This window comes from Maniola hyperantus, chromosome 12 (assembly GCF_902806685.2).
Source record: "Maniola hyperantus chromosome 12, iAphHyp1.2, whole genome shotgun sequence".
NCBI classification, from domain to species: domain Eukaryota; kingdom Metazoa; phylum Arthropoda; class Insecta; order Lepidoptera; family Nymphalidae; genus Maniola; species Maniola hyperantus.
Genome location: NC_048547.1, coordinates 531,744 through 675,922, shown reverse-complemented (window position 1 = coordinate 675,922; position 144,179 = coordinate 531,744). Strand labels below are relative to the sequence as shown.

The window sequence follows — 144,179 nt, the reverse complement described above, 5'->3', positions numbered from 1 at the left end:
AGGTAATACTTGAATAGAGAATGTCACAATATCAAATGCGGTAACATCAAAGAGCAAGGACTATGAATACAATACATGGATACGAATCTGTTTGCCTCGATGCTTCGATTTCAAATGTTAGGGCTGCAATACACATAGACAGGTCGGCACATTCGATACGGCAATTTTTATTGAACAGCGAATTAATCTCTTCTACCTACTAGGTTGCCTACCTGCTTTTGAAACAAATCTTTTTGAAAATCAACCAATATATTTTGATAGTTATTTATGACCCCTTAAACTACCTTAAAGTATTTTTATTTTTATTTTAGACTAGATGATACCCGCGACTTCGTCCGCGTGGATTTGGGTTTTTCAAAATCCTGTGGGAACTCTCCAGTTTTCCGGGATAAAAAGTAGCCTATGTCCTTCCCCGGGATGCAAGCTATCTCTGTACCAAATTTCGTCAAAATCGGTTGACCGGTTGAGCCGTGAAAAGCTAGCAGACAGACAGACAGACAGACAGACAGACACACTTTCACATTTATAATATTAGTATGGATAACTTCATGCGTAAATAAACTACAAAACTATAACGAGCAAAGACGTTGCTCTGAGGCATGCTTTACTTAAAAATTAATCTTTTCAAATGAAATGTTTGTTTGCAAAATATGAACGTTTTATTCGCGTTGCTAAAACCACGCGCTTCTGATTAGGCTCTCTCAAGCACAACCATGTGAAGAATCACTCAAAGAGGAGCACTCAAAAAAAACTGAACCGAGTATTGACGACCTCCCTGGCGCAGTGGTGAGCGCTGTGGTCTTAATAGTGGGAGGTCCCGGGTTCGATTCCTGGCAGGGGTTTGGAATTTTATAATTTCTAAATTTCTGGTCTGGTCTGGTGGAAGGCTTCGGCCGTGGCTAGTTACCACCCAACCGGCAAAGCCGTGCCGCCAAGCGATTTAGCGTTCCGGTACGATGCCGTGTAGAAACCAAAGGGGTATGGGTTTAATAAAAACTGCCATACCCCTTCCAGGTTAGCCCGCTATCATCTTAGACTGCATCATCACTTACCACCAGGTGAGATTGCAGTCAAGGGCTAACTTGTATCTGAATTTAAAAAAAAAAAAAAAAAAAAAAAGCCTTTTTGCTGTACATTCATCGACAAAATCCGATTGTACCCAGCCGGTTGTACCGAGCGGTCGGTCTATGTATGTGTATAGCGACCCTTACACTGAGACAGATGCCCTACTTTCTTTGGAGCCCATCTTATTTCCGTTTGATAATACTAATTTCCTTGAGAGCTTTGCATTTGTTTAGGACTCATAGCATATTCAATTCTTTTGGTATATTTTTTTCCAGGCCTCATCCTGTTTTGACGAAAGTTACAGAGAGGGGGATCCTGGGGATGGACAAAGCCTAATTTTTGACCCGGAAAATCTGTGAGTTCTCACGGGATAAGTAGGGAATATAAACAGGACATTTTTTTAAAAATATTTTATCATGACGACTAATGTTCCCCTTTTCCTCCAACTAAGCGTTAAGTTTGTTCCAGGAGTAAGTACGACAATTTTATAGTATAACGGGTGGGGTTTGAACTGGCGACCTTTCGGATTTCAGTCCGCTTCTTTAACCGTTGTGCTATCGAGGATCTAATGGCTTAAATGAAAAGATAGCTCACATCCCAGAGAGAGAGAGAATTCCGACAGAATTTAAAAAAATCTATTTCCTCATGGACGTAGCATCATCTATTTAATACAAAAGTTATACATTCTTCAAGAAATAAGGCTATTTTGTTTTTCTTTGACTTTTTCTTTTTTGTTATTTGTGTTATTTTGTTAGGTTAAGAATTCCTTTTTTTATTCTAATTAACTATAATGGGGCTGAGTGCTGACATGTACATAAAAATAAAAGACCCTAAATAAATAAGGATAAAAAATCTATTTGATGCAAAGATTAGCTTGTATCCTGCCTACGGATAGATATAGGTTACTTTTTATCCCGGAAAATTAAACAGTTCCTACGGGGTTTTTCGAAACCTAAACCCACGCGGACAAAGTCGCGAGCATTGTATTAAGCTTGTTTCACACTACGGGATATAAATTATGTTATAGTCCCGTCAATATTGGTGTTCCCAACATTCGTACCAATTATTTTTAGTGTAGATAACGGGACATATCACGATTAATTTGAAGTTTTTATTTTGTCGATATTTCAATCCAATTGCAAATCGTGGTATGTACCCGTTAAATCTACATTAAAATGTGTCGTTAAACCACGAAATTTTAACTATTTTTAGGGCTAAAAATTAGTACGAATGTAGGAACACCAATATTGACCGGACTATAACATAATTAATATCCCGTAGTGTGAAATAAGCTTTATAATCAATATATTAAACACTCGGTTTTGCCTTCTACCTATACTTACAAACAAAAGTCATACCTACCTCTTTTTAGTTCAGAAGCGGATTTCGAGAGTACAATAATTAGCACTACCATATTTTACAGACCCTTAGACCTTAAAGTTCGCTAACTAAAAGTTTCCGATTCTATAGACAGCTGATAACGTCTTTGCAGACATTTTAATCAAAGTTCTCGTAGCACCCTGTATAAAGGTTGATTAGGACAACTCTATAGTTAATTAGATAGCTTGTGTGCTGACTTTTGCCCATGGCATCTTATCAAACTATTTTATAATTAATTTGACGACCTCCCTGGTGCAGTGGTAAGCGCTGTGATCTTATAAGTGGGAGGTCCCGGGTTCGATTCCCGGCAGTGGCAGTTTGGGAATTAATATTTCCTAAATGGTCTCTGGTCTGGTCTGGTGGGAGGCTACGGCTGTGGCTAGTCACCACCCTACCTGCGCAGCCTTGCCGGCAAGCGATTTAGCGTTCCGATAGAAACCGACCAGGGGGTATGGGGCTTTAATGGAACTGCCATACCCCTTCCAGGTTAGCCCGCTACCATCTTAGACTGCATCTTCACTTACCACCAGGTGAGATCGCAATCAAGGGCTAACTTGTATAGGAATAAAAATAAATTGTAACGCAGTTTATGAATTTACCTATTTGTAAATGTAAACGAGCTTAAGCTCGCGACTACGTCACAAATTTCAACATCCTATTTCAGCCCCTTAGGGGATGAATTTTTAAGAATCCTTTCTTAGCCGATACTAGGATGTAATTTGAGCTGTGCTTTGATAGATCAGTCAGTCAGTCAGTGACCTTTTCCTTTTATACATTTAGATAACTAGGTAGATGGCAGCGGCGAAGAGTCAATATAACACGATTCCTATCGGCTTCCCTTTAAGAATTGGCATAATATAGCGTAAGTAGGTACTATTCACATAAATTCGGTAATACGTTCGTAAATACAAAGGTCCGATCGTCACAAATGCTAATTTTTTTTTGTTATTAAGTACTAATTTAAGTTAAAAACATAACAGCTAATGTAAGTAACATACACCTACAGTCCTACACCATACAAGCCGTTAAATATCGGATTCCCTAGTTAGATTTTTGCGTAGTATTTATCTCTTTCATTTCCCTAGCGAAAGCGAAAGGAGCGAACTAGGTCTGTCTCGCTCTACGGTCGACTAATTTAACCAATTTATTTATTTATTATTATTAATTATTTAATTCACACCAATTTAATCTGGCCCAGTAGCGAATACGAATTTGGAACTCTGACAGGTCAGACAAATTTGACGTAAATAACTCGGTTGGATCCGAGTTACCCTATAATACCTCCAAATTAAAAATTATATTAATAGTATTGTTTTAACAGGTACATGCTACTATTTTGAGTATTTTGTATTTTGAAGGGTGATTCTTGAGGGTGATTTTGAAGGGATATTGATACATTTGTTTTTGTGAAGCGGCCATGCTTGTTTGTTTTTAAAGTTGTTAGTGGTGTTTTATTTTGATATAATAAATTGGGGATGTGATTAATAACTTATAAGTGTAAGTTCACGGTAATTTTGATTCAGTTTGGTAAGCCAAAATCAGAAATGGCCTTAATTCACATAGATTGTTGTTTAACAGATTTCTTGTTACGTAACGATAGTAATTTTTCTAAATTAAGTTTTGAAAACAAAAATAGAAAGCTGATATTCTTTTAGGTAAGTACGTTTCCGGCTTCCCTTTATCAGATTTTCACCCTTCGACTAGATGGTTCCTCTTTAACCTTTCTACTATCGTCAGAGTGAACTGATATCGTACAGCAAGGCATTGTTAAGGGGATATCCGTGCGTATAGTCCGCGACAGATTGAGATGGCAATCGGAATATGAGGCGGAGGGACGCCCCTCACACCCGTACGTCACACGCGCTCGCCCGCACCGGGTAAGCGCGGGGGTTGTGCGGGTGTGCGGGGCGTTACCTCCCCGATTGTCATCTTGAAATGCTGCGTGCTGTTACAGCTAGGCCTAAGCCGCATATTGCTGAATTGCGATTTCCGAATTGACATCAATAATAACTTGCCAATCAGCAGTATGTGGCCTATAAAACGCTACATCGCGACCAAATCAGTCAGTTTCCATTCTTCAGTCTCATCTTCCCTGGCTACGGACCCGGCTTCTGCCTGCCGGCCAGGCTTTAAGATAGAGACTGGAGGAGAGTAGCTCCTAAAAAAAGCATATTATACAGTCGCAGACTATGTAAACGATAAAAAAGCTTGGATTTGACTCGCTCCAGCAATGCACGGGGCTGCAATGGCTTGTATAGTACGGTATAATAACATTGTAAATTGAAAATTTAAAAAGAGCAACCACCGAGTTTCTTGCTGGTTCTTTTCGGTAGGAACGGCATTCCGAACCAGTGGTAAATTAAAACTACCTGACTATTCATAAGCACTTTTAAAAAGTTTACATGAATAAAAAAATCATTCTATTCTATTCTATTCTATTCTATTCTATTCCGGCCCGAACCAACCCTTCACTGGGGTCCCGCGAGTGGTATGTAATCCAAGTACATACCTATCTATAAACAATTAGTGTAAAGTGTGGACAATAAAGGGGTGTCTACCAGACTTAGTGGTTGCTTCCATTTGCACCAGACACCCCGACCTAACATCGCATCTAACAGAACGTTGAAACACGGACAAAGAATAACAAAAGAGCCTCAATAGCTCAACCGGTAAAGGAGTGGACTGAAAATCGAAAGGTCGACGGTTCAAACCCCGCCCGTTGCACTATTGTGCAATCGTACCTACTCTTAGCACGAGCCTGACGCTTAGTTGGATAGGAAAGGGGAATATTAGTTATTTAACATGGCTAAGATTCTTTAAAAAAAAAATGAATATTCGGCGTACTTAATAAGTTTGTACGAAGAAGCGCGTACGAAATGTAAGTTTAAAGGATCAAACGTAACTCAATTCAAATATAGCTTTCCTATTACTTACTCCGCCAATACAATCGGCGGTGAAGCGCGAAATTGAGCAGGTTTTCCCGATCCTTACAAAGCTCCTGAGTGTTTGACTTCACGTACAAAACGTGCAACGAGCCAGAGGGATGAAACGACACTTGCCTGTAAATACCGACAGAGGTGAAAACATATTTTAAAGTGAAGAATTTGCAATAATTGCTGGGAAACGATTGATTTCAATCATCATCATGATCAACCCTTTGTCGGCAAAAGTGCTACCTAGCACTTTTGGTAGACCTTACACACCTTTGAGAATATAACGGAGATGCAATGCAGGCATTCGCTGTTTTCGGATTTTCAGTTCCTCTGGTGCTGCAAATGGTCATGGCCGGCAGCAATCACTTAATATCAGGTAACCCGCCTGCTCGTTTGCTCGCTATTTCTATTTAAAAAAAATTAAGTGTGATATAAAACGATTTTTTAAATAAAAACCATATAAATAATATACAAGTGATACCGGAGCCGCATCACTATTCATTGGTTATTTATTTACAAGTTACGAGTATATTTCAATAACTTCTATTCAATGCAGAACGATATTTCAATACATTTTCAAGAAGACTTTTGTTAACTTTATACTCGATATTCAAACTAGATACATTTAATATGAAAATATATAAAAGACTAGTTTATTCCCGCAATTTAGTCCGCGTGGACTGCACAAATTTGAAACCCCTACTGTACCCCTTTAGGGATTGAATTTTCAAAAATCCTTTTTTAGCGGATGTCTACGTCATAATAGCTATCTGCATGCCAAATTTCAGCCCGATTCGTTCTGTAGTTTGAGCCGTGCGTTGATAGATTAGTTAGTCAGTCAGTCAGTCAGCTTTTCTGTTTATGTATTACATAAAAAGATAAAAGGAAAAGGTAACTGACTGACTGAGATTATAACTTAGACATCCGTTTTAGAAAGGATTTTTGAAAATTACATCTTTAAGGGGGTAAAATAAGGGTTTAAAATTTGTATAGTCCACGCGGACGAAGTCGCGGGAAAAAGCTTCTTTCAAAATTTTCATTTTGACCTAATAACAATAACATAATATTTATTTAAATGAATTCCAAAATGTAAACATTTACCAGTTCGTAGCATATGATGTCATATTTAACAACAATTGCGTAAATGGTCGCTAAATATGGGCCTCGTTGGAAACAGAATCACTCAGCGGGCGATGGAGAGAGCTATGCTTGGAGTTTCTCTACGTGATTATTAATCAGAAATGAGGACATCAATAGGAGAAGTAGAATAACCGACATAGCTCAACGGGTTGCGAAGCTGAAGTGGCAATGGGCAGGGCACATAGTTCGAAAAGCCGATAGACGTTGGAGTCGGAAGGTGCTGGAATGGCGACCTCGCACCGGAAGACGCAGCGTTGGAAGACCCCCCACTAAGTGGACGTACGACATCAGACGAGTCGCAGGGAGCCGCTGGATCCAGGCGGCGTGTAAAAGTCTCTACAAGAGCCATAAGTATGTCCAGCTGTGGACGTCTATCGGTTGATGATGATGATGATAACGTAAATTTGAACAGCAAATTCATTATTATTACACAACTGCACTAAGTTGGTAAACAGAGATAAGGAAAATCGCTCTTTCTCGCTTTTCCATAAAATAAACTAGAGTTAGGATACCGGAAAACCATAGATTTCTATTGATGCTCTTTCATAAGCTTTTTTAGGGAACTTTGGTAGGAAAATTGTTCGTTTTATCTATTGGTGTAGGAGGAATTGTCTTTGTTTACGAAAACTTGAAAAGAATAGCGCAGAATTGTATAGTTTATTCTTCTTTGAATAGAACAAAAGAAAACAAAGTAGCAATCTGCGTTTATTTGTACCCTATAGTAGGTATATACCTTAGTAGCAGTGGCGTGCACAGGGTTTGAAGCCAGGGTAGGTTAAGTAAGAGCCTGTTTACTGGCAGGTCAATATGAAAAATATGCATTGAGCTATTCAACTGGGGTAAGCAGTGCATTTATGCCTCTATGACCTGCACGCCACTGCTTAGTAGGTATATACCTTAGTAGGTATATACCTTAGTAGGTATATACCTTAGTAGGTATATACCTTAGTAGGTATATAACCGTAGTAGTTGTTCGGTTAGGTATAGCTTAAACTTTTGAATGGATTATTTCAATGTGTGTACCTACATCATTATTTAGAAATTTTATAATTCCTCCTAATATATTAAAGAAAAAGGTGACTGACTGACTGACTGACTGACTGACTGATCTATTATCACAATTGACAAGACAAGACAATTGTAGACCTGAGTAGGTACTATGTCATTATACTTAATTTAAATTTTGCACCTCCACGCGTTTCTGAGAAAAAGAGTCTTGATAGACAGATTTTTTCTTTAGACGTACGGAACCCTAAAAACGTTAATATCACGCCTTGATAAACCAGGCTGTTGCCAACTTCTCATATAATAACGTAAGCTTCACGCGTCTCATCTGACCGACCGATCGTTCAAAGATTACTTAACCCTAAAAGTTTTGCTACATCAAGTTTGATGGAAATACGAGTATCTCGTAAGTTATCAAGGGTCAACTGTATTAATAAGGGTTGTTGCGGATGCCAATATTTTGACATCTGCGGATGCGGATTATTAGAAGTTCACATGCGCGGATGCGCATGTCTGAATTAATGCGAATGTTCCACATTTGCGGATGCGGATGCGAATATCCGTAACGCCCTGTTGGGTACCATTTGTACACTTTTTGATTGGTCAATTAGCGAACGAAGGTAGCAACTAGCAAAGTTAAATAAGGGATGAAAGTTTGTATGAAAGTCCGACATTTTTCAAGTTATTCACATGAAAATTGATATTTGGGTTTTTGAAAATTCTACCCCACGCCGATTTTCTAAATTCCACCCGAGCGAAGCCAGGGGGGAGCAGCTAGATACATAATATGTAGTGTGATTATTGGAAGGAGTCACGAACTTCAGAAATGAGGAATGCATCGCAGAGAGAGCTGTGAAAGACCCTAGTTATGTGTTAGAGTCATACAAATGTATGTAATGAGCGGTTTCATGGTCTAAGTGGCGCAGGGTCAATGACGTCATTTGTGTGAAATGCTCACAGAGTACATTGAATATACGGGAAATGCTTGAATAAATGTGTCACGGAAACCTAGGTATGTAAAAAATACACAAATTAAGTACTTTTTACAACAGATACGAACATAGGCTACTTTTTGTCTCGGAAAAACAAAGACTTATCTCAAAAAACCGACCAAGTGCGAGTCAGGCTCGCGCACCGAGGGTTTCGTAGTACAGTCGTGTTTTTCGACATTTTGCACGATTAATCAAAAACTATGATTCATAAAAATAAATAAAAATCTGTTTTAGAATCCACAGGTGAAGCCCTTTCATATGATACCCCACTTGATATAGTTATCTTACTTTGATAATTAAAAATACTAATTATTAGTTCATGACCACAAATTAATTTTATTTGTGTGATGTGACCACAAATTCACGGTTTTCAGATTTTTCCCCTAAAGCCAGCTATAAGATCTACCCACCTGCCAAATTCCATGATTCTAGGTCAACGGGAAGTACCCTGTAGGTTTCTTGACAGACAGACGACAAAGTGATCCTATAAGGGTTCCGTTTTTCCTTTAGAGGTACGGAACCCTAAAAATAAACAAAGATTTATCATGAAAGATTTTTTTTTACTTTATCGCAAGAGTGGAATATAAATAGTCGTTCGAGAGTCCGTCTTTTCATGTTGGCTATTTATCACTCTCGGAGGGCGGAGGACTGTAGAGGAAAAGAGGCGTCTGGAGGGCCGAGTGAAAATAATATTATGATGACAAGCACTTACGATTGTGAGGGAGTGACTTGACGGAAACTGACGGAAACAATGTTATAGGGTGGGAATTTTGCGAGAGGTCATTTCTGAGGTCAAAAGTTTAAACAATCCATTTTTAGGGTCCAGTAGTTAAAAAGTTTTAGATTTTTTTATTTTTTATTCAGATATAAGTTATAGTCCTCACCTGGTGGTAAGTGACGATACAGTCTAAGATGGAAGCGGGCTAACCTATTGCAGTTCTACAAGGTATCATACTGGAACGCTAAATCACATGGCGGCACACCTTTGTTAGTAGGGTGGTAACTAGCCTCAGCCGAAGCCTCCCACGAGGCCAGACCAGAGGAAACTTAGAAGTGATTTATTGTTCCGGTTCGATGCCGCGTAGAAACCGAACCCCCCCCCCCCCAATGCCACTTCCATCTTAGACTGCATCATCACTTACTATCAACTAGTTTATCCCCGCGACTTCATCTGCGTGAACTACAAAAATTTCAAACCCCTGTTTTATCCATTTAGGGGTTGGATTTTGAAAAATCCCTTAGCGGATGTCTACGTCATAATAGATACCTGCATGTCAAATTTCAGCCCGATCCGTCCAGTAGTTTGAGCTGTGCGTTGATAGATCAGTCAGCCAGTCAGTCAGTCACCTATTCCTTATCCATTATATATATATATAATGTTATTTTATTCTTGAGTGGATTCGGGGAATTAAACCAAGACTTAATTGCGTTTCTATACAATTACAGAAACAACATTTAAAGCCTTTATTTACGGTTTTAACAAATCTTTTCTAATTATAAACACAAAATATCCGTTTACTTCAAAACACCGACAAAACTTCAGATTCAATTGACATAACTGTCAGTAGTGACATTTGACAAGCTAAGTCCACAGACTTCAAGATATGTCTTTTATGCACCAAAGACAAAGTAATAAATAAAAGAAAAGCACTGAATAGTTGCCCATGGGTAAAGTGGTTTTCTTTACATATATTTAGATAGATTTAAAATTATGTGTTATTAAATTTAATTTACGTAGCAATCCACCGCTAAAGTGAATCAGTAGACTGGAAAAATTGTGAAATAATGCACGCCAGCTGTGATAAAAATATTTGAAAAAGCACTCTAAATAGCTTCAGTAAAATGTAATCAAAAAAGGCTTTAATTTAAATTATTTTCACTTTAAAATATTTGTGAGAGTAGGTACCTACCTACTCATTTGCTCCTGAATTTACTAAATTTGAGTAATTATATCTTTACAGTGATAAAAGTAGTAGACTCTTTAAGTAGGTAGTACGCGACAGTTCGAGATGGCAATCGAGGAGGGAACGCCCCGCACAACCTCACAGCCCCCGCGCTAGCCCGGTGCGAGCGCGCGTGGGTGACCTGCGGGTGTGCGGGGCGTCCCCCTGCCTCATATCCCGATTGCCATCTCAACCTGTCGCGGACTATACAACCTACCACACATTATACGGGTCATTCCATACAAAAATACGAAAAATATTGGTTGCAACGTAGGGTTCCGTACCTAAAGAGTACCTAAGTATAATTATTACGTAATATCACTAAGTGTTATTTTTGTACGATGGTACGGAACCTCTTGTGTGTGAGTCTGACTCGCACTTGATCGATTTTTGAATGTCATAACTACCTAATTTCGACACTGTTAATGTCAGACGGACAGACAGACAGACGGACTGACGAACTAAACCATAAGACCATCAATAAGACCCATTTTTCTAACTACGAAACACTAAAATGGTAGGGTATTTAAAAAAATTAAATTCCTGAAAAATGTCTCGCCATTTCTCTTAGTAAATGAAAATTTTAATCAAACTTTTCATTCAGCATGTTTAGTACGAGATTTTATGTCTCACCAACGCTGATAGCATTCGAGTGTCGAAACACTTCAGCGTTATAGTAAACTGGACCTTAACCACCTTGTTTTAAAGCGCAAGTTTGTCTACACATCTACAGCCAGCGCTCCAAGCGGAAACGTTGCGAAATTAAAACCAGTGGTATTGAATTTTTGACTTCAATTCAAGAACCTTACGATCAATTTTACTTTGATGTTACTGTGTTTTGACTCTCAAATCGTTGGCGAGACGTAATCTAAATAAGTATATAAAAGAAAAGGTGACTGACTGACTGACTGATCTATCAACGCACAGCTCAAACTGCTGGACAGATCTGAAATTTGGCATTATGACTTAGGCATCCGCTAAAAAGGATTTCTGAAAATTCAACCCCTAAGGGGGTGAAATAGGGGTTTGAAATTTGTGTAGTCCACGCGGACGAAGTCGCGAGCATAAGCTAGTATCTTATACTAAGCGCACAGAAGTACAAGTTGGTAATTCGACTAGTAAATTAAAGTTAGCAATTGTTAATGGCGTAAGTTGGAGACCCCTGGAGACCCCTGGCGACCCTGGCGACCCTGGTTAATGTCCGTTCAGGGTTGATAATGAGCAAAGAATCTAAATTTATTTGTAGCCTCCGAAAATAAATTGGAAGAGATAAACAATGGAAAATTTAATTATTAACAATTCCTATTTTAATTTGGTCTCGTAGTTTGGTCTATCAAGCACTAGACTTTATTAACCGACTTCCAAAAAGGAGGTGGTTCTCAATTCAGCCCGTTTTTTTTGTGACATAATATTATGGTTAAGAGTTCGTTAGACAAAGCTACTGACTCGGTTTGGGGGTCCAGGATTTGGCACGCAGCTCTAACTTTTCAGTAGTTAAATATCCCTTACTTTGATGGTGAAGTAAAACATCATGAGGAAACCGTCATGCCTGAGAGTTTCCATAATGTTCTCAAAGGTGTGTGAAGTCTGAAAATCCGCACTTGGCTAGCTTAGTGGACTATGTCCAAAATCCTTCTCATTTTGATAGAAGATCTATGCTCAGTAGTGAGCCGGCGACGGGTTGAGATGATGATGACGAATGAAATAGTATACAGGGTGTAACCAGAACGCTAGCAAAAACGAAGACAGGTGAAGACAGACTACTGAAGATTACTGATATGATAACACCAAAAAAACGCGAAAAAATCTAAAAATCCTATATTTTGTAAAAAGTTAACGATATAATATTATTATTGCAAATAAAACATCTAATTGACGCTAGAGGTCCACGGACGTTGCGTAAGTATGCCATTCGGACTAAATGCCACGTCGTAAGCGGGGCATTGACCCGAGTTTTGCACGCTATAGATTGCAGGGTTGAAAAATACTAAATCACTAGACCTACAAAATGAGGCAAATGGTTATTGGTATTTAATTGCGTTTAGGTAGTATAACAATAACGCTATGTTTTGCTAGCGTACTGATTACACTTTGTACCTATAATCATTAGGTACATTTTAAGCAATAGATACTAGTTCACTTCAATAATTATTTATTATAAGATACTCTTTTATTTGGAAGCATTTATGGTAATTAAAAGAAACTATATATACAATATTTAGATACATATAAAAGTAAAAAAATAAATGTGAAAGCAATCAGTACCCTTAATTATTTAAATCGCTTTAAAAATAATAAACAAAAATACCAAACTTACTCTAGAACATAAAAATTACAGATCTTTTCGATCTGTAATTTTTATGTTCTAGAGTAAGTCATCTAAACCACCGCAACGAGGCAGGGTGCCCAACGCTGGCAGCGTTACCTCGTTGAATGGCCAGACTAAAAAAAATAAATCTTTAAAAATTTCTTTAATGGGTCGGTAATAGCGGCATTTACCTTAGGCCTTTAGTACAAACATGTGCTAAAGTGAAATCCATCCTAATGTATTCAATTTCGCCGTGAAATTATATTTTGCCCTATAATTAATTTTAAGTGCTCATGAACGACGGAGCTTCCCATTAAAAGGTAATTTTCTTACGTAAACGTAATATTACACTGCCTCTTCACATTTTATATCGGGAATAATAATCTAAATTGTTTCATACCTAGCTAATACATGAATATTTTACTAGAAGAGCTTTGTGCTTATATAGAGGACTAGCTGGTGCTCGCGACTTCGTACGCGTGGATTTAGTGAACTCTTTGATTTTCCGGGATAAAAAGTAGCCTATGTCTCTTCTTCGCTCTGGGCTGGTTTCCGCACTTAAACGTTTCCGTTTGTTGTGCGTGCATTGCCCCTCCCCGCCGAAGTTTTCACTCCAGCCATCCAAGCTCGCTCCAGAAGCCAAACAGACCGCCCAGGTTGTCGAGGGCTTCATGGAGTGAGGTCAGGGAACCTAAATGGCGCTCGCGTTGATCTTGTGGCGGTTACCACAATAGAAACTAGATGGCGCTGTTCAATCGATGACGTAGTCCCGAACAAATGTACCGCCGATGGTAATCGCACTAACGGAGTTTTCTGCAATCTGGACTATATATAGAAGTTTCAAGACATAACCGTCGGCCCAGCTGGCGCTACCGAGCACAACCAACCGCTCGGTGGGAGATCTCCCCTTTGGTACGGTCGAGCCTGCACACCGCTCCCGTACAATCTGATACGCCCGTGCACTCCATGAGTACGTGCGTCGGTGTTTCATCGACCTCCATGCAGGCCCTGCACAGAGGACTGTCGGTGACACCTATAACGAAAAGGTGTTTGTTTAGTGGGCTATGCCCTGTTATGAGTCCCACCACCTTCCTATGTTTACCTCTGTCCAGGCGGAGTAGTATGTTAGTTTGTCGTTTGTCTATGTTGGGGAAAGCCTCTTTGGCTTGCCTGCAGTCTGTTGTGTTAGCCCATAGTTTAGAATGTTCTTTTAGTGTTAGTTCATGCAACCAGGTTTTATACTCACTGAAGGGTATGGGTACGATAGGTTCTGGCCCTGTCACCTTCAGTGTCGTAGCCTTTCGTGCTAGTGCGTCTGCCGCCTCGTTCCCCTGGTCTCCATCATGTCCTTTTACCCACCTTAGGGTGATGTCATTTGACATGGCGAGGGTTTGCAGAGCCTTGTGGCAGTCTTGTATAAGTTGGGAGGTCGTCGAGAATCTAGCCAAGGCTTTAAGAGCAGCTTGGCTATCAGAGTTAATGTTAATCTTAAAGTTTGTTACCTGTCGATTGGTCATGGATATAGCTGCGGTCATAATGCCCACACACTCTGCTTGGAAGACAGAGTGATTAGCCTATGTCACTTTCCAGGTCTTAAACTATACCCATGCAAAAAATCACGTCGATCCGTTGCTCCGTTTCGACGTGATTTAAGGACAAACCAAACCAACAAACACACACACATTCGCATTTATAATCTAGCTGACCCGGCGAACTTCGTACCGCCTAACACGTCACTCAAATTGTTTTGCCTTCTTGGAACCCCTCCACTAACACTTAAATTTTATGGAATGGTATTAAGTTCAGTCAAAGTTCAGTCTCCATAAAGAAGTCTAAGATATGGCAGGTATTCACAAAAAGCGCCAGCATTCACTTTTAGAAGATAATCAGGGTAACATTATTAGGGACGCTACAACTAAGAAATGTCATTGGGAGCAATACATAAGAGAGCTGTATAGTGACAACACCCGTAGGTTAACAAATAGCGTGAGTGAAGCGGATGGACCTGACATTTTAAAATCTGAAGTGTTGTGGGCACTAAAGAGAGCAAAAACAGGAAAGGCTACTGGTCCAGATAATGTGAATGTAGAGATTCTGAAACTGTTAGAACCAGAAAATATCTTCATACTCGTACAGTACTATAACTATATCTATAGTACTGGTAAAATTCCCGAAGATTGGCTAAAGTCAACATTTATAACTCTACCTAAAAAGAAGAATGCCAGAAAATGCCAGGAGTTCCGTACTATAAGTCTCATGAGTCACATGCTAAAAACCTTTTTGAAGATCATACACCAACGTATAAGGACAAAATGTGAAGATCAACTAAGTGACAACCAATTTGGATTTCGAGCAGGTATGGGAACTAGGGAGGCACAGTTTGCGCTCAATGTACTGGATCAGAAATGCAGAGATATGCAACAAGACGTTCTTATGCTTTATCGATTACGAAAAAGCCTTTGACCGTGTTCAACACGAGATACTTCTTCTTCTTAACTTCTTATAGATATTGGCACAGACACAAAAGACATACGTATCATCATGAACCTCTATTGGGAGCAAACTGCAACAATCAGGGTAGACGGTGAAGAAACAGACGCCATTAAAATCGAAAAAGGAGTGCGACAAGGATGCATTCTATCGCCCCTACTATTTAACTTATACTCAGAACACGCTATCAAATATGCTCTAGAAGATATCGCATTAGGAATTATTGTTAATGGGCAGGTGATTAATAACCTACGTTATGCTGACGATACTGTCCTAATAGCTTCCACACAACAAGACCTACAAGAAATAGTTAATAGAGTAAACGAGTGCAGTAATAGGGTGGGGTTAAGTATGAATGTGTCAAAAACAAAGTATATGGTTGTTTCAAGGAAGCCACAGTTGCCGTCACAAATACAAATCGGACATAACATCTTGGAGAGAGTTGACAAATACAAATATCTTGGGTCATGGCTAACAGACTCGTGGAAAAGTGACACTGACATCCGGGTTCGCATTGAAATTGCTCGCACATCTTTTATGAAGATGAAGAAAGTTCTTTGTGGTCGCCAACTTTCTCTAAAACTCCGTACCAGACTCCTACAATGCTACATTTGGCCCGTAGTTCTATATGGTTGTGAGGCATGGACCCTAGTGGAGGACTTGCGGAAAAAGATCGAAGCCTTCGAAATGTGGACGTATCGCAGGATGCTCCGCATAAGCTCGACGGCTAAAGTGTCCAACGCTGAGGTTCTTGCCCGGATGCAGAAAAAGACCGAGTTAGTTAAAACCATCAAGCAGCGTAAGATCTCGTACCTGGGCCATATTTTGCGACACGATAGGTACCGCCTGCTGCAGACAATCATGATGGGTAAAATAGCTGGGAAAAGAGGGGTGGGAAGAAGAAAGAAGTCATGGCTACGTAACATCAGGGAGTGGATTGGCATAAAAACAGTCGGAGAACTATTCCGCCTAGCCATGGACAGGGAGAAGTTTAAAAAACTGACTGCTGACCTTCAGTAATGGAGAGGCACTAGAAGAAGAAGATTAAAGTTCAAATTGACTTTTAAGTATTATTACGAATCTTTTGTATGGGAATATAGAAAAGTGTTGGTTTTAGACTTTTTCAGGCAATTTTTAAAAAATTTCTCTCCGTTAGAACCATCCTCGTATCAAGGAATATTATAAAAAAAGAATTAGCGAAACTGGTTCAGCTGTTCTCGAGATTTGCGATGACCAACACATATTTTAGTGATTCATTTTTATATTAAGTATAGAATATGAGTACCTGCTGAGCAATGGCTCGGCTGCGGCGTGATTGAAGGACAAACAAACAAACCCGCAAACAAACACACTTTCGCATTTATAACGAAAACGAAAGCACGCTGATCGTCAAGGAATTCCAATTAAAATTATTGTAAACATTAGAAGCTTCAGAATCTTAAATCTCCACAAATAGCTTCGAGAAAAGAAAAACCTCCCTGGAACGCGGGCCGCTTCGATAGTGAAGTATTTCAAAAGTAAAGTAGCTTCAACTCCAATAGCAACTTTAACGGTAAAAGTTAAATAGAGGTTCCTCTTGAAAACTATATAAGTATCTATCAGCCTGGATTCAGTTGAGTTACTGTTACATGATATCCAATTAGTACTTACTAATGCAAGTATCGATGATTTATTTTATAAATCGAAGTATTATTCCACTAGATCTATACCAGGATAAGCTGTGATAGCCTAGTGGTTAGGTCGTCCGCTTTCTAATCGGAGGTCGTGGGTTCGCCCCGGGCACGCACTTCTAACTTTTCGGAGTTATGTGCGTTTTAACTAATTAAAATATCACTTGCTTTAACGGTGAAGGAAAACATCGTGAGGAAATTTGCATGCCTGAGAGTTTTCCATAATGTTCTCGAAGGTGTGTGAAGTCTACCAATTTGCACATGGCTAGCGTGGTAGACTATGGCCAAAACCCTTCTCACTCTGAGAGGAAACCCGTGCTCTTTAGTAAGTAGCGATGGGTTGATCATGATGATGATGATACCAGGATTAAGTTAAAATGGAAATGCTCTAGCTCATCGGGAAGTTATTTTACAATCACGAACAAACAAACAAACAGAAAATCCACGCTCTTTTATCGTTAAAGTACGTAATCATCGATTGTACTTTTAATTTATAACTTGTGTATTGAATGTGGAATATTATAACTCCCGCTAATGCGCGTGGCCGCCATTTTAGTGACGTCAGCACTAGACTGAAGTTTCGAGCTGATTGTATATTTTTATTTCGGTTGACGTCAAAATGACGTCATTTCGATGTTAATGAGACATGGTTCCAACGCAATAGCAATTTGCGGGACTTATATTGTAAAAGATTACACTCATTTCCATAAATTTAATGTGTTTCGGACCTTCTTGGCATAAAGGCCAGTAACAATAATAAAGTAGGCTAATTATACTCTCACAAAACACCGCGCTAAGCTACAAAGATCTGGAAAGCCTACTAACATGAAACAGTCCTGAAAGAGGCCGAAAGAGGCCTCGAAGTGGAAATCTGGAAAATAGTGGAAAATACGAAATAAACCAAGCGTATAATCCGGCCGGCTCAAAGGTCGCGTCACACAATGCATTATGCAGGAGCCTTTCAGCGCCTGCTTACTTCTAGACTCTTTTGTGTTATACGCAGTCCATTTCATAGACTGTAGCGATTTTATTGATGTGTATAGTTCGAAATAAATCAAGCGTGTAATCCGGCCCAACGCTGTCGCGTCACACAATGCATTATGCAGGAGCCTTTCAGCGCCTGCTTACTTCTAGACTCTTTTGTGTTATACGCAGTCCATTTCATAGACTGTAGCGATTTTATTGATGTGTATAGTTCGAAATAAATCAAGCGTATAATCCGGCCGAACGCTGTCGCGTCACACAATGCATTATGCAGGGGCCTTTCAGCGTCTGCACTTATCTAGAGTCTTTTGTGTTATACGCAGTCCATTGTATAGACAGTAGCAATTTTATTCATGTGTATAATTTAAAATAAACCAATCCGGCCGGAATTTATATTGTTAAAAACTCCACATGCAAAATCTCAAGACCCAGAGCTCTATCTTATTTAATACTATAAATGTGATATTTTGGATGTTCGTTTTTCCTTCACGCTTAAATGACAGAACCGATTTGGTGGAAAATAGGAATGAAGATAGCTTATACCCTGAATCAACAAATAAGCTTCTCTTTATCCCGGAACATCAAAGAACGTATCTCTTTTTCGAGATTTTTTTTAAAACCTTTATCCACGCGGACGAAGTCGCGGACATTATCTAATAAGCTTTATGTTGATAATATAATATCAATCACACCGTTTTTATTTTAGTGTTTAAACTATCAGTTTCGTATAGTTAGTTTTTACTTTTATATTGAGGTAAACGCTGGTCGCTTGTGTATTAGACCCCTTTAGTTGGATCTAATGTAATACATCATGTAACTAATAATGCTCTTAAGTTAAGTGAAATTGAATTTAACGCTTGATTAAGGTCTTAACTGCTAGTAATTTATGAATAAGTGTTTCGTTACCTATAATATTGGGGCCTATTATCATAGAATAGAATATATTATATAATAAGTGCTTTTGAATTGTCTACTAGTTTAATTTACCAATGGTTCGGAATACCGATCCTACCGAGAAGAACCAGGAAGAAACTCGGCGGTTGCTCTTTTCAAGTGATCAATTTACAATATTATTTTACCATCATATTATTTGGATATACCTACTCCGACACTTCTGAAACCTTTATACCTACTCAAGGTAACATTAGATACGACGTCCACCACACTGCCGGCTATCAAGAGTTCTGAAAGTTCTGCACATAATACTTATTATAAACAAGAACGCGACTTTGTCCGCGTGGATTTAAAACCCCTGTTCTCTAGGGATTGAATTTTCAAAAATCCTTTCTTGGCGGATGTCTACGTCATAATAGCTATCTGCATGCAAATTTCAGCCTAATCCGTCCAGTAGTTTGAGCTGTGCTTTGATAGACCAGTCAGTCATTGAGTCTTTTAGTATATACAACTATGCGAGATAGTTATAGCACACGACAGGTCGAAATGGCAATCGGGGAGGGAACCCCGCACAGCTTACCCTAAGTAATGAAAAAAAGGAAGTTTTATGCTTGCCTAAGATTCAATATATTTTGTTCACTTACCAAAGTAATATTTCTAAAAAATAAAATTAAGTAACTTAAATAATTTATCTTTTCACAAAAAAATGGATAATAAAGTCGGCATTCCAAGAACAATTAATTAACCTCCCAAAATTACAAACCGGCTTAAATAGACCCCTACTTAACTCGTTTATCTTCGCTATCTCTCTTTGTAAAAATATTTTTCTTTCACCCTTTCGTATAGGCCTAGAGATGATTGTTAGATTTATTAGGTATGGACTAGCTGCGCTGGCGAACTTCGTTCCGCCTAACAGTCGATTCAAATTTTTCTCTCCGTAAGAACCATCCTCGTACTTCAAGGAATATTATAAAAAAGAATTAGCAAAATCGGTTCAGCTGTTCTCGAGATTTGCGATGACCAACACATTTAGCGATTCATTTTTATATTATAGATTGAATACATCCACGGCCATAAAGCTGTGATAGCCTAGTGCTAAGGACGTCCGCCTCCTAATCGAAGGTCGGGGGTTCTATCCCGGGCACGCACCTTTAACTTTTCGGAGTTTTGTGCGTTTTAAGTAATTAAATATCACTTGCTTTAACGGTGAAGGAAAAGATCGTGAGGAAACCTGCATGCCTGACAGTTCTCCATAATGTTCTCAAAGGTGTGTGAAGTCTACCAATCCGTACATGGCCAGCGTGGCCACTATGGCCAAAGCCCTTCTCACTCTGAGAGGAGACCAGTGCTCTGTAGTGAGCCAGCGATGGGTTAATCATGATCATATCATCCACAGTCAATGGGTTAGAACTATGTACAGTCAGCAACAAAGCTAGGTTTACACCCGCCAGTACAAGCGACTATGGACGGGTGCAAACTGCAAACCTGACTGTACCAGCTTTTGATTCTTTCATAGAAGGGAGCGTCCAGCAGAGGACATGACGTTGAATTGAATTATAACTGATGACGACTGATGACTCTGCCAATCCGCACTTGACCAGCGTGGCAGACTATGACCAAATCCTTAATATGTGGTTACATCACAAAAAATATTAAAATGTGTTCATGAACAAATAATTGGTATTTTCAATTTCTAAAGTAAGATAACTATACCAATTTGAGGTATCATATGAAAGGGCTTTACTTGTACATTCTGAAACAGGTTTTTATTTATTTTTATGCATACTGGTTTTTGATTTATCATGCAAAATGTCGAAAAAATATCACTGTAGTACGGAACCTTCGATGCGTAAGTCTGATTCGCACTTGGCCAGTTTTTTAATTTTTTATGGCGACCATTTTGAAGTTTTATTATTTGTTGTTATAGTGAAAGAAAGAAAAAACGTTTATTTTTTAAAGCTGTACCCACACATTACCAGTTAGAACTGGTAGAGGACACATTCGGTGATAATTTCGACCCCATACCTATTACGGTTCACGAGATACAGCACGCTGACAGCCGGGCGGACAGCGGAGGCTCAGTAATAGGGTCCCGTTGGTACCCTTCGGGTACGGAACCCTAACAACGTGTTGTAGCTCGCAAATTTTTTATTCGGAATAATCTGACAAAAAAATTTACTGTCACCTCTTCACCTATTACCTTCACCAATGTAGACCAAAACCTTTACCCGGAAGTTTATTTTACAGACATCTGTAAAGTAAGCCGATTCTCGAAGGATTTAACTCTGCTTAAAGATTTAAGGCTTTTTATTAAATTTTAATGCTTGAATTATTTCTGTAGGGAAATTTAATATAAATTTTCATTATAATCGAGTAAACAAAGGGCTAAAGGAGGTAAGGAAGATTTTATAATAATGTCAACAAAGTAAAAGATAAATTTTCTCTTAAGTTCAGTTTTTTATTATTATAAAACTTAATTTAATTCAAACAGTACTTAGGTATTATGAACATTATAAAAGGTAAAGAATTTTGAATTGATATTGCAAAACGTCCAAAGTTTTGCCTAATAATGAAACTTAAGAAAACATTCAAAATTAATTTTATGTCTTAAACAAAGAGCGGCTCCTAAATCAAAACATTAAATTTTATCTCATGAAAATATCGTTGTATAAAAAAAAGCTTTATATGCCATTAAGTTCCCTTTATGAATAATTTAGCTGTAAAGTATGAAAAACTGCCTAATAACGTCGCGTCAAGGAGCAAGGCTTTGATCACTAAAGAACTAGATATGTTGTCGGTTTTCTAAAAGTATCCATGAAAAATTAAACTAACAATTGCCAATCCGCACTTGGCCAGCGTGGTGGACTATGGCTTAAACCTTTTCATTCTAGAAGGAGACCCGTACTCTGTAGTGAGCTGGCTATACCTTTTATTCCTTATTTTAAGGGGAAAGGGGAATATTAGTTACTTAAAATTCCTAATATTCCAAAAAAAAAAATTACTTTTGCATGTATATTTATATTAATATAGGATAGAATGTCAGGAAACGTTATGTTAGGAAATATTAAGTACATTTTGCTAGCATATAAGTGCAATCAAGTTGCAGCACATTTTGAAAACCACTTAGAATTTCCGAAGTTAATTTCATCTCAGCGCCAATGTACTTTACGTCGTAGAAACCGGAGTGGCTACGAACTCATGTGCTACGAATTCCAAAGTCGATAGCCAGCTGCTGCCGGCAAGTGTAGAATGTTTTGAACACTCCAGCTGGTCATAGGTTTTTCTATAGCGTTATCTATATATATAAAATTCAAAGTCCTGACTGACTGACTGACTGACTGACATTTATATATCAACGCACAGCCTAAACCGCTGGTCCTAAAGACATGAAATTTGGAGGGTCTATTCTTTGTAAAGAGTAGGTATCCACTAAGAAAGGATTTTTCGAAATTCTACCCCTAAGTGGGTTAAATGGAGGTTGGAAGTTTGTATGAAAGTCCGCCATTTTTCAAGTTATTTGCATGAAAATTGGTATTTGGGTTTTCGGTCACAACTAAAGAAATACGTGTTTCAGGATTTTTGGAAAATTGGCCCATATAGGGTGGAAAATAGGGGATGAAAGTTAGTTAGTAACTTGAAATTTGTAAAGTAGGTTTTTTCTTGAGGTTAGGTGTCAGCTAACAATCTACTATGAGAAAATCCCCCCGCCCCAAAGGGATGAAACGCCATTTGTTTCCTATAGGCCACGCGGGCGAAGCCGCGAGCAGAAGCTAGTTTTATATAACTTAGTAGCTGAATATTTCTGATGTTACACTTTGGGCCTTTTTAAAATCAGTGAACGACAAAGCATAGAAGATGCGTTACTAACAATTGCCATTTCAAAGGAGCGGCCACAAACTCAAGAGGTCAACTTTAAACCGCAAGAGGTTCATGATTAGTTCTGTGTTTATGTGACTCTGGTCGCGCTGCTGTGACTACTTACTGTCCGGTTTCTGAGGTAAGTACTTTTAACAACGGTTTATCTATTCAATAGCGCTTTTGGTCAGATAACTCGAAAGTGCGTTTCTGAACAACGCAATGCAAGATAAACTCCGTTTAAACTTAACTGGCCAATGTACGCCGTTTATCGATTCCGTAAAGTTATTTGACGTTTCAACTGTCAGTAGGTAGTTCATGATTTGCATATTTATAGATTTAAAGAATTTTAATAGTAAGCCACTTATTTCGCATAGAAAAAAATACTATTATTAATAAAACTAGTGTTGATGGCGAAATAAAAGAATAATATGCATTTCAAACTCGTTTCCTGTAACAGACCCTTCTAGCGACAGTATAATGAACGGTATCGGTTTCATAGCTATTGTTGTATTCAGAAACGCATGGACAGTTACCCGACGTTTTAGTTCCTATACATAACTTTATTGAATCAATAGATAATGAGAACATAACTGGCGAGTTCAGAAACCGGGCAATGACAGACGGAGCTTCCATCAAATTGAAGACGCATGCGGATTGAAGATGCATTATTGAGCACCGACCACCACGGTAGAGAAATCGCTACTCTATAATGGAGCGTACAGAATATTTCTATATTATTTTATCGTTCACTGTTTCAAAAATGAATGTTTAATATAAAAATGAATCACTTAATGTGTTGCTCATCGCAAATCTCGAGAACAGCCGAACCGATTTCGGTAATTCTTTTTTTATAATATTCCTTGAAGTACGAGGATGGTTCTTACGGAGAGAAACATTTAATTCAACCTCCCCCTCAATTTTCTAAACTCCACCCGAGCGAAGCCGGGGCGTGTCAGCTAGTCTCTATAAAATAAATAAAAAATAAAAAAGCCTTTTATTCATCCTTAATAAATTATTAAACAAATAATTAGTTGACAAAAAATAATTAAAATTCACAGCTATATAGATCAATTTACTTGTGCATGCATTAGTTAATATTTATTATTTAATCTTAAAATATAATAATTATTAGAAATGTCATTATTTGTTTTCTTTTTATTTTAAGGACCCCTCAGCGAGAAAGGCCTCCTCCAGATTTTTCCAGGTCTTCCTGTCTAGAGCCTTTTTTCTCCAGTTTATACCTCCTGTTTCTTTAATTTCATTTTCCCAACTTTCTACAGGTCTACCTGTAGCTAGTCTCTATAATATATAAAAATGAATCGCTGAATGTGTTGCTGCTCGCAAATCTCGAGAACAGCTGAACCGATTTCACTAACTCTTTTTTTATAATATTCCTTGAAGTACGAGGATGGTTCTTACGGAGAAAAAAAATAAAAAATTGTAAGTATTTAAAAAAATTAAAAAATAAAGAATCGACTGTTAGGCAGTACGAAGTTCGCCGGGTCAGCTAGTAGATTATAATAATATTAAATTGGGATTATAAAATAATATTTACTCACTGACTATCAATCTATATCAATAGGTAAACTATTAATCTAAAATATAATTTACTGTTGAATAATAACTAACCCTCTGGCCTTTTGCAAATAAAAATATGTTGGTTTAAACGTAATCCAAAAAACTTTTATATGTAAATTAGGTAGCCTTATTTTTCCAATTAATGTTTTTGTTGGGAATCCAAATTTTCTCGTATACACTAATTAAGGAGCATGTCGCAATGAGTCCCGCGGGTACAAACAACCAGAATCCAGATAATATTTTGTTTGGCAAAGAGATAACCTGCTAATATTTATATTATGTTTGCCTAATTTTACGCTAGTAAACCCTTTATATTATAAGTATAACCGGAATTGTTTGCTTTGAATTTTGAATACAAAATAGATAATAATTATCATATAAGTATCTAGGTATAATATAATGTGTTGATTTTCGTGTTAAATCAATCCTTGGTTCCTGGGGACTCAAGTTAAATCCTTTGTTCATGAAACGCCGTATTTGGTAGGTATTCTTATGCAGTGTATCGATGGGATATTTTTAACTGACTTCCAAAATGGAGGTGGTTCTCAATTAGGCCCGTTATTTTTTAAATGTAATAAATGTTTACCGATTTTTTCGAGGTTTCTGGACCGATTTGATTTTTTTTAATCAATAGGGGATGTTTCCGTGGTGGTCCCATAAAAATTTCTGGATCCAACTCCTCAATCCTCAATACTAGATGGCATTAACAGTCGCTTCAGTACTGAATGAACATACATATTATTACAAGTTTTGTCACTGGCAGTTCCAGTCCCACGCCAATATCTAAGTACTCTGTGACGCGTCAAGAATTTATCTTTACTTTTTGAAATACAAAAATTGTATTTCAAAAAGTATAGATAAAGTTCTTTGCCTATCTGGAGTTTTAAAACATCTTTGCTGAGATGTTAAAAAAATCGTCTTAAAAATGACTACTCACTCCAAACGTTTGCCTCTACGATTTGATTCTAAATGAACATTTTCTTTAACTTCAAGAAAAAGGAATTTCAAATCAGAATACCTAGGTATAAGTACCTACTCGACAGGTTGAGATGGCAATCGGGGTATGAGGCGGGGGGACGTCCCGCACACCCGCACGTCACACGCGCTCGCCCGCACCGGGATAGCGCGGGGGCTGTGCGGGTGTGCGGGGTGTTCCCTCCCCGATTGCCATCTCGTCCTGTCGCATGCTATACCTATTTTCGAATACCTCCGAGTCTGTACCCTCTAGAATTCCGTTCGGGATGACCAAATTGAAATTCAAATATTCCTAATTTAAATAGTCTTCTTTGAGATTTGCTATTTGAATACTCGGCGTTTGTGAAATGATCATTTTCTGAATTAGATAGATACTAGGTAGGTATAGATATTTTTTGATTAAGTACCTAAGTATTTTTTTAAAACATTCAAAAGTCAAAGTCAAATGATTTATTCAAAATAGGTAATTAATAACTCTTTTTGATGGTCAGATGTCGGATTTCTAAGATATAGTGGTGATAATCATTACGCATACTTAAAACTAAAGCTACGAGGGTTCCAAACGCGCCCAGGTCTGAGAAGAGCCAACAACAAACTCAGCATTGAAAATCAAGATGCGGCTGTCCAACATCTGACTGCGGCGGATGCTCGACTACTTCGGTCACATTGCTAGGAGAAACGCGAGTAGCATAGAGAAACTGCTGATCACTGACAAGATCGGAGGAAAGAGACCCTGCGGACGAAGCCCGAGACGACCGACCAGATTCGAGAAGCGGTCGACACACCCTTCTGCAATGCCTTCCCTACGGCCTCCAATAGGGACAAATGGCGCAACATCGTGAACAAGGTGATATCTCGAGGGAGCCACGATCCTTAAAATTGAGGGACCGATGCGAGAAGAAGACCGAGAATATTTAGAAAATAAAAATTGTTTGTGTTTGATGTGTACATCCAAGAAAAGAGAAATTTCTTCGAATATTGCGTACTATTGAATAGTTTTTTACAGTCCACGCGGACGAAGTCACGAGTATAAGCTAGTTTTTACCTGTTCTCAATTTGACAGAAATAAACAATTTTCAGTACAATGAGCTCGTCGTGGAGTTAGAATTTAATTTGGAATACTTTACATTGCCTTTGACCTCCCTAGAATTCCGTTCGGGACCACCGAATTGAAATTCAAATGTACCTTATTCAATTACTCTTTTACAAGCACTTTTCGAATTGGAAAATTCTCTGTACTGTGAGTAATAAAACAGAGAGCGCCAGTGTCTGTGTATAGACTATCGTAGCATAGGTAGTTTAATGCATAAAATTTGAGAAAGCATTTGCTCTATGACTGTTCGATTTACGATTTAGTACGGTAAAATCTTAGTAAACTTACTAGTAGTGTCTTATAACATGGGGTTATTCAAGGGGCGGACCAACAAATTCCTAAAAGGCCGGCAACGCATCGGCGGCTCCTCTGGTGCTGCAAATGTTCATGGGCGGCGGTAATCACTTAACATCAGGTGACCCGCCTGCTCGCTTGCTCGCTATATCTATTAAAAAAAAAAAAAAAAAGTAAAACGTACTTTTGATAATATTATGACAATAATTGAAACAAAGTAAATAATATAAAGACAGAGCCAGCCAGATCTTCGTTATTTTATAAAAGCTGAAAGTTTCTCTGCGTATTGTCCCCAACACTGGGAGGAAAGATCAGCGACTATGAAGTTCAGATCGTGCGACAACAGCAAAAGATTTACAAAATCATACGTCTAATTGTTTAAATATTTTCTTCGAAATACTATTAGAAATCACGTCATCAATTGCCAGACACTGTGTCACGGCAAACCCCTTAAAGTTAAAAGTTTAAGGGTGTAAATTAGAATTTTTTAACGCGAGTAAAGTCGAGGGCCACAGGTAGTAATTTTAATTAGCAAGAAAGCACCTTTATTTATTTCCCTTTTTACTGTCAGTTTAGATATTCTAAACACTTACATAAATATTTTCGCGGTTTAAAGACCCTTTGAATTTTAAATAAACGGCCTTTTATTATTATTTCCTTCACTCGAGTTCTTTAATCATCTACTGGGTAATTACTTTGTACATTAATTATTTATTCCTTAACAACGTAAATAAAACGAATATTCTCGCAAAGATCCATTTAGTTAAGAAGTGACACAATACGGTATTTTACACCAAGCGAGAAAAAATCTAAAAAAACCGGCCAAGTGCGAGTCAGGCTCGCGCAATGAGGGTTCCGTACTACAATCGTATTTTTTCGACATTTTGCAGGATAATTCCAAAACTTTGATGCATAAAAATAAATAAAAATCTGTTTTAGAATGTACAGGTGAAGCCCTTTCATATGATACCCCTTTTGATATAGTCACTCACTTCGAATGTTGAAAATACTAATTATTAGTTCATGACCACAATTTAATTTTTTTTGTGTGATCTAACCCTAAATTCGCGGTTTTCGGATTTTTCCCCAAATGTCAGCTATAAGATCTACCTACCTGCCAAATTTCATGATTCTAGGTCAACGGGAAGTACCCTGTAGGTTTCTTGACAGACAGACAGACAGACAGACAACAAAGTGATCCTATAAGGGTTCCGTTTTTCCTTTTGAGGTACGGAACCCTAAAAATGTATAAACAAGATAGTATTAGCAATAAGCCATCATTTTCTGGTTTAAGCTAAAGGATTCTTTGTTTATTTATTCATTAATTATTATTTAATTTATAATTTAATATACTCTTCTATTTCGAAGCATTTATGGTAATAAAAAGAAACTATACATACAATATTTAGGTTAGGTTAGGTTTAAAGACTTTATTTTCTCAAAAAAGAACAATTTAAAATTGTTCTCACTTACATGAGAACAATTTTAAATATAAATATAGAAGGAAACATCATTTAAGATACGGTAGATATTTACATATAAAAATAAAAGGTAAATGTGAAAGCAATCAGTACCCTTAATCATTTAAATCTCTTTAAAAAATTCCTTAAATGGGTCGGTAATACCGGCATTTACCTTAGTTTAAATAGCTGTGTGTTAAGAAGTGTCACTCACAATCCGCTGGATGTTCATAAGTTGTAACTTGTAGCGCACAAAACGCAAGGGTGTTTGAGTCAAGTTGGCGACTGAATGCCTCGTGCATAATGCATAGTGTCGCGACCTTTGAGTCTACGTCGCGTTATCCGTACCCGTAGTACAAGATTTTACGTCTCACCAAACCAAACCAAATTCGAGAGTCGAAATACTTCCGCGTTACAGTAAACTGGATCTTAAACGCCTTGTTTTAAAGCTCAAGTTTGTCTACACTTCTACAGCCAGCGCTCCAAGCGGAAACATTGCGAAATTAAAATCAGTGGCATTGAATATTTGACTTCAATTCAAGGCTGTTTAGGTCCATTTTACTGTAACACGGAAGTATTTCGACTCTCGAATTTGGTTTGGTTTGGTGAGACGTAAAATCTTGTACTACGGGTACAGATGGGGTTATTTCGAGTTTTACACCATTTTCTGGTTTAATATAAAGTATTATATTAATAGCTGATGCCCGCGACTTCGCCCGCGTGGATTTACATTTTTCAAAATCCCGCGGGAACTCTCTGATTTTCCGGGATAAAAAGTAGCCTATGTGTTAATTCAGATTATAATCTATCTCCACTCCAAATTTCATCCAAATCCGTTCAGCCGTTTTTGCGTGATTGAGTAACAAACATCCAAACATCCACACTTTCACATTTATAATATTATTAGGATTTGCTACTAGCGCAGTATTTTTGCTTATCTACAACAGCTTGTCGTGTCATACTAATTTTGATATCTAGTATTTTTGTTTGAAGTATCCCTTCTATAGTTATTAACTAATTATAGCGGATAACTCAATTGTTATAGCGGATACCCGGACTGTGCTTTTACGCTAAAAAAAGAATGAGCCCAATGCATTGTTTTAGTGGTCTAAAACCATCTTCGAGCCTTTGTAATGAAATCGGTTTGTGGCACGTATGGGTTGATGGTTTGAAAATGTATAACGAACACACCTAAAATGACGATATAATGACGACCTCCCTGGCGCAGTGGTAAGCGCTGTTGCCTTAATAGTGGGAGGTCCTGGCTTCGATTCCCGGCACTCACAATTGCGCCATAGAAGTCGTCAATATACGAGCAGGTATTTGATAGGTAATTTTTCCTTCAAACTTGTAGAGTTTTCAATTGAGCCATTTACCAGCATTGCACGCCTGAAAATAGTTAAGAAAACTGCAGCAGCGAGTGAAACCGTGAAAGTTAAATAGAAATTCTTAAAAAAGTTCGGAAGTTTGGCTTTGTACCGAATTAAAAGTTGTGGAGCGTAAAAAGGCAATTTTAAAACACTGAACTTTCTGTTCAATCTTCATTGAACTTTTTCAGTTCAGACTGAAAGTTCAATTATTGCTTTTCTGATAGGTATTTTAAAATAGCTCATAATTTTTTGACTGTCTTCTTTATTTTCCAGTTTATTGGCGTATATTGCCTACCTGCAATACGCAAACGGACCTTATGTAGTTTTCGGACGTTAAATTTTAAACTCCTATTTTACCCCCTTAAAGAGTTCTCAAAAATCTTTTCTTAGCGGATGTCTGCGTCATAATAGATAGCTATCTGCATGCCATTCAGCTCGATCAGTCCAGTGGCTTAAGCTGTGGCGAGTCAGTCAGTCAGCTTTTCCTTTTATATTTATAGACGTATTTACTAATTTATAAATAACTAGATGATGCCTGCGACTTCGTCCGCGTGGATTTAGGTTTTTGAAAATCCCGTGGGAACTCTTTAATTTTCCGGGATAAAAAGTAGCCTATGTCCTTCCCCGGGATGCTATCTCTGTACCAAATTTCTTCCAAATCAGTTGAACGGTTAAGCCGTGAAAAGCTAGCAGACAGACAGACAGACACACTTTCGCATTTATAATATTAGTATGGACTAGCTTATGCTCGCGACTTCGTCAGCGTGGACTACATGCATTTCAGAACCCTTTAGGGATTGAATTTTCAAAAATCATTTCTTAACGGATGCCTGCATCTAATAGCTATCTGCATGCTATATTTCAGCCCGATCCGTCCAGTAGTTTGTGCTGTGCGTTGATAGATCAGTCAGTCAGGCAGACAGTCACCATTTCCTTTAATATATTTAGATGTAGGTATGATGACCTAATTAAAGAAATTGTAACTCCTACCACGTTTATTTAAACTTGAAAACATTTGAGTAACTAATATTATACTAGTGTGGATATCAAAAAACTTTTCTTACCTAAAGCTTTGCGTAGAAACGCGGGATAAAAGATCGGTCAAAAAGATAAATGGCGTGAAGACTAGTATATTGTACAAGGAGAGGCTTTCTAGATTTCTGATAACAAGTACCTAAGTAGGTAATAGGTATATTACTATACTAGCGATTGCCCGCCACTTAGTCCGCGTGGGCTAAAGATTTCAAGCGTGACATAGGGTACTTTATCCCAGAAATTCAAAGAGTTCCTACAGGATTTCAAAACCTAAGTAAATCTCATATTTCACGTTCAGAAATATCTTTTTTTTTTTTTCAAAGTTCTAATCATTCTTAATATAGTACTTTTAAGTGGCGGACGAAATTTCAACTAATTGATATTATCTCATACAGTTTATTTTTAAAACAGCTGTGACACACATACAGACAGACAAGACGAAAGTTTAATAATTAGTGTTCCTTCTTATGCTACGGAATCCAAAAAACCCATTTTGCGCTGAAGGTTACAAAGAGTATAATATAAATACTTACACAAAACAGAAACAATCCAATATGCCGTTTCAGGGGCTCTGGATAATTTCATATTCCAATTTGAAATCGAGATTTTTTCAGTACCCCAGTCACGTCGCCCCTTGATGAAGGGTCGGGGTTCGATTACGATCAGTGCCCGAGAAACGCCCGCCCAATTGTTTAGGTGGTCGCATACTGCCGGCCGGCTCGTAGCTGCCTGAGCCGCAAGCCAAAAATACATCAATACCCGTAGTACAAGATTTTACGTCTCACCAAACCAAACCAAATTCGAGAGTCGAAATACTTCCGCGTTACAGTAAACTGGATCTTAAATGCCTTGTTTTAAAGCTCAAGTTTGTCTACACTTCTACAGCCAGCGCTCCAAGCGGAAACATTGCGAAATTAAAATCAGTGGCATTGAATATTTGACTTCAATTCAAGGCTGTTTAGGTCCATTTTACTGTAACGCGGAAGTATTTCGACTCTCGAATATGGTTTGGTTTGGTGAGACGTAAATATCTTGTACTACGGGTACAGCTATTTATTCTACACAAACAAATTAAATTAAAGTTTCTGATTGTAATGTTGAAATAACAAATTTTACGATTGCATACTATGAAAGTATCATCATCATCATGAGCGACCCACCGCCGCCGGCTCACTATAACAGAGCACATGTTTCCTCTCAGAGTGAGAAGGGGTCTGGTTCTGATCATAGTCTACCACGCTGGCCAAGTGCGGATCGGCAGACTTTGAGAAGTAATCTCAGAAACGGCGGCACCGATTTTGACAAGACTCTCACTAGTAGATAGCTGATATTTTAAGGAGAAACTTAAGCTACTTTAATTTACTAAAAATAAATAGGGTTCTGCGGAAAAAATGAAATTCAATAATATAAGTTTACTAATTAAATAAGATATATATGTAGTGTACCTAGAGTGGAGCGTGCTATTTATTCTGGAAAACCAAAGAGTTCTCACGGGATTTTAAAAATCGAAAGTCGCAAGTATCAGCTGCTAAATTACCTACTTGGATTTTCAGCAGGTACCCAAAAAAGTGCCTTTTGCGGCTTTGGTGGAACTAACGGCTCTTACAGCAATGTGTCTTCGCCTTAAGGTTTTATAACGGAATAAGTGGGTATTAGGGATTTGATTGTACGCGCACAGAACGGCATACCTATTGTGTTTTATAGTTAATGTAATTGGAATTGTATTACCTACTTCTATGTAATCTCGTGTATTAATCTATGTTAAGTATGTGTATATAAAAGGAAAAGCTGACTGACTAACTGACTGACTGACTGATCTATCAACGCACAGCTACTGGATGGATCGGACTAAAATTTCGCATGCAGACACTTATGTGAATATTCAACCCCTAAAGGGGTAAAATGCAACATGGGGTTATTCAAGGGGCGAACTGGCGGTTCCTCTGGTAGGTACCTACCGCAAATGTTCATGGGCGGCGGGTAATCACTTAACATCAGGTGACCTGCCTGCTCGTTGGCTTGCTATTTTTGTTTTTTAAAAAAGCAACGAGTCAAAAATTTGATGCTATGTAGATTTTCTATTAATTATAATGCCCTCAGAATTAGACTGAGCTAGCTAAGCTAGTCACTCAATTTAAGTTTTTTTAAAATTTAAATACAAATTAGCCCTCGACTGCAATCTCATCTGGTGGTAAGTGATGATGCAGTATTGGACGCGGTCTAACCTGGAAGGGGTATGGCAGTTTTAATTAAACCCATGCCCCTTTGGTTTCTACACGGCATCGTACCGGAACGCTTAATCGCTTGGCGGCACGGCTTTGCCAGTAGGGTGGTAACTAGCCACGGCTGAAGCCTTCCACCAGACCAGACCAAATTAGAAATGATAAAATTCCAAACGCTTGCCAGAAATCTAACCCGGGATCTCCTACTAATAAGACCACAGTGCTTACCACTGCGCCAGAGAGGTCGTCAAAATCAATGAGGTTCAAATATCTTAAACATAGAGGAATTACAAATCGCTTCTAAACTAATTCGCCATTAGGACAACTCGTGCATAATTCAACGAGTCCGGATTTCATTTGCAATCATTATTGGGAGGGAGATCAATCTTAACCAAAAGTTCTTATAGAGAGAGAGAGCCAGTGAGAGCCAGACCTTCCTTATTTTACGTATACGAAAGTTTCTCTACGTATTGCTCCAAATAGATACAGAGATTTCTGCATCAACCTGGAACTCGAGCTCCAACAAGTCGCAGGGAGCCGCTGGATTCAGGCGGCGCGTGAAAGTCCCTACAAGAGACTGGTACGTCCAGCAATGGACGTCTATCGGTTGATGATCATGATGATGATAGAGTTATTAATCGCGTTTGCATTATAAATCGTATAGTTCTGGGAATTCCGTCATTTGGTTAGCAAAACAAATGGATGAAATCGGTTTGCGGTCCGATCATAATAGCGCTCCGGGGCGATATTCGGATATGACACTATAGGGTTGCCAGGCGTCCGGATAAAGCCGGACATAGGTAGGCTTTTTGATTGCGTGTCCGGCCAAAATAAACGGTGTCCGGGTTGTCCGGCTTTGGTTAGGCTTTTTACATTTCGCACACGAGCGTGGCCGAGCGCAGGCGAGTCGACTGTCGGTCGCTCGCGCAGGCGGCAGTGCCGCCTGACAACAAGATTTATGACAATAATAAAAAAAGCTTGGTTTTACATACAATTTTTTTGTCGTACCTATAATACTAAGACACAAACTCCTCAAAAATGTAGGGTGTCCGGCCATTCTACCCAAATGTCCGACCAAACTGGCTGGTCTGTCCGGCTATTAGGTTTGGCGACCTGGCAACCCTAACTATAGCTGATACCCGTATAATTTGATTGATTTGAACGATTTTTACTTACCACAGTTAGCTAAAGCGGCAATGACCGCGTGATTACAATCTTGATGTTCTAACTTTAAGAGTCCTGGGTTTAATCCCGGGCACGCACCTCTAACTATTCGGAGCTATGTGTGTTTTAACTGTGAAGGAAAACATCGTGAGGAAACCTGCTTCCTTGAGAGTTCTCCATGTTTGTAAAGGTGTGTGAATTCTGCCAATCCGCACTTGACCAGCGTTACAGACTATGGCCTAAAGCCCTAGCCCATAGTGTCATTCTGAGAACATACCCGTACTCAGTAGTGGGCCGGCGCGCGGCGATGAGTTGATCATGATAATGAACAATCATAAGTTTAGCGGACTTTCACAAGTCGGGTTTCCTTTCATTTTTATAAATATTCTTATTGTATGGTAATTCTTTTTGCTTTGAATATTTTTGTGTTATATGTATTATTTAAGAGGTTCTAGATTGCGATTACCTACATGATAAACAAAATTTTATGATCCAATAAAGTTGTGTTATTGAGAATTAAATTATTCATGAGGAAACGAGCCCACACTCCGGGATCGAGTTGACGTCAAATGGAGATTAAAGCTCTAAAGGCATAATCATAATGATGTGTTTACTGGATAGTAATAATGCTTTGGATACTAATAAGTAATAACCTAGTGGTTAAGATAATGACCTCCTATTCGGGAGGTCTAGGTCAGGGGTTCAATCCCAGGCACGCACCTCTAACTTTTCAGAGTCATACGTTTTGAACAATTAAATATCAACGCTTTAACAGTGAATGAAAGCATCGTGAGGAAACCTGGATGACTGAGAATTCTCCATAATGTTTTCAAAGTTGTGTGAAGTCTGCCAATCTGCACTTGGCCAGCGTAGCGGACTAGGACCCTTCTCATCCTGCGAGAAGACACGTGCTTAGTAGTCAGCCAGCAATAGGATGATGTTGACAAAGAATCTACAGTTTAATTATGACGTCTTTGAAAACATTTTTCACATAATTCGGTACCGACATATATCCCACAGTCGACATAATATGTCACAGTTCGAGATAAATATTATACTCTCATGTTGTGACAAAGTCGTATTCTGGTAAGATGTTACAATAGCCCCCTGTGGTTCCAGATAAAGGCTGAGACGTAGCGAGACGGCTGACGGACGGAGCACGTTTCATTGACAACACAAATCTTTTCCGGTCGCCGCCCGCCCACTGTGAGGCAAGAGCGGGTGGTGCAAGGTACAGGGAAAAAAGTGTTTTGTTTCCGAACTATCTACTCTCTACTCACTCGAGTGGAGTTTCTAAAGCGAAAATAAATAAGTCTCTCTCAATCTCTGAAAATATTACAATAAAACTTAAAGCTAGCCTTATCTAATTACTATACAAATCATGCCCGCGTGAAATGGTGCCAAGAATACTGACTGCATTTCCGCGTTGGACAGTCAGGTTGATCTGTGGCGCAAAAAATGAGCCAGCTCTTCTATCACCAGATGAGGCTATTAATCGCGGTAAGAAATGTCTCGTAAAATTATTTATTAATTTAAAATTAATTTTTAGCACTAAGACTCCATGGCCCCAGGGTCTCCACGGCAAACGGAACTGTCGATAAGAGAGGCATACTTGCGCCGCTTGCCGTTTTCTGCTATTGATGCTGTCTCCCTGATATGACACGAGGGCAATCTCTGAAGAAATCTCATCCCATAAAGAGAAAAATCCTTTGTTACTCACTAACTGACTCATCTACCCCCAGCGCAAAACCTTTGGACCTTTGGACTTAGGAAGCTCAAATTGTGCACAGCGGTTTCCTTTATAATGTAACAAGGAATAAGTCCAAATTATTCAAAATTCCTACGGGATATAGGGAATAAAGAGGTTAAGACGTCGGCCTCCTTATCGGGCGGTCCAAGGTTCGATCTTAGTCATGCACTTCTAACTTTGAGGAGGTATGTGCGTTCTAAAGCAATTAAAATATCACTTGCTTAAACGATGATAAAAAACCTGCATGCCCGAGAGTTCTCCATAATGTTCTCAAACATGAGGAAGTCCACAAATCCGCACTTATCCAGCGAGGTGGACTATGGCCAAACCATTGTAGCTCACTATAGAGCCGGCGATGGGTAAGATCATAATGATGACTTTCCATACAGACCTTAGAAAAATAAGATTCCTTTGCGTTATTTACCTATTCACGTATGAAGGTTAAAAATGATGTAGAATCGCTGTATCTTATGCTTTATCCCACCTGCCAATAAAAACCAATACGCGGCCTTTTACGTTTGACTCGGAAGGACCGTTAAATTACAAGGGACAAACTCTTATTTATTTGACTGAAACGGGTAAAAACTTGACATGCGATAGATTAAGTGCTGTCTTTCAAACGTCCGTCCACTTGAAATCTATTTTAATCTTCCAAAGACCTTTATATCAGTAACGAAATTAAGGAAATTTGAGTTCTTAAACTACTGGTTCATATTGAATATAATCTAAATAATATATAAAAGGAAAAGGTGACTGCTGACTGACTGACTGACTGAATGACCTATCAACGCACAGCTCAAATTACTGCACAAATCGGGCTGAAGTTTGACATACAGATAGGCGATAGCTATTATGCAAGCATCCGATAATAAAGGATTTTTGTAAATTAAACCCCTAAGGGGGTGAAATAGGGGTTTGAAATTTGTGTAGTCCACGCGGACGAAGTCGCGAGCATAAGCTCGTTTAGGCATATACCTGGTTATATTATCTATTCTTGGTCAACCCACCACCACCCAGTAGCGTGCAGGTCATAGAGGCATAAATGCACTGCTTACCCCAGTTGTAATAGCTCAATGCATATTTTTCATTATGACCTGCCAGTAAACAGGTTTCTACCTAACTAATGCCTACCCTGCCTTCAAACACTGTGCACGCCACTGCCACCACCCCACCAACCTCGTGGCTATAGGTACGGGCCGAAACGCGGGAAGGCGCCGGTACTTGCTTGATGGCTCTTTTCCGGGGCGCCTTCTTGACCCCTTACAGCTTCTTTTATTTCTGCTTTCTTGTCCCCATCAAGTCACTCTCCCCATTTTGGGGTAGACGTCACAGATACGGGAGATTTCCGTCACCGTTCGTGGTGTCTCCTGTTATCCACACCCTCTCCTGTTATTGTGTATCTGTCATCCTTGTTCTCACTACTCTCCTCTTCTCTCGTCGCATCCTCCTCCTCCTCCTCTTGGTTAATTAAAATTCAGATTTCTAGATTTATCTACAACTAAGTTACAGGGGGGTCGAAAATGACCTTCGAGAAAAGGATGGTACGGTTGTGCCTCTTTGCTTGACTTGGCGGGGGCACCACCGTGCCCCATATACATACTATGATCATAGAGATACATACATAGAGGTACTATGTTCAAGACAGTTTATTTCAAACAAAAAAAATTGTGACTGGTTGGTAACTCAAAGCAAAGTCATTAGAATATACTTAATATATTTTTAATCAAGTAAACTTTTACAAGTGTTTTGAATCTTCAACTAGTTTAATTTACTGGTTCGGAATTCCGTTGATATTATAGAATAGCTCTAAATGGTTAACGCCCACTGAGTTTTTGTCTCCATCATTTGTATAGGAGTACGTAACAGAGAGATCCCCATACTAACTTCTCTCCGTGGATAGAGTATAGTTTTGACAGCTCCATAGAACACATTTTTTAATTAAAACAGTCTAACCTTTTAACCCTTCTATGTTCTAAAGAGTTCAAAGTCTATTCATTCTAATAAATTCTAACAAAGCGCATGTCTATTCAATATGATACTTATTCAATTTTTTTTGGGTCGGAGTAATTAACCAAATGTAAACACATTTACTTTAAATAATATTTATACCAAGTACAAGTTGAACAGTATGCTTAGTACAAGATTTTATGTCTCACCAACGTTGATAGTATTCGAGTGTCAAAACACTTCCGCGTTATAGTAAACTGGATCTTAACGGCCGTGTTTTAACGCTCAAGCCACAGCCAGCGCTCCAAGCGGAAACGTTGCGAAGTTAAAATCAGTGGCATTGAATTTTTGACTTCAATTCAAGGCTCTTTAGGTCCATTTTACTTTGACGTTATTGTGTTTCGACTCTCGAATTCTAGCAACGTTGGTGAAACGTGAAATCTTATACTAAGCGTACTGAAGTGAATTCCTTCATAATTTCAGGCTATTTCTCAATTAAAACGTTAATTACTAATGAGCAAGCGAGGCTGCGACCCCTGTAATATTAAAGCGCCCGACGGCGGTAATGGCTCTACATTTACTTCTGTTTCACTACTAGTGGTTCTTTGTCAGGCCGATTTAAGGTCACGAACCTAGAGATGAGGGGAACCTAGGGACTTCGGGCCTGGTTGCGAGATCACATAGGCATTTTATTTTTATTTTGTTTATTTGAAAGTAATCAACAGCGTAAATACATAATTATTATTTAAATTTAAATCTAGGTGTAACAGAAGGCCAAAAGAGATTACTTAAAATTATAATTATAACTATTTTAACAGAATAGATTTAGAATATACAAGGTATATACAATAAAATAAAATTACAACAGTGTGTGTATGCTTGTGTGTGTGTGTGTGTGTGTGTGTGTGTGTGTGTGCAAGTGGGAGTGTGTGATTGCATGCATATTTAGATGTTAACTAGTATCAATATGAGAGTCATCAGGATCAACCTATTGCCTCACTACTGAGCACGGGTCTCCTCTCAGAGTGAAAAAAGTTTTGGCCATAGTCTACCAAGCTGGCAAAGTGCGGATTGGCAGATTTCACACGCGTTTGAGAACATTATGAAAAACTCTCAGGCACGTAGGTTTCCTCACAATGTTTTTCTTCACCGTTAAAGCATGTGATATTGCTTTAAGCTGGTACTTAAAACGCACATAACTCCGAAAAGTTAGAGGTGCGTGCCCGGGATCGAACCCCCGACCTCCAATTATAAGGCGGACGTCCTAACCACTAGACTATTACAGATTTTTTATTGTCATGAACAATGAGAGTATTGAAGTAAAATTATAAGTACCTACCTATAGTTCGCGACAAATCGAGATGGCCATCGAGGTGGGGACGCCCTGCATGGGCGAGAATTTTAAAAAAACTTAATCCACGCAAACGAAGGCGCAGACATCAGCTAGTCAGTACCCCTATTATAAATGCGAAAGAGTGTTTGTTTGATGATTGAAGGACAACCTAAAAAAAAAATTTAACGTAGCAACGGATTGTCGCAATTTTTTGCATGGGTAGGTATAATTAAAGACCTGGAGAGTGACAGAGGCTACTTTTTATCCCGGAAAATCAGAGTTCCCACGGGATTTTTAAAAAGCTAAATTCAAAAATCTAAAATCAGGTAGTTATACTATATTTCGTTGCTATCATCCAATTTCCGCCACTGTGTTTCAACCCTAATTGGTGAAATAACAAAACCCTTAGTAACGCCCCCGCAATAACTCCTCAGTCCTCAGTGGAACTAGTAATGATGACGAATGAGAATTAAACCATTGTTTTGTATTCATGGCTACATGAGTTGTTGTTTTGGATCTTATAAGAATACTAGCTGATGCCCACGACTTCGTACGTGTGGATTTAGATTTTCAAAAATCCCGTGGGAACTCCTCGAATTTCCGAGATAAAAAGTAGCCTATGTCACTCTCCAGGTCTTTGCCTATGCAAAAAATCACATCAACCGGTTGCTCCGTTGCGACGTGATTGACAGACAAACCAACAAACCAATAAACCAACAAACCAGCGAACAAAGACACTTTCGCATTTAATAATATGGGTAGTGATTATAAAGAACAAAAAAATGTAGAAAAATAAAGTGCGCAAAGGCGGTCTGGTCTTATCACTGTAAGTGATCTCCTCTATGTCTTCTCTAGACAACTCTTTTTAAGAGCCCATAATAATAAAACCATAATAATAGCTAACTTCAGGTCAATGAGTCAATACAAAGTATGTAAATGTTTACATATTTTGTAATATCTCTAGACGGAAAAACCGACGAAAAATGCAGACGAGACAGTAAATAATCTCCAAAAGGGAGTCTTAAATATCTGGTTACACAAGAAACATTCCCGCGGGAGTCTTTATTTAGACAGGTTTACTAAAGGTTCCTCAGCTCAGGAAAAGGGAGAGCCCATAAAAATGTATGTGTCCGCCTCTTATTCATGCTAATCAGGACATCGAGAGATGGACATTAATGCTGCTTTTAAATGCTACTTTTAATTGCTACTTTTAAATGCTATTTTAATTGCTATCTTCCGAAAAATTTTACGGAAAAAAAATTAAAGAAACAAAATTACAAACACAAATTAAAAAATATTTTTGAAACAATCTGTACAGTAGATACCTACTGTAATGATTATTACAACTGGTTTCATATTTAGCATTCACAATCATTTGCTACATTAATAATTATTTAACTAGGAATTGTTATCAAGATCAATAGCGCTAATTAATATTACACAGGTGGTTCTTCACAGAAAGTTAACTTTCGACCTTACAATCGCATACTACATTAATTTAACGAGATGTTTTTCTCTTTCTAAACGAAGCGATGCGAGTGTTCTCACTCGTACTCTCTGACGTCCATGCGCGGGTCAACGACCATGCGCACGCGAAAACTAAAGTAAGCTTTAAAACAAAGAGTTCAATTTAAAATGTATTTAAACTTAGTGCATCGTAATTTTTGACGGGGTAGGATTTACTGGTAGAAAACGTTACATAATATGAAAACGATTTTCATGTAATTTTTCACATGCTACCTGTGAAATGGTCCATCTCTAGTCAGAATAAAAAAATAGGACAAATAAAAGAGGGAATTCTAAAACACAGTTACCTTGTAGTGGTTCCCTGTGTCTGCATAAATGTGGCATAAAACCTGGCTTTTGCTGCTGCATTCATTGTTCCCAGAGGATGGAGGCCGTAATTTAGTTCGATGAGGCCTGATTTGTTAGAGGGAAGCTGTAGGGAAATGAACAATAAATGCAAACGTTAAAAAGAATTGCGACTGATTTTATATTTTTTGCTGAACAGCCAGTATGAAGTTTGCAAAACTTGCAAGTGTCTGCATAAAATATTTTTATGACAATGCTTGTAGTTAGTGAAAATCAAAACGATTGTCATTATCAATAGATAGACGTCCACTCAACGTAGCTCAACGGGTTGCGAAGCTGAAGTGGCAATGGGCAGGGCACATAGTTCGTACAACCGATAGACGTTGGGGTCCCAAGGTGCTGGAATGGCGATCTCGCACTGGAAGACGCAGCGTTGGAAGACCCCATCAGACGAGTCGCAGGGAACCGCTGGATCCAGGCGGCGCAAGACCGTGGCGTGTGAAAGTTCCTGCAAGAGACCTTTGTCCAGCAGTGGACGTCTATTGGTTGATGATGATGATGATGATGATGAGACGTCCACTTCTAGGTAAGTAAGTATAGGTCTCTTGTAGGGACCTCTACACGCCACGGTCTCGCGTCATCTGAATCCAGCGGCTTTCTGCTACATTTTGACTTCGTCTGATAACCTGCGCTTTCCGGTGCGAGGTCGGCCTGTAGGGACTCCAAAGTACCTATCGGTTCTTCAATCTATATGCCATGTTGCTCCGCGTCGCAGTATAGTCGCCTCCAAGAGAATATTTTGACGTGCAGCGCTCCAAAAATTAATTAAAATTACAGGGTAGCAAATAAACTACCTTTTGTTTTCATAACAAAAGAGGTCTCCACTCCATCATGAGAAACTAATAAAAAAATCTGCTAAGTGCGATTGGACTCGCGCAAAGAAGGTCCCGTATTACAGTCGTATTTTTTCGACATTTTGCACGATAAATCAAGAACTATTATGCATAAAAATAAATAAAAATCTGTTTTAGAATGTACTTACAGGAAAAGTCCTTTCATATGATACCCCACTTGGTATACTAGTAGTTATCTTACTTTGAAAGTTGAAAATACTAATTAGGTAAATAATTATTATTTATTATGGTTTTTGGTGATGTAACCACAAATTTACAGTTTTCAGATTTATTTCTTTACTTGTGCTATAAGATCTCATGATTCTAGGTCAACGAGAAGTACCCTACAGGTTTTATTGATAGACACGACGGACAGACAGACAACAAAGTGATCCATAAGGGTTCCTTTTTCCATTTGAGGTACGGAACCCTAAAAATAGCCACAGCCCTTATCCGAAGTAGGCCTGATGAAAAAATCTAAATTACAAAACGGGCAAGAAACAAAATTAATTCCGGATTTCACCTGTTTTCTATTTTCCCGCTGGCTTTTCCTGAAATCATGTATTTAGGTCAAACCAAGCTAACAGGCGCCAGTCGCCAGGATTGACGAGGGTCTGGAGTTTTTTGTTTCTACCTAAGGTCTGATTGTGTAGATACTGCCAACTACATAAATACCTAAATTGAGTGGAAATTAAATTTTAAATTAAATTTATATTAAACTAGATGATGCTCGCGACTTCATTCACGTAGATTCAGGTTTTTTAAATGACTTCACCATTACGTCTTTGACGGTTGAAAATTAAAAAAAACATATTAAATTTTTTCCAAAAATTTATTTTTCACAACGAAACATATTGATACATCAGGATTTTTATACATTATTTATTAATCTAGCCATTTACATAATAATTTATTCAATTTTGATGCATTTAGAAAATATAAAAATAATGAGCTTAAATTAATTTAGTACCTAGTTATTATACTCGGAATATTATGAGCAATGTGCTATGAACTTTAATTAACATGACTTAAAAGCCGTACTCAGAGTCGCTTAATCGTTACTTAAGATTGAGTTGAACGAGACAGAGCCATATCTGTCACATAAATCTGTGTCGTTTTAACTCAATCTTAAGTAACGATTAGCGACTCTAAGAACGGCGGTTAGACATAATATTTCAGTAATGATCCTAGAACTGCAGTAATTCAACAATTTATACATTCAAGTTCATTAATTGAAATCATACAGTTGTACGAAAAACAAAACTGTTATAAATAACAGAGGTAGCCATCGCTTTGCCATAAGCTACAACCACACCTGCGCGTCATGAACGTGGGATGCGGGACCGCGATGCGGGAGCGTCTACGACGCGAATCTATACGTGTGCAGTTGTGCACACTAGCGTGACTATAATTATTGTAGTCGCATAGGTTACCTTTCACGATATTTAATGATGCCATGCCAATATTAAAATATATCGTGAGAGGTGACGGCCGTACGGCTGACGTTCCCGTATCGTCGTACTTTGATCGCACAGGCTTGGATAATGCTTTAAAGTTTATTTTTACTATAGCTATGTCACATCCCTTATAAATTAAATATTTCTGGATAAGAATGAAAAACTAATAGTAATAGGTACATAATATTATTAACAGGTTTACGCATATTATAATTAATTACTTTTGCGTGAGTTTATAGTCTGATATGACTAGTTCGTGCGAAATTATTTACAGCAGTAACTTACTTCAACATTAACTTATTACACTTTATTACATAATGTTTTACTCTATGTACAGTTAATTTGTTTATTTACTTTTTCATAAAAAAAATTGCTATCGTTGGAATGCGAATTTCAAATATGTTAATTTAACAGCTGTTTTAACGTATGTATTGCATCCGAATAAAGAAAATCTTGAAAAAGAATCTTGAGAAAGAATTGAAGAAAAACCTGCGAAATAAATAGCAGCGTATGTCTAGGGCCACACTTGCGCGTCATGACCGCGGGATGCGATGCGGGAGCGTCCACAACGCGAATATATAGTGCAGGTGTTGTGGTCCCGTAGACCGTGTGCATGATGCCACTATTGATATGGTGGGAGGCGACCGCAGCTGACGTTCCCGCTTCGTAGTCGCAGGTTTGGATAATCCTTTAAACTTACCAATTTTACCAAAATCGGTGGTATCGTTGGTCTTAGCTATTAGGTTACTAGATACATTTTTAGTAATACTTTTTTCAATATATTATGTAAGTTTTTAGCATTGACAACTTTTATCTAGTTTGGACGCCTTTTGGATATAATACTACCACAAACGGTGTGATCGCTAATTTTCAGCAGTTGAAGCTTAGTATAGTTATATATAGTTTTTGCATTTCACGAGGGCGAGTGGCTCATGATTTTGTTTAATAGGTAAAGTAAATATGTGCGTTTGCGAGCGCTTGCTCGCGACTGATTGGTCCAACATGCACGCACACTTACGCAAAATGTTTACGTATATGACGTAACGACAAATAAAGTTCACACGTCTTCGTGCATTGCAAGAACTGTAGCACAGACTTCTATCTACTCCAGGGGCTGTAACTGATTCAGGCGTCAGAACAAAATGTTTGGCCATTTCATAGTTACCATAGAAAAGCTTGTACATAATTATTCTGTTTTCCATACTTTGGGTTACCAGAAAACTCAATAGGTTCTGGTTAAATTCGTAAGCAAGTATAAAGTAGCAGATTGAGCAAAGTAATTAAATTCGAATTACAAACAATGTAAGTAGTTTACAACTTAGCTACTACAAGTTAGCTACAAGAGAGTCTCTTCACACTAGCGTTTCCCCCAACGTAGGCGTTTTTTGAACTTATGTACAACGCAGACCTCGACGTTAACATCTGAATACTACGCCGTCACAATATACCATTGTGAACCGACCGAGCTCGGGAGTTTCAACCTTGGCACGGACTAATTTAATTATGTCCTAACTTCTGATGCTGAAAAGGTCTTGTTCTATGGTGGTACTTAATTAAAGTATGAAATAATAGGAAATCTGTGTATTGTATTCTCATCATTCTGTCGCACGCTAAATCCTATTGATGCATGTGTTTGTCTCTTTTTAGTATCACTTTTTGTTTTGGTTTCATAGGGTTTCAAATCACAATGGTACCAAATAAGTTTTCACTTCACAATAAAAGTCTATTGCAGGATTATAGATTTTGCGAGCAAGATATTATGAGTGATTATTTAGGTAATGTATATTTTTCATTCACAATGGTATATTATAACGTTAGCGTAGCGTTCAGGTATTGACAAACGCCTACGCTGGAGAAACGCTAGTGTGAAACGCCTAAACGCAGGCTAATCAATTCCCCTGTTGACACAAAATATGTAGCAAATTATAGAAGTCACTTCAAACTCGTCCCGAGTCTCAACAAGTTCAGTTTTCAACAAGTCTCCAATTAATGGTCGGTTCACGCTTTGCCGAGGCCGTGAGGTGCCGAGTTGGGGAGTTTCAACCTTGGCACGGACTAATTTAATTATGTCCTAACTTCTGATGCTGAAAAGATCTTGTTCCTCTTGTTTATCTTCATTTAAGTTTCGCTAAGTGTTTTTAACAGATCGCGAACATTATCAATTAAGTGGGCCTTTTTTTGATGAATTTGTTATTTTTTTAATTACAATTTTGGCAATTTTTAGATATCCAAATTCGTAACTTTCTTTATTTATATACTCTGTACTAGTTAAATGTTTTTAAATAAATAAATAAAAAATATAATAATTATCTTTAGATTTTTAATTTTTTTCTTTAAGCTTATAAACTTTAGCACGCATTCATGTATTCTTGAGAGCTCAGCTGAGTATTTGTTGTTTGAAGCGAAGCTGCTTGTCAAATCAAATCAAATCAAATAATTTATGTAATATAAATAAAAATAAATAAAAATAAAAATAATATAAATATAGGTAATAAATTACACTTTTTGATTGTCAGTTGTTGGATTTGTAAGATATAGTGGTAATAATTTTTACGCGAACGTAAAACTAAAGCTACGAGGATGCTTGAGATGGGTAAATTTGCAAAAAGTAAAACGAAGGAACGAATCCAGCAATAAAATACAACTCATTGGCTGGGCAGCACTTATACCAGAGTTTATGAGAAAGAAAACCCAACAAGCAGGACTTTCACGCTCTCTGATTTGCCTATTGTGCAAGAGATTTCAAAAAATCAGATACTCAAAATTTTGAAACATCCCGTGGAAATTTTTTGATTTTCCGGGATAATTAGTAGCCTGTGTCCTTCACCGGGATGCAAGCTAACTCTGTACCAAATTTCTTTAAAATCGGTTAAACGTGACGTTAATACCGTGAAAAGCAATCAGACAGACAGAAGGACACACTTTCGCGTTTATAAAATTTAAAGCACAGCTTTACGATAGAAGTATGGATATAAACGCTTTCATCACATTTAAACTTAACCGGTCATAAAAAATTAAAACACAAATCCAAGGTTGAAAACTCAGCACAAACCCAACCCCCTACCTTTAGCCTCAATCCAACATTCGTAGTCCACGTCACATCACAGTTACACCACCCGAGAAGGTCACGCGAACAGCACCAGCGTCAACAGCCACAGGCTGGAGTCCAGGCGTACTGCTGCGTCAGGGAGGGGCCAGCCCTCGCCCCACGGGGACTCGGCGTGTCCCCGCGCTTCAGGTCACATCGTCGTCACCATTTCTGTCCAACAAAACTGACTGTTAACATTTCACACTAGATATAAAGGGGGTAACTAGAACGCTGGCAAAAACGAAAACAGGTGATAGTTAGTACTGATGATTACTGATAATTATGATACCACAAAAAGAAACTCAAAAAAAATGAGAAAATTTTCTACAATTTTGTAAAAGTTTACGATATATTTCAAACTATAAGATGATGCCCGCGACTTCATCCGCGTGGATTTAGGTTTTTGAAAATCCCGTGGGAACTCTTTGATTTTTTGGGATCAAAAGTAGAATATCCTTCCCCGGGATGCAGACTATCTCTGTACTGAATTTCATCAAAATCGGTTAAACGGATGGGCCATGAAAAGCTAGCATACAGACAGCCAAACGGACAGACAGAAACACTTTCGCATTTATAACATTAGTTTGGATAAAACATCTGATTGACACTAGAGGTCAACGAACGTTGCGTAAGTAGGCCACTCGGAATCGATGCCACGTCGTAGGCGGGGTGTGTGAAATCTGTCAATCCGCACTTGGCCAGCGTAGTAGACTATGGCCAAAACGCTTCTCATTCTGAGAGGAGACCTATGTAGTGAGCCAGCGGTGGGTTGATAATGATGATGATTAATTATATTGTCAATGAAAAACACGTTTGTTATTGAAATGAACAACTGTAATATCCATAATGATAGACAGTGAATAAATAGATATCATTAATAAGTAAAATAATAGAATAATGATTCATAATTATGAAGATATAGTCAAATATATGTAAAAGTCATATTTAAGAATATATTTGACTATAAGTTGGATTTAATTTATGCAGTATTCAGGGGAACTTTGTTAACTTTAATATTACAATATACTTCTGGCAAAATTTTGAATATCTCAGAACATACAGAATATTCTATGGAAAGCTTTTTAAGTCTCCAGGACGAATATACAGAAAGTTTTGTATGAACAGATCTCAGTGAAGTCAAAGATACACAGTCTTTTTGGTTGAAAACTTTAACTTGCTTTAATATAATTAAAATAAGCTCAACTTATAAGAACTGACTTTATTCCATCTATACAATTGCTTAGTAAACTTAAATATTAGTTCTAAACTATTAACTTCTTCAAAACATAATAAATTCCAATATTTTCTGCTTCAAATCAATTAGCCCCGCTTTTCTTGCCGCCATTTTACATCTGCCCGCCAATTATTGTCTTTCCTCTTTTTTTTAAATTCAACTCTAGGCAAAGGCAATGCCACTAACAAATAGAACTACATTTTTAAAGGATACAATGAAGACTGCGAAACTTTAAATATAACTAGCTTATTCCCGCAACTTCGTCCGCGTGGATTACACAAAATTTCAAACCCCTATTTAACTCCATTATGGGTTGAATTTTCAAAAATCCTTTCTTAGCGGATGCCTACGTCATGATAGCTACCTGAATGCCTAATTTCAGCCCGATCCGTCCAGTAGTTTGAGCTGCGCGTTGATAGATCAGTCAGTCAGTCAGTCACCCTTTCCTATTATATTTAGAGACTAGCTTATGCTAGCGACTTCATCCGCGTGGACTACAAAAATTTCAAACCCCTATTTTACCCCCTCAAGGGTTGAATTTTCAAAAATCCTTTCTTAGCGGATGCCTACGTCATAATAGCTATCTGAATGCCACAGCCCGATCCGTCCAGTAGTTTGAGCTGTGCGTTGATAGATCATTCAGTCAGCCAGTCAGTCAGTCAGTCAGTCAGTCAGTCAGTCAGTCAGTCAGTCAGTCATTCAGTCACCTTTTCCTTTTATATATTTAGATTTAGTTCTAAGGTATCAGTTTCTCCAGAGGAAAATTTAATTGATATCCAAATTGTAGAGATTATGGGCTTAAAGATTTGTATTATTTATCCTTGACTGGTCTGCAGACGATGTTGACATAAGTTTAGACTTAATCTACCTTGTGTAATATTCACAGATAGTAATAACTTGCCATTAGTTTGAGCTTAGGCTTATAAAGCTACGAAACTAACTTAACCGTTCCAAATAGCTTTATTCAACAAGATTATAATATTAAAGGCCTGCACAGACGAGGGACATAGTGTTCCATGTACTTTCTTGTCCGTCAGAATAGTTCTCTTACAAGTGCATAATTTTTTTTTAAATTTAGATACAAGTCAGCCCTTGACTGCAATCACCTGGTGGTAAGTGATGATGCAGTCTAAGATGGAAGCGGGCTAACCTGGAAGGGGAATGGCAGTTTTTATTAAACCCATGCCCCTTTGGTTTCTACACGGCGTTGTACCGGAACGCTAAATCGCTTGGCGGCACATATTTGCCGGTGGGGTGGTAACTAGCCACGGCCGAAGCCTCTCACCAGACCAGATCCGAAATTTAGAAATGATAAAATTGCAAACCTATGCCAGGAATCGAACCCGGGACCTCTCACGGGTTATTTAATACTAGGATAATTATCATAAATTTATATTGTGTGTAAATTGGTGGGTCAAGATCTGTCATGACTTCATTCAGAATAGGGAAAATTCCTAAAAGGCTGGCAACGCATCGGTTGTTCCTCTGGTGCTGCAAATGTTCATGGGCGGCGGTAATCATTTAACATCAGATGACCCACCTGCTCGTTTGCTCGCTTTCTCTATTAAAAAAAAATTACGCCAACCTACTGATGGTCAAAATTTTAATTTGTAAGATATATAGTGGTAATAATTAACACGTACTTAAAACTAAAGCTAGGAGCCTCGTCTGCGCTGGCCCTATGCAAGACTTTCAAGCCCTAAAAGTTGAAGGCTATATATTATACGTCATGAAGCGTTAATTACCGTCCATTTAGTAGTATTCTGTTTCAGCAATAAAACTTTCTAAATTAATCACAATTTACAGTCCACTCTTATTTCAAGAGGGTCGTAAAATAAAGTTAAGGACTTTCACACGGACAATTAGCATAGCTTTTTTAACTGTTTGTTATTTTTCAGTTTTTTTTTTCAAAAGGAAAAAAGGGACCCTTATAGGATCACTTCCTTGTCTGTCTGTCTGTCTGTCTACCGTGTCTGTCAAGAAACCTATAGGGTACTTTCAGTTGACATAGAATCATGAAATATGGCAGGTAGGTAGGTCTTATAGCAAACGTAAGGGGAAAAATCCGAAAACCTTGAATTTGTGCATCACAAAAAAAATTAAAATGTGTTCATGAAAAAATAATTAATTAGTATTTAAAATTTTCAAAGTAAGATGGTACTAGTACTGAAATTTTAAAAACACATTTTTGATTATTTTTGTGCATACCTACCTAATAGTTTTTGATTTATCGTGCAAGATGTCGAAAGAATACGACTGTAGCACGGAACGCTCGATGCGCGAGTCTGACTCGCACATGGCCGGTTATTTAAATTTTGTTAGCTATTTCATTTATTTATTTGCAAAGATTGAGGTACAATATTGATATAGTAGCTACAATATGCCATGGAGTGGCATGCAAAATAGCTTATTATTCTAATTTACAATATTAAAATTCATAATATATTAAAAACAGCTAAATCCAATTAACTGAAGAATAATTAAATCATCAATTAAACACTAACAATAATTATAAACTTACGATAATTTAAATAACCACAAATTACGTCAACGCAGTATACTCATTCCTACGACCTACAAGGATAACGAAGTTTCATTATCATCAACCCGCTACTGAGTACGGGTCTTCTCTTAGAAGGGTTTGGCCAAAAAGTTTCACTTCAGTAAAATTGTTTACTCCATAAACCATGTGAATAGGCTCTTACATTTAAAGGGTCGTTTCAATAATTTTCTGATAGCAACGAGGTAAGATATTACGCAAATTAGGAATTTGTAAGCTTTTCATGGCTTTCAAGATATTAAAAGCAAATTTTGGGCAGTAAAATTGGTATTAATATCTGGTTTATGAGGCGAATTGTGGTATAAGTCCCGCAAATTCCTATTCCGCTGGAACCATGTCTCATTAACATCGAAATGACGTCAGCCGAAATAAAAATATACCATCAGCTCGGAACTTCAGTCTACTGCTGACGTCACTAAAACGTCACTAAAATAATAGATGCTACTTATTTTTTTTATTTTTTTGTCGACATCACAGGAGACCAAAGAGCTGGCAGCTACCTCGGACAAAGAATTAGCCTAGCTATTCAAAGGGGGAACGCTGCCAGTATCTTAGGAACCTTGCCTAAATGATCTCCTTTTAATAATATATTTTAGTTATAATATTATATTTTTTAAGGTTTTAGTTTTAGTTTCATTGTTTTAGTCAATTTTTACTGTAATGTAAATCACGTTTGGTGGTGAGATAAATATTTTTTTTGTATGCATTTGTTGCCGTTTCTTGAAATTAGAGTTAACTGATGGACGTTGGGGTCCCAAGGTGCTAGAATGGCGACTTCGCATTGGAAAGCGCAGCGTTGGAAGATCCAGAGGAATCATAAACCGACCAACAAACACACTTTCGCATTTATAATAATTATAAGCTTATGCTCGCGACTTCGTCCGCGTGGACTACACAAATTTCAAACCCCTATTTCACCCCCTTATAGAGGTTGAATTATAAAAAATTCTTTCTGAGCGGATGCCTACGTCATAATAGATATCTGCATGCCAAATTCCAGCCCGATACGTTCTGTAGTTTGAGCTGTGCATTGATATAATATAATATAATATTTATTTATTTAAACAACTCAGTACAGTAATCAACTCTCTGGAATCCTGACCCCTAAACTAGGAAATCCCGTGTCTTAGGGGCCAGTGCCTTCCCAAACATAAGATATGAATAGTTAATAATTTACAGCTAGGTATTACAACTATTTAAAATAAATAAATAAACAAAACACAAGGTTAAAGCGTGAAACAAACTATGGGACGCGTCCGTAAGCTATGGCTAAGAACCGCGATTGATAGGTGTCCACAGTCGTCTTGCGAGATAATTGATAGATCAGTCAGTCAGTCAGTCACCTTTTCCTTTTACATATTTAGATAGGTAATGATTCTTGTACCAAAAAACTTATTATGATCTAACAATCAACTGAGTTGACATGTTAAAACTTATCTCTATACTAGATCTGTCTTCCAGTTTCACTTGTAAGTGAGTAAGGTGCATATTTACCCAGATTCTGCATTTGATGTTGGCTGAGTACAATGTAGGAGTTTTCGAGCGCTGGGTCCTCTAACACTCCTCGATGAAGCTGATCCAGGTGCATTTCGGCGTCATCTAGAACAATCCAACAATTAATGACCAGTTTAACACAATGCACTAATTGAGTTAAGGTTATGATAGCTTAGTGGTTCCTTATGTTCTCCTTCACCGTGATAAACAAGTGATATTTAATTATTTAAAACGCACATAACTCCGGAAAGTTAGAAGTGCGTGCCCGGGATCGAACCCCCGACCACCGATTAGAAGGCGGACGTCCTAACCACTAGGCTATCGCAGCTTATTCTAGCAATAAGTTGTTATAAATGATTTAGGCAGGACTAAAAAACACGTGCAAAAAGGTCTAATATCACAGACAAAATATTGTCCTGACGGAATACAGGGCTGACATATTCAATTTGCGTTTAATGGAAACTCCTACGTGATACCAAAATCAATATGATTGTGCAAGCACCACAAGTTATTCATCATTCTGCTGAACTAACGCGATATCAGTATTTGCTCGTCGCTCGCTCGTAAATCTATCTGAGGACGTTTGGCCGTCAGCGCGACGTGAACCTGTCGCGTGTCCCAGAACCGCTCCATAGAGAACTAGAGTGAGGGAGCTCTCAGCTATGGCGACGTGAAATCAAAGAAAAATAGTTCAGGGCTACCTGCGTCAAATTTACAGTACCCGGTATGCCGGGTACCTACAGTACATTTGTACACCGACCTTCAGAAAGAGGTAGCGGTTTCGTTAAGCGTCGTCTCTGTCGTTGAGACCGACAAAACGTCACATAGGTATGAGTGACAGACAATGCTCTACAAAGCTGAAATCTCATTCTAAAGGTCGATGTACAATATTTTATTGTCGGCTACTGTTCTAACATTTGACGCCTATCAGTAAAGCGTCGACGTTTTGTTAGAAATTCCCTAACTGAACTGTGACCGCTCTCAGGCAAAGTGGGTCTCCACGTAGCCTAGCAAAGCTGTGGTAGCCTAGTGGTGACGTCCTAATCGGAAGGTCAGTTCAATCCACCAGTCCATTGACCAGCATGGCAGACTATGGCCTAAACCCTTCTCACACGTAAGACATGTGCAGTAGTAAGCCAGTGATACAGCATGATGAGGTCCTAAAATCAACATTTCCTATGCAAGTATGACTTATTGAGCATTTTACATGAACTAACATGATAGGTATCAGTATTTGCACGTCGCTCGCTCGTAAATCTATCTGACGTCTCGTTTCGTCGTCAGCGCGACGTGAACCTGTCGTCAGAACCGCTCTCGGGCAAGTGGGTCGCCGCTTAGTGCTTCACTCCACAGTCCACGAGCACAACGATCCCGCGAGTGTATAATGTGTATGCTCTTTTATGTAGGAAATGTGGCGATTATGTTTCCGCGACCGAATTTTGTAGCATTGCACATATTCATGTATTTTTCCTTTTACACACTTAATCTCAAATCGGTTAACTGAGATGTACTTACGGCCACTTTTTCATCAGGAAATGCCTAGGTAGGTACCTAAGCAAATGGATTTCGAAAATTTAGAGCATATACCGAGTATACCTAATTCGTTGATTTCGTGGTTATGGTACTGAATGTCGTAGATATTATAATTATATCGGTTTGTCTTGCCACTATCTAGGTTTATATAAAACAGTAAAAATATTTATTTTAAAGTTACGAGCCTCGAAATATTCCTATTTTAACAATAAATTTTATGACAATTATGGGCGTAGGTAAATAAATAAGATTAGGAGTGTGAAAATTCCAAAACAATTTAACTTTGGACATAGTTTATTTATTTATTAGTTGAAATATCTTAACTTTGCAAACATACATTTAGTATTTTTTTTTTCAAAAATACTTTTCCTAAACCCTTTTCGCGCGCTTGATTTCAGCGAAAATCATCGCACCTCTCACCTTTCTCATACAATGTTAGGTGAAAAGCGAACAGGTTACCCACGTGCGCCGGCAATTTCGGTCAAGCGTACTGCGTCACCTAACATCACGTCTTATTAACTTCATTATAATGCTTATTCTGTTCTGTTCTGAAGTAGGCCATGATCAACCCATCGCCAGCTAACTACAGAGCACGGGTCTCCTCTCAGTAAGTGAAGGGGTTGGCCTGAATAGGTCCCAATTAAAATCAGAAATTATACTCGTCTTTTCCATTCTTCGAAACGTTCATTAAAGAAACATAAAGCAGCAGTAAACATAAAGCTCTATACACATTGATGATTTCTGAGTAGTTACGATACAAAGGCTGTATTAATTGGAAATAAGTCACATTTATCCGCTGAAAGGACTTTGAACTTCAGTATTTCAAATGAAATCCAAAGAGCTGACATAATTCAGAATTATTTTGGGAGGAAATGATATAAAATAATTCACAGAAAAGGTTCGGTGTCCGTTAAAATTTTACTTTCAAATTTTTGGAATATTTATTGGAATATTTTTTACATAAGGAAAATAAGCACTTAATTTTTTAGGATAAAATTGAACATGACGTCAAAAATTTGGTGCCTACTTGTTAATATTTTTTTCAATTATACCATTGAATTATTGCACCTAGTTCACGCAGAGGACCGTGTCGTGACCGGAATATTGTAAGCTTAGCAATAGCAATTTTTGTTAATTATTATTTTATATATAACTAGCTTATGCTCGCGACTTCGTCCGCGTGGACTACACAAATTTTCACCTTCTTAGGGGTTGAATTTTTAAAAATCCTTTCTAAGCGGATGCCTACGTAATAATAGCTATCTGCATGCCAAATTTCATCCCGATCTGTTCAGTAGTTTGAGCTGTGCGTTGATAGATCAGTCAGTGAGTCAGTCAGTCACCTTTTCCTTTTATATAAACGCTTAACGACTTTGTGATAGTTCTAATAAGTTTCAATAATTTTGTAAAGTGGTGATAATAAAAAGAATACCCGGCTGAGTTTGTTGTGGGCTCTTCTCAGACCTGGGCGCGTTTGGAACCCTCGTAGCTTTAGTTTTAAGTTTGCGTTATAATTATCACCACTATATCTTACAAATCTAACACTATACCAGACAATCAATAAGAGTAATTTATTACCTATTTTGAATAAATCATTTGACTTTGACTTTGACTTTGACTATATTTAGACTAGAGGCGCGTGGATTTAGGTTTTCAAAAATCCCGTGGGAACTCTTTGATTTTCCGGGATAAAAAGTAGCCTATACCCTTCCCCGGGATGCAAGCTATCGCTGTACCAAGTTTCGTCCAAATAGGTTGAACGGATGGGCTGTGAAAGGCTAGCAGACATACAGACACACACTTTCGCATTTATAATATTAGTATGGATTAATTTTTTATTTGAAATTATGGGAATTAACCTGAAATGAATAAAACAAAAATATTATTACTCACATGACTGCATAGTGGTGGTGGACGGCGGCGTGGTGGTGGTGGTGGTGGTGGTCGTGGTGGTGGTTGTCGTGGTCGTCGTGGTTGTCGTCAACACTGGAAATAAATTTGCGGTTAGCGCTCTGTGCTATTAACTATTACTTGATCAATATTAATTAATTATATCTACACTAGATGACGCCCGCGACTTCGTCCTTTTGGATTTAGGTTTTCAAAAATCCCGTGAGAACTCTGCTTTTCCGGGATAAAAAGTAGGCCTTTGTCCTTCCCCAGGATGCAAGCTGTCGCTGTACCAAATTTCGTCAAAATCGGTTGAACGGATGGGCCATGAAAGGCTAGCAGACAGACAGACACACTTTCGCATTTATAATATTAGTATGGAATTAGTATGGATTACTAAATGATTCCCGCGATTTTGTCAGCATGACCTTCGGTTTTTTTAAATCCCGTGTGGAAAATCTGCGGAATAAAAATAACCTTTATTCTTTTCCAGGATGCAAGCTATCTCTGTACCAAATATAATTAATGATTAAACGAACTTACCTGTACGTGAAGTTCTATCATAATTATACGAAGTGCTACGTCCGAAGAATCAGTAACGTCTAGATTTATTATGATACCCACCACTTCTTTGGTGTGGATTTAAATTTTTGAAATGCCGTGGTTACTTTTTGATTTTCCGGGATAAAAAGTAGCCTAGGTGCTTTTCCCTGGGATGCAAACTAGATCTTCACCACCCTAGTTGCATATCTGTATGTATATATCTGTGACACGGACAAAAAAGTGGGGCATCATCTTGCGATTTAATAAAGTTTAATTACTACAAAATAAAACCCTCTTTATTTGAATCGCACTGGTAACAAACATTTAGAGCTCGTTGTATTTATACAGAAGGTTTATTTTATTGACTCTTTCTTGACCGTTGTTATTCTGATTGAAAGGTTTTGCGAAGGGATCGTCCGTTCAATGGAGCCATGGTCATCCTAAATAAACAGAATTACATCAAATAAAAGCTGTTAACGAAGTAGGTACGTTTCTGAAATTCAAATTTCGATTGGCTTTCGAATTATGATTATAATAGGCACCTTCTATACTGATTTTTAACATAAACTATTACGGTAAATACAAAAGTAAGATCATTTCAATTTGCAATATACAGGAAGATTTTTTTGGTTTTGCACAAATTTTTTTTGGTGGTTCTGTATCGTTAATAGAACACATTTCCATTCATAATTTTGTATACTTTTTTGAAATATTTTTTACCTTAAAATAAGCAAATCATGGTCATACTATTCGTAAACAAAGCACGCTATAAGCACGCTAGCTGACTGACGTTTTCCCTCAAAAGTACCAAGTTCACATCTTAGACGATATAAAACGCGCAGAGGTCAACGGCCGTCGCGCGCGTCATCGGGTGTGAGTGCGTGTATTTTAATCGATAGCTGAAGATAACGTTTGTAGGGTGATATCTTTGGTAAACGATAACTTTGGTATACTTAAGTAAAATAAGAAAATAAAAAATACGTGTTACTAAAATTTCGTTTCTATACAACATTAAAAAAATGTGCAAAACCAAAAAAATCCTCCTGTATTTTATGCGGTGTAATTGCTAATGGACTTACTACATGACCTTTAGCATGACCAAGCCCTTCAAATTGTCATAGTATGAGAGAGCCACAGATATATTATATAGATATGCAACTAGCGTGGCCCCTTCAGTCCCTCTCGTTCAAGCAGAAGTACTTCCTTGTAAAATGTTATTCCTTCTATTTCACATTCGCTTCGGCTATAGCCTAGTATACTGCAACCCACCATTGCACAATAACCTCAAAAACAAAAAACAACAAAACAAATCAATTATTTCTTTAAAATACTTGAGTCAACATAACCTCACTTTCTCGTTGTTTGTCAAGATCTCACGTACTAAATACACATCTTGACAAACAAACAAAAGTAGCCACGGTGATAAGGGCAAAAAATGATCATTTTGTCACGTTCTAAAAAGAGCTTAAATGCATTTAGCTATCTTACTTTAACAGTAAGAGTCACATCTTCTACAGGTATTTTTTACTTTGTAGTGGTTTTGGAAGTTGGTTTTTTTAATATTTTATTTTTGCATAATACCTACCTACATCATTTAGTAGTGCGTGTTAGATACTTACTATGTAGAAACAGCTCCGCTTGCGCCTTGCCTAAGCTGTTTTCAACGTGACACCGATATGAGCCTGCGTCTTCTCTGGACATTTCCGCAACTTGCAGGGTCAAAGTGTGCCGATATCCTCTGGAAATCTTGCTAAGTCTATATTTTGATCCTGGCAACAAACAGTGTACATTAGTAAGTTTACATATCTCCTATGCAATAGACATTTTATGAAGCGAACAAATGAACTACACTAAACATGGTAGAAAATAATGTGCATCGACATTATGTACTGTACCTATTGTTTATCCCGGAAAATCAACGAGTTGACACGAATGAATTCGCGGGCATCAGCTAATGCCACTTATAAAACAGGACTGTGACTAACTGACAGAAAACGTGCAGCCTAAACTAGTAAATCTAGAAACTCGAAAACTTTCTCATAGATTATCTCTATAACATAGTCCCGCACTAAAAATGATTTTATAAATATCTACTGTTAGATTTCGAATGATAAATAAAGGTAAAGATTTTTTAATTAATTAAGATTGGTCTACTGAATGTATTCCATGAAATCAGCGTTTTTGGTTTATTATTCAATTCTGGATTAATTAGTCAAACAACATTTTTTGCTAGCTTTTCAGAATTAATGTTTAATGGATAAATTCTTATTCATAATGAGAATATTTTGGCAAGCGCTAAAAACTCATACAAATTACGTTTAGATACTGACACAGATAAAAACTAGCTGTCTCACAGCAGTGGTATCAATCATTGACGCGAAGCACTTGTGGACAGGCTGGCGAGCGGCCAAGAAACTAGACTAAGGAAAAGGTGACTGACTGACTGACTGATCTATCAACGCACAGCTCACACAGATAGCTATTATGACGTAGGCATCCGCTAAGAAAGGATTTTTGAAAATTCAACCCCTAAGGGGGTGAAATAGGGGTTTGAAGTTTGTGTAGTCCACGCGGACGAAGTCGCGAGCATAAGCTAGTGGACTTATAAACGTGTAGTGAGCAATGAAATAGACGTAGAGAACGACATTTTAAAAATTAATTACTCTATTGAAAGAGGAAGAAAAATTCACTGGTTCAAGTAGGAGTTGTTACACTTGAAATTTTCAAAAATTATCAAAGGATCTAAAACTTTTAAAATAGATCGAGCACCAGTAAACAAAGGGTACGGTTTCCAGCACAATGCAAAATATGATGATTTACAAGAAGTGGCAGCTACTGGGGCCGCCAATACCTTGGGGGTATAGCTGAGGAGCATTAAATTACCCGATGCCTGTATCTAAAAGTGAACATCTACAGACTGTTTATTGATGATGATGACGAAGATGAAGGGATATTACACAAATTACATTTAGATACTGAAACATACGATTTAGGATCCAAATTATCAATTCAATTTGGTCCACTATATTTGTGGTTACTATTCCTGCTATAATAACTATAACGGTACATATATTATTTTAAAGCTGAATATAATAATTTAAGCGATCGTTTCCGCAATCACGTTTATTGTGGTTGGATAAATTTCATAAGTGTAATATAAATGCAAGTGGGTTTGATATGAACGAGATTTTAACTCAAAAACGTGTTAATGACGATGGCTTTTAGCACAGAATCAATCATAGGTGACATGAAGCTCTCAGGACAAGTTGACTGACGAAGGAGTATTTTGATTTTGTAAAAGATTTCAAAATATCATGAAGTTTTGTGATTAAGATTTTAACGTACCAGGCCAAGATCTCAATCAAAATTTCTCAGGGCTTGAAGATCAAAGTCTTCGATCAGTGCTGTCTGTGATGATATAATATGGATTCGAGACACGGTCGCTAATTATGGACCTCATAAGAAAGCTCAAAGTCACTCAGCAGGCGATGGAGAGAGCTATGCTTGGAGTTCCTCTACGTGGCCAAATCAGAAATGAGGAGATCCGTAGGATAACCAGAGTAATCAATATAACTTAGCCAGTTGCAAAGTTGAAGTGGCAATGGACAGAGCACATAATTTGGAAAACCAATAGACATTGGGGTCCCAAGGTGCTAGAATGAAGACCTCGCACCGGAAAGCGCAGCGTTGTGTTATCGCACTTGTAATAAATTATCTCTGACGGAAGTCACGTGATCTATTGCGTCGATATCTTGAGTCGATTGTATAAATACGGGTCGTTGATTTTTAAGCTAGTCTCGCTCTGACTCGACGACTAGTAAATACTTTTTGTGTTTAGGTCGCTATTTCAATGAAGTAATTGCAATAGTAATTATTCCCTAATCAAGTTAATATTGCAGTTGGGTTAGTATAAAGAGTAAACCTCTCGATAAGCCTCTACGCGTGTTATCAATATCTGCGCGCAAGTTTAACAAGAGAGGGCAATCAAATAATAATGCCCTGCTTTTCTGTCTGACTTTAAGTTCACTTCTGGTACCCTTTTAGTTGGAAGACCCCCGATTCAAACGAGGTTTTAACTCAGAAACGTGTAAATAACGATCGCTCTCAGAACGGAATCCATCATAGGTGACACGCAGTCTTCGAGCACTAACTGGCGACTGGCCAACTACTTGACACGACGAACTGTTAACTGATGAACGAGCATTTCGATCCTGCAAACGATTAAACAAAATATCTCGGACATTTCACGTCCCTTCCGACCCTTCCGACCCGAGGTTTCAGAAAATATTTTTTTAACCTATTCGAAATTTGAGTGAATTTAGCTTTTTATTCGCTCTGAATTTTGGTACTGATTATTGTTTGAAAAATTAGGTTTGCATTTAAATTTGGACATTTTCGTAAATAAAGATATACATATGTAGATATGTTTATCTTTATTGCCGATTACATTAATACTTGCTTATTTACTACCATTGTTACGTTATGTATTCGAGCAAAATAAACGATTTATGATTATGATTTACAAAAACTAAAAAAAAAAAAACACTATTGGAATATTTCTCACGTAGGTCAGGGCTGAACTCAGTCTAAGAAATTTGTAAAGTAATTAGATAAGGCTAGCTTTAACTTTTATTATAATATTTTCATTTAAAAAAAAAAAAGTTTAAGAAATATTGTATCTGCAAAGATTTGTCTTGTCTGATAGACAGTTTGGGCTGCACCTGAAAGAGTCGTTTATCATAATTTCAATTTATCATCATCATCATCAATTCATTGCCAGGCCACTACTGAGCACAGGTCTCCTCTCAGAATGAGAAGGGTTTAGGCCATAGTCCACCACGTTGGCCAAGACTTCACACTCTTGAGAGTGTGTTGTCTTTCTACGTGATCAAATCAGAAACGAGGAGAACCGTAGGAGCCCCGACCCTCAGTTTTTTCTGAGATAAGAAACAACAGACAAATAGAGACTGTTAAAAAAAATCATAATCTTTCAAATCGTAGTTAATGTTATAAGATTAATGAGCACTAAATTTCTAAATGAAAATGAAGACGACTTTTCAAATTTTCTTTTGATAATTACTAATTACTCAGTAATTACATCGCCCCTCTCAGACAAAAGATTGAACTTCTAATTATCTTCAAGGGGCGCATAATTTTCGTGCTGAAAAAATATTTTTTCTGTTATAATTAACAAAATTAGATTTTTAAAATTATGTACTAGATGATGCCCGCGACTTCGTCCATGTGGACTTGGGTGTTTAAAAATTCCGTGGAAACTCTTTGATTTTCCGGGATAAAAGTAGCCTATGCCCTATGTCACTTTCCAGGTATACCTATGTGAAAAATCCTCAAAAAACGTCAATCCGTTGCTTCATATCAACGTAATTGAAGGACAAACCCGGAAACAAACATACTTTCATATTTACAATAATATGGGTAGTGATTTTAACCATGAAAAACATTACACTCCTTTTTTTGGGCAGTCGTGTTAAAAACCACTTTAGACTTACCATTTATGAGTCTCTGTTCGCCATTCAGGATCCAGTAGGTCTGAGGAACAGGGTAGGCCTCAGCGGTGCACGTCAGAGTCACTGAGGACCCGGACAGAGCCCGGATGGCCACGCGACCTGCCCATACCGATGGCGCAACTGTATGGACAAAAAATACATTTAAAATGTGTTTTTTTAGGGTTCCGTACCTCAAAAGGAAAAATGGAACCCTTATAGGATCACTTTGTTGTCTGTCTGTCGGTCTGTCAAGGAACCTACAGGGTACTTCCTGTTGACCTAGAATTATGAAATTTGGCAGGTAGGTAGGTCTTATAGCATACATTATGGGAAAAATCTGAAAACCGTAAATATGTGGTTACATCACACAAAAAAATTATGGTTATGAAATAAAAATTAGTATTTTCAATTTTCGAAGTAAGATAACTATATTAAGTGGGGTATCATATGAAAAGGCTTCACTTGTGCATTCCAAAACAGGTATATTTTTTATTTTTATGCGTCATAGTTTTTGAATTATCTCATTTAAATCTTATCATCTATCATTTAGGTATATTCAATTATATGAAAGTTTGTTCTATGATGGTAAATTTGGAGCTTGAAATCTTAGAATTTCATAGTTCAAGTGACTTAGATTAACCTTTCTAACCCTATTCAGTACAAACTGAGTAGGTATGTACAAACATAGCCGTGTACTGTGTGTAACATAACGTGAACCAACAGAGCGCGCCACTGCCCGCTGCCAGCTTGTCAGTGGATTTTTCATTTCTGGCTTTCCCTCCAATTAAGGCCACCTGAGGTAAAGCGTTTTTTCCGCAAGTTAGATCGGACGCTTTAAATTAAACCTTTTGAAAATTACTTTAATTTTTTCTACTAATTTTACTTGCTATATTATTTTTAAAAAGATTTGGTACAACATATTTTATCCTAACTGATGCTCATGGATGGCTGGTTTTTTGAAAATCTCATGGGTATTCGTTGATTTTCTGGGATTAAAATTATCCAAATATGCTATATTTATAATTTTTATGATAGTGTTTTTACCTACACTTCAAGGAAATTTCTAAATACTTAAATACATAGCAAAAACCCATCAATTGACGACCTCCCTGGCGCAGTGGTGAGCGCTGTGGTCTTAATAGTGGGAGGTCCCGGGTTCGATTCCTGGCAGGGGTTTGGAATTTTATAATTTCTAAATTTCTGGTCTGGTCTGGTGGGAGGCTTCGGCCGTGGCTAATTACCACCCCACCGGCAAAGCCGTCCCGCCAAGCGATTTAGCGTTCCGGTACGATGCCGTGTAGAAACCAAAGGGGTATGGGTTTAATAAAAACTGCCATACCCCTTCCAGGTTAGTCCGCTATCATCTTAGACTGCATCATCACTTACCACCAGGTGAGATTGCAGTCAAGGACTAACTTGTATCTGAATAAATTAAAAAAACCAAATGGAGTTGGGCGCGATCCCAGGAGATGTAGATTTGAATCCTGCCGGTTCCGCAATTTTTGGTACGTATTTAAAATTATTTAGAAACATCCAAATATATCCAAAAAAAATGATATCAAAATGATCATTTCAATCGATAAATTCAGCAAAGATTTGGATACAAAGCTAGATGCGAATCCGCAAATTCCCTCACCCGGCGTCATTCAATCCAATATTGGTCAGAGTTAAGCCGCACGATTTAATTTCGCGATGCAGCCATTGATTGGTCTCACACATGACGTTTATTTGTATCCCCTCGCTCACTGAGGCCGCGTTTATGTTTATTTGCCACAAAATTCTTCTCAACTGCACTACATTCGCAACCTAGCAATACAAAGTTTTTTAGCAGTACAGTACCATACAGGTACAGAAAGCACACTCCACAAAGATGTTTAGTTATGACGCAACAAAATGCAATTCAGCTCGCACAGCTCTGCAGCCTGAAATTTAATACACGCCTCTTTTTTTCGCGTAAACTCTTACAAAGTCTTACATCTTAACTATCTCTCTCTCTCTCTCTCCCTCCCTCCCTCTCTCTCTCCCTCTCTTTCTCTCTCTCTATCTCTCTCTCTCTCTCTCTCTCTCTCTCTCTCTCTCTCTCTCTCTGAAGAAATAAAAGTGAGTCTACTACCCTCGAGGGGCCGCGTCACCGAAAGTACCTATGTCTCTTACTTTATCTGAAAATTGTAAAAAAAAAAAATAAGAAAAGAAACCATCAAAATAGAAGATTTTCAACAGACAACCTAAAAAAATGCTGATTTTGCTGTCCCGGTTTCATTTCCATTCCTCCGCGTATGTTTAGCGTACCTACGAGTATATGCGGTATTCATACGAACCAAGCAACTCCTATATTTAAAAAAAAATTATGTACCTATTTAGGGTGGTTTCAGACTAGCGTATTTTTTTGCGCGTATACGGTCGTTTCAGCATACGCGCTTACACGCGCGCTACATACGCACTTCAAAAAACCGGACGCGCGTATACGGGCATATTTCGGCTTGTACGCTCGAACCGGTCGGTGGCCCGCAGTGGGTGGTCTCTCGCGGCTCGCGCTTATACGAGCTTAGAAGCGCGTCAACGCTCGTACGAGTTGAGCGTGTGCCAAAAGGCGCGCCTATACTCATACGCGCGTATAATACGCTAGTCTGTAACCGCCCTTAGGCTAATTTGTTAAGGATCATAAATCTTGGAGGTAGATGGACTCACACATGACGTTAATCTGTATCCTCTTGCTGACGGAGGGCGGCACTCCGTTGGTCGCTATACAGAGGTACGCGCCCGACGTCACTCGCTCCGCTCCTGTTATGTTCAGCCATTCGCCGCTGTGTTTCGACACTGGAACAAACACTTACCTTTATTTACGACATTTTTGTTTTTTTCCCTACCCTAACTTTTCAGATGGAAAGTCTTGGAGGAGGCTTTTACCGCATAAGGCGGTCCTTACAAGAAAGAATATAATCACCTACTAATTACCTACTAAAAACATAACTATATGTAAACTATTAAATGTATATATAAGTAAAAAATATATATAAGAGATTTCGTGAGTGGGTCCAAGCCAGGTAGCACCTGCAATTGTAAATAACTACATACTTAAATAAATAAATAATTTATAATAATAAGATAAAATTAAAAACTAAGTAAAATTAAGTATGTGCATGTAAGGAATAATAAAAGCTTTTTTTTTTTTTTTTTTAATTTATTAACTTTCCATCAAAAGTCTGCCAACCCGCACTTGCCCAGCGTGGCAGACTATGGCCTAAACCCTTCTTATTCTGAGCGGAGACCTGTGTCCAATAGTGGAATGGTGGTGGGCAAGCGGCGCACCAACAAATTCCTGAAAGGCAAATGTTCATGGGCGGCGGTAATCACTTAAGAACAGGTGACCCGTCTGTTCGTTTGTTCGATATTCTTATTTTAAAAAACCGGCCAAGTGCGAGTCAAGCTCGCACATTCACAGTTTTTGGATTTATTTCTTTACTTGTGCTATAAGAGACCTAACTGCCTACCAAATTTCATGATTCTAGGTCAACGGGAAGTACCCTATAGGTTTTCTTGACAGACAAGACGGACAGACGGACAGACGGACAGACGGACAGACGGACAGACGGACAGACGGACAGACGGACAGACGGACAGACAGACAGACAACAAAGTGATCCTACAAGGGTTTCTTTTTCCTGTTGAGGTACGGAACCCTTTTTTTACACTGGGAAATGCTTCTACGCATCCTCCCCAGGAGGTACGGAACCCTAAAAATATTATAATAAGTGAAAAGTGTGGATTTGGACCTAAATGGAGTAGAGAAGTCGGTCAGCAAAAAGTGCAACGTATCCGTAATGGAAACGCATTGAGATGTTTCTACGACGTGTTGGCACAATTTTAACGTTCCTAGCGTCGCGTCTCCGTCGTTGCCGGAATGTGCAGAAATAAAATCACACGATATCAACCCGTCCAATATTATTTTGTTGAAATTCCGTGGCTGTCCAATGTTATTTTGTTGAAATTCCGTGGCTGTCCAATGTTATTTTGTTGAAATTCCGTGGCTGTCCAATGTTATTTTGTTGAAATTCCGTGGCTGTCCAATGTTATTTTGTTAAAATCTTCAAAATATAGGTGTGAAATTTCCAATCTCAATTCTGTACAGCAATTTACTTAAGTACAGTACGCGGCCGAAAGTAATGTACATCGACATTTAGAAGGATATGGTAGATTTGTAGATTGCCCCTGTCATTGAGAGCGACTAAATCATATAGGTATGAGTGACAGAGACAAGGCACTACAAAGCCGAAATGTCATTCTTAAGGCCGATGTACATTACTTTCTGCTGCGTACTGTACTTGTTTTTACTTGACTATGGCTAAGCCAAAAGGAAGGGTTCTAATTTTAGCAGTCTATGTATGTATGTATTTTATTACGTATACATGTAAACACTATTGACATGGTATCATCTATCTATATAAGTATATAAAAGGCAAAGGTGACTGTCTGACTGATCTATCAACGCACAGCTCAAACTACTGGACGGATCAAGCTGAAATTTGGCATGTAGATAGATAGCTATTATGACGTAGGCATTTGCTAAAAAAGGATTTTTGAAAATTCGACTTTAGGAGTCGAGGAGGGGATGAAATAGGGGTTTGAAATTTCACGCGGACGAAGTTGCGAACATAAGCTAGTAAAATTATAATCCGCTTGATATTATTTACTCAGATAATCTAATTTTCCTTCTTGTTGGCTAAAATGAATGCAATCTTATTTCGGCGCGCCGTATTTTTATGTTTACAGATTACAAACAACACAAATCTCGTTTGTACACGAAAGTTTAAATTAAAACGTTAAACCAGATTTGTGGCGAGATCTTGTTTCTCCCCAAATGGGGAGTTTTACACCTCTAAGTAGTGAGGACGCCAGAAACGTTGCGAGCCCGTGCCAAAAACATTGATGAAAATGGCTACTAAAACAAAAAATGCTCTTCATCAGTACCCTTATTATTTAGACTTTCATGTAGAAACGAGATTTGTGTTGTTTGTAATCTGTAAACAACACAAATAGATAGTTAGCTATTATGACGTAGGCATCTGCTAAGAAAGGATTTTTGAAAATTCAACCCCTGAGGGGGTGAAATAGGGGTTTGAAATTTGTTTAGTCCACGCGGACGAAGTCGTGAGGATGACCTAGTTGTAAAATATACTTCAAGAAAATATAAAAGAACTCCACTGAAACGAATTAGAAAACTAAAGTACAAAATCGTCTGTATGAAAATAGCACAGAACAGAAGTAGGTAGGTATCCTATGTTAGCGCTGAAACTAAGCTGTACCCGAAAGGGGGAAAACCAGTTATTTTCAATTCTCACACCACAAATGCGGTTTGATGTATTTTCATCTTCCAGGAGATACTTCCATTGAGTAGTTCTCGGAATAGAAAATTGGATTCACCCGGATTTACTGAGAGGAATAAATAATTAAATTTCCAATAGTAAATTGATATATTGATACTAAGTCATCATCATCATCACCATCAACCCATCACTACTGACTACGGGTCTCCTCTCAAAAAGGCTTAATTTATAGTCCGCCACACTGACCAAGTGCGGATTAGCAGACTTCACACACCTTTGAAAACATTCTATAGAACTTTTATGCATACAGGTGGTTTCATCATGATGTTTTCTTTCCCCGTTTTCAAAGCAAGACGCGACAGATTGAGATGGCAATCAGGGTATGAGGCGGGAGGACGCCCCACACACCCCAATAATTAGAATGTATTTTCTTTAACTGACTAAAAGGTAATAAGCACTTTCTCGTTAATACGCGTCCCATACCACGATGTTACTGAAACTGACAATGAAATCATCATAGGTACGAGTGGAATTCCTAACTCCAAAAGGTTTAATGCACCGGGTAAATCGCGTCGCTTACGCGTTTCTCCGAGAAGGTTTCTACGACTTGTGAAAACTAAAGTATACCTACTTTATGGTTGTAGTAGGTAATACGTTTTTTGGCTCTCGCACTTTATTTATAAGATTTCATATTCATACCGACAATAACGTCTAGACATGTTTATGACTGGAAAGGGAAGCGATATTAATATATTATAACAACAATTTAATACAATGTTCGAGCACTTCTTATATAAAATAGTTGGCAAACGCTTTCCATTTAAGATTTCTTTTAAAAAGAGTAAAACAAAGTAAAGCGATCTAAGGCTTTGTGCCAGCTTTGATAAAAACGCAACCAGCCAGAAATTATCTCGACGGAAAAGTCCAAATAGTTTTCGAGTGTAAGTAACAAACGTTGATATAAGAACTACAGATAGGTACGAATACACTGTTTCTTAGCAATGTTACTTATAAAAGTTACCGGGACTGTGTTCTATAGTTTTCATACCCTGCTGTCTAACACAGAATGATAGCCATTGAGCTCATTTTACATTTATTTTTAATCCATTGAAGGTGTTCTACTAAAAATATTTTAATATCACTCAGTGAAGCAGCAATGTAGAACCAATCATTCATCATTCAGTGTTAGACACTGAGTTAGCGCTGAGGATGCTTAGATGGCAGTGTGGCCGTGCGATGAGATTTTTTAAAGGATTTGTTTGTTATTGCTTTAACCAACTTAAAAAGTACTGAATTCATTGTATGACCTGTATGTATGTACTGTTGAACAAATAATGCAAAAATACTATAATTCAGTTGCTTTAATTTGAGCATTGTTTTTAACAAACAAATCTCTAATTTTGTAAAAAAATAAGGTGTTCCCATCCCGGGGAAGGACACAGGCTACTTTTTATCCCGGAAAATTAAAGAGTCCCTACGGAATTTTTGAAAACCTAATTCCACGCAGTCCTAATTCTAATTCTAGTGATAATATAAATATAGAAATAAGAAATTCCTATCTATAATTGTTTTATATCAATGTGGGAGATTCCTAATTGAACTTAACGTCTCGTAAAGGAACTAGTTCGACGAGAAGTTTGCTCGGAACTGTCGAACTTGCTCACAGTTCCGACTAAACTGTAATTGCTTTCTATCAATTTTGGCAATATTATTGTTAGCGAACATAATAATATTGATTATTGATCCTATTGCAATAAACGGAGGAAACTCTTAGGGTGCTTGCCTAAACAATATTAGTAGTAGGGTTGAATGTATCTAAATGATGGGCAGGTCGCTTGTTTGGGATGCAACTTGTGTAGACACTTTAGCTGCATCCCACATTCAGGCGACCTCCTCTATGGCGGGTGCAGCGGCCATCAGCGCCGAACAGGCCAAGAGGCGCAAATATGAAAACCTCGATGGGAGCTTCGTATTCGTGCCTTTTGGTGTGGAGACCTTGGGGCCGTGGGGCCCGGGGGCTCGAGCTCTTTTTGAAGAAATTGCGAAAAGAGTTATCGAGTCAACCGGGGACCCGAGAGCTGGCAGCTACCTTGGCCAAAGAATTAGTTTGGCCATCCAAAGGGGTAATGCTGCCAGCATCTTGGGTACAATGCCTCGCTGCGGTGGTCTCGATGAGGTTTTAGATTTAATTTAATTTATTTTAGTTTTAATTTAATGTTGTTTTTTTTAGATTTAAGTTTATTAATAGTTTATTTGTTAACCATTGATAATAAAAATGTACTTGTTTAATGTATCTAAATCTAAATATATAAAAGGAAAAGGTGACTGACTGACTGATTGACAGATCTATTAACGCACAGTTGAAACTACTGGACGGATTGGGCTGAAAATTGCATACAGATAGCTATTATAACTTAGACTAAGAAAGTATTTTTACATTTCAGCTTTGTAGAGTATTTTCTCTGTCACTCATACCTACATGACGTTTTGTCGGTCTCAACGACAGGGAAAATGCTTTACAATTTGCTATCTCCTTCTAAAGGTCGATGTACATTACTTTCGGCCACGTACTGTACGAGGGTTCTCGCCTAGGTATAAGAAGGGACTGACTCTCTCTATGAAAACTCGTATGAAATTGACATGCTTCTGACACAACACGACACGCTGTATCTTTCCGGCTTTAGAGATACAGTCCAAAGCACATTATTTCTAAATGCAAATAAATCCCGCAGCAAAACAATGTTATTATAAGCTGCTCTAATGAAAATAATGTTTTGCTCCCACAGTGCGGTCTCACAGCAGATAGGTGTTGTACAGTTTCATCCGTAAACTTTGTTGGCAAATCCTAGTTATTCTGAAATGCATTACACCTCCGAGTATTCAATACTAACCTTTATTTCAAAAGCAGCAAGACTGAGAATCGTATACATTGCTGATGATCATATTATAATGTTGTACACAACAAAAACATGCTCATTGTTGGCGTAGGTAGAAATACTAGTGCAATAGTAGAATACTAGTAGTGTTAGTACGAGTAGTGTTGATATACAAAGGGGAACTTTGCCGCCTGCGGCTACCAATTGAATGCAAACTAATCTAAAATGCATTTCGACTCAAACTTTGTGTGCCGTACGAATTTTCCTTCAAAGTTTTCTTGTTGAGTTTGGTTACTTTGAAGGAGATTGACATTTCAGGGTTTTCTTAATGACGTGTTCCTCCTTTTTTACCTCCAACATGGCGGTCGGAGACTGTTCTAGGTCGGTACTCAGATTGGCTTTTTTCCGTTTGCCTTTCTTTTTGCTTTGTTAAAATTGGTACAGCTACACACTAATTGCAGTGCGTCAGGGAAACTACGTAACAGGCTTATTCTACAACAGACTATGCTACAGTTTTTTTTAATAATATTCTTTTGTAGTCTTTTTTGCCTTTTTATAACAATTTTTTTGGCGTACATTTTTTCTTCTTTTTTTGCCCATGTACCTATATTATTTTAAGGGTAGGTATATGAAAATCAAATTTTCATAATTTTCGAACGCCAAGGTCACTAAGTTACAAATGGCGCCAAATTAAAAAAAAACTGAATATTCGCATTCGCATCCACAATATTACATTCGTTACATCACTAGTAGGTATATCTATATTCATACATACCAAGTGTTTGGTTGTCAATTTTGAAATGCCTAGAGTCTTCCCTCCTCCAGGTGACGTTGGGTAGGGGGACGCCGGACGCCACGCAGCGCAGTGTTGCACTCTCCCCCTCCTTCACGAGCACCTCCCCGCTGCTTGCCCCGTCGTCGATATCTGGAGGTACTGGAACAAAAACCTCTTATTACATAAAAGGAAAAGCTGAGTAATTGATTGATCTATCAACGCACAGCTCAAACATATTTTAGGAAAAAAAGAGAAGAAAAAAATACAAAGGGCAATATGACAATGTTTTTAAAGACTTGAAAATTTTACCTGAACAGGAAAGTAGAATACTTAATAGTAAAAAATAATTTTTTCTCAACAAATTTTAAAAAAAAGGTTAAAATGAGGGATAATGTTAGGAAAAATAGGAAGGTGAGATTTGTAGAGCCAAAAATGTATAACTACTACGGTAGAAGAATAAGCGCATATTTAGTTCCTAAAATATTTAATGCAATCGGTTGGGCTGGGGAGGATATCGATAGGCTCAGTGAGGGAGTCCTTAAGAAGAGGTTAAAGAAACACTTACTTAGGGACTCTCTAACTGACTATCATGCTTCTTAATTATTTATTTGTATTTTTGTGTTTTCTTTGGTTATTTATTAATAAGTTGTTAGAATACTCAATTGTGTTAGTTTATCTTTTAGTGAAGTAGGTAGGTTTAAATTAGTATGTAGTACAGTTTTTATTATAAGAATAGATATAGGTGTATGAATAGCGTTAAGGAAATATAGTAGTAATTTATGTACTTAGTATTAAGAGCGCCACCTCGCCAACAAACTGGTCCACCAGTTTGGCGAGATAGATATGTAGGAAACTACGCAAACTATGGGCGCGTACTCGCTGTCCGAGAGTCAAGCGTGACCTCAACCGTCTTGCACAGGAAGTGTCGCAAGCGCTCGTCGCACGCGAAGATGAAGAATGGGAGAAAACCATCGACGCTGCGTCTGAGTCTGAAACAACGCTGTACCACCTGTGCAAGACACTAACCGGATCAGACTCGCCCGTTTACCCTCTTCTAGACAGTCAGGGTAGACGAAAATACTCCCCCATAGACCGAGCGGAGATTATGGCGGAATACATGGAGAGACAATTTACCCCCAACCCACCGGCCAATAACGACACCGCGACCAGACACTATGCGGCGATCAACCAACAACTTGAGGATTTCCTGTCGGCCCAGATACCTTCTCTCCGGGGAGACCAATTCATCTCCCCGTCTGAGCTGAGGAAGGTCGTCTTCCGACTCCCTAAAAGGAAGGCGCCAGGTGACGACGGGATCCAGATCGCCGCACTACAGCAACTGCCTAAAAGAGTTCTCGTGGCACTGACGAGGCTTTTTAATGGGGTACTCCGTACTTCTCACTTCCCGGAGTCCTGGAAATTGGGGAAAGTTATAACCATCCCCAAACCGGGAAAGGACCGCCGTCTTCCAGGAAGCTACCGACCTATAACCCTTCTGCCGCACATCGCCAAGCTGTTCGAGCGTCTATTACTGCGAAGGCTCGCCCCGCACTTACAACCACGGGCCGAGCAGTTTGGCTTTCGCAGTAATCACTCAACGACGCTCCAGCTGGTGAGAGGACTCAACTTTATCGCCAGTGAGAAAAACAGAGGCTACTGCACTGTCGGGGTCTTTCTCGACATAGAGAAGGCCTTCGACCGAGTGTGGCACGCTGGACTCCTGGCGAAGCTCCTCTCCACCAATCTACCACCCGCGATTGTGCGGCTGGTAGCCTCATTCCTGGAAGGCAGGTCCTTCTACGTATCCGTAGAAGGTGCGGACTCCCAGCCGCGCCCGATACGAGCAGGAGTACCACAAGGCAGCTGCTTGTCCCCGTGTCTGTACGCGGTGTACACAGACGACATCCCTACCCTCGCCGAACATTTGCGCGAGGGGGAGGAAGACGTGCTGTTGTCGCTTTATGCTGACGACAGCGCGTATCTCGCGTCGTCATACCATCAGATCATCGCTACCAATCGCATGCAACGTCTGCTGGATTTGCTTCCGGATTGGCTGGATAAGTGGAAAATGGCAGTCAACGTGGGGAAGACTGCCGCGATCCTGTTCGGCATCCGGAAGCCTTTACGTCAGCTCCAACTGCGAGGGCAGGGCATAGAGTGGCAGACTTCGGTGTGCTACTTGGGGTGTCGCATCGACAATAACCTGAGCATGATCCCCACTGTGAACCACGCCGTGGATCATGCCAAGGCTGCCACGTCGATGCTGTACCAGATCCTCACCTCAAGCCTCTCACTGAAGACCAAGCTCCGGATTTACGGAGCCTATGTCCGCTCACGTCTGACGTACGCGGCTCCTGCCTGGTATGCTCTCTGTTCAGAACACCAGAAGAGCCGCTTACAAATCCAGCAGAACAAGTGCCTACGCATGATCGTAGGAGCGCCGAGGTACGTGAGGAATGATGTCATTCATCGCGACCTCAAGACGCCCACCGTGGAGGAGTACGTCCGTACACTTGCGCGGCGCATGTTTGCGCGCGCGGATTACGGACCTTACACACACCTTCACGGCATCGCTCCGCTGACCATTCGACCACCGACCGGGCGTCCTCTGCCTCGGGAACTCCTACGATCGCCACCACTAGCGTGGCACGCAGGCGATCCTAGCGATGATGATGACGACGCGAGACCCACCGGATTTGACACTATCTCCGCGCCTATCTTCCGCAACGCGGAGATCTCCACCGGACCAGACACCACCCCCGCGCGCGACGGCGACTCTATCGCCCTCAGCGCGGGGAACACAACCAGCCACGAGGCCCCAAGCCAATGATGGCGGGCCCTAGCCGGTGAAATTCCGGCTAGAAGACCAACACCGGAGTAATTGAATACCCCGCGCCTTGCCCGGGTAAGGAGGCTACGCCTCGAGGCCCGTACCCCCGCTTGGCTTTCGGCCAACCGGAGAAGACCCTGTCGTCGCATATGTAGGAAACTTTGTAAAATTATTATGAATAAATAAATTAAAAAAAAAAAAACTACTGGACGGATCAGGCTGAAATTTGGCATGCAATTAGCTATTATAACGTAGACATCCGCTAAGAAAGGACTTTTGAAAATCCATAAAATAGCGGTTTGAAATTTGTGTAGTCCACGCGGACGAAGTCGAAGCTAGTTCTACCATAATTTCTAAATGCCCGAACAGAATTGGATGCATTGGGTTTTGTATCCCCTTACATCATCCCGAGTGACACTGGAAATAGTTTTTTTGTGAAAAAAAAAACTATAGGGCGCCATTTCCAAATGCGATTTTTTACTTTAAAAAAAAATAGGGCGTTATTTTTTACTTTTTAATTAGTTTTTTGGTGGGTCAGTCGTGTTTTTTTTAATTTTAGTATAATATAAGATATAATATATTAAGTCCTTAGTTTAAAAAAAAACTTGTAACTGCCTTCTGCAATACAGTAAAAAAAAAAAAAAAAAAAATTACGACTTTTTCAAAAAGGCAGTCAAATTATCTAAGTCGGTGGTTGTCGGGATATCCAACCCGAAGTTTCAGAAACCATTGAACTAGTAAATTACATGCTTTGACTGGAACGTATATATCAGCTATACGGCCCAGACAAGTCTACTAGTCGATCATATAGTACTTAGACCATATCCAAGTACTATATGGGCCTCTAGAAGTTTCCTACAACGTCCGGACAGATGCAGAAACTGATAGAGCCCTTCTTACCGCCTAGATACGGACTGCCCGGGATTCGTACGATGTATGCAACTATATATACTCAAATGAAATAAAAACTTTAGTAGCGCGATGTAGACTACACAATGCGATTGGTCAGTTCAATTGCAATTAGTGTAATGAGTCGATTAGGTCAGTAAAATAAAGTTGTGGTTTTGTTAACTAATGTATTAGTGTTAATGATCAAATTTTACAACAGAAGACATCCATACTAATATTATAAATGCGAAAATGTGTCTGTCTGTCTGCTAGCTTTTCACGGCCCAACAGTTCAACCGATTTTGATCAAATAGGATACAGAGTTAGCTTACATCCCGGGGAAGGACATATCGAGCTACTTCTTATTTCCACGGGATTCTTAAAAGTCCATCCATTTAGCCGATTTAAGTAAATGACGTTTGGTGTTTGGTACAGAGGTAGCATCCCAAAAATTGAAATAGGCTACTTCTTATCCCGGAAAATCAACGAGTTCGCACGGAATTTTTAAAAACCTAATTCCACGCGGACGAAGTCGCGGGCATCAGCTAGTAAAAAACAAAATATAAAATTTCAGTCTTTGATAACAAAAACTAAGACAAGAAGTTGGGTGGAGTTTTCCTAAGTTTATTTGAGATGGCCCGGTACTTCGTAGTTTCTCTTTGGGAAATGTTTATTATCGCACATCTACGACACAAGTTACTTGTTGGGGGAAGTTGGCAACCACCCTGGTGCAGTGGTGAGCTATGTAATATTTCATTCAGTCGTCCCAGGTTTGGTTTAGGGACAATTTAGGAATCGTAATAATTTCTATTTTATTGTATTACTAGATGATTCCCGCGACTTCGTCCGCGTGGATTAAGGTTTTGTTAAAATCCCATGTGATCTCTTTAATTTTCCGGGATAAAAAGTAGCCTATGTCCTTCCCCGGGATGCAAGCTATCCCTGTACCAAATTTTATTGAAATCGGTTAAAGGAATGGGCCGTGAAAAGCTAGCAGACAGACAGACAGACAGACAGATGGACAGACAGACAGACAGACACACTTTCGCATTTATAATATTAGTATGGATTTAAAAATATGTAAATCCATCTAATTCTAAATGCATACATCATTTGATTGACGACCTCCCTTGCGCAGTGGTAAGCACTGTGGTCTTATTAGTGGGAGGTCCTGGGTTCGATTCCTGGCAGGGGTTTGGAATTTCATAATTTCTGGTCTGGTCTGTTATACTTTGTGATTTAATTGAAATTTAAGGGATTTCAATTGAAACGCGTTGTCGTCCATCGGGCTGCCATAGAGAAGGATTTTATTTTTCTTTTTCTTATAGACTACATACTAATATTACCACAGACAAGTTTATAGATACATAGACACATACTGTGACATGGTCTAGTGGAAGGATTTGGCCGTGGCTAGTTACCACCCTACAGGCAAAGCCATGAGTGGCCGCCAAGCGATTTAGCGTTCCGGTACAATGTCGTGCCGTGTGAAACCAATGGGGCGTGGGCTTAATAAAAACTTCCAGGTTAGCCGGCTTCCATCTTAGACTGCATCATATCATAACTTACCACCAGGTGAGATTGCAGTCAAAGGTAAACTTATGTAATTAAAAAAATCTAAATATGGAAAGGAAAAGCAGACTGAGTGACTGACTGATCTATCAACGCACAGCTCAAAGTACTGGATCGGGCTAGAAAAGTTAAAGGTGCGTGTCCGGGCTCGAGCCCCCGACCTCCGATTGGGAGGCGGACGTCCAAACCAGTAGGCTATAACAGCTTCACAACTTCGATTCCTTTAGTCTAGTCAAACATCTCCAGGGGGTTTCAATATTTGAGATCTTGAGATTGAGGGATATTTGAGATCTTTTGAGAAACCTTTTGTTGAATCTTATCCGTGTCAATAAGGAGGGTAGTTCTTTTCCCAATTCTCACCATTGAAGCTTGTACTATGAAAATAGGGATCGCATCTTCGTGATATATCTTTATGTATTTCTGAGGTACGCTAGAAGTCACGATAAGATGACCTTTCAAAACTTTTTTAGGGTTCCGTACCTCTTAAAGAAAAAAAGGAACCCTTTTAGGATCACTTCGTTGTCCGTCGGTCTGTATCGTGTCTGTCAAGAAACCTATAGGGTACTTCCCGTTGATCTAGAATCATGAAATTCGGCAGAGGTCTTGTAGCTCACAGGGAAAAAATCCAAAATCGTGAATTTGTGGTTACATCACAGAAAAAAATTAAAATGTGTTCATGAATAAATAAATTAGTATTTAATTTCAACTTTAAAAGTAAGATTTATTTACCAAGTGGGGTATCAAATAAAAAAGCTTTACTTACCTGTGTCCTGTACATTCTGAAACAGATTTTTATTTATTTTTATGCACAAATCAAAAAGTATTCTTTTTGATTTATCGTGCTAAATGACGAAAAAATACAATTGTAGTACGGAACCCTCGGTGCGCTAGTCTGGCTGACACTCGGGCGGTTTTTGTAGCGCTTTTTTTGTAGCGCTTGGCTATAATTGTCGCTGGGAAATAATTATGCCTCATCATCAACGCATCGTCAGCTCACTGACTTCACAAACCTGTCCGTGGCGCTGACGTCACGCAGGTCCAGCGCCATGTTGGACCGCTAATGCGATGGTTCTTGGCTATCACGTGTAATACTCACCGACGACTTGCAGTAGGTGTGTTTGGCTCATCATGGGCTCGGTGTTGACTTGGCACATGTAGCGGCCGCCGTCCGTGGCGCTGACGTCACGCAGGTCCAGCGCCATGTTGGACCGCTAATGCGGTGGTTCTTGGCGATCACGTGTAATACTCACCGACGACTTGCAGTAGGTGTGTTTGGCTCATCATGGGCTCGGTGTTGACTTGGCACATGTAGCGGCCGCCGTCCGTGGCGCTGACGTCACGCAGGTCCAGCGCCATGTTGGACCGCTAATGCGGTGGTTCTTGGCGATCACGTGTAATACTCACCGACAACTTGCAGTAGGTGTGTTTGGCTCATCATGGGCTCGGTGTTGACTTGGCACATGTAGCGGCCCCCGTCCGTGGCGCTGACGTCACGCAGGTCCAGCGCCATGTTGGACCGCTAATGCGGTGGTTCTTGGCGATCACGTGTAATACTCACCGACAACTTGCAGTAGGTGTGTTTGGCTCATCATGGGCTCGGTGTTGACTTGGCACATGTAGCGGCCGCCGTCCGTGGCGCTGACGTCACGCAGGTCCAGCGCCATGTTGGACCGCTAATGCGGTGGTTCTTGGCGATCACGTGTAATACTCACCGACAACTTGCAGTAGGTGTGTTTGGCTCATCATGGGCTCGGTGTTGACTTGGCACATGTAGCGGCCCCCGTCCGTGGCGCTGACGTCACGCAGGCCCAGCGTCCACGCGCCGTCGCCATGTTGGACGCTGATGCGGTGGTTCTTGGTGATAACATGACCCGCTATCGTGAGTATTGTCTGTGTGTCCACGCGTAACCACGCAACCTGGTGAAAAGGTAATTAATTTTTTTATTCATCTTGAATGAGCCCTTGAATCTTTGAAGCCCATTGGCTAATATCGCCTGACCCATGGGTTCTTTTCTGCAGCTGATCGTCTTATCCTTAGTATATCCGTATATATAGTACCCAGCAAACAACTTGGAGCTAAAGCAGCGTAGTGGGAGAAAGTTGCCGAATCCGGGAAGCGAAAGTCGATGTATCAACCAATGGCGTGCACTCGCGCTGACTGATCAACCAATCGCGTGCACCCGCTATCCAATCGCACAAATACTCAAGTTTAATTAATTTTAATCTTTTAGGAAAAAATGATTATTATCAAGGCAAACTGTGTTAGATTCGGAGTCCTGATTAAAAATCTAAAGTCGCGTTACGGATGGGACGGCGAGCATTTATCAACATCAGTTGAATGGAAGATGATCAAGTAAAAATTAAAAACGTGTCACCGTAACGTTTGGAGCATTAATCACTGACAGACAATCGCTGAAACTTGGACTGCGTAATTTATAACGAAAATTGACCTTTGTCGTCGTGAGGTCTCGATGACACTGTGATTAATGTAATGCTATAAATTGCGGATTATTATCTACATGAGTGCGCAACGCAAAGCAATGTTTATTTTAATTAAATCTTTGGTGGCGTCGAGTATGTGTTTTAAAATCATGATTCCGAAAGAGTTATCAGATTTTCCATTGCAAATATTTAAACAGTGTGTTAAATAACATTTTTCGGACAAGGTTGAAAGTGAAAGGTCGGCTTTGTTGTTTGGAGTTAGTTTTTAGGGTTCCCTACCTCTAAAGAAAAAAAGAACTCTTAAAGGATCACTTCGTTGTCTGGCTGTCTGTCTGACTGTCTGTCGTGTCTGTCAAGAAAACCTATAGGGTATCTGTTTCTCATTGACCTAGAATCATGAAATTTGGCGGATAGGTAGGTCTTATAGCACAAGTAAAGGAAAAAATCCGAATACCGTGAATTTGTGGTTAGATCATTTTAAGAAAAAATTATTTATTAACAAATGTATTTTAAACGAATAATTAGAGGTAGTATTTTCAACTTCCAGAGTAAGATAGCTATACCAAGGAATTATATGAAAGGGCTTTACCTATACATTCTAAGACAGATTTTTATTTATTTTTATGCTTTGATTTATCGAGCAAAACGTCGAATAAATACGACATTAGGTACTGCTCGGTGCGCGAGTCTGACTGACACTTGGCCGGTTTTTTTAGATTCATTTGGTATCAAAAATAGCAGCATTTCTTTACTCCACAGGTATGGTATACCTAAGTACGCAATTGGTTTTCGTGCGCCACCCTACCGACAGTAAGTACTGCGGAACCCTCGGTGCGCGAGTCTGGCTCGCTCTTGGCCGGTTTTTTTTATTACAACAAAAGCATATGTTTACCTTGAAGCTCTGTAAGTCGTCAACTCTGCAGGTCAGGGCGGCGTCCCGGCCCACCGCCACCGTCACGTTGGAGCCCGGGCCCACGAACCGGGGTAAATCTGTAACAACGACACAATACATTCGCACCACTGAACCATAAGGTATATCTTAGGTGGCAAACTTTTCAACAAACTGCTTTTGACGAGATAAATCAGTACCCATTGCCCATATTATAAATGCGAAAGTGTGTTTGTTTGTTGGTTTATTGGTTGGTTGGTTTGTCCTCCAATCACGTCGCAACGGAGCAACGGATCAACGTGATTTTTTGCATGGGTATAGTTAAAGACCTGGAGAGTGACATAGGCTACTTTTTACCTCGGGAAATCAAAATTCCCACGGGATTTTTAAAAACCTAAATCCACGCGGACGAAGTCGCGGGAATCAGCTAGTCCATGATATACAATGAACCAAAAGCTCAATTTGCTATAATCCGCTGAAACAGGTCGAATCTGTATGGTGCAACATGCAGCATGCGACATGCACCGCTCGCCCTCCCACTGCTAAATATGCAGGAAGAAGCAGCCACCAGGCAAGCAATACGCACCACCACCACGCAGCACCACACAAATCCCAAACACACTCGACGCACGTTTCGCCGCGACACCAGAGCATCCTCAGGAGATGTAGACCTTACAATCCACAATTGCCAAGATTTTTATATTGGGATTTGTGTGGTGGTGCGTATTGCTTGCTTGGTGACTGCATGTTTAGCAGTAGGAGGGCGGGCGGTGCATGTCGCACGCTGCATGTTGCATCATACAAATTCGACGTGTTTCAGCGGATTATAGCAAATTGAGATTTTGGTTCATTGTATATCATGGATTTCCGCAAAGAAACGGACTTTTTATCCCGGAAAATCAAAAAGTTCCTATAGGATTTCAAAAAACATAATTCCACGCGGACAAAGTCACGGGCATCAGCTAGTAATAATCTGAACTTCGCCAGTTGTAAATAAGCGTGCGTTAAAATGAGCTGAAATAAATTATATTTTTTGTATGTTCGGGACAGGTCCACGCTTCTAACTAAGTTGAGCGATATATCACACGCAAGTACGGTTCCCTTGTCGGGGGAGAGGAGAGGAGGGGGCGAAGTTTGCAAAATTAAATAATTAATAGGTATTAAAAACGATAATTATTAAGAATCAAACAAACTTACTTTATGATGGATATCAAATTATACGAGCATCTTGACCGAATATGATTTCTACTGTTTACATGCATGAGTTTTTGTGAACAACGACTCAATAATATTGGTTTACTTTGTAACTCTAAATATCTAAATATATCATATAGAGTCACAAAATGTATAATAGTATATGTTATAGTGTGTAAGTTATGTAGTAAATGTAGAATATATTGTTTATTGCAAGTTTTCCTTTTTACTTTTTAGTTTGTAATCCAAGATAGCCGCTGCACCCATTTGTCATTTTCGCATTGAAGGTGTCATTTTCAGAGTTATCGGGATGGCTGAGAACGAATATGATTTTCATATTCACCCCTCATCATATCCACCCCCAAAATCTTGAAAACGGAATATATTAGCTTTAAAAAAACTAAAATGTGGCACATGTTCATATTATGCTCGTTCATTGAGTGAGTCAAATTAACTAAACCTAGACTAGATTTTAATTCACTTCAACGGTAGTTTAGCGTGGTTATAATTCAAATTCAAAATTAATGATGTCACCTAACATCATAAATTTGGTTTCACCGTGATCTGAATAGCTTTAGGTATCACCTATAGGTAGTATTACGTAATAATAATTATTTTAGGTTCAAATTATTATGGACTAAGAGCCAGCGCGTGCCAGACTTTGTTATTTTATAAAAGCTGAAAGTTTCTCTGCGTATCGTCCCCAAAACTGGGAGGAACGTTTGTTTTGATCATGGTGGCTTTGGGAGATAACAGGTAATAAAGGTGTAAAATAATGTAATCTTACGTCAAATTATAAAGTACTAGCTTATGCTCGCGACTTCGTCCGCGTGGACTACATAAATTTCAAACCCCTATTTCACCCCTTTAGGGGTTGAATTTTCAAAAATCCTTTCTTAGCGGATGCCTACGTCGTAATAGCTATCTGCATGCCAAATTTCAGCCCGATCCGTCCAGTAGTTTGAGCTGTGCGTTGATAGATCAGTCAGTCAGTCAGTCAGTCAGTCAGTCATTCAGTCAGTCAGTCAGTCACCTTTTCCTTTTATATATATAGATAATCAGTAGTCAGTACCCTTATTACAAATGCGAAAGTGTGTTTGTTTGTTGGTTTGTTGGTTTGTCCTTCAATCACGTCGCAACGGTGCAACGGATTGACGTGATTTTTTTCATGGGTATAGATAAAGACCTGGAGAGTGACATAGGCTAGTTTTCATCCCGGAAAATAAAAGGGTTCCCACGGGATTTTGAAAAATCTAATTCCACGCGGACGAAGTCGCGAGCATAAGCTAGTTCTTTTATATTTTCTTCAGAATAGTATTAGGAAACACGTCATGCATTGCCAGACACTTATAGTGTCGTGGCAAACCCTGTCAGACACACAAAAAGTTACCAAAGCCGAAATCTCATTCTAAAGGTCGATGTACAATATTTTCTTGCCGGCTACTGTAATATGCTTTATTGTTAGACTAGCTGATCCCCGCGGCTTCGCCCGCGTAGATTTAGGTTTTTAAAGATCCCGTATAGCCTATGTCACTCAGGAATAATGTAGCTTTCTACTGGTGAAAGAATTTTTAAAATCGGTTCAGTAGTTCTAAAGATTACCCCCTACAAACAAACTTAACGACATTACCTCTTTATATAATATTACGGAACCCTATTTTTTTCCAAAATAAAATATAGCCTATGTTACTCGTGGATAATGTAGCTTTCGAATGGTGAAAGAATTTTTAAAATCGGTCCAGTAGTTTTTGAGCCTATTCAGTACAAACAAACAAACAAACAAACAAACAAACAAACAAACAAACAAAGTTTTCCTCTTTATAATATTAGTGTAGATGTAGACAACGGGCCGTGCAGCAGAAATCGTAATATTTTAATTTCGCCATAACTTCAAAACCAAACGTCCAATTTTAATCATTCAAAGACCAAATATTATCTCCATAAACTGTTCTTAGTGATGAAATCATTTATTTTGATAAGGATTAATAGCATGAGTAAAATAAACGCGTTTAAATGTAGTCCAAAAAAAATTCAAGATTTTTAAATAAAAAAATGGTTGCTGTGCCTCACTCGACATAGATGGGTATAGTGTGTCGCGGACTTTTTTGTAGATATTTATAAGGTCTACAATTAATTAGAACATTTTATGGTTCTATCTTTTATAGTTTAGGCAGCGTACGCAAAATAAGTAACTTTTCTGGTTGATTTTTTACACCTTGTGTCCGAAAAACCCAAATATCTTACGGAACCCTATTTTTTTCCAAAATAAATATAGCCTATGTTACTCGTGGATAATGTAGCTTTCGAATGGTGAAAGAATTTTTAAAATCGGTCCAGTAGTTTTTGAGCCTATTCAGTACAAACAAACAAACAAACAAACAAACAAACAAACAAACAAACAAACAAACAAACAAAGTTTTCCTCTTTATAATATTAGTGTAGATATATAAGTCCCGCAAATTGCTTATGCGCGTGGCCGCCATTTTAGTGACGTCAGCACTAGACTGAAGTTTCGAGCTGATGGTATAGTTTTACTTAAATATACATCAAAATGACGTCATTTCGATGTTAATGAGATATGGTTCCAACGCAATAGCAATTTGCGGGACATATATCAAAATATCCGCGCAACATAAAGCCCACCCCACACAAAGGAGTAATCCATCCACACATAAATTATATACTACACACGTAGTAGTCCTTCGTATAGGAGGAAACTCAGGTATAAAATATTAAGTACCTTCCCGGAGTCCAGAGCCATTGGGTCCGTAAGCAAATCGACCTCAAGGTGCACCCTTACAATGATCTACCATTTTTCAGCCTCTCCCAAAAGCACCCAAGAGACTACCAACCATATTTTCGGTAACGGACATTTGGAGAGCGATCAGGGTTGCCTCTATATTTTCACTTAAAGTCAGACAATATGCTTGCTTAATAATTATTAGTTATTACAATTCCTTATAGGCTTGCTTACTTATTACAAATTACTTATTACAAACTAAACTAGCACGCGACTTCCAAACGACGCAACACTTTCAAACCCCTATTTCACCCCCTTAGGAGTTGAATTTTCAAAAATCCTTTCTTAGCGTATGCCTACGTCATAATAGCTATCTGACCGACTGACTGACTGATTAAATTTTAGCCCGATCCGTCCAGTAGTTAGAGCTGTGCGTTGATACAGCTCAAACTACTGGACGGATCGGGCTAAAATTTAAGAGCCTCAATAGCTCAACCGGTATAGGAGTAGACTGAAAACCGAAAGGTCGACGGTTAAAACTCCGCCCGTAGCACTATTGTCGTACCTACTCCTAGCACAAGCCTGACCCTTAATTGGAGAGGAAAGGGGAATATTAGTCATTTAACATGGCTAATATTCTTTAAAAAAAATTGGCATGCAGATATGAGATAGCTATTATAACGCAAAAATTTGTATTGTATATTGTGTATATGGGGTAGTCTATGCGGCTAAAGTCGTGGGCGTAAGCTAGGACAGTATAAAAATATAAAATAGTTGAAAATCAATGCTTTTAATATTCACATCTCAAATAAAGTTTGTTCCAAAAGTAACATACAATTTTGATAAAGCGCTATCGACAACCCTAAACGAGACCTAGAGAGCTCAAAACGACGATCGCTCCCTAGGTAGACGAGTGGCTTGGAAAAACATTCGTGTATAAGCAACCTTATGGGCCAGAACTAAAGGCCCATTATAAAACGTTTTGTCACGAAGGCGAAGAGCGAAACATACGTATTTTAGTTTCTGTTGTTTTTGTCGTAGATCTTATATGACATTATATTATACTGGCTTGGCAGTTCGTTTTTGCGAATTTTTCATAAGTGCTCGGTAAGAGTCATGGTAGTTTGTACTTTGTAGTTTAATTCGATTCAAAGCTAATATTTCATCCATAAGTAGGTACTAATATTATAAATGCGAAAGTGTGTCAGTCTGCTAGCTTTTCACGGCCCAACAATTTAACCGATTTTGATGAAATTTGATACAGAGTTAGCAACTTTCGTTTATTATGTAAGTCATTATCCCATATTTGGCCCCCTTTAGTGATGAATTTGTAAACATTCTTTCTTAGTAATTTACCTACTGAAAAAAATCTGATGGTTTCTGAGATGCTGTAAATGGGAAATTCCTCGATTGGATAAGAATTACATCCAAGTATCGCTTGTTTACATATTTAACAGTTTTACCCAAACATAATTTTGTTTTATAAACAAAAAGAAATTATATAGAAAAGTCAACAATACCTACTTGTGATGTGAAAGTTTTATTATTATTATATATTATTTTATTTCCCGTGACGCCATAGTTCACGGCTCGTAAACTTTGTTTTCATAACTTTTGTGGGTGTAACTATGTATGTTTCGCTAAATTTTAATTAAATGAAAAACAAAACAACGAGGGTTCCGTACTACAGTCGTATTTTGCGACATTTTGCGCGATAATTCAAAAACTATAATGCATAAAAATAAAAATAACATCTGTTTTAGAATGCACACGTGAAGCCCTTTCATAATATGATACCCCGCTTGGTATAGTTAGCTTACTTCTACAATTGGAAATACTAATTTTTAGTTCATGACGACAATTTTTTTGTGTGAGGTACCCACAAAAATCACGGTTTTCAGATTTTTTCCCCTAATGTCTGCTATAAGACCTACCTTCCTGCCGAATTTTATGATTCTATGTCAACGGGAAGTACTCTGTAGGTTTCTTGACAGATCGATCGCGACAGATAGACACACAGACAACAAAGTGATCCTATAAGGGTTCCGTTTTTCCTTTTGAGGTACTTTTACAAAAATCGATGCTTTAATAATGTTTGTAACATAAATCGCAAACTCTACAATGAAATCATTTTGTGCATCCATAGAGCCGCATTTCTATTAATTAATCACAGGTGATTAAAATTTCACACAACTATTAATTAAACCAAATTTGAATCAAAACAACTCGGATGATAAATGCTTTCCATTGCTCTGTAATTTTGCATTTCGGATTGTTATTATTCATCGATGGAATAGTGCCTTAATTATAATTTACTAGCAACTAGCTGATGCCCGCGGCTTTGCCTGCGTGGTTTTAAGTTTTTAAAAATCCTGTGGGAACTCTTGATTTTCCAGGACAAAAATTAGCCTAATTGGCGCAAGCGTTTAGACGAGGAGAGAAACGCACGCCAACGCATTGTCGGTGCCATTCTACCAAACTTCGAAGCCTGGCTGGGGAGAAAACATGGCAGCGTAACCTTCAGACTGACGCAGGTACTTAACGGACATGGTTGTTTCGGTGAGTACCTGTGTCGCATCGGTCGCGAGATGACCCCGCGATGTCACCACTGTGAAGAGGACAGGGACTCCGCGCAGCACACGCTTGAAGAGTGCCCTACCTGGGAGTCCGAGCGGTGCACCCTGGTCGGCTGCATAGGGAGAGACTTGTCACCACCGGCTGTCATAGCGGCAATGCTGGAGGACAATGAAGCATGGCGGGCAGTGGTCTCCTTCTGTGAAACAGTAATGTTCAAGAAGGAGGCCGCCGAGCGGGTTCGCGAGCGAGCTGATCCTGCTCGAAGGCGGAGACAGCAGGGCGGCGTTGATCAACGTCCTGATGAGTCTAACCAATAGTCCCAAGCGCTAGGACTTCGAGGTCGCGACTAGCTGCACTTTCGCCAGGATGTGTCCAACGGGCGTCGCGCGAGAGAGGCACCGGCGCACGTTCTTTAGAGTTCCCGGGGCCTCTCAATAACGCGCGGAGGGCCAACGAGGGGGTTTTAGTGGGTAGAAATCCCACATAACCCGATTGGGTATCTTTAGAAGATTTCCCCCTCGAAAAAAAAAAAAAAAAAAAAAGGACAAAAATTAGCCTATCCGTAGTAGCCCGTCTCTGAGATGCAAAGTATAAATTTCGTAAAAACATATCAACGAAAATTCGTTAAAAATCCCGTGGGATCACCACGATTTAGGGATCAGAGTTGAAAAGTGGGTCTTCGAGTTCAATGATACAGTCTTTACTTGGTAGGTCTATGTACCTCCAATATCAATTTATAACCGACAGTTTCTAAATCCCATAAGTTTTGGTGGTCATGTCCCCTGCAGCATCAGGATTGAGGAGTTGGAATCCAAATTTTTTGTGGGCATGCCGCAAAGTTCGATCAATTAAAAAAATACGCAAATCGGTTCAGAAATGTCGGAGATTTCGGTGTACGTAGGTAGAAAAACACAACTTCTCCTTTTTTATAATAAATAAATAAAATCATTTTATTGCAGGTCAGGGGACCCATATAAAATATCAGTCAGATTGACAGTCGGTTAAATAAGTAACTTATCTCCTTGGTCAATCCTCTACATGCGTGTGAAAGTCCCGTCAAAATAGGTTCAGCCGTTCCGAAGATTAGCCCGTTCAAAAGGACAGAAAAACAGGCCAAAGTGTGATTCAGTTATGGTACAGTTCAAATAACCATAATATGAGCTTAATTTGTCGTAGTAATTTAGAAATTACAGACAGACACTTCAATTTTATTTATTAGTATAGTTAGATACAAATCTAGCTCGTGCCAAAATTGCGGAATTCCGTTAATTGAGGCATGTGATTAATACATGCCAATCGCCAATTAGCCGTCTGTCTGTGTATTTGAGTCGTCCAATCGTTTATAATATTCCAGATAGTGTAGTGACCGAATATAATGACCAACGCGACGAGCTGGAATAATTGGTCATTTCAAAATTGGTCCCGCTTCGTCGTCCTAGCACGCGTGGACAGACGGCATCGAAAGACTCTAGCTGCTGGATCTCTGTCAGAGTGAACTAGAGTGAGGAAACTCTCGGTTTTGATCCTAAATTGACATTAGTCAAACATTAGGCTAGGGGTGACGTGTTATACATGGATGCAAGAAACAAAGTCAAAGTCAAAAAAGTTTATTCAAAATCCATACTAATATTATAAATGCGAAAGTGTGTCTGTCTGTCCGTCTGTCTATCTGTCTGTCAATATGTCTGTCTGTCTGTCTGCTAGCCGTTCACGGTCCATCCGTTCAACCAATTTTGGCGAAATTTGGTACAGAGATAGCTTGCATGGAAGGACATAGGCAACATTTAATCCCCGAAGTCGCGGGCATCATCTAGTAGGTAATAAATTAAACTTTTTGATAGTCGGCAATAATAATTCTTAGTATAATGGTAAAATCAAAAATACCGAAATTTCTTTCTAGAGGTCGAGGTCCAATATTTTCTGCCGGCTACTGTAGATAAGGTCTGACGGCCATGGGTTTTGGACCATAACAGATTCCGTAAACAGCGGATGTGACAGATGTACTAAGATGGAAACAAAGTGATTTATTAAGTTTACGGATTTATAGATTTGGGTGGTAAAAACACTAAAAATATTATTAATTTTTTAGCTAAAAATCAGCATAAAATTATTATCTACTGTAAAACATATTTTTACTGTAATTATCCCGATTTCAATTCCATATAAATCGTCAAAAACATATAAATATCAATTGCAATAACGGTGAAGGAAAACATCATGAGGAAACTTGCATACGAGTTCTCCATATTCTCAAAGGTGTGTGAAGTCTGCCGATCCGCATTGGGCCAGCGTGGCAGACTATGGTCTAAACCCTTCTCACTCTGAGATGAGACCTGTGCTCAGTAGTGCGCCAGTAATGAGTTGATCACTGCGATGATGAAATAACACGTACTCTCAACGTATGTTCATGTCTTCTTCTTCTCGAGTCGACGGTTACCTCAAACACTGGTAGGCCAAAAAACCGCAACTGAGATAGCTTAAAGGTGGCCATTGTGGTGAAAAGCGTGGTGGGCTTGTGATCGTTATAAAACTAAGCACCTCGCGGGGAGGCTCTTTTCATGTCCCCTATGTTCATGTGATTCCTCGTAAACAAACAAGGCTCCTCGTGACGCAGGAATACCTGTGTAGAATCCAGCGCGAGTGTCTCTCGACCTGATAGCGCGGAGTGCTCTAAGCCGGGACATCATGTCGCTGGAGTGTGTCGGTGAGTGGCTAACGACGAAGTTTGCACTCATTTCTCAAGTTTTTTGAGTTGCCTTTTTCATCCTAATTGGTAGTTTGTACTTTGTTTCTTTTTTATTCCGGTACAAGTCAGCCCTTGATTGCGATATTAGTTAAGGAAAAATGCTGATACTGAGATGGAAGTGAGCTAACTTAAAGTATATAATATTATTACAGATTAGCGTTTTTTCGCGCGTATTTAAAACTTGTTTATGTGTGCGAAGGACCTTATTACTAAGGGTGAAATCTATAGAGCGCACTCTAACTTTGCTCAGACTTAAAACAGAGTTAAAACGAGACCGATGTATATCGCTCAGATAAATCTGTCTCGTTGTAACTCAAACTTAAGTCTGAGCAAAGTCAAAGCGTGCTCTATTGATCTTAGCCTAAGCCAACGTTGTCCGTCCGTCCGTTCGTCCATCCGTTCGTTTTTCAATGTATCTCGTGAACTGTAATAGGTAGAGAGCTGAAATTTTCACAGAATGTGCATTTCTATTGCAGCTATAACAAAAACTAGTTATTCCTAACTATTATTCCTTGTACGATGGTACGGAACCCTTCGTGTGCGAGTTCGACTAGCACTTGACTGATTTTTTTGTGACACGATATAAAGCTCTTATCATGCTTTACTGTAAGTCGACGTCAAGTCTGTGTAATGTAATGTGCAAAGACCTTTATGTTATTTTCTCTGTTATAGCTCAGCTCAGCTGCTATTATATGCCAAGCGAGAGCGCTTTCGCTACTTAAAGTTGTTTTAAAAGTCTTGGTAAAAAGTTAAAAAGTTCACTATTGTGTAGAAGCCTCAACGATCTTTGTGTTACAAAAGAACTCTACGTTATCATCTGGGTGTAGTTCATTGTACAAACGAGGTCGTTTCACCCGCGTTCACTGACCCTTCCTGAATTAATTACCCTTTACTTTAAATTCTAGCAAAACACCGTGATAAATCGTTGGGTGATAATTTATTATGTAAATTTTGGATTAAGGACTTAGCCTAATTTATTGTGGAAAGGATCTACCCACGAACTTTCTGCTGTATAGGAAATCTAAGCGGTGCGGCCGGCGGCGCGGGGAGCGACTATAACAAATGCATAGTATTACCGTATACGTCAGTCTATTGCGTTAGTTATGGGCACAACTGATGAATATGTTTTAATGATGGAGCCGAAAATTGTTCAAATATTTGTCGAACAAGCATTACAGAGCAGCAGCGTGACTATGGCAAAACTGACAAAATGTACGCGTAATATCTTTGCGCTGAGATTTAAAAAGACTTGTTTGAATTATTTGAATTTACTCAGAATTGACAAAAGCCAAAACTTTCACGTTTTACTGTATCTTAACTCTGCAAAAATCCATAGTACGCTCCACAAAATATTACCTCGGTTTCAGAAACATGATGTGATTGATGTGAAGCAATGCGTCACCATGATCGGTAGTCGTCAAATTCGCTCAGCTCGCCGCTTCGCTCGCCGCCCTACCAAATTTCGTGGGTAGACGAGAGCTACTAGTTATGTATTTTATTCATAGTTATGACGGAAACACATCGTAATTGCCAATTGTTCAAAAATATATTTTTAGAAGCTTCACAATTTTTTGTCAATTAAAAATATAGTACTTAGCTGCGAGTAATCGAGTATGTACAATGTACATTGTACAGTGGGAACAACAGGGCTTCAACAGGGCATAAAACTCAATTGTAGGCTCTAACAGGCTCACTCTAGATTTATACCTATCCTGTAAAAAAAGCTGAGTGAGTGACTGATCTATCAACGCATAGCTCAAATGCTGAAACTACTGGACGAATCAGAATTATGACGTAAACATTCGCTAAGAGAGGCTTTTTGAAAATACAACTCCTAAGGGGGTAAAATAGGGGTTTGTAGTTTGTGTAGTCTACGCGGACGAGGTCGCAAGCATAAGCTAGTCTAAATATATAAAATGAAAAGGTGACTGACTGATCTATCAACGCACAGCTCAAACTACTGGACGGATCGGGCTGAAATTTGGCATGCAGGTAGTCATTATGACGTAGGCATCCGCTAAGAAAGGATTTTTGAAAATTCAACTCCTAAGGGGGTGAAATAGGGGGTTTGAAATTTGTGTAGTCCACGCGGACGAAGTCGCGAGCGTAAGCTAGTTACGTATAAAGGAAGAACAATAATTCGTCAAACAATATAACCCCACATAATTCCTACAAACGTAACTCGTCTCTACAATAATCTTACGTCACACATTTGGAGACAGGTAAATATGAGGAGGTAGGTTTGATATATGATCGGCATAAGCTGGGAAGTTCCACGAACTCAAGCCTTATGAAATACAAGCTTATCCCCCAACTTCATCCGCGTGGATAGCATCAATTTCATATCCCTATTTTACCCCTTTAGGGGTTGAATTTTAGAAAATCCTTTCTTAGCAGATGTCTACAGATGTCATAATAGCTATCTGCATCATGCATGCCACATTTTAGCCCGATCCGTCCAGTAGTTTGAGCTGTGCGTTGATAGATCAGTCAGACAGTCAGTCAGCCACCTTTTCCTTTTATATATTTAGATGTGAAAGTATGGATGTTTGTCCGCTAGCTTTTCACGCCCCATTCATTTAATTGATTTGACTTAATTTTGGTCCAGATATAGGAGTCATAGGGAAGAACATAGGCTAATTTTATCTCGGAAAATCAAAGACTTCCAATGAGATTGTTAAATAATCTCAAATATCCATGTGGACCAAGTTGTGGCGTACAAAGATCATCCTGAAGACGGAACTAGCCTACTTTTATTCTAGAAAATCATAGAGCTATCACGTGATTAAAAAAAACTAAATCCACGCGGACGCAATCGCGGGAATCATTTACTTAGTCTAGTTAAGAAATAATAAGTAATATTACTATTAAAAAGTGCTGTGCGCATAAGCCGTGAGTTTCTAGTTTGTATCAGATTCTTTGCTAAAGAATTTTCGCTTTAATAAAATCTTTCTTTCTTCCATTACAAATGAGCCTACAATCTTTTGAGAATGTTTTATTATTAAAAAACCAAACGACGTGTTCTGGGATAGTTTAGATATAAATACTAAATATTATTATAGTGAAAAGTCGGTAACTGGATAGGTGACCTCTAAAGTATGTTAACCAATTTATTATTTTACTAGCTAATGCCCGTGACTTTGTCCGCGTGGATTTAGGGATTTAAAAATCCCGTGGAAACTCTTTGTCACTATCCAGATCTTTAACTATACCCATGCATAAATCACGTCGATCCTGCTCCTTTGCGACATGATTAAAGGACAAACTTACAAACCAATAAGCCCACAAACCAATAAACAAACACACTTTCGCATTTATAATATGGGATCCAGTTCAATTCAGATGAATTCGAGCTAGAAATACATTTTGTTTACTTTTGTTTTGTTTATTTGAGTAGTTCCATTCCAAAGTATATTATACCAAAATCTACTTAGGTATTTGCCTATAGATCGCTTAATACCTATATTAAACGAAAAAATATATATTTCGTTTTCATTTCATTCGTACTTTATTAAAATAAATTACAAATTCATATAATTTATCCAAATCCTACACCATTAAAACGAAATTAATTGAATCAATTTATAACAAACAAGGCTCACCCGTTTACAAATTTTTAATGTACAGTCGTATAAAAAAGGTTCTCGTTTTGAACCCCTGGATTAATTAAGCCTTCCATACACACGTACTCCTTTGACGGATTGAATGAAAGCCGAGGGAAGTACGGCTCGCCAAATTTAACCAATTACATGCCATAGTGGTGTGCGAATATGCGTATGTACCTACCCTATAGAGACATGTATAATATTCGTTCGTATGAAACGGACGGGAATTTTTCGTAAATTTTTTTAATTGCTGACTGCATTTTTATTTAAATTTCGATTGTTCCTGTGCAATAGCAAGTGTATGTGCAGGCAGGTAACGGGTTCGATCCTCGGCAGACACAATTTGAAAATTTTGCTTAAAACGTTGCTGAAGAATTCAACTCGCAACGCGTTATATAGTTTGTGATTCGGCCGAGATACTGTCGATGCTGAAATTTAAATTAAACTTAAATCAATCAAGTGTGGGTTGTACTCGCACACGAAGGGTTCCGTACCATGTTACAAGGAATAACACTATTTAATTTTTTTAAATTTTCATGGCAGCTATTTTCTAATTTTTATTTATGGTTGTCATAGCGGCAATAAAAATACACATTTTGTAGACATACCTACGGGCGGACTAACGGACGGACGGACAGACGGACGGACAGCGGAGGCTTGGCCCGTTCGGGTGCGAAATCATCCCAAAAATAAGAAAATAAAAATATTATAGCGTGCTTACCTTGCATAAACGTAAAATGTTATGAAAATAAAAATATTATAAATTCACCAATTAGAAGCGGGATCGAGCGTTTTAAACTCTATTAAAGCGATGAGCAAATGAATTGAAATACACAAAATACAATTGAGTTCCCGCTCCCGTTCATTTCAAATTATAATATTTCGACATTCAAAAACCTTTTCTGTACCATCCTGTAGGATTGCCGCTTTTGTGGCCAAGTGCGAGTCTGACTCACATTTGGCCAGTTTTTTTTTATTTAATAAAAAAACCAAAGAAAATGAGCAGGTCTCATTTTATATGGTATTGCTTAGGTTAACATCTAAGCAATAATCACCTAGTTTTATTTTAGAATAAATATTTTTGTTCTCATTTAAATAAAACCTGGCCACTTGAGTGATGCCATTTTGTTGGTGATCTGTCATCTATACGTACTATTCTATATCAATGTAGAGCCTCAATAGCTCAACCGGTATAGGAGTGGACTGAAAACCGAAAGGTCGACGGTTTAAATCCCGCCTGTTGCACTATTGTCGTACCTACTCCTAGCACAAGCCTGACGCTTAATTGGAGAGGAAAGGGGAATATTAGTCATTTAATATGGTTAATATTCTTTAAAAAAAAAAAAAGGTTCCAGTGACAACCCTATTGACAGCAAAAAAATCCAATTTAATTAAGTTGAGAGGTTAAAGTAATAACGGTCAAGTTAACGCATTGATGTTAAAGCTCAAAGCTGCTTAACCGGACTTGAAAACCAGATCTGGAAAATTTTGCATGAAAAATGTCAAGGCTAGAATTTTCAACCAAATTTTCAATGCATTTTCAGTAAATTTCTAACTTGCTTTAGTCCCTGCTGACGCCAGCCAATATGGTATTTCAGCTAAATCTTTTACATGAAATATGAGTGAAAAAATAAAATGTGAAATTACGAAAACAAGGCACAGTTGCTGGGATACTTGGAAATGAGTTCAAGTCATTGTACTTATTCAGTAATCGAATTCTCTAGTTTTAGTTTTAGGCCATTTTGCTTGAAAATGGGTTACATTAATGGGCTAACGATATCCAGATTGAAGAAAAAAGAATTTAATCAAAAGTGTAATAATACCGTTTTGTTCGCCAGCTCACATATGGTAAAAAACAAAGTGTTCATCCGCGTTGGTCTTTATATGCACCTGTAACTTTTAAACTTCTTTTGTTATGTTTTTTCTTCTTGAAATGCCTCCTATCGGAGGTTGGCAATCATCAGAGCTATCTGCACCTTGGACACTGCTGCGCGGAAAAGAGATCGGATACTCTTCCCGTAGCATTGGCGTAAATTCTTTAGCCACGATGTTCTTCTTTGGCAGGGTGGTCTTCTGCCGGCTATTTTTCCCTGAATAATGAGTTGAAGCTAAAAAAGAAGTTTAAAGGGGTTTATTTAGGGTGTACTTGTAACAAGAAAAGTTATTTGTAAAATACAACATTCAAAGCGCACAAAGTCGCGGACAACCGCTAGTTAACCAGAAAGTTTTAATTTGGTACGAAAATGTACAGATCTACGCGACCCTTTGAAGAGATTCGTATACTTACAAAGTCTTTGGACTCTGACCTCAAACAAAAATAAAAACCTGACAAGTGCGTATCCGGTTCGCACACGAAGGGTTCTGTACCATTGAACAAGATTACAACTTTCAAAATAGTCTGTCTATATTACTTATTTAGTCTTTTTCAATTGAATACTCCTACATTGAATACTCCTACCTATGGCATGTAAAAGCTTGTGAACCAGTATTTTAGCTATAAATGACTGGTATTCAATTAGTTTTGCGCTTTTTACGGCTGAAAAAACCTACGGTGAATTTTATTTGCCTTCGTAGATATTATGATGAAATGGACAGAGGTTTGATGGTGAATTGAGCGCTGTAAATGGATGTAAATAAAGGCCTGAACAGACAAAAATACGACGAATAATCCACTGTGTATTGCGAAGAATGATGTTTGCATGAAAAAAAGCTTTGCGTGTATCTGTTCCGTACTTATATACGAAATGAGTAAACTTGTTTGGTAAATTCGTTACACAATTACTCGGCGGGTATTTTTAAAAATTTTGTCAATCGTTTTTACTAGGTTTCCGTAGTACATAAGGGACCCTTATAGTTTCATCATGTCCGTCTATCAGAGACTTAGATCTGAGACTGCTGTAATTTTGCATGGTTTATTAACCACGCAAGCAAAGTAGTAAAATAAAATCATAAATTTTTTTTTTTACCTACCTAGGTTATCACGTAAAGTGGGGTCAATGTTTTTCTCGTTTATCTCATGGCATGTGGTGTCGTTGGATAGGTTTTTCAAAAATATTGTGGGTGTGGGAAAATCATTTATGGATTCAGGGATCCGTTTGTAAAATATCAAGCTTTAAATTGCTAAATTTTCGTTAGATTCAAATGCTCGTCAGCTAAACGGTTGTGTTTGGGTCATCATCATCATCATCATCATCCATGACCATGTGCCAGTACTGAGCAAAGGTCTTCTCTCAGGCATGCAAGTTTTCTCACGATGTTTTCCAACTATGTATTAGACGTATTCGCTGAATTCATATTAATGACAATTTATCATTAGTCTACGATAGATTCACAGCCGCACTCAGAGTTGCTAATCGTAACTTAAGATTGAGTTAAAACAAGACAGATTTATGTGAGAGATATAGCTCTGTCTCGTTTTAACTAAACTTAAGTAACGATTAAGCGACTCTGAGTGCAGTTAGTTTCATAAAAAAATATGTATTTCATTCCAAATTCATATTTTCCTTTGCTCGTTATTGACTCGTTTTGTTTGTTAAGCCCAATTTAGCGAACAAAGCAAATTATCTCTTTCCATTCATAATAAATACAGAGCAAATGTCTCATATCGATTTGTTTCAAACAATAACTAAGAAAGACTTACCTTTCACGATACCCAGTAATTTGCTTTTATTGGAATGAATTAGGAATGAATAAACTTTAAGAGAAGAGGTTCGATCCCAGGGACGCACCTCTACCTTTTCGGAGTTATGTGCGTTTCAAGTAATTAAACAACACTTGCTTTAACGGTGAAGGAAAACATCGTGGGGAAACCTGTATGCCTGAGAGTTCTCCATAATGTTCTTCAAGATGTGTGAAGTATGTCAATCCGCGCTTAGCGTGGTGGAGTATAGCCAAACCCTTCTAGTTCTAAAGGAGACCCGTGTTCAGTAGTGAGCCGGTGATGGGTTGATCATGATGATGAAACTCCAAGTGACCCTAACCCGCTCCCCAGCGCTTTCCACACAAACATAGTTTGGATCGCATTTGAATATTATTTAAAAAAAAGTCATAGTGATAGGCAACTACGGAACCCCATACAACGTGAGGCCCAATACGCACTTGACCGGTTTTTTATTAAAATAGTTTTTATTTCCGTCCGCGTGGACTACATCTAACCTCTATACATCCTTAGAGGTTGAATTTTCAAAAATCCTTTCTTAACGGATGTCAAAAGTACGGTTCAGACTAAAATCGCACTTTTGACACAAAAAGTTAAAACGGGGCATGAGGAGTTAAATAGCTCAACCGGTAAAGGAGTGGACTGAAAACCGAAAGGTCGGCCGACGCGACGGTCGGTTCAAACCCCGCCCGTTGCACTAATTATTGTCGTACCTACTCCTAGCACAAGCCTGACGCTTCGTTGGAGAGGAAAGGGGAATATTAGTCATTAAACATGGCTAATATTCTTTAAAAAAAATTACCCGTTATATGTATACCTATTATAGGTAAGTGATATCCTCTAGAAAATACAAAGCACATAATACTGACCTTATCGCTATAAAAGCGATCTTCCAGACAGATAAAAATAGCTACAGGATGGCAAAAGAAAGGAAATCTTATACTTGTGATTTCCTTAGAGACAAAATATTTACGATACTAAAAATCGTTTTCCTGTGTATCCTGTCTCGTCCCAAAATACAATATAAATTTTATTGTTTCATCTTTTTTGGTTCTTGTACCTCAAAAGAAAATTCTTCCGATTTTCCTTTGTGAGGTACTCGTACGAATAGTTCCTTTATTACATTTTTTACATATTTCGTTTTTTAATATTCGTTCACAATGGACAAATTTCAAGAAAATACGCATTTTTTGCAGTTTGTGTTGATATAACTTGATTCTTAACTTAATTCTGAGAAAAATGTGTTTAAAGATAAGTAGGTACCTATCAATATATAATTTATTATTATATTAATGACCCTATATAAATACCCTATATGTTATAAAATATAAAAAATCCTATATAATATAAAAAACTTTACGACCTGAAAAAGTTATGCGTAATTTGATTATTATTATTATTATTATAATACTAGATATAATTATATTAAGTCCTTAGTTTTAGAAAACTTGTAACTGCCTTCTGCAATACAGGGTTTTCCCAGTGCAGAGGGTAGGAAACTCGTTCTTGTGTCTAAATTCTAAATTCAAAATAAATTATTATTATTAATATGAGTAATTAATCTTAATCCTAATCTTAGTCTTATTATTAGTTTACTCAAAGATATCATAACAAAGGTATATACAATTATTTTACTGATTTTATTTTAAAAATTGAAAACAAACTTATATTATGCTTGTGTGTGTGTATGTGTGAACTGTGAACTGTGACTGAACTGTGACATATACGTGCATACGTAGAGATTGGTTTGGCTTTGGGGTCTAAGCACCTTTTGACACCTATGAGCGTGCTTTATAAATGACAGCCCGTTACTTGATTTGATTTAACTTAATAGTTTAATAAGTCTCAAAGACGCCGCTCTTTCCCTTTGTCTGAAAATTTCCGCCGCTTAAATATCTGTTAGCCAGATATTATCAGATCCGTCTCGCGATATTACTTGTCGGAGATTGCAGCCCCCGTCTTTACGGATTAATATTAAAATTAAGAAAGGGTATAATGGGTCTTATCGGATTATGTTCTTCAAATTACGTAAGTTGTGTATAATTTTGCTGATTAAGAGGGAAAAGGAATTAGTTAGTTTCTTTTAGACTTTTGCCTTGGTTTTATTGAGTTACCTAATAAAAACCCATTTACTTTTTTGTTTTTTCGCCTATCTAGTTTCTCATCGCAAACTGTGGAAATTACTAAGTGGGTCTACAAAATAGCAATAATATGTAGGTACTTTAAAAAAAACAAACACACTTTCGCATTTATAATATGGGAGTGATTTATATGGGAGTGATGTAGGTACCTAAAGTCCGGGCCGATTGAATTGAGTCAAAACATAAACAAACACACCTTTTCGCCAACACGTAACTTCGTTGACACTTTTCTCGATGTAAAACAGTTAAAAACACGCACTAACGCCTTGTGGTCCACGAATACACGTAAAATTCATTCAATTTATCCATGATTTAATTTGACTAAGTATTTAATTTGACTAATTTTATCAAAACTATGTACACGTTGTTCGGTATATCATAAGTCATAACATATTGCATGCTAATAGGCAGAATTTGGCTGTACCTTTTTGTTTTGTAATATCTGCACTGTTTACCCATATTCGCAATAAAGAAATTTGAATTTGAATTTGAATTTGATTTCAACAAAAATTTTAATAAAAAAAAACTAAACAAAAAAAAATTAAGATCCACAGAGAAAACTAAAATGCTAGTTTTGACGTTTCGTATTCTTTTATTTCTTTAGTGTTGTGCAGATACGACATTGCTACCATAGACTAAAAATGATTGAATGTAAGTGACCGTACACATCGATAATTCGTTCAGAATCAAAAACTAACCGAGTTATATAATAAATCAAATTATTTTAATATAGCGTTGTTTACCAACCCATCAATAGATATATAATGTTACTAGCTTATGCTCGCGACTTCGTCCGCGTGGACTACACAAATTTCAAACCCCTATTTCACCCCCTTAGGGGTTGAATTATCAAAAATCCTTTCTTAGCGGATGCCTACGTCATAATAGCTATCTGCATGCCAAATTTCAGCCGGATCCGTCCAGTAGTTTGAGCTGTGCGTTGATAGATCAGTCAGTCATTCAGTCAGTCAGTCAGTCAGTCAGTCACCTTTTCCTTTTATATATTTAGATTTTATATTGCATTTACATAATAATACCTATAAATAGTACATAAAATGAAATAATTCTTTACATCAGAGTTAATTCGTTCAATCGTCCATTCCCAATATAGTTCAGCAATTTAGCGCATCACTAGAGGCCATGTCAAAATAAAGTCACGTGATCAGTACCGCCATATTTGTTATCTTTTTTGATCAATCCTGGAATGCTATATGGGTACATGCGATCGATATAAAATGAATCGACAACAACTAGGCTCCCTTGTACCGTGGTACTCGATTCTAATACAAAACGTTGAAGCAAAATGGTTATATACAAAACATGTATTCCCAGTCAGATCACAAGCCACGAGTACAAACTGCGAAGCTATCAACTGATAGGCTCCGCTTATAGCCGCGATTTACATAACCAAATTGTCTCGAGCGGTTTATTCTTGCGGCGTCTGCGAATTTTACTAGTCTAAAGGTAAGATATGAAAATAAGCACTTAATTCTTCGACGGAGATTTCTTTTTCACAAAATTTACTATGTAGAATCTACTTATAGATGATACCGAAACTTTACAGACACAAACTTTACTTTTGACGACCTCCCTGGCGCAGTAGTAAGCACTATGTGGTCTTATTAATGGGAGGTCCCGGGTTCGATTCCTGGCAGGGATATGAAATTTTCAAATTTCTGGTCTGGTCTGGTGGTGGCTTACCACCCTACCGGCAAAGCCGTGTCGCCAAGTGATTTAGCGTTCTAGTACTATGCCGTGTAGAAACCAAAGGGACATGGGTTTATTAAAAACTGCCATACCCCAGCTTAGCCCGCATCCATCATAGACTGCATCGTCACTCACCACCAGGTGAGATTGCAGTCAAAGGCTAAATTGTATCTGAATGACGAAAAAAAGACAGAATACGGAGACCTCTCTGGCATGCAGGTTTCTTCGCAATATTTTCCTTTATCATTGAAGCAAGTGATACTCAATTGCTTAAAATGCACATAACTCCGAAAAGTTAGAGGTGCGTGCCCGGGATCGAATGCAAATGGAAACGGAATGGTTTGGTTTGTTGGTTTGTTCTTCAAACACGTCGCAACGGTGCAACGGATTGACGTGATTTTTTGCATGGATATAGATTTAAACACCTGGAAAGTGACATAGGCTACTTTTTATCCCGGAAAATCAAAGAGTTCCCACGGGATTTTTAAAAACCTAATTCCACCGGGCATCAGCTAGTAGAAGATATTTGTGTGAATGTGAGAGACTATCGACTATCGACTAACTCAATCTGGGAACGTCCGTTTAGAGCACCGTCACCTGTATTTCTACGGCATTTCGAAAGTCCCAAGTCATTTACCTCGGAGAAGATTGGCATAGTAGCAGATAGGCGCTGTCACGACTTCGTACCTACTCTATTAAATGTTCCTTTTTGTTCCAAAGCATTGCACAAGTTAACCCTGAAAGAAAAATGCCGAATAAAATAAAATAAAATAGCCATTTATTCTACTACCATTAAATCACATTTTTTTTTACAATTTATTGCACCTACAAAAGTCACCGACCACCATGTCGAAGGAAAAAACGAAGGAACACAAAAAAAACATTCTTATCGATTTTTAAATATTATTTATAATATTATGGTGACTATGATAAGAAAAAAATTATGATTGAAAGAAATACCTACTAATATTTAAAACCTGAAAATTTTGCTTATTCAGGTGTGATAGTATAGTATAGTAGTTAGGACGTCTGCCTTCTAATCGGAGGTCGAGGGTTCGATCCCGGGGACGCACCTTTAACTTTTCAGAGTACCTAATGTGCGTTTTTATGTAATATGTCACTTGCTCTAAGGTGAAGGAAAACATCGTGAACATCGGTGAAGAAACCGGCATGCCCGAGAGTTCTCCGTAATGTTCTCAATGGTGTGTGAAGTCTACGAATCCACACATGGCCAACGTGGTAGACTATGGCCAAAACCCTTCTCATTCTAAGAGGTGACCCGTACTCAGTAATGGGCTGGTAATGTGTTTTAATCTTCTAAATATATAAAACGAAATTGTGACTGACTGACTGATCTATCAACGCACAGCTCAAACTGCTAGACGCATCGGCCTGAAGTTTGGAATGCACTGATAGCTATTATGACGTACACATCCGTTAGGAAAGGATTTTTGAATATTCAATCCCTAGGGGGGTAAAATAGGGGTTTGAAATTTGAGTAGTCCACGCGGACGAAGTCTCGGGCATAAGCTAGTATCGTATAATTATGAGGAGAAATGTATTAAGAGAAGTTACAATGAAAGCAATAGGTTTGATAGAAAGAAAAATAATATTATGGTTATTTCTATTAGGTATTGTATTGTAGCGACTTATATAAAACCAGTCATGTAGAAACATTATCGATAGGCCGTGTCAACGTTCCGTTCCGTTCCGTTCCGTTCCATTCCGAATCATTGCCCGGTCGGACAAAAACGACCTAATGGAATTCATAATTATACGAAAAGTCATATTTTATTCTCTTTAAGGTTCGTACGCACCTGAGCGGCGCGGCGCGGCGCTTCAGTGAGCTTCACGTCGCGGCACAGAGCTTCAAAATATCATTTCTATCATTTTGTATGGCGCATATCGCACTAGAGCGGCGCGGCGCGGCGCTTCACCGCGCGTTGCCGCGCGGCACGGCTGGAGAGAATATTTTGAAGCGCACCGAAGCGACGCGCAGTGCAGTGACGCTAGTGCGACATACCCAGCGGCGCGGCGCGGCGCTTCAGTATGCGTACGTCGCTCGAATAAGATACACGCGCATCTTGTTAGGTATTTAAAGTACTTAGTACAGGCAAGAATCGGCAAGATAGACCTCAAAATAAATAACGTAGGTTTAATTTTTGACACATGACGTGTTCCTCATGCTCTTAGAAGTATATCCTCAAAGGTCCCAACCCCTAGGATGTCGGCTTCCCCCCTTCCCAGTGTCTAAATGTATAAAAATGTCTCTCCGAGCGTTATGAGAAAACATCAATGGTAAAAATAATCCTGATTAAATAACTATAATATATTATGTACATATTATACCTACCTACTTCATCTAGGTAGAATTAATAGTTTCGGAAATATGCCTACCTATTGTTGTACTTGTGTTTATATTATACTAGCTTATGCCCGCGACGTCGTCCGCGTGGACTACACAAATCTCGAACCCCTATTTTACCCCCTTAGGGGTTGAATTTTCATAAATCCCTTTTTAGCGGATGTCTACGTCATATTAGCTAGTTAGCTAGCCAGCATGCCAAATTTCAGCCCGATCCGTCAAGTAGTTTGAGCTGTGCGTTGATAGATCAGTCAGTCAGTCACCTTTTTCTTTTATATAGGTATTTAGATATAATATGTACCTGTGTTTACCTGCCTATTTTATATCTATTGCACATAAAACAAAGACATTTTGCGAAAATGCTTTTTCTAATGTAATTTCCACAGAACCTAAGGGACTAGCTGATGCCCGCAACTTCGTTCGCGTAGATGTAGGTTTTTTAAAAATCCCGTGGAAACTTTTTGATTTTCGGGATAAAACTAGCCTATGTGTAGGTACACATAGGCTACTTTTATCCTACAGGGTATAATCTATCTCAGGTATATAGGTACTAGTAGGTAATTCCCGGAAATGTGCTCACCTATAGAAAAATCTAAATCCACGCGGACGAAGTCGCAGGCATCATCTAGTTGCATTTTTTTTTAGATTTTTAATCCCGTGTGAACTCTTTGATTTTCCGGGATAAAAAGTTGCCTACCTCTGTCAATTCCCGGAATGCAAGCTACCTCTGGTCCAAACTTCATATAAATGGGCCTTTAACAATCCTGTGGAAATTCTTTCATTTTCCAGGATAAAAAGGAGCCTGTCCTTCCCCGGGATGTAATTCAACTTTGTACCAAATTTCATCCTGTTGAGCCGTGAAAAGCTAGTAGATAGACAGACAAATACACTTTTGCGTTGATAATAATATAAGTATGGATATGCATAAATATTTTTTTATAATTTCCATAAAAACTATCATCATCATCATCATCATCAACCGATAGATATGTCCACTGCTGGACATAGGTTTCTTGTAGGATTATATTACCGACCTGTGTGGTATACCTATTGTTTCTAATGTAATTTCCACAAAAACTATTAGGCAATAGCATAAAGAATTTTGTCTTCGACATTCTGAAGTAAATGTGAAATGGTACAGAGTCATTAAGAAGGCGAGGAAACAAAATGTGATATCCTTCTTGATAGCGTGACTTTGGTATGTCAGCAATCCATTTCTTCTTCTTTTTTAGGGTTCCGTACCTCAAAAGGAAAAACGGAACTCTTATAGGATCACTGTCTGTCTGTCTGTCTGTCTGTCCGTCTGTCTGTGAGTGAGTGAACTATACCAAGTGGGGTATCATATGAAAGGTCTTCACCTGTACATTCTAAAACAGATTTTTATTTATTTTTATGCATCATAGTTTTTAAATTATCGAAATCATACGACTGTAGTACGGAACCCTCATTGCGCGAGCCTGACTCGCACTTGGCCGGTTTTTTCTCTTCGATAATTCGTTCTTCTTCTGCACAACAAAGAAATAATAATCAAATCCTCTTCACTGTCGCTCATCTTGCGACGTTGTTGCTCGTACGCGAACGGGTGTAAAAGTGACGCGCAAGTGACGCGAGGTGCCGCGTACTGAAGTTGTAGTGCGGTAGGCACCGTCGAGCGGCCTGAGGTGAAGCGTTCTGCAGTCGGACTGAAGCGCCGCGCCGCGCCGCTCAGGTGCGTACGAACCTTTAATATTATATTCTGTTCTCGAATATTGAAAACGCTTTACTTTAAGTATATTTAATTTTTGTGTTTCAGAGAGAATGTTAAACAGCTAGTTCGGTTTATTTTGAGTTTTTCCTCAAGAGAATTAGAGAATGTTGGTCATGTTATTGACAATAATAAGTATTATTTATGATCTGATGCCTGCGACTTCATCCACGTGGATTTACATATTTCAAAATCCCGCGGGAACTCTTTGATTTTCCGGAATGAAAATATATGTTAATCCAGGGTATAATCTATCTCCATTCCAAATTTCATCCAAATCAATTCAGCCGTTTTTGCGTGATTAAATAACAAACATCCACACACTTTCATTCAAGGCATTCCGAACCAGTGGTAGATGCATCCGACTATTCGAAAGTACTTGTAAAAGTTTATTCGAATAAAAAAGATTTTTATTTTAATTTTTTTACTTTATTTTCACATTTATAATATTAGTAGGACTAATAGATGATGTCTATGAAGAAAAACTAAGTTGATCGATGTTTAAGATAAGCAAGAAAACTGAAGTGGTAATGGGCATCACCAGCCCATTTCCACTTAGTTTTTTTGCTTGCCTTATAACATCGATTACCTTAGTTTAGTTCTTTAGGAACTGAGGCATTCTTTTATGGCAACATTATGCGACAGTCAGACAACATTATTAACCTAGCCTTTGGCTGCAATCAGACCTCCTGATGATGATGATGATGCAGCCTAAGATGGAGCGCCTAGTAGATACCCATATTAAAAGTAAAAGTCGCAGGCATAATCTAGTGTTAAAATATGCCTGACTTATCCCATGATTACGATTTCCATTAACAAGTTAGCGCGTTGTCGTTCACTCAGCGTTCACTCAGAGTTCACTCAGAGTTCATTCCACGTTCATTCACGCAATGAGTTGGAATGGAAAGCGAGGGTGCGTCGACTCGGAGCGGCCTATCGCTTATCTTTATACACGAATGCTTCATGAACTTTATACGTTAGATTATCCATATTTCCTTATATTTGACTAGCGACCCGCCCCAGCTTCACACGGGTAGCTTATTTATTACAATTTCGTAGGGTCTCTAATTTTTTGAAAATAAAATATAGCCTATGTCACTCAGGATTAATGTAGCTTTCTAGTGGTGAAATAATTTTCAAAATCGGTTCAATCAATCTTCTAGACAAGCGCTCTGCATCTTAGGCTATTATTATTACTATATTATCATTATTATTTTTAGAAATTGGAAATCATATTATATAATTATATTTTATGAATTATGATGCATCGTTTGCAAAATCGTTGTAATGGCAAATCTTTTAATTATCACTCAATGAATCCTCCAAATTAACCTATTCCAGCCCAAAGTCACAACATTTGAACATCACGAAGCGAGCACAGTGTACGTGACATTTGTACAAATTGCTGTTATTGCTATTGCTGTTATTACTTGGAACAAATCGGAGCTTAAATTACAATAGCCATTAATTCCACAGGTACGCTTTATGGAACTGATACGCAACTTATTTGACTTATCAGCTACGCTACGTGATTTGATTGTGGTACAAGTTTTAGGTAGAAGCGGTGACTCGTAGATTAGGAAGATTTTTTAAAATCTATATAATATTATGTATATAAAAGGAAAAGCTGACTGACTGACTGATTGATCTATCAACGCACAGCTCATACTACTGGACGGATCGAGCTGAAATTTGGCATGCAGATAGCTATTATGACGACCTATTAGGAAGCGGACGTCCTAACGATGTGGCGACACTTATTATTTTCACTTATTACCCGGTAAAAATCACGCTCAATCACGCAAAGTAATCTGTTTCCAACCAAAACTCTATGTCCCAAAAACCAGATCACCAATTGCGCCATCGCCCATCGGTCAAGAGTGATTGCTCGTCGCAGCGGCCGCCTCTCCCGCTGCGAATTGATCGCTTCCATTCCGCTATTGATGTGTTCTGCCGCCGCCGCTTTATAATGCTCATTCCCAAATTAATTTAGATGTTCACTACCTAATTTACAACCTATAATCTATCTTAAATTCTTCCCGTTCTATACTTATTGTTGCAGTACTTACCTATGTTTTCCTCACAACTAACTTATTTCTAGTTAATACCTAATCGTTGTAGCTAGGCACTGAGGACAAACCTCTTTTTACACTAAGCTTTTTGAATTGTATTTTGATTTGATAATAAAAAAAAGATCACCTTACCATTTTAGCCTTAGGTTTAAGGCACATTGCGGTGGAATCCGTGCATCATAAAGTTCGGCATTTGGCCGCCTGCTATAATCACTAGACAATATCAATGAACTCCTATTTACTGTTCATCCCCAAATTTTTCTCAAAATCCTCAATTAACCCCTCAAATGTTTTTAATTTCTGCTCGTAAAATAGCTGAATTTCGTGGTGTTTTTAGGGTTCTTACTTATAATTACTACCTAAGCCTTCGCTGTCCGTCCGTCTGTCTGTCAGTGGGCTTTATCTCGTGAATCGTAATAGGTAGATCAATAAATAAATGATTTGTATTGTTACAATTTTCACAGATTGTGTATTCTTATTGCCGCTATAGCAGCAAGTAATAAAAAATTTGAAATGAGTTCCATGAAAATTTAAAAAATTAAAAATGTTATTTCTTGAACTATGGTACCTACGGAACCCTTCGTGTGTGAGTCCGACTCGCAATTAGCCGCAACATACCTACACAATGTGACTTCAATAAAAAATCAATTTATGATCGTGCAAGCTCAGTTCGCCATTCGTAAAAACTAAAAAAAACTTTAAATTAGCAGCAATTCATATTATAAGACAACTAGTTTATTCCTGCGACTTCGCGTGGATTACACAAAATTTCAAACCCGTGAGAGGGAACCCTTAGGGGTTGAATTTTCAAAAATCCTTTCTTATACTACCTGCATGCCAAATTTCAGCCCGATCCGTCCAGTAGTTTGAGCTGTGCGTTGATAAATCTGTCAGTCAGTCAGTCACCTTTTCCTTTTATATATTTAGACTAGCTTATGCTCGCGACTTTGTCCGCGTGGACTACACAAATTTCAAACCCCTATTTCACCCCCTTAGGGGTTGAATATTCAAAAATCCTTTCTTAGCGGATGCCTACGTCATAATAGCTTTCTGCTTGCCTAATTTGAGCCCGATCCGTCCAGTAGTTTGAGCTGTGCGTTGATAGATCAGTCAGTCAGTCAGTCAGTCAGACACCTTTTCCTTTTATATATTTAGATAAAGATAATACATTCTAAGATAGTATAGCAGCAAGAAGTATAGGCTAAATACACGCCAGCATCCAGCAGATGTACACAATTTTTCCCACAAATACAACCATTCGTCATGCGTCAGCCGCAACGGATGAAGTCAGTGGCCAAATAAACACTGGCAATATTTATCAAAAGAGCCCGCATTGTTATTGTACAGGCAACATTCATAAAGGGAGACGGAGGGAACCCATTTACCAAATCACATACAAAAATAATACGATTTCGGGGTATATTAAAAGTGCTTTTGCCTTTATTTTGGTTATGGAGTGGGTTCCTTATGTTTGCGGAGCTGAACCGCTGTTACTTCACTTAGGAGGCACTTAGAGGCAACTTAACTTAGGTAAGGCAGTCATGAAGTATTTTGCCAGTATTTTTTCTCTGTGTAATGCAATAAGTTGCTTTTTGGATCTGTAATTTTGTGTACCTACTTTGTTATATATTTTGTTCTTACTTTTATGTATTTTATCTCTCTATTTTAAATAAAATCATCGTTATTATCATCAACAACGCATTGCCAATTTACTACTGAGCATGGGTCTCTTTTCAGAATGAGAAGGATTCGGCTATTGTCCACCACGCCGATTGCCAAGCGCGGATTGGTAGACTTCACACATCTTCCTTTTCCTTCCTTTCCCTCGTGATGTTTTCCGTCATACTTAAGCAAATAATATTTAATTGTTTAAAGAAATTTAGGATTCCTTTTTCTTCCTGTAGACTTGGAAAACTTTTGTATAAAATATGCACTGTAGTTACATAAGCAAAACTGGCTTATTAGGTTTTTTATTCAGACACAAGTAAGCCCTTGACTGCAATCTCACCTGGTGGTTAGTGATGATGCAATCTAAGATAGAAGCGGGCTAATCTGGGGGTAGGTATAGCAGTTTTTATTAAACCCATACCTACCCCTTTGGTTTCTACACGACATCCTGTTAGAACGTTAATCACCTGGTGGCACGGCTTTGCCGGTAGGGTGGTAACTAGCCACGGCCGAAGCCAGATCTGGACAAGAGAAAATTTTAAAATTAGAAAATTTCGAATTTCCAATCCCGGAAATTGAACCTGGGACCTCCCCACTGCGTCTGGGAGGTCGTCAGATTACTGGGTACTAAATAGTTCGCAAACTGAAAACCAGGACGGCTTCTCCTGGGCTTGCAATGAAAGATGGCGAAACTTTGCCACTTTGAGCGATCACCTGCCAATTAACTTGGAGTGCTCTGAGCTCCTTATTGACTTCATCTTTCCACTTAAGTTTGACTGAGGCATTGAAAGAAAAGTCTTGACTCCTGACTCACCAACATGCAACGCACAGCCCAAATATTTGAACCTAGAAAGCTGAAATATTGCAGAGGTTTCTTTTATAAAGTAGACAAAGAATCAGACCGGATTTTTCTGAAAAAAAACACACACACCTACCTAACACACATCTACCTAACATTTTATGCTGTTCAAATCTATCATAACACTCTTTTTTGATATTATTAAAATAAAAGATTTTAATGGAACCTAGCTTAAACTGTCATACTTACTTAAAAGAGCGGCGAGAGCTTGGTGGCAAAAATTATTTTGTAGAACGAAATACTCAAAACAATATTGTTACTTTAGTAACGGATTCTTTGAAACAGTTCTGGAATGGAAATCCCATACTCGAGCTGACGGAACTAATTTTAACTTTTAATTGTAAAAACAAAACAGTACAAGTGGTAAAGCCAAACCGAATCCCTTTTGTTTCAAGATAAAAGCCGCGGGCAAACAAAATTTCACGTAATACGCCTTGTTTCCTCGCTCAACCCTAAAAAGTCCTTCGTCAAAACGCTCGTGCCCGACCCTTCCTCTGTTCGCTAAATCACCAGTCATTTCACAGCGGTTTATGGAAAAATTGCTGTCTCTGGAATACTAAAGCCGGCCTCGAACTTGCAGTTTCGCATTTGGAATTCAGAAACTGACTTCGGGATCTTAAAACCGGGCGTTTGTCTCATAATATATTATATTGCTACACAAAATAAAAATAGATTTATGATTTTAGGCTTGTTTTATTACGTGGTTTAACGACATATTATTATGTAAATGTAAAAACTTATGTAAAAAAAAACCTAGTGATAATTCATTATTTTATTGTGTTTATTGTTTTCTTGCGTATACCGACTATAACGGTTGCAAGTTTCTATTAAACTGAGCTTAACATCTATGGGTAACAACGAAAAACAGACAGGCAGTGACGTCAATTTTATTTTCTTCCACTTGCTCGGAATTTGCTACTTTCCTGAAGAAACGATGTCATTACAGAGGACTGCTATTCGGGTCTTCACTGGCCGCACGTCAACAATTTCCAAGAGGACTAATGGAAATTGCTGGACAGTTTCATACTGATGACGAGGTTCTTTATGGTGTAGACTAAAATAAATTGAGTTTTTTAGGTACACGATTTTATTAATATTCTGACTTATATGTTAACAAAATCGTATCTATTATATACTACTTTTTTAAATTAATTTTTCAATAGTTTTTATTTATTTAATTAGGTATTATATACTTTTTTATCATTATTGTTTCTTTATAATTTTTATTTTTTTTCAAATTTTGTAATGATTTTTACATTCTAATTTTTTTACAGATATACAATACACATTTTCATATGAATTAAAGCTTTGTTTCTTCTATTAATTATTGTTTCCTCGCAATTGGAAAACTATACAATTCTCGGCCGAAATTAGCGATTACCAACCTCGTTTAGTTTTAAAGGACGAGGCGTCTGGGCAGTCCTCGGCTTTGCCTCGGCCTTCCTATAATACTCGGCCAATAATCGCTTTATTTCAGGCCTGGAATGTAATGTACTATTATGCCCGTTTTTTCACATTTCCAACCCTTTCTCTGTTCGTTAAATCACCCGTCAATTTGCAACGGTTTATGGAAAAATCGTCGCCCGTCGCCGTCTCCCGAACGCTAACATCTCTGTGTTTGCGCGCGACGTGACAATTTGAATCGAACCATTACTGCAAGGAACAGAAAGTGTCGGAGTCCGCATTCCTGCAGGGATTTGCGCAATTTCCCACCTTTACGACAATGTTTTATTCGTCGGCGAAATTGCTTTCGTTTTGCAGCTTTATGCCCGTTTGATTTTAGTACGCCGGTTTTAAAATTTTCTGCAAGTGTTACAAGAAAAATACAATCGTTTTATTTTTAGTGTGACTCTTGGAATCGAGGGACAATCCTAGATAGAATTTGCTATAGCTAATACAATGCCATTTTACTTATGGTTAGTTTTGTTGAAATCGATTTTTCTTTTAGAATATTTTAATTTATAATTTAAAACCATGCGAGTCAGTTTTTTCAAACAGTTATTAAATAACGCAATATCATAAATCCATACTTAATATTATAAATGCGAAAGTGTGTCCGTCTGTCTGTCTGCTAGCCTTTCACGGTTCATCCGTTCAACCGATTTTGACGAAATTTAGTACAGCGAAAGCTTGCATCCCGGGGAAGGACATAGGCAACTTTTTATCCCGGAAAATCCAAGAGTTCCCACGGGATTTTTAAAAACCTAAATCCACGCGGATGAAGTCGCGGGCATTACTAGTCTAAATATATAAAAGGAAAAGGTGACTGACTGACTGACTGACTGACTGACTGACTGACTGACTGATCTATCAACGCACAGCTCAAACTACTGGACGGATCGGGCTGGCATGCAGATAGCTATTATGACGTAGGCATCCGCTGAGAAAGGATTTTTGAAAATTCAACTCCTAAGGGGGTGAAATAGGGTTTTGAAATTTTGTAGTCCACGCGGACGAAGTCGCGAGCATAAGCTAGTAAGTATATAAAATGTTTACCTTACCGCCCTGCAAAATTAGATGCCCAAAAGATTGATTGATTCAACTTATTCACACCGGCTTAAAAAAAGGAAGGCTAATATTGTTACGTCATAACTCAGCACTCAGCAGCGAAATGAGAGATATCCGGCAGCTAAATTAAACGTCGCTCCGCCATCAATCATCGCGGTGGTTTTAAGAGACTGACTTCCGGTACATTTTGAGCCTCAATAGCTCAACTGGTAAAGGAGTGGACTGAAAACCGAAAGGTCGACGGTTCAAACCCCGCCCGTTGCACTATTGTCGTACCTACTCCTAGCACAAGCTTCACGCTTAGTTGGAGAGGAAAAAGGGGAATATTAGTCATTTAACATGGCTAATGTTTTTTTTTTTTTTTAAAAAAAAATTTACCTACTTGTAGCTTGAAAGTGACTCTTGGAATTGGGTATTTGACTACATCAAAAATCATTATTTCTCAGTGATTACTGCAGAACATTCATCATCATCATCATCATCAACCAATAGTCGTCCACTGCTGGACATAGGTCTCTTGTAGGGACTTCCACACGCCACACGTCTTGCGCTGCCTGCATCCAGCGGCGCAAGCGACCCTGCGACTCATCTGATGTCGTCCGTCCACCTAGTGGGGGGTCTTCCAACGCTGCGCCTTCCGGTGCGAGGTCGCCATTCCAGCACCTTGGGACCCCAACGTCTATCGGTTGTACGAACTATGTGCCCTGCCCATTGCCACTTCAGCATCGCAACCCGTTGAGCTATGTCGGTTACTCTAGTTCTCCTACGGATCTCCTCATTTCTAATTTGATTACGTAGAGAAACTCCAAGCATAGCTCTCTCCATTGCCCGCTGAGTGACGCTGAAGAACAAGGGAGAAAATATTGCAAAATACGTAAAATTCACGCCCTTTGAGAGTTTTTCATAATGTTCTCAATATTCAAAAGTGTGTAAAGTCTGCCAATCAACACTTTGCTGGCTTGGCAGACTTGGCTACCTTAGAGAATAGAATAGATATCATAGTTAGCAGGAAAATAGTAGCTGCCTGAAGCAGATCTTAAAAAGTGTCTCATCATCATCATCATCATGTTCAACCCTTCGCCGGCTTACTAATGAGAACGGGTCTCTTTTTAGTAAATTATAACACAGAAAAGTTGAATAAAATGAATGCTCAATAATAATATTAGATTAGATCTATAAATTTAAAATAGAATATTGACAAAGTTCACTTGACAAAAGCAATATTTAATATTTTATTTCTTCCAAAAGTAATACCATTCATCTATACCTTTGTGAATTACATGATTCTCAATAAAATATTTGAAAAAAGATTCAGTATTTCTATTTATTACTCTACAACAGAGGGCAAAATCGTCGTTGAAAAAATGTTTAGTTAGTAATTCTTGCGCCAATTTTACGTCAACTCGCTTATCGAGAGCGGTCCTTTATTCTGCTTCTTTATATTGCGAGTGAAAGCCTCTTTCACTAATATTTTGTTTATTGTAAGAATTACGTGACCTCAAAATATTCGCTAGAGGGTAGGTACCTACAAGAATTTTTTATTAGGTTTATTTTAGTAGCTCAAATTGTTCTAAAATTCAAAATTCAAATAATTTATTCAAAATCAGTACATAATGCGAAAGTGTGTTTGTTTTTTGGATTATTGGTTTATTGGTTTGTCCTTCAATCACGTTGCAACGGTGCAACGGATTGACGTGATTTTTTGCATGGGTATTGATAACGACCTGGAGAGTGACATAGGCTACTTTTTATCCCGGAAAATCAAAGAGTTCCTACGAGATTTTTAAAAACCTTATTCCACACGGACGAAGTCGCGGGAATCAGCTAGTAGGTAATAAATTACTCTTTTTGATTGTCATTTGTTGGATTTGTAAGATGTAGTGGTGATAATTATTACGCAAACTTAAAACTAAAGCTACGAGGGTTTCAAACACGTCCAGGTCTGAGAAGAGCCCACAACAAACAAAGCCGGGTATTCTTTTTATTATCTTTTTAGTATTCTATAGACTTAAACGTGACTCTAACACAATGCTATTACTTACCAAGTACACCATAAACATCATCAACCCACCATCATCTCGACTCGACATTATTAGTAACAGGGTCCTTTTACCCTTTGGGTACGGAACCCTAAAAATGTTGCCTAAATGCACGTCTGAAAGTTTTCCATAATGTTCTCAATTGGGTGAAGTTTCTGCACTTCCTCAGCGCACTTGACCAGCGTGGTAGACTATGGCCAAACCCTTCTTTCTCACTCTCAGAGGAGACCCGCGGGTTGATTACGTAAAACGTTGCAGTAGCGACAGCAACGCAACAGCAGTAGTAATGCGACAGTTCATTTGCTGTCTCTCTTCTTCTTATTTTGCTTTGTGGTTATTGCTGTCTCTCTCTAGCCGCTGTTACGAGATACGTAATCACCCCCGCCGTGCTCTGCAGTGAGCCGGCCATGGGTTGATCATGATGATGATGTATGACAAAATGGCTTACAAACTAAGACGAAGCGGATATAAGAGCAACGGAACTACGGCTTTTGTGTGTAACACATACATAATTAGAGTATTGTGCGTCGCTAAGTTCCACATAATAGGCTCCCATTTTACCCTTTGTGTACGGAACCCTAAAAATGTTGCCTAAATGCACGTCCGAGAGTTTTCCATAATGTTCTTACCCCTTCCAAGTTAGCCCGCTTCCATCTTAGACTGCATCGTCACTTACCACCAGGTGAGATTGCAGTCAAGGGCTAAAATGTATCTGAATAAAAAAAATAAAAGTTCTCTAAGGTGTGTGAAGTCTACCAATCCGCACATTTGGCCAGCGTGGTAGACCCGTGCTCTGCAGTGAGCCGGCGATGAGTTGATCATGATGATGATGTATAACAAAATGGCATACAAACTAACACGAATCACGCACCGTGGGAAGCCAATATACGAGCAACGGAACTACGGCTTTTGTGTGTTACACATACATAATTAGAGTATTGTGCGTCGCTAAGTTCCACGAACAAAGACTAAAAGCCCATCATATCAGTATGAAATATGATAGCGAAAGCGTATTGCCGTGCCGTATTGTGGTAGGTAGGTACGTCTTAAGTCTCGCGGATCATTGAACGCGACCCTGTGATGTCGCATTATCCAGAAGCCTTTGAAAACAGATGACAACGGCTTTCATCTCCCTTTATGATACGGTCAGATTTATTGTGAGTATCTACTTTACTCACAGCTGTTGTACTCCTAGAATTACTTAGGTACTTAAGGAGGTAATATGCTTTTAGAAATAGAAAAAGAAACATTTTTTATATACATCAGTACCCTTATTATATCAGTACCTACTACCTACCCTTATTATAAATGCAAAAGTGTGTTTGTTTCTTGGTTTGTCCTTCAATCACGTCGCAACGGTGCAACGGATTGCCGTGATTTTTTGCATGGGTAAGACCTGGAGAGTAACATAGGCTAGATTTTATCCCGGAAAATCAAAGAGTTCCGCCGGGATTTTTAAAAAACCTAATTCCACGCGGACGAAGTCGCGGGCATAAGTTAGTAACTAATAAATAGGTAATAGGAAAGAAAGCCATAAGGTCAGTTTCGGATAAGGGGTCCGTGATGTAATCAGAAGTCGTGACCAAAGTTATTGAATACGTGGCCACGGACAATAGCACGAACCGAATATATTTGACCCCAAAAGGACATTTCAAAACCTTTTACGAAAAGTTTCTTGTAATAGAAACAAATAAGGTTTCTGAATTTTGATTAGAATTCACCGCAGGTTGTTTTTGTGATTTTACTTCATCTATTCAACCCGTGATCAAATCAGAAATTAATGAAAAAATAAATAAACAAATTAGTAGTTTTTGAGGTAGGTTCGATCTTCCAAAACGACGGTAATATTGACCGAGACGTGAACAATGGATGAAATGGCGACAGGTCTCAGGTGTTACATGCGACCCGCAAATGCCCCTTAAACTTAAGGGGAAAATCTATAAAACAGTCGTTAGACCTGTCACATTGTATGGTTCAGAATGTTGGGCGGTAAAAGGGACGGATGAAAGGAGAGTACATGCGACTGAAATGCGAATGTTGAGATGGATGTGTGGTGTGACAAGGATGGATAAGATAAGGAATGAGGGGTATAAGGGGTAGTTTGAAAGTAGCGCCAGTGGTAGAAAAGATGAGGGGTAATAGGCTGGCATGGTATGGGCATATAATGCGGAGAGAAGAAAGTCATGTCACTAGAAGAATGTTAAGTATGCATGTGGAAGGAAAAAAGAGGAGAGGACGACCAAAGAAAAGGTGGATAGATTGCGTGAAAGAGGATATGCGTGAAAAAGAGGTGGATAATACGTTGACGAATGACAGGAATGAGTGGAAGAAGAAGACATGTTGTGCCGACCCCACGTAGCGTGGGATAAGGTAAGGAAGAAGAAGAAGTAGTTTTTGAGGCCAAAACTTGATTCTTTGAACATCCGAAATGTCTCTCAACACCACTTTTGGGACGCATATCGCCTTAACGCTTGTTAAAGCTTGTCTGTTTTGGCAGTATTTTATAGGAACATGAGAGGTTGGTGCGTAATGCGTATATTTACACTCATGTTCGCCATATATCAGGATTCAGGACTAGATCGAAAACAGGCAGTAATTTATCTCCACCCTAATCGAACAAAATGGCCTCTCCGCCAACACCCCCCTACTCGGATAACCACATCAATTGTTCACTTCGGTGCTTCGTTAAATAAATTAGTGCCCAATTGATTCTTCACGCTCATCTGTTCTTTTCTTAATTTACTCTAGGAGCGTTCAAGAGCTATTGGTTTTATTATAAAACTAGCTGTCCCGGCGAACTTTGTACCGCCTAACAGTCGATTCTTTTTCGGGATTTTTTTTAATTTTTTTCTCCGTAACCATCCCCGTATTTCAAGGAATATTATGAAAAAAGAATTAGCGAAATCGGTTTAGCTGTTCTCGAGATTTGCGACCAGCAACACATTCAACGATTCATTTTTATATATAGAGATTTATTGATACAATGACAAACCTCTTATTGACTGTTTCTACCCCGTCTTTCTATCAATTTCACGAGTTCACGACATCGTATACCTTATTGTTGACGATTCATTAACTATTTATAGTGGTTTTCTAGAGGTTAGTCCAATTTGGCTGGGCAGTGTTCAAGAAGCTTCGAGATTTTTTCTGGTTCCAAATTCCTCAGTACTTACAGACCTGTCTTCGAACAGTGCGTTGCCAGTGATGTAATATGGATCCCAGACCACTGGTTGCTAACTATGGGGCTCATAAGAAAGCTCAATCACTCAGCAGGCGATGGAGAAAAATTAACTTGGAGTTTCTCTACGTTGTCAAATCAGAAATAAAGAAAACCAGAGTAACTGATATAGCCCAACGGATTGCAAAGCTGAGGTGACAATGGGCGCGGTACACCGTCAGATGTTGGGGTCCCAAGGTGTTAGAATGGTGACCTCTCACCGGCAAGCACAGCGTTGGAAGAATTCCACTAGTAGACAGACAACATTAAACGAATTGTTCAGGGCCAGACTTGGGCGCGTTTCGAACCCTCGTGTTCGCATAAAAATTATAACCACTATTATCATCTTACAAATGCAACAACCGACTATCAAAACGTGTAATTTATTACTTACTAGATGATGCCCGCGACTTCGTCCGCGTGGATTTAGGTTTTAGAAAATCTCATGGGAACTCTTTAATTTTCCGGGATAAAAAGTAGCCTATGTCCTTCCCCGGGATGCGAGCTATCTCTGTACCAAATTTCGTCAAAATTGATTGAACGGTTGAGCCGTGAAAAGCTAGCAGACAGACAGACAGACACACTTTCGCATTTATAATATTAGTATGGATTTTGAATAAACTATTTGATTTGGGAGCCGCTGGTTTTAGGAGATGAAAGAGCTACAAGAGACCTATGTCCAGCTGTGGACGTCTATCGGTTGATAATGATGACGATAAGGGGTTTTCCAACAGCGATTAGGACTTCGGTTTCCAATTAGACGGATCCGGAGTTCCTCTAACTTCTAACCTTTAAAAGTTATGTGCGTTTTAAGCAAAAAATATCACTAGATTTAACGATGACGGAAAATATCATAAAAAGACTTGCACGAGTAAGAGTTTTCCATGATATTTTTAAAGGTCTGTGAAGTAATGCAACTGGCCTGCGTGGTGGACTATAGCTTAAAGCCTTTATTGCCTTCATTTATCTACAAATATATTTTATTCATTTCCTTTGTCCTGTTTTAGATAGAGACAATTTTGATACAATATTTCTTATCAGATATTGTTTATTCCTCTCTTGTGGTAGCTCAAGCGTGAAATTACATTTATTACATTATTGTTTTCAAATATATTTCGATTTCTATGCCGCATATTACATTTTTCCGTTAAGTACCCTTATATTATAAAGTACTAGCTGATGCCCGCGACTTCGTCCGCGTGGAATTATGTTTTTTAAAAATCCCGTGGGCACTCTTTGATTTCCCGGGATAAAAAGTTGCCTATGTCACTCTCCAGGTCTTTATCTATACCTCCTGTATAACGGACGGTTATACACCCTACATAACGGTCCTTTGGCAACTACGAAACTACTAAAACACTAGTGTTTTAGGGTTCCGTAGGTGATCTATATCATTGCCCTCCCTTTAGCAATCAACTATGACAGAGTCCCCGTTATCTCATATTCACAAATAATATCGAAGACTTATATCCCAATGGATATCGAACTTAATCCAATTTAGACGAGCTCGTGATATCAAAGGGGAATAAAAGGATTTGGGGAAATTCCCCCCTTTTCCTTTCTTGCTGATATAGATTGTAAGTGATCTCGTTCAAGGGGAATTTGGTACTTACTTGGAGGATTAAATTACTAAGTATCTTTATTTATTTTAAAAAGGTCAAATTAGCAAATTGTTTTCTAGGGTCCCGTACCAGAAGGGTGCCTATGGCATCCTATTACTAAGACTCCGCTGTCCGTCCGTCCGTCCGTCTTACATATTGTCAGCAGACGGTATCTCGTGAATCGTAATTGGTAGGATAGATTTCACAAAATGTGTATTTCTATTGCCTCTTTTTCTGTTAGCAGTTAGAGTAGGTATATATGAGACATGGTTCCAGCGCAATAGCAATTTGCGGGACTTGTCACTAAATGACATGTCACTTGATTAATTCAAATAAACAGTAGGTAAACGAGGATACAAAAGGACAGTTTTCACTCCGGACGTTGTGCTCGTACCCTCGTAAGGAGGTCCTGAGGGAACGCCTAAACTTAACTACACTTTGAAGTGCTTGTCCGAATTATTTATCTTCTCTCTACTCTACGAAGTACGAACTAAGATATTTTTACGTAACTTTTCCACTTTTAATGGTTGACATTTTCCCAATGCTGTATTTGTTTTGTAAGTTTTTTAATAAATAATAATGCATTTTTGCTCTATGTGTCATATTCTATCATGTTATAAATAGATACCTTTAGAATAAGGACTAAAATCGTACTTTTGTGTTGACACATTGAGCAAAAATTGAGCATTGAGTGAGTTCTCAATTTCTAAAAATAAATAAACAAATACATACTCATTTATTTATTTAGTTGTTCGGACGGCGAATTTGTACCGGACTATACATATTAGTTTTGTAAAGTGGTGATAGTAAAAAGAATAACCGGCTCAGTTTGTTGTGGGCTCTCAGACCTGGGCGCGTTTGGAACACTCGTAGCTTTTAGTTCGCGTAATAAGAAATTATCACCTCTATATCATCTTACAAATCCAACAACCTACCATCAATAAATGTAATTTATTACCTACTAGCTGATGCCCGCGACTTCGTACGCGTGGATTTAGGTTTTTAAAAATCCCGTGAAAACTCTTTGATTTTCCGGGATAAAAAGTAGCCTGTGTCTCTCTCCAGGTCGTTAAACCCTTGCAAAAAATCACGTCGATCCGTTGCTACGTTGCGACGTGATTTAAGAACAAACCAACAAACCAACAAACAAACACACTTTCACATTTATATAATAGGGGTAGTGATTGTGAATAAATTATTTGAATTTGAAATCGCATCGTGTAATGTAAAAACAGATTTTGAGTGTAAAAATTTGGACAAGCTCTTGAGAGAGTCTTTAACTTTTATTCACCGTCAGACGTCGCCCCCCCAGGACCCTCCGGGGGGGGGGGATAATAGAACTTCTGGAGTGGAAGTCATTCCTTCTTGAATTACTTTTCTTCAGTGAAATGCTGAATTTCTGGGAAAATGAGTAAAAGAAGTACTGTTGGAAAGATAAAACATAGTTTTTGGCAACAACAAAAAAATATTGTTCAACTCCCGTATTAATGTCTCTTATTAAAAATGCGAAAGTGTGTTTGTTTGTTGGTTTGTTGGTTTGTCCTTCAATCACGTCTCAACCGAGAAACGGATCGACGTGATTTTTTGCATGGGAATAGTCAAAGACCAGGAAAGTGACATAGGCTACTTTTTATCCCAGAAAATTAAAGAGTTCCCACGGGATTTTCAAAAACCTAAATTCACGCGTACGAAGTCGCGGGCATCAACTAGTAAACCAATAAACCAACAAACAAACACATTTTCGCATTTATAATAAGGGTACTGATTTGGAATAAATTGTTTGATTTTGATTTTGATTTTATGCGCACAGAAATGTTTCCAGGCGGGTTGAGCAGCCATGTTGGCACTCAAAGATTTGATATATCAAGGGACGAAACGTAATAGGTGTCCGTAAACTGACTAACTTACTTTACTCGTCGCAACAGACCCCTCGGCGACAGTCCTGAAGGACTTTTGGAATAATGATCCGTGTTATATTAATAGGGGATAGTTTCTCCACTTTTCTATCTCTTGATTATAATAATATGATGTCGTCTTTGGCACAGCGGTTGGCGCTGTTAGTGGTAGGTCCCGGGTTTGATTCCGGCCAAGGCAAGTAACATTTCTAGATTCAAGAGTTACGTTGTAGTAAGTAAGGGGGTCAAGTAAAGGGGCTGAAATAATAATTATACCTACTCCTATTTTTACATAAATTAGTAAACTAATCAAAAATTAAAGTAGGTAAGAATGAAATAATAATCCGATCTTATTAAAAATAAATAAATATAAAAGAAAGATAACAAAGAATCGATTTTATTAAATTTATAATATTAAAAACAACATCCAAATATATATATTACTGTTACAGTTTTATTATAAGTATTGATTGTCTACATAACAAGTAGGTGCCTACTTATAATCTTTCTCCTAATTACCTACTTAGTCATGTTTTATGAAACGTTAATTTATTCGTATTCTATTCATTTATTTGTACTTAATATTTTTTATGTTAAGTAGGTAGGTACCACAAATTATATTTGCTAGTTAAAGAACTTAATCCTAAACCTATATATATTTAAAAAAAATTAAACACTACGACAATATTTGCACAGAAAATTATATCCTACTACATTTTTTAAAATATTTTGGAGCACCCAATTTATATCTAAGCTGTGCCCAAGTGTAGGTATAAAAGAGATCCATCAACTGCCACTTCACGTACAATAAATAATTCATGAAAATATATAACAAAGTTTCAATAAAAGTAAAACTTACCGACAGAATCCGTACATCGGAACAACACTGTAACTCCCACAAGTATTACAATCAACAACCGCCGCCACATCACTAAAACAACGTCACAACACTAACAACGTCACAACAAAAAGAAATCTGAACGAAACTTGTACATTATCGGTACACAAAACGTCTTCGCAGTATTGCAATATTACGATAATCGTCGCTCAAAAATTCAAGATGGCGGTAATATCCCTCCCGAACGGTTGATACGCAACTGGGGGACACAAGTTTGGACTTCAAGGAGCGGATCCTCCGCGCATGCGCCACCACCAACTTGGGATAAAATGTTAAGGTAGATTTTTTATTTAGATACAAGTTAGCCCTTGACTGCGATCTCATGGGTTAATAAGTACTGAGTGACAATCTAAGATGGGAGCGGGCTAACCAGTGGGTATGGTTTAATAAACCTATTATACCGATTATCAGTTTCTACAAGGCATTATAATGGAAGGCTTAGTTGATTAATAGAATAGGCCTGGGCCGACAACCGAGCGAAGTCAGGGCTGATCAACTTGTCTGGCATATTATGGAATATTATATTAGGTATGTCGGAGAACAGGAGGATGGCTGACAATTATTATTCATCTTTAGCCGACATCAGGAGGTAGTAATTAATAAGTAGGTACTTTAATCCATGTTCTTTACAAATAGTTCTCAGTAACGTATCGCACATGGAAACCATCAACGTAACACAACCAGATCACCCTAACCTAACCCTACCTATGGTCGCCTCCAACCACCCCTCACAGCGACCCCTCACCTCACTCTAAACTAGCTAACCTAAGCTAAACATTACATCGTGTGATTAGGGCGCAATTGCTATTGCAACCTCTCAATCAAGTCACGACCTATTCCGTTATCTAATCATCTCAAGGTAATCAATCACAACTTCATGAACGCTCTTAAAAGGATCATTGCATCGACTCTCTTACGATCTAAACCAGATCTTATAATTGACTTCTCATTACTAATTCAGAATATCGCAATAGCTCTACCTTCTCCACTCTGTGCACATCTGCATACAGAACACCATAGCATCGTGCGCCACCACTACTATCCACCCAAATAAGCGATCACAACAGAAACCAGGTAGAATGTAAGCTATTCGATCTCATGGGCAACTCATTGTCTAATCCATTTCAACATTACACGAGAGTCATCAATGATCCTTTACCAACCGGGTTATACGATTCTAAAGCGGGTACCTACTATCAAAGTTAACTTCAAGTTACTATCGCACTAAACTATCACTTCAAACTAATCATTATCTCAACTGCCGGTATATCTCCAATTACACTCTAAATCACTAGCGTCTGCAGAAATAACCTTAACGGATGTCCTTATAATAATCTATCCACTGAGCCAAACGTTAACTCACGAATTACTCTAATATTCACCAATAATTAGTATTCCATATTCGTCAAACAACTACGCGAACATTATTAATAGTGCTTTGCAGACAAAGTCACCGGATGGCACTAGATGTTACGATTTAACACAATGTACATTAGCATCGAACAATTACTGTTCTAACTATATCACAATCACCGAATTAAATATCACGATTAAGAAACTACCTACCTATCTCAAAGAATAATAATTAGCTAAGCTACAATCTGATACCTACTTAATTAATTTAATGCGAGAGAAAATTGTGAACCACAACAAATGCGTGCGTGTCAAAGTCCAACTCTGACAACTAAAATAAAGATGGCTACCTTCCGTAGAGTAAAGCTCATACGTTTCTTTTCACGGTGTCTACAGACAGTAAGAACTCTTTCAATATCGACCCTCCAATACGGCCATTCTGACATGCGACCGTCCTCGGGCGCTAGTATGTATCAAGCACAAACATTTTATAAACGTCAGAACATCCGCTCGTTCATCCTGACAATCAGCACAAGCACACAAACCACATATTCTGTAGCATGCATATCACAACCATTACAAATAAAACAAGCATGACACAACCAAAGCATAGCCCAACTGTATTGTTGTTGTTGTAACTGTAACTGTACACACTGCACCATTTGCCATAATAGACTCACCGCTCATAATTATGTCTCATAAAACCCGAACTCCAGCAGTACCCCGCTACTGATCCTATCACCTGTTCCAAATACCCACCACACTATACACCAAGCTAACTCCCCTCAGCTGAAACGGCCACGCCGCCGTCCATCCATTATCGGAACAGCCACCTCGCCGTTTATCATCTAAATGGCCACCTCGCCTTTTAGATAACCCCCTTTTTTTTTCAAAACAGCCACCTCGCCGTTTATCATCTAAATGGCCACCTCGCCTTTTAGACAACCCCCTTTTTTTTTCAAAACAGCCACCTCGCCGTTTATCATCTAAATGGCCACCTCGCCGTTTAGACAACCCATTTTTATAAATCAAATATTCTTTAACGTCGCAATAGCACTTTTCCAAAAGCAATTCACTAAGCTCTTCCTTATACACATCCAAACTCATCCTTTTGAGGTCAATCAGCAGCTTATTGTTCATTTTTTTTTTTACAGCCATAGCGCAAACGCTTTTAATGCATGTACCACTGTGACATTCTGAAATGCATAGCTCGTGCGTGCATCCAACCGACCCACTCATCCTTACCTCATAATCTCGTTGGAAATATTTTTGACATCTCCTAATAAATACGCCCATATCCTCTATGCTCATACATCGCAGTGGAAGGACCCCCACGCATACACAAATTCGTCCAATTCAGCACACACACCTTGCACCCTCAAATTAGAGTTCTTGTCGCAAATTATTCCCAAAAACTTTAACTCATCAACCCTCTCCATCGTCGCATGATCATGAACTGCATCATTTTAGTTTTATTTAAGCGCACTTCCAAGTCATTATTACTAATTCAATTAATTATCCTCCAAAGCGCCGTTCAATTCCCATTCCTACGTTCCTTCAACATTATTCTATCATCTGCAAACAATACACAACGAACAATGGTCGCTATCGTAATGTCACCAATACAAGTTACAAAAAGAAAACAAATATTCCGGCGAATTTAAAAACCTCCTCCGTTTTTGAAGTCAGTTCAAACGGAAGGATTCTAATACACCACACATACCATACACTCTGAGGTACCCCCCGCTTATCACATTCCAGTAGAGATTCGTACACCCTTTGGTATTATTTTTCATTCTAGCAATCCCAGCGCACATTTTCAGTCCATTCAAATACGACTCTATCCATTCATAAGCTCTTCTTGCAACACCATATCCATCTAATTTATCCAATAATATTTTATGATTCACAAAGTCAAAAGCCTTAGTCACATCCAGAAAAATAATAGCAATAGGTACCCTGTCATTCAGGCTATCATTATCTATTCCACTTAAACAGAAACAATCCTCGACAGTGGAGCTGTCATTGCAAAAACCAAATCGTTCATCCACGAGCACACCATTGGCATTGAATTTTTTTGAGACGTTTCACCATTACCTTTCCAATCATTCCCGCTAATATTGGCACCAATGTTATAGGACGGTGCCACATCAATCGCCTTTTTTTTTTGAACACGGGCTACAGGAATGGTAACTATAGAAATTTTTAAGTTGCTAGGGAAAACCCCTTATTCAAACGACTGATTCACTCTGTCTGCAAATACACTGCATAGGCGAATAGCGCACTCCTCTACAGAGCCAGTCCTCATCTCATCTTAGCCCAGCTTCAGTGTCACTCGGTGACTCTATTATACCAAAAATCCCTTCAGTCAACCATACCGTTTTATTATTACAATTATCCATTTTCACCTTCTTAAAGGGTAAACACAGCACATAGAAAAGTTATACAACATCATGAAAGGAATCAAATGCCTCGCCGACGCTTTCCGAATATTCGAAAATGTAAGGGACTAGATAAATTTCATGAATAAAATTATTTCGTATTATCCCCGTTGTAGTCCCTCCCATATTAAGACCATGCAGACCTATATCGCACTTTTTTTTTCAACCCTTACTGCCAATGCCCAAGTAGCATCATGATCTGAGAGTGCTAGATAGTCAATCTCAGCAGCTGAAAACATCAGACCACTAGCTATTAAATTAGATGACAACCGTGCTGGGACATCACACTCCCAATGCTATAACCATTTAGTAAGGAAACCAAGTAGTTTGGAACCCTCGTAGCCTTAGCTCCAAGCTTACACAATTCACCATCACCACCATACCACATAACTCCAACAACTGACAGTCAAAATTGTAAATTAACTAAACTTAACTATTTTGAATAAATGATTCGAGTTTTGAGTTTAACTCCATTAAATCACGGCCACTTTCACCACTCCTTAGCGCATCTCTACACAAAATAATCCTTCTTTCTTTCTCTTTTTATTCAAAACACACAAAAGTAAATCAAGCTTTTCAAGAAAGACCACGTGTGGGTATTAAAATTGAAAACATGTCTTGCACAAATAAATAAAAAAAAAAAAAATCTTGTAACTTTTTTTTTTTTTTTTTAAACAAAGCTAGTGTTGCAATGATTTTCGAAAATGTGGGCATAAATCGTGTATCCCACTTCTGATGTCGGAGAACAGGAGGATGGCTGACAATTATTATTCATCTTTAGCCGACATCAGGAGGTAGTAATTAATAAGTAGGTACTTTAATCCATGTTCTTTACAAATAGTTCTCAGTAACGTATCGCACATGGAAACCATCAACGTAACACAACCAGATCACCCTAACCTAACCCTACCTATGGTCGCCTCCAACCACCCCTCACAGCGACCCCTCACCTCACTCTAAACTAGCTAACCTAAGCTAAACATTACATCGTGTGATTAGGGCGCAATTGCTATTGCAACCTCTCAATCAAGTCACGACCTATTCCGTTATCTAATCATCTCAAGGTAATCAATCACAACTTCATGAACGCTCTTAAAAGGATCATTGCATCGACTCTCTTACGATCTAAACCAGATCTTATAATTGACTTCTCATTACTAATTCAGAATATCGCAATAGCTCTACCTTCTCCACTCTGTGCACATCTGCATACAGAACACCATAGCATCGTGCGCCACCACTACTATCCACCCAAATAAGCGATCACAACAGAAACCAGGTAGAATGTAAGCTATTCGATCTCATGGGCAACTCATTGTCTAATCCATTTCAACATTACACGAGAGTCATCAATGATCCTTTACCAACCGGGTTATACGATTCTAAAGCGGGTACCTACTATCAAAGTTAACTTCAAGTTACTATCGCACTAAACTATCACTTCAAACTAATCATTATCTCAACTGCCGGTATATCTCCAATTACACTCTAAATCACTAGCGTCTGCAGAAATAACCTTAACGGATGTCCTTATAATAATCTATCCACTGAGCCAAACGTTAACTCACGAATTACTCTAATATTCACCAATAATTAGTATTCCATATTCGTCAAACAACTACGCGAACATTATTAATAGTGCTTTGCAGACAAAGTCACCGGATGGCACTAGATGTTACGATTTAACACAATGTACATTAGCATCGAACAATTACTGTTCTAACTATATCACAATCACCGAATTAAATATCACGATTAAGAAACTACCTACCTATCTCAAAGAATAATAATTAGCTAAGCTACAATCTGATACCTACTTAATTAATTTAATGCGAGAGAAAATTGTGAACCACAACAAATGCGTGCGTGTCAAAGTCCAACTCTGACAACTAAAATAAAGATGGCTACCTTCCGTAGAGTAAAGCTCATACGTTTCTTTTCACGGTGTCTACAGACAGTAAGAACTCTTTCAATATCGACCCTCCAATAACAGTAAGAACTCTTTCAATATCGACCCTCCAATAGGTATATTATATTATATTTTATTTGCAACCTGTTCAGACACACTGGCCCCTTCCCATCTACATGGAACCAACAACAGAGCTGGTGCGGCATGTGAAGCGGCTGAAAAAGCCAAAACAAGCAAATACAGGGGTCTAGGCTCCGAATATGAATTTGTCCCATTCGGTGTCGAGACCCTTGGTCCGTGGGGTCCTAGCGCTATAAGACTTTTTAATGAAATAGCAAAAAGGTTAGTCGTCGACATCACAGGAGACCGAAGAGCTGGCAGCTACCTCGGACAAAGAATTAGCCTAGCTATTCAAAGGGGGAACGCTGCCAGTATCTTCGGAACCTTGCCTTTTAATAATATATTTTAGTTATAATATTGTATTTTTTAAGGTTTTAGTTTTAGTTTAAATTATATTTATTAATCTATCATTTCAATCCAACACAACGTAACGTGATTCAGCCCCCAGATCAGACCAGAAATTTAGAAATTATAAAATGCCAAATTTTATAATCCTGCCGGGAATCGAACCCGGAACCTCCCACTAATAAGACAACAGTGCTTACCACTGCGCCAGGGCGGTTGTCGAAGTACATTTACCGTTCTCTATAGTAGTACATCAGTTTTAGGTTTGACTAGCATACCTATCTTTGAATTCACCATAGCTTTTATAGGAACAGAAAAGAATTTCCTTTTCATATCGCCAACGACATAATTCCGTTGGAGTGTTTTCTTTTGACAGAGTCAACGGGGCTGGCTCTCGTAATTTGTAAAGAATAACTTGCCCTGCATAGAAGTAATCCACTTGCAGTTTTCGAGGGCCTATTCATTTGCAATGACTTGGAATTATAACTACTACACTTCTGTACTTTTTACTTTTTCACTCTCACTCTCACTCTACTTGCAATAACCTTAGCACGTTATACAGTACGCGGTAGAAAATAATGTCCACACCGAACCCATCGCCGGCTCACTACAGAGCACGGGTCTCCTCTCAGAGTGAGAAGGGCTTTGGCTATAGTCTAACACGCTGGCCGAGTGCGGATTGGCAGACTTCACACACTTTTGAGAACATTATGGAGAACTCTCAAGCATGCAGGATTCCTCATGATATTTTCTTTTATCGTTAAAGCAAGTGATATTTAATTAATTAAAATGCACATAACTCCGAAGAGTTATTGGTACGTGCCCGAGATCGAACCCCCGACCTCCGATTAGGAGGCGGACGTCCTAACCACTAAGCTATAACAGCAGCACCCTTAGACTTAGAAAGCTGAAATTTTTGAGGTTCCCTTTGTAATGTAGTGCTTATCAATCTACTTGTCTTAATAATTAGGCTGGATTTTTCGAAATTCCCTCGGAAGCGAAGCTAGTAGCAGTCGTTAATAATAACAATATAGTTTGAATTTAAATTTTTGTATTCGTTTTTAAATACATAGATATTTAATTTAATCATGACATCTCAAAATCAAGTTTCATATGTGTGTATGTGTATTCACCTTTGCGTGTTAAAAGTAAAACCCATTAGTAACATTAAAGATAAAAAAATCGTGTATATCCAAATTCCTTAGGAAATGCGAAGCTCCTTGGTACCAGTTACGAACTTTTCCCCTAAATCATTTTCAACATAATAATATCGAATCGATCGAATTTTCGTCATATATAGTTAAACTAACACAGCATCACCGCCACACAACATATTATAAAAATCTTATAAATAATGCTCAATTAGATGATGCCCGCGACTTCGTCCGCTAGGTTTGAGGTTTTTTAAAATCCCGTAGGAATTCTACAATTTTCCGGAATAAAACGTTCCCCGGGCGTTAGCTTATATAGCTAAATCTATTTCATCAAAATCGGTTGAACGTTTGGGCTGTGAAAAGCTAGCAGGCAGACAGACAGATAGACAGACAGACAGACACTTTCGCATTTATAATATTAGTATGGATGTATGTTTCACTCCAACACCGGAACATCCTCAGGAGATGTAGACTATAAAGTTTGAGTAAGGGAGAGGTTTTGAGAATGTGTGGGCCTGGGGCCACATCTTGTACGGTATACTGAAAAAAAAAACCAGCCAAGTGAGAGTCAGGCTCGCGCAACGAGGGTTCCGTACTACAGTCGTATTTTTTCGACATTTTGCACGATAATTTAAAAACTATGATACATATAAATAAATAAAAATCTGTTTTAGAATGCACAGGTGAAGTCCTTTCATAAGATACCCCACTTGATATAGTTATCTTACTTCGAAAATTGAAAATACTAATTATTAGTTCAGGACCACAAATTTACGGTTTTCAGAATTTTTCCTGAATGTCTGCTATAGGACCTACCTACGTGCCAAATTTCATGGTCAACGGGAAGTACCCTGAAGTTTTCTTGACAGACAGACAGACAACAAAGTGATCCTATAAGGGTTCCGTTTTTCCTTTTGAAGTACGGAACCCTAAAAAATAACAGACTCAACTTTGCACCCTTATATCTGTCGTATTTAAGTAAAGTCAAGTCTGCGTCGTCAGTCAAAGGTCGTTACGTAAATGTTTGACTCCCAGGTTCGCTCGCATGGTCGAGCAGTGTCGATGTCGATGCAGAGAACTCTGCACTCGACTGGAAGCTCAGCGAAACCTGTGATGCGTATTTACTGACGAAGCTCAAGCCGTTTATATGAAACAGTTTGCTTTAAACTGCCAACATGGAAAGGCTACAGAGGATTATAGCTCCTAAAAGCCCCAATCGCTCAACGGTTAAAGGAGCGGACTAAAATCTGAAAGATTGACTGTTCAAATCCCACCCGTTGCACTATTGTCGTACCTACGTTACCCACTCTTAGCACAAACTTCACCTAGTTGGCGGGAAAAGGGGAATATTGGTCATGGTTTATCGGATGTCTACGTCATAATAGCTATCTGCATGCCACATTTCGTGCCGATCTATACAGTGGTTTGAGGAGTGCGTTGATAGATCAGTCAGTCAGTCACCTTTTCCTTTTATATATTTAGGTTACCCTCAACCCTTAAACTAGGTTAACCCGTGTCATGGCGTAAACCTTTTCATTCTATGAGGAGACCATACTCAGTAGTAGATTATCGATAGGTTGTCAGCATTAGGACACGGCAAATTATGATTTGGTTTTATATTTAGAAACAAGTCATTTTGGACACACTAAAATTATCCACTGCCTTTCTGATGATAATATCTATTCTATACAAACGATTGAAACACAGGCACAAAGGCATAGAAGGCATAGATATAAATACATCGATAGTGTATCACATTTAGGTCAAATAAATACCGAAATAATTTACAATTCTGTGAGCACGTCTATTATTGTCCTTTGACTACTAATCTGGCGGCTTTACCCGCTTAGAGGCTTCCTTGCGCAAGTGTATCCAAATAAAATCTATATATTTAAAATTCAAAGTCCTGACTGACCGACTTAAGTATATACCTATCAACGCACAGCCTAAACCACTAATCCTAGAGAGGAGGGTGTGTTCTTTGTGAAGAGTAGGTATCCACGAAGAAAGGATTTTTCGAAATTCCACCCCTGAGGGGGATAAATGGGGGGTGGAAGTGTTTATGAAAGTCTGTCTGTTGCTGATAGGCGTTACGGATTTTGTCCCTCAGAGAGACACCCAACATGGCCCGCTCCATAGCACGCTGAGCGACTTTGAACTCCTGGACAAGGCCAAGTGTCCACGTCTCAGCGCCATACGTCATCACAGGTACTTTTTCAAAAGTACTTGTAAAAGTTTAATTGAACCCCACGTCACCCACGTGTCACCCACGTGTTATATAATTAAACTTTACTTTAAATAGTACAAAATCATTATCATACTAACTAACTAATTAGTTACAACTTTACTACTTGGCTTAAAATTACCCTCGACCCAAAAACTAGGTTAACCCGTGTCATGGGGGTCAGTCTCTTCCCAGATATGCAATGACAAAAATTATTATTCTTACTTTAGAGTGTGTATGAGCGCGCGCGTGTTTCGGTGTATGGGTTTGTGTATGAGTGTGTGTTTGTGTGTGTGTTTGTGTGTGTATGTATGTGTGAGCGTGAATGAGTGTGTATATTCTTATTATATGTATGTATTACGAATTAGCTTTTCAGTAGCTTCATAAGTTAGGTTACTTAACATGTTCTTCAGTTTATTACTAAGTCCGTGTATATTAGTATAAAAAAATAAAAAATATTTTTATTTAATTTATTTATAAAAATTACAAATCGAAAATATCATCTAAACCACCGCAACGAGGCAGGGTGCTGGGAACGCTGGCAGCGTTACCTCGTTGAATGGCCAGACTAATATGCTGACCGAGGTAACTGCCAGCCCTCCGGTCCCCCGTGGATTCCGCGAGACGGGATGAAAGGTCCTTAAAAAAGGATCTAGCATCCTCGCCCCACGAACCCATGGGCTCCACCCCAAAAGGCACAAATATGAAACTATTTTCTATATTCTCATATTTGCGCCTCTTGGCCCTTTCTGCCTTAGTAGCCGCCGCTCCGGCCGCCACGGAATTATTTATACAGAACAATCTTGTCAGTCTACGACAGTACCTGTGTTAGCAAAGGCCGGCCATTGATTGAGCCGCGGGATACAATAAAGCCGAAATAACGTACGTCCAGAGTTATGAATTTGTACGCGTATTACAATCGTTGTTCTGCAATACTGTTTGTTGTACAAGTTACGATTCACAATACGTGGATATGTTTTGAACTAACAAGTCCCGGCTTTGTATACTTACCTATAATTATTGTATTCGGCTTTAATCACAACTAGATGATGCCCGCGACTTCATTTGCGTGAATTTAGTCTTTTTTTGGGTTCCGTACCTCAAAAGGAAAAAAGGAACCCTTATAGGATCACTTTGTTGTCTGTCTGTATGTCTGTCCGTCTGTCCGTCGTGTTGGTCAAGAAAACCTATAGGGTACTTCCCGTTGACCTACAATCATGAAATTTGGGAGGTAAGTAGGTCTTACAGCACAAGTAAAGGAATAAATCCGAAAACTGTGAATTTGTGATTACATCACAGAAAAAAATGAAATGTGTTCATGAACAAATATTAGTAGGTATTTTCAATTTTCTAAGTTACTACTTACTACGTAGACATCCGCTAAGAAAGGATTTTTGAAAATTCAACCCGCTAAGGGGGTGAAATAGAGGTTTGAAATTTGTGTAGTCCACGCGGACGAAGTCGCGAGCATAAGCTAGTTAGAAGATAAATTCTATCAATGTACATATAGATAGAGGTAAGGCATTCGCTAACATCTAAGGCAACATATCTGAACGATAATACCTATGTTATACCTAACCTAAGCTTTCTCGACCCTTTTCTGTCCAACTGAACATCATAATCTATCTCCGAGGTATATTTAACACAAGATTGATTAAGCTCTTGTATCTACAAAAGCAATGGAAATGGGAAAATCCGTCATAATATATTTACACATGAAATTTCCAGGTAAATACACTGCAAAAGTGGGGTAATTATAACAAAAGTGGGGTATTTATAACTTCTTTCAGATCCTGATAAACAAGATTAGGTGTTTTGCTTTACAGTTGGTTGATTCTATAATGAAAGCTCATATTGAGGTTCTGAAATCACTTTGAATTATTATTGTACACTTGAACCTGCTGTTTTTGCTTTTTAGGGTTCCGTGCCCGAAGGGTGCCAACGGGACCCTATTACTATCTCGTAAACTGTAATAGGTAAAGAGTTGTCATAACGTGTATTTACATTTAACACTGTAACAACAAATAATAAAAACTACAAAATGGCCAGCATGAATTATTAAAAAAAGTCTTATATCTTGTACCTGACGGTACGGTACGATACGGAACCTTTAATGTGCGAGTCCAACTGGCACTTGACCGATATTTTCTACTCAATAATTCCGATAATTGAAAAACTGTGATGCATAAAAATAAATAAAAATCTGTTTTAGAATGCACAAATGAAGCCCTTCCATATGATACCCCACTTGATTTAGTTATCTTACTTCGAAAATTAAAAATACTAATTATTAGTTGATGACCATAATTTAGTCTGCTATAAGACTTACCTACCTGCCAAATTTCATGATTCTAGGTCAACGGGAAGTACCCTGTATGTTACTTGACATACCGACAGACAGACAGACAGACAGACAACAAATTAGTGATCCTAAAAGGCTTCCGTTTTTCCTTTTGAGGTACGGAACCCTAAATAAATAAATAAATAAAATAAATATTAAAATACGTTTTCATTTTGGTTCCGCACACAAAATATATTTAGATGCAACGATGCGGAATGAACAAACGCGTTAGTGAAATTGTTTTAGGATTTATAATTGAACAAACATACGCAGAATTCCAAATTACTTGCAATTAATTCGAATATTATTTCGGTTTCGAATAAATTGTGTCCTCAGTGACCTACTAATGGATTTTCCCAGTAGAGCAGCTATTGGGAAAAAACTAATTCATAACGAGTTAATTTTTTCCCAATAGCTGCTTTATCGTTATGTATTGTTAGTTGAAAATACCGTTAAAAATACCGCTTCGGATGCGGTTGGCACGGTGCTATGTTTTCTCAGTTTTATTGTATGGAGTCGAAGCCTGGACTTTAACGCAAGCGATGAGCAACAAGCTGGAGGCGTTCGAGATGTGGGTGTACAGGCGAATGTTGCGAATCTCATGGAGAGATCGTGTACGCAATACCACCGTGCTGCAAATAATGGGGAAGTCCACTGAGTTACTTAAATGTGTGCAAAGGAGAAAGCTCGAATATCTGGGCCATGTTATGCGCAACCCAAAATACGATCTACTGCAGCTTATAATACAGGGCAAGATAAAAGGCAGACGTAGACCTGGCCGTAGACGAATATCCTGGCTCAAGAACCTTCGCCAGTGGTTTAACATGAGTACAAGATCACTGTTTAGGGCAGCAGTAAACAAGATCCAGTTAGCCTTAATGATTGCCAACCTTCGGTAGGAGATGGCACTTGAAGAAGAAGAAGAATTGTTAGTTGGAGTTGTTGGTGGTCTGTGCTCGAGCTGACGCTCCCTGACAGTTGATAGAAGATCCCTGAAGATATCTGAAGCGCAGACTCACTAACCCAACTCTTCGTAATCTCGCGCCCTAGTTTGCCTTAAGGTGTGTACAGATTGGTGCAAGGTAACATGCAATGTATCATTCTGCCTTTCACTGCATGTTCGCAAGTGGACGTGTGGCGCGCTCTTACCGCGCATTCACTATGAACCTCCATGCTGCTGCCACCTGCTGCCCCGCGTACACTGCGCGCCCCTTTGTGTTTGCCGAAAAACCGACAAAATACCACGGATCGGTCCGCGCGCGGCTTGAAGGCGGGTACAGATTGCTGTAACGTAACATGCAATGTAACACGCAATGAAAAAATTTACCGTCCACATTGTCGCAATGTATCATGCAATGTAACAAAATTCCCATAGTGTGGACTGTGGCGCACGAACCGTGCACAGTACGCGCACGAACAGTACAGTTAGTATAAGATTTCATAGTTTTAAAAATACCAAAGTCGAAATCGACTGTTTCCATACATCTACAGGCAGCGACACAGCGGAAATATTGCGAACTAAAGATGATCGAGTGTTTGCGAGTATAGCTTTCAACTTTACGATACCAATTACCACATAACTACGTCACCATCGAGAATGGTTTGCGTTTACCTACACCAATACCAATATCGAGTAATTTGGCAGTACGAGTCCTAAGTTTGACGTCCTAAAACTAGTAAATGACGTCATTTTCGCTTATGGATACGAGTCGATAGTCGAATTGTAACTCACCAAAAAATACTCGGTGAGAGAAGCGTGAAAGCTTATTGATAATTAAACAAAATGATGAAATTTAATAAGTGAAGTGCCTTAATTTGCCCACGGAGGCAAGGAGAATGTTTGGGAAGGTAGTCAAAGCTAACCGTCGTGATTGTGTAACTTAAATTTGGTTCAGCGGCGTAATTTGTGATGTGCGCAGTGTATCGGTCAAAGAAACAGGTTCTCACATAGCCCAAACCCTCCAGCAAGTTGAAGTGACAGTGAACAATCCATGCATGTCGTACTGGGTTGAGCATCCGTCAAAGAAACAGGTTCTCACATAGCCCAAACCCCCCCGTAAGTTGAAGTGGCAGTGAACAATCCTTGCCTGTCGTACTGGGTTGAGCATCCGTCAAAGAAACAGGTTCTCACATAGTCGAAACCCCCCAGCAAGTTGAAGTGGCAGTGAACAATCCATGCCTGTCGTACTGGGTTGAGCATCCGTCAAAGAAACAGGTTCTCACATAGTCGAAACCCCCCAACAAGTTGAAGTGGCAGTGAACAATCCATGCCTGTCGTACTGGGTTGAGCATCCGTCAAAGAAACAGGTTCTCAAATAGTCGAAACCCCCCAACAAGTTGAAGTGGCAGTGAACAATCCATGCCTGTCGTACTGGGTTGAGCATCCGTCAAAGAAACAGGTTCTCACATAGTCGAAACCCCCCAGCAAGTTGAAGTGGCAGTGAACAATCCATGCCTGTCGTACTTGGTTGAGCATCCGTCAAAGAAACAGGTTCTCACATAGTCGAAACCACCCAGCAAGTTGAAGTGGCAGTGAACAATCCATGCCTGCGTTCCTACTGAGTTGAGATTTGGTACCACAGCATACCTACAAGTACCTAGTGGGGTACCGACCGATGGACCGTTCATATTATAGAGTAGGTACCTAACGTAAAGTGGCTGAATGAGGATGCCTCAAGACTGGATGTAGAAGACAGACATCCACAGGCTAAAATGATAGATAATGATAATAGTGCATCTCGGATGAATCATTTTGTGCAGCGATGACTGGATGTAGAAGACAGACATCCACAGGCTAAAATGATAGATAATGATAATAGTGCATCTCGGATGAATCATTTTGTGCAGCGATGACTGGATGTAGAAGACAGACATCCACAGGCTAAAATGATAGATAATGATAATAGTGCATCTCGGATGAATCATTTTGTGCAGCGATGACTGGATGTAGAAGACAGACATCCACAGGCTAAAATGATAGATAATGATAATAGTGCATCTCGGATGAATCATTTTGTGCAGCGATGATTGGATGTAGAAGACAGACATCCACAGGCTAAAATGATAGATAATGATAATAGTGCATCTCGGATGAATCATTTTGTGCAGCGATAGCCATCCATACATATAGCTCGCAGAATGCATTTACTTGTAGCGTTGTAAGATCGATCACAAAGAGTATGTCACACCTTGATCATTGAGGCAAAGGTAAGATATGCACAATTTATTACCTACCTATACCTAGGTACCTAATACCTACATAATATTATTCTAAGCCTTATGGGTAGGTACATCAAACGTGTGGCTCAGATTTCCTACTAAGTAGGTGCCTACTTACATTAATTTGTGATTCAATTATACATATAAGTTGGTACCTACATCTGATAAAATCAACCCATTTTTTCACCAGAATAGAAACCTAGGTAGGTACCTACCTACCAGGTATATTAAGAAACATACATACAATAACAGAAAATACCTACCTACTACCTACCATTACTTGCATCCATTCACAAACAAGAAAGTAGGTACTTAATTTATCTATATATAAAAAAGGAAAAGCTGACTGACTGATCTATCTAATTGAAATTTGTGTAGTCCTCGCGGACAAAATCGCGGGCACAATCTAGTATAGAAGGGTATAAGTTAGTAAAATTTTGTATGAAATGGACCTACCTACCAAATTTAGCTAGCTTATTATATTAAGTATTTTTCTAAAATAAATTATTATTTTCAGGTTGCAGATCATCTATGGTACCTAACCTATACTTACCAGATTATGTTGCCTATCTTCCAGCTACCTAAGCTAGGGCCACTAGAACCTAACTTAATTCAAGAGTCAAGACTGCAACTAACCTGGGGGTCATCAGACTTGTAGAATACCTATATAATTTGAACTGTTTATGATGTACCTACTTAAATACACCTTATGAATTTTACAGCTGATGTAAAATACTTATACGCATACCTACCTACTTATAGTATCTAATTTAAATTTAAACAAAAGAATTTAATTTGTTTTATTTCATCCTAAAAAAAGTAAGTTTTCAGATGATACTAATAATAGTTAAAAAGTATTCTGGAATTTGCCTGCCTGGATATTTCCGGGAATCTATGATCAAAACTAAATTAAAATGACAGGTTTATGTGTATTGCTGTTCCTTTCATAAGCTCCCTGCACTGCAGAAAAGGATAGCAATACATTTAGACCTCGTCTAACAGAATTAGCCACACTGTCCCCAACTGTTTGTGCACCAAGTCTCATCAAAATCGGTTCAACACTTCAAAGATTAGCTCACAATTTTTTTAATTATGAGCTTATTGAGAACGTAACAGGCAATTTTCAATTTTGTTTATTTGTATGAACATTTTGAAACGTGCAGCCTTGATGGGGGTAGCTGAGGTAAAAGGGAGGGGAGGGAAATCATTCCCTTGGAAGGAGTGATTTTCCGCCGGGGATGTATACTTTTTTAAATGATTTTTAATTTTGATAAAATTGTCATTGACTTAAAACAGCCTCGGTAGGGGGCGGCGGGGTAAGTCAACCCCTTCACTCCTTCAGCCAGAGACTCACTCACGTTTTGTATGGATGAATCCAGAGACTCCGGAACGTCCCTATCTCCTCTTCTTTTCTCCATCAAGGCGGCAAGTCTCAAAAGCTAGCCCGTTGTATGTAGGTATGAATTAAAATGCCTATAAAAGAATCTTATGGCATGACTAGCTATAAAAACACTATGTTCATAATAGAAAAGCAGAGACAAAAAACATTTTATTTACTATTAAATTTTTATATTGTTATAAAACTGTAGTTTGTTGCGCAGTGTTACTGCACTTAGATGACTTATGAGGATTCTGTAGAGTGTAGTCTTGATGCAGCAAAATCAACTTGCATTCTTCTAACAAAGTGGATTAGGCAGGTGGTGTGGTCATTCACAGGCTGTTAACATAACGTAACTAACTGGTCCACAGTTATCACTGAAAAAATAGAAATTATTGATCTTTAATTTTTTAAATTGCTAATTAGACAAGAACTATTCTTCTTATTTTACTATCTATCTTAATGAGGTCTAAGTTTTATTTATAATATTAATTAATAAGTAGATGATGCCCGTGACTTTATCCGCGCTGATTTAAAGGGTAAAAGTAGCCTATCTCCTTCTCCAGCATGTAACAAAGCTCCACACTAAATAATTTATACTCGCAACTTCATTTATCTTGTGGGAACTGTTCGATTTTCAGAGCCTAGTTTATTTAAAAATAGGCTATATCCATCCCCAGGATGAAAGATCTTTGTACCTTTTGTCAAAATTGGTTGAACGGATGAGCTGTAAAAAGCCAGCAGATAGATAGACAGATAACCTTTATACATACACTAAAATACAGCTCAAACTCAAGGTCCCGAACTTAATTACATGTCTTAAACAAAGAAAACTGAATTGATTATTAAAGAGTTGCCTTTCTGTAATAGATTACCTAGATGTTTTATTGCAACTTTAACTTCAGTGTACCACAAGATTATGTCTAAAATGTGTTGTCATTTATCAAGCGGTCAGTAGTCAAAACTGTTCTAACAAATATAATTATTAATGATGGCTCAGCCCTTTTTGAACTCATTTAATGCTAGGTACCTAGTAGACAGTAATTATTTAAGTAGGTAGGTACATATGAAGTTATGTTATGATTTAACTATACTCTTCAAACCTGGCCACTTGTCTATGTGTCCAAATTCAGATCAAGAGATTTGTATTACCTAGTAATTAGTACATTATGTGAGCGTGATCCGAAGAGAGAGAGTAAACTTACTTAAGGTCGTCAGTCCAGCGGGTTGGAGGTCGTCCCACACTGCGCTTGCTGATACGCGGTCTCCACTTCAGAACACGTCTGCCCCATCGGTTCTGCGGCAGACGTGGCCTGCCCACTGCCAGTACAGATTTCTAATTCGTTGGGCTATGTCAGTCACTCTGGTCATCCAACGGATTTCGTTGTTACGGATTTTGTCCCTCAGAGTTACCCAACATAGCCCGCTAAGCGACTTTGAACTTGTGGACAAGGCCAACTGTCAGTGTCCACGTTTCAGCACCATACGTCATCACAGGTAGGACACATTCATTAAAGACTTTCGTCTTTAGGCTTTGGGGTATCGACGAATTGAAGACTTGACGCAATTTTCCAAATGCTGCCCAGCCCAGCTTATTTTTCTGTCAGCTTCCTTGTCGAAGTTGTTTCTACAAAGTTGTATTACGTACAATAATATATACCTAATAATCAGTAAAACTTCAGTTTTCTAGTTAAAACTAAAGCGATTGTTCCGTTTGTTTCAGTCTCAACTCTCAGTTTCAGTTATGATAAAAGGTTATGTTGGTTTCGTTGGTTTGTTTTGATTTATTTTTTTACAGACAATGACAGAGTAACAGACTAGAAAGCGGTAACTTTTTTTTTAATCTGATGAAAATTTGGCTCTGGACACAAGTTTCTTGAGGTTTTTAGTGATCTTAGACAAATTACCATAGACACACACACCATAGACTAAGTGGTGGACTGTCACTTGTTTGTCATTGTCACGCTGTCAATCTGTCATTGTCAATCTGTCAAAAACGTCAATAAACGAAATAATAAATGCCAAACTCAACAAAATGGCAGCGTATATCTGTCCCCCTTTTTTTGCGAACGTGTAAGAGAGACAAATTGTGGCGAGAGTTGGACCATCACGTTTACTATTTCTTTTACTCGATGAGTCCAATACTGACTGTTATGGCCAACTCATACTGCCGGACAATACGTAAACATTGACCGTGAGGAGTAAACGAAACGATAAACGATAAATGCATTGTTCAATCTTGTACTAACTGTACAGAGCATTTCAACTCGTGCGCGCCGCGATCCGCCATTTGTCGGTTTTTCGCCGAACACAAAGGGGCGCGCACAAAGATGCGAGTACGTACGTGCTCAGATCGTACGCACGCTGCGTCCACATTTATGAAATGCTCCTTTCATGTTACATTGCATGTTACGTTACAGCAGTCTGTACCCGGCTTAGCGTGCGCAATGCGCATGTAATGCGCAGTTCGCGCGCGCCAGACGTCCAAACTATGAGAATTTGTTATCTTACATGTTCCCTTGCATGATACATTGCAGCAATGTGTACGGCGAATTCTTTCATTGCATGATACATTGCAAGTTTCCTTGCACCAATCTGTTCGCATCATATGGGATAACCGCCTCTGTCTACTACGCATCGTTTGTCGGTCCATTTAACTTACAAACAGGACCGAGTGGACTTTGTGAGTTAGACGAACATTATAACAGGGTAAAGTAGATGTAAGACGACAGTTTATAAAAATAACCGCGTCCCGAAAACATCGTTAAAGATGTTTTGGCGCGGTGCGTGTATTAAATCTCAACTTTTACCAACAATTACCATAAATCCGTCCCAGCGCTGAGTAAATCAAATTGTGGGTCACTGGTACCACAGAATATTAATAGTCTGGGATCTCCTTATGTGTATTATGTATGCTAAAGCACTTTGCTCCAAGGGTTTTATAAATCAAATCGTTTTTTCCGTGACCTGGTTGTTTGTTAGCGGTTGAGAAGTCGTCTTCCCAATTGTGGGTTCGGGGGTTCGATTCTGGCACACACCTCTAAGTCTGAGGCCACGTATCAACGTATCGTGTGGCCTCACTTTTACTTTTCGGAGATGTGCGTTTTAAGTACTTAATTAAATATCACTTACTTTAACGGTGAAGGAAAACATCGTGATGAAACCTGAGAGTTCTCCATAAAGTTCTTAAAGGTGTGTGAAATCTACCAATCCGCATTGCCAGCGTGGCGGACTATGGCCATTATTAGAGGATACTCGTGCTCAGTAGTGCCGACAATGGGCTGATCATGATGACGATGACGCCTTTCTGGTTTATCCGCTTCCATGTGACTGCAATAACACCCAGGTGAGATAGCAGTCAAATGCTAAAGTGTCAACGAATGAAAAAAAAATGAAGTAGAAATATAAAAATTGCATCTGGTGCAGATAGAGTGCGTATATTGTGAACTGCATACAAGCAGTGACGATTTGTTTTAATATTTCACACTCCACCGCTTGGTGCACAATTTAGCTACCATACAGTATGGTTAACGTAGTGGTGTCGAGTAAAATTGTTCGAATAATCTGGCACTAAAACATGTTTAACACCATAGAAAGAAAACTTACTCACTGACTAACTTGTCAACGCCCAGCCCAAATCCTTGGACTTAGAAAGTTAAAATTTTGCACAAAGGTAAACCTACTTAAATCATGAATTTAATGATTTGTTAAAAAATACTATTACATTATTTATAAGTATTCAACTTAAAAGTAAGGCTACTATGATGCTTCAAAAGTAACGTTTTTAAAAATCCATCATGATCAACTCTTTAGGTACCGGCCCTCTCAGAGTGAGAAGAGTTTAGGCCATAGTATGTCACGCTGGCCCAATGCGGATTGGCAGACTTCACACACCTTTGAAAACATGGAGAACTCTCAGGTATGCAGGTCTTCTCACGATGTTTTCTTTCACCGTTAAAGCAACTGATATTTAAATGTTTTTAAAAACGCACATAAATCCGAAAAGTTTCGTGCTCGGGATCGAACCCCGACCTCCCGAAACGAAGACGGACGTCTGAACCACTAGGCTATCACCGCTATCTCAAAAATTACTTATATGGCGCTTTATATCGATATAATTATTAGATTTGCATGAAATATGTATTAATAAGGAAATGTCGATTATTGCCGAACTGAATGATTGCTAAACCATGACAGTTTCATAAATAAAACTCGAACAATACGCGAAAAATATTTCTGAGCGGCCCATTGAAAACTTCAGTTCACATTGTACTGTTTATATTTATGTTTATTGTGAATGTGCTGCATATTTAATGCGTAAACATTTGATTTGGTCGCGGATTTGTGTGTTTTACATATTGGCATGGAAATAAATCTGATTGACGGACTTCGCGTTCATACAATCTTTGTCACTATATTGATATACGTCCCGAAAATTGCTATTGCGCTGGAACCATGTCTCATTAACATCGAAATGACGTAATTTTGACGTCGTCGGCCGGAATAAAAATATACCATCAGCTCGAAACTTCAGTCTAGTGCTAACGTCACTAAAATGGCGGCCATACGCATTATAGCAATTTGCGGGACTTATACTCGGAAAGGCCATATTATACAGGGTGTAACCAGAACGCTGGCAAAAATGAAGACAGGTGATAGTACTGATGATTGCTGATATGATACCTCAAAAGGCGATAAAAATGCTATATTTTGTAAAACTTCACGATATAGTATTGCAAATAAAACATTTGACTGACGCTAGAGGTCAATGATCGTTGAGTAAGTAGGCCACTCGGAGTCAATGCTGCGTCGTAGGTGGGGCATTGACCCGAGTTTAACACGCTATTCTTTGCGGGTTTAAAAAATACTAAATCACTAGGTACAATTACAAAATGTTGTGGCCGCTCTTATCCTCGACCCGCTATTTACTACAAACTACGTAGGGTAACCATGCGTCGGGAGTAACTAGGAGAACATGCGGTGATGCTGTACACTGTTTGTTAACTGCAGCCTCGGCCGCAAAGCGGGTGTTGTGGCCGCTCTATGTGATGCATACCTATAGGTACCTACGCGACAGGTCGAGATGGCAATCGGGGAGGGAACGCCTCGCACATCTGTACCCGTAGTACAAGATTTTACGTCTCACCAAACCAAACCAAATTCGAGAGTCGAAATACTTCCGCGTTACAGTAAAATGGACCTAAACAGCCTTGAATTGAAGTCAAATATTCAATGCCACTGATTTTAATTTCGCATTGTTTCCGCTTGGAGCGCTGGCTGTAGAAGTGTAGACAAACTTGAGCTTTAAAACAAGGCATTTAAGATCCAGTTTACTGGAACTTTTTTGGTTTGGTTTGGTGAGACGTAAAATCTTGTACTACGGGTACAGCACTGCCCGTGCCCGCGTGCTAACCCGGTGCGGGGGCGTCCCCCCGCCTCATACCCCGATTACCATCTTAACCTGTCGCGACTTCTTATAGTTATTCCGCCAAGAGACACAATCACAGTCACCATACAAACAACAACGGGAAGCATCAATAAGATTAAAGCAAATTGTAGTTAGCAGTTTTCAGAGCGTCGTAGAGTATTATAAAGTGTGCCCCCAAGTTTGTTGAACGTGGAACGATGTTCACAGTTGCCAGCCAAAGATATACATAGCGCAAGACATTCAGTTGCACGACAGAGTCAGCTTACTTAGATGGACATTAGGTTGACACCAGTGTCAGCAACACTGACTAAATTACTAGTTATTTTTAACGAATTTTAAAGAATTGGTTTGAATTCAAAGTATTGATCAAGATTATCAATTTATTTATTGAAGTTAGTTTAATGAATTGGACATTGTTTGACTCATCCGATGTCACGCGATTTGTGGCGGGGCAGCCATTTTGAATCAATTTGTATAAATACCGGTGTTTGGCCCTTTTGAAGGCAGTCTCGCTCTGACTCGAGCATAGATTAATATGTATACCTGAAATAGATGTACATCTCACGTCAAATTTTATTTCTTAGAAAGCAGCGCCATCTAGTGGTCATAGACAAAACTCGATATATATGTATATACCTACGTACTATATTGAATACTCTTAAAATGTCTACTATAGATCTAATGAAAACAGTGAAAATGGTGGGAAATAAAAAAAATAGGTTGTGACATCGGATTAACTAGGAAAACGTATTTGATACTTTATCCCTAGTTAATCTGGGAATACACAACTTATTTTTTTATTTCCCACCATTTTCACTGTTTCCATTAGACTGACTTTATCATTATTATTAATAAAATGGAGGGATCAAGGAAATTAACAAAAACAATAGATACTTTTTATGATTTATTTAACAATAACACTTATGGCTAGCCTTATTTTTGGCACTACGCCGTGGCCTCAGGGTCTCCAGCTCCACAGCAAATGAGACAAAATATAATAATATGTAATTCTCGGAGAGGACACTGCCAATGTTGTGTTCCATGTTAAGGGTCCTTCGCTGTTTTCAGGGAATTAGCGTCAATCCATCGAGACTAATGCGATCATCCCGAAAGTGCAGGAATAATTTTATGTGGCAAGAAACCTGATTGTATCATTAAGAGACTTGTTTGCTATCTTGTTTTCTGCACACTTGTTTCTTCAACTTTGTAATTATTTCCTTCAGCTTCAGTTCATTTGGCGTCAAAACTGTAAAAAAATTAATATTATTTTCAAAATTAAATATCCTGCTAACCGAATTTTACCTATGGCCATCTTTGCGCAACTAGAGGCGAGATCAGGAACAGGACAGACAGCTGTATGTGGTCCTCAGAGGTACAGGGGTGTTACACCTTAATTTCCCAACTTTGCTTAAAAATAAATAAAAACCTATTTATAAGAATGTAAATGAAACCCTTTCATATAATGTTCCACTTTAAAGTCGTACATTTTGCAATTGCATTGCATTATTTAAAACTATAGTCATTTCAAGTTAATAGCATAAGTAGATACTGTAATAAGCAGGTGTGACAGACATACAGACTTAGTCATAATAATAAAATATAAGTATTGCATTTTTACATTTTTGGTACAAAACCTTAACAATTATATTATTATGTTAGTTTCAACCGATAGACTTCCACTCCACAGCTTGGTGAAGGTGAAGCAAAACATTGTGAGGAACCTACATGTCTGCTAATCCGCACTTAGCACTCTGCATCCAATCCGTCGTCCGTCCGTCTGTCTGTCAGTCTGTCACCAGACTGTATCTCATGAACTGTGATAGTAAGAGAGTTGAAATTTTCACAGATGTATTTTTGTTGCTGCTATAGCAACAAATACTAAAAAACTGAATAAAATAAATATTTAAGGGGGCTCCCATTCAACAGACATGATTGTTTTGCCGATATTATAGATACTGGTACGGAACCGTTCGTACGCGAGTCTGACTCGCACTTGGCCGGTTTTTTTGACTTTGCTAAGTAACTTATCGACAGATTACAGGTAGAGTGATTAGGTATTACTTGAATTCAGCCGTTAATAAAATAAACAATCAAAACATTTACCTTGTCCGTGTATAACAAAGCAATTTGACATCTTGATATTTAGGTACATACTTATACTTAAATATGAAAATGAGTCCAAAATCTCTAAAACTGTTTGTGCACTGAACTTAACACTAAATAGGTACTTAAATTTAATAAAAGAAGTCCGAAATCTCTAAAACAGTTTGTGTAATGTACATATTCGTCCAAGTTTGTGCACTGAATTTAACCCTACGTACTTAGTATAAAACGTAGTTCAAAATCTCTAAAACAATTGGTGCGCTGAACACTTTTGAGGATAGTTCAACTCGACGCGAATTAGCAATGAAATCACATGAAATCACACCAAAATTATTAGAAAAATAATCACGGATTAAATGACAGCAGATACAAAAACAAATGGCGGCATGGGCGGCAACCATAGAGTCAGAACACTATAAGGCTAAGCGCGCATAGCGAAA

The 144,179-nt window shown here is 38.6% G+C and overlaps 1 protein-coding gene across 1 annotated transcript; it reads right to left on the bottom strand.

Annotated features, from left to right (window-relative positions):
• Positions 1-42,458: 42,458 nt before the first annotated feature.
• Positions 42,459-119,906, bottom strand: LOC117987053 (lachesin-like). The gene is made up of 10 exons (XM_034974006.2): positions 119,686-119,906; positions 78,494-78,591; positions 76,872-77,076; positions 69,870-70,028; positions 63,583-63,711; positions 60,898-61,035; positions 57,007-57,156; positions 54,848-54,940; positions 51,422-51,526; positions 42,459-46,304 (listed from the first exon to the last, which is right to left on the bottom strand). Exons 1-10 carry the CDS (start codon positions 119,753-119,755, stop codon positions 46,285-46,287), a joined length of 1,167 nt encoding a protein of 388 aa, XP_034829897.1. The 5' UTR covers positions 119,756-119,906; the 3' UTR covers positions 42,459-46,284.
• Between the last annotated feature and the right edge of the window lie 24,273 nt (positions 119,907-144,179).

What these genes read in the sequence shown, in the direction of transcription:
- LOC117987053 (XM_034974006.2), bottom strand. Translation starts at nt 119,755, where the DNA reads ATGTGGCGGCGGTTGTTGATTGTAATACTTGTGGGAGTTACAGTGTTG. An exon ending in CCGATGTACGGATTCTGTCG is followed by an intron (nt 78,592 to 119,685) that starts GTAAGTTTTACT and finishes TCGTTGTTACAG; the next exon opens with ATTTACCCCGGTTCGTGGGC. An exon ending in ACACCTACTGCAAGTTGTCG is followed by an intron (nt 70,029 to 76,871) that starts GTGAGTATTACA and finishes TTTTTGTTCCAG; the next exon opens with TACCTCCAGATATCGACGAC.